The sequence below is a fragment of the Oncorhynchus gorbuscha genome, linkage group LG02 (genome assembly GCF_021184085.1).
Source record: "Oncorhynchus gorbuscha isolate QuinsamMale2020 ecotype Even-year linkage group LG02, OgorEven_v1.0, whole genome shotgun sequence".
Taxonomy (NCBI): Eukaryota; Metazoa; Chordata; class Actinopteri; order Salmoniformes; family Salmonidae; genus Oncorhynchus; species Oncorhynchus gorbuscha.
The window spans coordinates 20,294,184-20,399,256 of NC_060174.1; the positions used below are offsets into that span (position 1 = coordinate 20,294,184).

Here is a 105,073-nt window from a genome sequence, read left to right on the forward strand (position 1 = left end):
ACAGCATTCTGCGGCGATACGCCATCCCATCTGGTTTGTGCTTAGTGGGACTATCATTTGATTTTCAACAGGACAATGACCCAACACACCTCTAGGCTGTGTAAGGGCTATTTGACCAAGAAGGAGAGTGATGGAATGCTGCATTAGATGACCTGGCCTCCACAATCATCTGACCTCAACCCAATGAGATGGTGTGGGATGAGTTGGACCGCAGAGTGAAGGAAAAACAGCCAACAAGTGCTCAGCATATGTGGGAACTTCAAGACTGTTGGAAAGGTATTCCAGGTTAAGCTGGTTGAGAGAATGCCAAGAGTGTACAAAGCTGTCATCAAGGCAAAGGGTGGCTACTTTCAAGAGTCTTAAATATATTTTGATTTGTTTAACACTTTTGGTTACTACATGATTCCATATGTGTTATTTCATAGTTTTGAAGTCTTCATTGGTATTCTACAATGTAGAAAATAGTAAAAATAAAGAAAAACCCTTGAATGAGTAGGTGTGTCAACAATTTTGTCTTTAACTGTATGTAAATTAAATATTTAATTTACATTTTCAATACATTTGCTAAAATTTCTAAATGTGTTTTCACTTTGTCATTATAGGGTATTATGTGTAAAACACAGCAAAATGAATACTTTCTGAATGCACTGTACATTAATAAGAATGGCTGTCTGTTAAGCTATGTCAGTGTCATGGGAACAACAGGCAATTTGCTGAACACATCACAGTGTGAACATTATTTGGTTTAAAGGCATGAAATCGATGGGCTTCTCTGTATTGAATCATTTTATGAAGTGGGTTATGAACGAAAGGGGTTAATAGTTGGATTGGGTAAGTCTAAAGATGAAGGTGGTTTGATAATTCACATAACCTACGAACCCAGGGAGATCCAAGAAATCTAGGGCATAGTCTTCACTAATCACTCCCGGTCCTTTGTCTGGGTCTGAATACCGCTCATTTGCAGGGTCAAATGTCACATCTAATGTTGGCTTGAATTAGTTTCACTAGCAACCAAAAAGGCTCATAAAGTTAGTTTGAACCATTGATACCCGTGGTAAAAACATATTAGTCCTATGGGATTAGAAATAAAGGCTCAGTGTGCAGGGACAGAGGAGAAAAGAGAGCTCTATAATCTTGGCTATGCCTAAGGCTGACTATTAAAGACTCTATATCGGACTAGACAGCTGTACATTTACAACTTTAGAGACCTCATGAAATGTTGAGGTCACGTGTGGTTACCTGTGGATGAGATGGGTGTGTGATGTCATATTTCACATCAGGCCGTTCAACCCTGGCCAATCGGTTTAAGGCAGGATGATTTGTGGGAGTCGGTCAGGGAGTGGAACAGCAGCAGGAGAGATAACGGGTATCCTACGAATCAGGTTTGAGAAGTTAACTCAAACTTTGGTCAGTTCGGAGTTCAACACAGGATAACTGGTCATACGAATGTGGCTCACATTTTAGTCAGGTAAATTTCTATGGCAACAAATCCTTCAGAACTAACCTGCTCCGTGACTCAGGGCTAACTCAGGGCTAACTCCGTTTGTCTTGAATGAAGTGTCTTGGACCTGAGTTGATGACCAAAGAAATGGGATTCTCTCCCTCTCACAAGAATTGCGACATCGCCCCCTTCGTTTGAGGAACTGATTAAATATTTTATGAATCACTAATGTTTTTTTTGTGTAAAAAAAGAACAAGATGTTAAAGATGGCATTAACGATAAGAAAAAGGATCACTTTAAAAAGCCCATTTCAAATCAAATCAAATCAAATGTATTTATATAGCCCTTCTTACATCAGCTGATATCTCAAAGTGCTGTACAGAAACCTAGCCTAAAACCCCAAACAGCAAGTAATGCAGGTGTAGAAGCACGGTGGCTAGGAAAAACTCCCTAGAAAGGCCAAAACCTAGGAAGAAACCTAGAGAGGAACCAGGCTATGAGGGGTGGCCAGTCCTCTTCTGGCTGTGCCGGGTGGAGATTATAACAGAACATGGCCAAGATGTTCAAATGTTCATAAATGACCAGCATGGTCAAATAATAATAATCACAGTAGTTGTTGAGGGTGCAGCAAGTCAGCACCTCAGGAGTAAATGTCAGTTGGCATTCATAGCCGATCATTAAGAGTATCTCTACCACTCCTGCTGTCTCTAGAGAGTTGAAAACAGCAGGTCTGGGACAGGTAGCACGTCCGGTGAACAGGTCAGGGTTCCATAGCCGCAGGCATAACAGTTGAAACTGGAGCAGCAGCATGACCAGGTGGACTGGGGACAGCAAAGAGTCTGCAGCATAAACGACTGCAGCATAAATACTGGAGGCTGAGACAGGAGGGGTCAGGAGACACTGTGGCCCCATCTGATGATACCCCTGGACAGGGCCAAACAGGCAGGATATAACCACACCCACTTTTCCAAAGCACAGCCCCCACACCACTAGAGACAAGGCTGAGAATAGCACACAAAGATCTCCTGCACGGCACAACCCAGACAGGAAGATCACGTTGGTGACTCAACCCACTCAAGTGACGAACCCCTCCTAGGGATGGCATGGAAGAGCACCTGTAAGCCAGTGACTCTGCCTTAGAGGCAGAGAGTCCCAGTGGAGAGAGGGGAACCGGCCAGGCAGAGACAGCAAGGGCTGTCGCACAACATATCCTGTTGAATTTGCAAGATAACTTTTCCTTCATTTTGATTTCGGGCACAATTTTAAACGTGACAATGACTTGCCCATGGATTTATGTTTCAGTATTGTCTCAATTAAGAGTTTGGTGTTTGACTAGCCATGTGTGACTTACACACGCAGGCGGTCAAGCAATATCCGCTGTCGTATTGTGGATGAAACCTAAGCTGGAATGTGAAATTAACTGAGTAGATCTAGCTTTCTTTGTATGATGCCCCTATAATATAGCCGTAAAGAGCAAAATATTTACCTGGAGGAGCCCACCTCCAGTCGTGACAGCTGTGTTTCTCTGGAGGTAAACCAGATCAGACAAGAAGTGGAATTAGGGTTTAGGTCTTCATTTCAGTGTCAGACACAGGACATTGTCTGGCTACTATTCTTACTGCCATGATTAGCTCCTCTGTGTCCCTGGCATGAAAAGAGTTAATGTCATGTTCAGCAGTTGCTCTTCATCTATTACCATTTACAATAACTTTTATTAATTGTGATTTGTAGATCAGTTCGATTCTGTGTCTCCTCTAGGTACGTATATGCAGTGCTTATCTTAGCACTCTTCCACCTCTCCTTTCATATTGAGGTTATATGTGCATACCTCAGACCAGATGAAGTGCTGGTGTCTGGCTTGTGTCATCACAGTGTGGCAGGAGGAGATGCATTTCTCAGCTGTAGCCAGTTTGTCATGCAGCACTGCAGGACCTACTGAACAACGTCCAAATGAAAACACATTACAGTAAAATATGATTTAAAGCAAATGTTATCCTGCTGCGTGTAATCTCTTATATAGGAACCTGGCTTTGACCCTTTATGACTGATAGTGCACCATAGTTCTGTCCCGTCATTGGGTTGCCTTTTTCCGTTTGGGATGGGAATGTCTCCATTGAAGTTTCCTGAACTGAAAACTTTCATGTTTGTTAATTGAATGAATGGATTTGCAAGTAAAAGGAGGTCTATGAAAACCCCAGATGGTCTTTTTTTGTTTTAGTTTCGTGAAGAATCCCTCAAATGGTTGCATTTATTAGTACTGGTGACATCCATGTGTGCATCCCAAATGGCACCCTATTCCTTATAAATTGGGTGTACAAAATATTAGGAACATCTGCTCTTTCAATGACAGACTGACCAGGTGAATCCAGGTCAAACTTATGATCCCTTATTGATTGCCACTTGTTCAATGCACTTCAATCAGTTTAGATGAAGGGGAGGAGACAGGTTAAAGAAGGATTTGTAAGCCTTGAGACAACTAAGACATGGATTGTGTATGTGTGTCATTCAGAGGATGAATGAGCAAGACAAAATATGTAGATGCCTTTGAACGGGGTCTGGTAGTAATTACCTGGTTGCACTGGTTTGTGTCAAGAACTGCAATGCTCCTGGGTTTTTCACAATCAACAGTTTCCCGTGTGTATCAAGAATGGTCCAACACCCAAAGGGCATCCAGCCAACTTGACACAACTGTGGGAAGCACTGAAGTCAACATGGGCCAGAATCCCTGTGGAACGCTTTTGACACCTTGTAGAGTCCATGCCCTGATGAATTGAGTCTATTCTGAGGGAAAAGGGGCTGGTGTAACTTAAAATTACGAAGGTGTTCCTAATGTTTGGTATACTCAGTGTATCGCACTTATAACGATGTACACTGAGGGTCGGGAAGCAAGTTCAGGGAGTGAATACATTTAATAAATAAACAAACAAAACAAGAAACACGACCAGCGCACCAACATGATACAGAAACTGAAACAATGATGACTGGGGAAGAAACCAAACGGAGTGACATACAGTTGAAGTCGGAAGTTTACATAGACTTTAGCCAAATACATTTAAACTCAGTTTTTCACAATTCCTGACATTTAGTAAAAATTCCCTGTCTTAGGTCAGTTAGGATCCCCACTTTATTTAAAAAATGTGAAATGAATAATAGTCGAGATAATTATTTATTTCAGCTTTTCTTTCTTTCATCACATTCCCAGTGGGTCAGAAGTTTACATACACTCAATTTGAATTTGGTAGCATTGCCTTTAAATTGTTTAACTTGGGTCAAACTGTTATGCTGGTGAATGAGGACCCAAAAGCGACTTAGCGAAAACAGAGTCTTTATTCCAGTATATGGCAAAAGTAATAATCCTGGAAAAATCAAGAAGAAAACAAAACAGGAAAAAAATTAAATCCACTCGTAGTAACGAGGACAGACTGGAGACTCGACCATTGACTGCAGGTTGCTTCGGGAAGGCACCGACCGTAGCAGACTAAGACACCTGCTCACACGCAGCATCTGAAGGAGACAAAACACGACAGGGCGAGACAAGGACACAGCACAGCGAACATCATACAAGGATCCGACAAGGACAGAAGCGGAAAACAAGGGGAGAAATAGGGCTCTAATCAGAGGGCAAAATAGGGGACAGGTGTGAAAAGAGTAAATGAGTGAGTTAGGAGAATGAGGAACAGCTGGGAGCAGGAACGGAACGATAGACAGAAGAGAGAGAGGGAGGGGGAGAGAGAGGGATAGAAAAAGGGAACGAACCTAATAAGACCAGCAGGGGGAAACGAACAGAAGGGAAAGCACAAGGACAAAACAATATATGACAAAACATGACAGTACCCCCCCACTCACCGAGCGCCTCCTGGCACACTCGAGGAGGAACACTGGCGGCAACGGAGGAAATCATAGATCACAAACGGTCCAGCACGTCCCGAGAAAGGACCCAACTCCTCTCCTCAGGACCGTAACGGAAGACGAAGAAGAGGGAATCTAGGGCTACTACTCTAAAAAAAATGAGACACGGGTAGAGAACTGTAAGCTTTAGAGCAAACAGGACCAAACAGGCCAGGAGAGTAACAACTAGGGACAGACTGAGACACAGCAAGGCTAAGACCAGGAACAGGAGAGAGCGGTGGCTGTGGACAGACTGAGACACAGCAAGTGCAGGAGCAGGACCAGGAGAGATGCGGTGGCAGGGAACAGACTGAGACACAGCAAGGGCAGGAGAGATGCGGTGGCTGGGGACAGACTGAGACCCAGCAAGACCAGGAGCAGAAGCAGAAAAAAAATTACCAGACTTATTCTGCGCGCAGTCCGAACAAGCAGCCACGAAACGGCGCGTGTCACGCTCCTGAGTAGGCCACCAAAACCGCTGGCGAATAGAAGCAAGCGTACCCCGAACGCCGGGGTGGCCAGCTAACTTGGCAGAGTGCGCCCACTGAAGAACAGCCAGACGAGTAGAGACAGGAACGAAAAGAAGGTTACTAGGACAAGCGCGCGGCGACGGAGTGTGAGTGAGTGCTTGCTTAACCTGTCTCTCAATTCCCCAGACAGTCAACCCGACAACACGCCCATCAGGGAGGATCCCCTCGGGATCGGTAGAAGCCACAGAAGAACTAAAGAGACGGGATAAAGCATGAGGCTTGGTGTTCTTAGTACCCGGGCAATAAGAAATAACGAACTCGAAACGAGCGAAAAACAACGCCCAACGAGCATGACGCGCATTCAGTCGTTTAGCAGAACGGATGTACTCAAGGTTCCTTTGGTCAGTCCAAACGACAAAAGGAACGGTCGCCCCCTCCAACCACTGTCGCCATTCGCCTAGGGCTAAACGGATGGCGAGCAGTTCGCGGTTAGCCACATCATAGTTACGTTCCGACGGTGACAGGCGATGAGAAAAATACGCGCAAGGGTGGACCCCATCGTCAGTATCGGAGCGCTGGGACAGAATGGCTCCCACGCCCACCCCCGACGCGTCAACCTCGACAATGAACTGTTTAGTGACGTCAGGTGCAACAAGGATAGGAGCGGATGCAAAACGCTTCTTGAGGAGATCAGAACAACAATCATACGACCGGTGAGGAGGAAGGGAGTTGGTTCTGGACCGACTGAAGACCGTGCGCAGACCATGATATTCCTCCGGCACTCCTGTCAAATCACCAGGTTCCTCCTGTGAAGAGGGAGCAGAAGAAACAGGAGGAATAGCAGACATTAAACACTTCACATGACAAGAAACGTTCCAGGAAAGGATAGAATTACTAGACCAATCAAAAGAAGGATTATGACACACTAGCCAGGGATGACCCAAAACAACAGGTGTAAAAGGTGAACAAAAAATCAAAAAAGAAATGGTCTCACTATGGTTACCAGATACTGTGAGGGTTAAAGGTAGTGTTTCACATAATATACTGGGGAGAGGACTACCATCCAAGGCGAACATGACCGTGGGCTCCACTAACTGTCTGAGAGGAATGTCATGTTCCCGAGCCCAGGCTTCGTCCATAAAACAGCCCTCCGCCCCAGAGTCTATTAATGCACTGCAGAAAGCTGCCGATCCGGTCCAGCGTAGATGGACCGGCAAGGTAGTACAGGTACTTGACGGAGAGGACAGTCTAGTAGCGCTTATCAGTCGCCCTCCGCTTACTGATGAGCTCTGGCCTTTAACTGGACATGAAATGACAAAATGACCAGCGGAACCGCAATAGAGACAGAGGCGGTTGGTGATTCTCCGTTCCCTCTCCTTAGTCGAAATGCGAATACCCCCCAGCTGCATGGGCTCAACACCTGAGTCAGTGGGGAAAGATGGTAGTGTCGGAGGGGGGACACAGTTAACGCGAGCTCTCTTCTATGAGCTCGGTGACGAAGATCTACCCTTCGTTCAATGCGAATAGCGAGTTCAATCAAAGAATCCACGCTGGATGGAACCTCCCGAGAGAGAATCTCATCCTTAACCTTAGTGTGGAGTCCCTCCAGAAAACGAGCGAGCAACGCCTGCTCGTTCCAGCTACTGGAGGCAGCAAGAGTGCGAAACTCTATAGAGTAATCCGTTATGGATCGATTACCTTGACATAGGGAGGACCAGGAAGACCAGGAAGCTTCTTTCCCAAAAACAGAACGATCAAAAACCCTTATCATCTCCTCTTTAAAGTTCAGATAATCGTTAGTACACTCAGCACTTGCCTCCCAGATAGCTGTGCCCCACTGCCGAGCCCGACCAGTAAGGAGTGATATGACGTAGGCAATCCGAGCTCTCTCTCTTGAGTATGTGTTGGGTTGGAGAGAGAACACAATATCACACTGGGTGAGAAAGGAACGGCACTCAGTGGGCTGCCCAGAATAACATGGTGGGTTATTAACCCTAGGTTCCGGAGACTCGGAAGACCTGGAAGTAGCTGGTGGCACGAGACGAAGACTCTGATACTGTCCTGAGAGGTCGGAGACCTGAGCGGCCAGGGTCTCAACGGCATGCCGAGCAGCAGACAATTCCTGCTCGTGTCTGCCGAGCATCGCTCCCTGGAACTCGAGAGTAGAGTAGAGAGAATCCATAGTCGCTGGGTCCATTCTTGGTCGGATCCTTCTGTTATGCTGGTGAATGAGGACCCAAAAGCGACTTAGCGAAAACAGAGTCTTTATTCCAGTATATGGCAAAAGTAATAATCCTGGAAAAATCAAGAAGAAAACAAAACAGGAAAAACTTAAATCCACTCGTAGTAACGAGGACAGACTGGAGACTCGACCATTGACTGCAGGTTGCTTCGGGAAGGCACCGACCGTAGCAGACTAAGACACCTGCTCACACGCAGCATCTGAAGGAGACAAAACACGACAGGGCGAGACAAGGACACAGCACAGCGAACATCATACAAGGATCCGACAAGGACAGAAGCGGAAAACAAGGGGAGAAATAGGGCTCTAATCAGAGGGCAAAATAGGGGACAGGTGTGAAAAGAGTAAATGAGTGAGTTAGGAGAATGAGGAACAGCTGGGAGCAGGAACGGAACGATAGAGAGAAGAGAGAGAGGGAGGGGGAGAGAGAGGGATAGAAAAAGGGAACGAACCTAATAAGACCAGCAGGGGGAAACGAACAGAAGGGAAAGCACAAGGACAAAACAATATATGACAAAACATGACACAAACGTTTCAGGTAGCCTTCCGCAAGCTTCCCATAATAAGTTGGGTGAATTTTGGCCCATTCCTCCTGACAGAGCTGGTGTAACTAAGTCAGGTTTGTAGGCCTCCTTGCTCGCACACACTTTTTCAGTTCTGCCCACCAATTTTCCTAAGGTTTGAGGTCAGGGCTTTGTGATGGCCACTCCAAAAACTTGACTTTGTTGTTCTTAAGCCATTTTGTCACAACTTTGGAAGTATGCTTGGGGTCATGGTCCATTTGGAAGACCCCTTCATTTGATTATTATTATACCTCTATTTAATTAGGCAAGTCAGTTAAGAACAAATTCTTATTTTCAATGACAGCCTAGGAACAGTGGGTTAACTGCCCTATTCACGGGCAGAACAACAGGTTTTTACCTTGTTAAGCTTGGGGATTCGATCTTGCAACCTTCCGGTTACTAGTCCAACACTCTAACCACTAGGCTACCTGCCGACCAATCTTTAACTTCCTGACTGATGTCTTGAGATGTTGCTTCAATATATCTACGTAATTTTCCTGCCTCATGATGCCATCTATTTTGTGAAGTGCACCAGACCCTCCTGCAGCAAAGTACCCCACAACATGATGCTGCCACCCCCGTGCTTCACGGTTGGGATGGTGTTCATCGGCTTGCAAGCCCCCCCCCCTTTTTTTCCATCAAACATAACAATGGTCTTTAGGGCTAAACAGTTCTATTTTTGTTTCATCAGACCAGAGGACATTTCTCCAAAAAGTATGATCTTTGTCCCCATGTGCAGTTGCAAACCATAGTCTGTCTTTTTTTATGGCGGTTTTGGAACAGTGGCTTCTTCCTTGCTGAGCGGCCTTTCAGGTTATGTCGATATAGGACTCGTTTTATGGATATAGATACCTTTGTACCTGTTTCCTCCAGCATCTTCACAAGGTCCTTTGCTGTTGTTCTGGGATTGATTTGTACTTTCGCATCAAAGTACGTTCTTATCTAGGAGACAGAATGCGTCTCCTTCCTGAGCGGTATGACGGGTGTGGTGTTTATTCTTGCATACTACTGTTTGTACAGATGAACGTGGTAGCTTCGGGCGTTTGGAAATTGCTCCCAAGGATGAACCAGACTTGTGAAGGTCTACACATTTTTTTCTGAGGTCTTGGCTGATTTCTTTTGATTTTCCCATGATGTCAAGCAAAGAGGCACTGAGTTTGAAGGTAGGCCTTGAAATACATCCACAGGTACACCTCCAATTGACTCAAATGATGTCAATTAGCCCATCAGAAGCTTCTAAAGACATGACATCATTTTCTGGAATTTTCATAGCTGTTTAAAGGCACAGTCAACTAGGGTATGTAAACTTCTGACCCACTGGAATTGTGATACAGTGAATTATAAGTGAAATAATCTGTCTGTAAACAATTGTTGGAAAAATGACTTGTGTCATGCACAAAGTAGATGCCCTAACCGACTTGCCAAAACTATAGTTTGTTAACAAGAAATTTGTGGAGTGGTTGACCTAGAAGCCTGAGAGGGAGCACAAGTGACAGCACTGCTTTTAACTTATGGGGTTTTACTTCCCTTTATATAAGTCTGATGACATTCTTTCAATCAGAATATCTTGACTTTTGTTCCATATTGCTCCACAAAATATAACACATTGTCTATTATAGAACATTCTCCAAATAGATCTAATTTGTGGGGGAAGTATGCTTAAAGGCTAATCAGTCTATCACTGTCTCCAAGGGGAGTTTCCAGCTGACATTATCTCATACAACTAGCCTAAATAAAGATACTGGTAACCTCTCACCCCAATTCGTGTTAGGGTGACTGTACCAACCACAATTGACTTCATGACCTTTATCATTACCTCTATGAAACAGTAACACCATTATTGTGAAACCACTTCCCTAATACACATTCGTCTTCACTAATTATATTTAAATAATACATACTCATTTGGTGGGTGCTTATATTTGTCCTATTTCACACATGTACAAGTGTGTGTTAATACGCATGTGTGAATTGGAAATGTATTTTTTTGCATATATTTTTTGCATATATTTTACAGGACTCCCTAACAGTATAACAACAAGTCTGAATTTGCCTTGGACTGTGTGTTCCTATCTTCCAATGGTAAGTCCTGGCATGAGCAGCTATCTAGTCACATTCCACAGTGAGAAGACCACAGGTAAGCAGCGAGAGAGAGAGAGAGAGAGAGAGAGAGAGAGAGAGAAAGAAAGAAAGAAAGAACGAAAGCACAGAAGACATCATGAATACACCCCAATACTGCCTTCTGATGTTGCTTATCTACTCGGGTGGACCCAATGCAGGTAGAATGGCTTTTATTTCCTGTGTGACACTTGACACCGTTGTTAGGTTATTTTTGAGGTGTGACAAGTCACACGATGCAGGGGGGTTCCGTGGCCTACCCTTAGCTTGGAACTATCAGACAAGACAGGGGATCTGCCTGAGCTTGTCCTCTGTGTAATGCAATGGCCACCAAACACATAGGACTACATTGCTACAAAGGCCTCCTGTCTTGTTGATGCTGTGTTTTGTTTGATTAGATATATGAGATATTCTCTATGGAAGCTTTGTGTGAGTGTTATATGGACAGTGTGTGTAAGCCCCTGACTATCTGTTTGGCATGTTCTTTGACAAAGGAGAAAAGAATGTAGCACGATAATGGGGAAGTTGTTGTTATGATGAAATGATGTCACTTTTATCTGCTGTCCTACTAGAAAGAGGGAAATGCCTGATATTTATAACACAATCTAAATCAATCTGAATGGCAAAGTTGAAATGGATGAGAAAATTAAAAAATGCCTGCCTCTACACAAAGTAAGCCTCAGTTCCATGCATCACTTCCCTGCAGTAGGTCATTTATCTATAGATATTGTTTGTTTTGTCCCTCTCAAACGTTGTTATATTATCAAATCAATCACATTTTTATTTGTCACATGCGCCAAATACAACAGGTGTGAAATTCTTACTTACGAGATCTTAACCAACGATGCAGAGTTTTTAAAAAGTACGGAAAATGTGCTAAAAAAACTCAAGGGAAAAACAGTAACACAATAAAATAACAATATATTATTTATATTATTATTATTATTATATTATTACAATAACGAGGCTGTATACAAGGGGTAGCGGAGGGGTACGGGTTAGTCAATGTGGAGGGGTACGGGTTAGTCAAGGTAATTGAGGCAACATGTACATGTAGGTAGGGGTAAAGTGACTATGCATAGATAATAAACAGAGAGTAGCAGCAGTGTATGTGAAGACTGTGAAGGAATGTGAATGTATGTGTGTAGTGTCAATATGCATGTGCGTGTGAGTGTGAGGTTAGTCCAGTGATTGTACATCGAGCCTGTGCAAGCGAGTCAGTGCTAAACATAGTAATAGATAAGAATAAAGTAAGGGGTTCAATGTAAATAGTCTGTGTAGCCATTTGATGAGCTGTTCAGCTGTCCCATTCATCATAAGGAGGAGACCATGACGCAGCGTGATTGGAATACATTCTTTTATTTAACGAAAAACACTGAAACAACTAACGTGCCGCTATAAACAACTCATGCTGATATGCAACTACACATAGACAATAACCCACAAAACCCAAATGGCAACCTAAATAGGATCCCCAATCAGAGACAACGATGAACAGCTGTCTCTGATTGGGAACCAATTCAGGCCACCATAGACCTACATATACCTAGACATACTAAAACCCCATAGATATACAAAAAACCCTAGACAGGGTAAAAACACCTAGATAATACAAAAACTAAACTAACCACCCTTGTCACACCCTGACCTAACCAAAATAATAAAGAAAACAAAGATAACTAAGGTCAGGGCGTGACATCAGCAGTCATATGGCTTGGGGTAGAAGCTGTTAAGAAGTCTTTTAAGTATTGTTTGTGCAGTTATCTGGAAAATGTTTTTGATTACAAAGCAGGTTAACAAAGCAGGTTAACACAGTTCTCACACCAGACAAGATAAAGCCACTGTATATTAACTTTCCTGTGTCATTTCTGTCAACTTCTCTAGGAGCTCTGAATGGTATTAGCCCGTTCATAAGGCATTACGAAGGCTTGTCTTATGATCGTGAGGCATTAGACAGGAGACACCGGCGCGCCAAACGAGAGACCCAGCCTCAGGACCAGACACTGCAGCTGGACTTCAGAGCTTTTCTCAGGTACTGGACACAAGCCCAGGAGCTTCTGTTTCATTGCCTTTCCGATTGAGTATATAATTGTCAAAACATCTTTCAATGTTTGCTTCACTCTTTGTGCTTTGTGTCACACGATTGTTTACTTTAGGACCTTCCGGTTGCGTTTGAGGCGAGACACGACGGGATTCACAGAGCCTTTTGAAGTCTTCTCTGAAAATATATCAAGCACAGCAGACCTCTCCCATCTATATTCTGGAGAACTTGAAGGTATATGACACTTCAGGGATTCGTGGCTTTATAATCCAACATATTGTAGCCTGCCTCCCCTCAATCTGCCTATCAGTCTCTCTCCCCCCTCCATCTCTCGCTAACTCCCACCTGTCTGTCTCTCACCAGATGAGAAGGGATCTTCCTGTCACGGCTCGGTCATCCAGGGCCAGTTTGAGGGTTCTGTCCTCACAGCCAATGGGACGTATTACATGGAGCCTGTCCACAGATACACCAGCCAGCCCACACAACACCACTCCATCATCTACCATGAGGACGACATGGGTAAGAGAGGACTGTTGAACATCTAATGAATGTTCTTCTCAAGTGTATGTTAAAACAGTCCAATGCAGACGTTTTTATCTCAATATCAAATCATCTCTGTGTAAAAATTAAATACCTTACTGTGACTGTTTTCAACTAAAGCTGTCAAAAATAGTCTAATGGGAGAGATGTAATGCGAAAACAAGCTGTTATTGGCAGTGAAGTTTGAAACTCTCTTTGTTATTGGTCTATTAACTTATACCGCCTGGTGATGTCGCCAGGCAGGCCAAAACTCCACCCATGCAAAACAAGCTGAAATGTCAGGTGATCTTTCCAAACAGCTCTTACACTAAAGTGGCATTATCACCATTTTCACAACTTTCACAGTATTATTCCAACCTCATATGGACATATATAAAACACAGGAAAATCAGTTTGACTGCACTGGGCCTTTAATGGCTATATTGCTTCCCCGAAATGATAATGGTCTATTTCAAACGATTCTCAAAATATCTCTCCCGTTCCGTCACATGTGTGTATCCACCCTTCCTCATTTTTGGAATAAAGAAATCAATATTAACCTATAATCAGACTATGAACTCATTTACCAAAGGTTAGGATGACATACAGTGCATTCGGAAAGTTTTCAGACTACTTCACTTTTTCCACATTTTGTTACGTTACAGCCTTATTCTAATATTGCTGAAATGTTTTTTCCCCTCATCAATCTACACACAATACCCAATAATGACAGAGCAAAAACAGTTTTTTAGAAATTGGAAGGGGAACCCATCCCTGAGGACCTGTGTGCTCTGGAGCAGGTTTTCATCAAGGATCTCTCTGTACTTTGCTCTGTTCATCTTTCCCTCGATCCTGACTAGTCTCCCAGTCCCTGCCACTGATGCTGCCACCACCTCGCTTCACCATAGGGATGGTGCCAGGTTTCCTCCAGACATGACACTTGGCATTCAGGCCAAAGAGTTCAATCTTGGTTTCATCAGACAAGAGAATCTTGTTTCTCATGTTTTAGGTGCCTTTTGGCAAACTCCAAGCGGGCTGTCATGTGCCTTTTACTGAGGAGTGGCTTCCGTCTGTCCACTCTACTATAAAGGCCTGATTGGTCGAGTGCTGCAGAGATGGTTGTACTTCTGGAAGGTTCTCCCAACAGAGGAACTCTGGAGCTCGGTCAGCGACCGTCCGGTTGTTGGTCACCTCCCTGACCAAGGCCCTTCTCCCCAGCTTGCTCAGTTTGGCTGGGTGGCCAGCTCTGGGAAGAGTCTTGGTGGTTCCAAACGTATTCCATTTAAGAATGATGGAGGCCAATGTGTTCTTTGGGACCTTCAATGCTGCAGACATTGGTACCCTTCCCCAGATCTGTGCCTCGACACAATCCTGTCTCAGAGCTTTACGGACAGTTCCTTCGACCTCATGGCTTGTTTTTTTTCTCTGACATGCATTATCAACTGTGGGACCTTATATAGACAGGTGTGTGCCTTTCCAAATCATGGCCAATCAATTGAATTTACCACAGGTGGACTCCAATCAAGTTGTAGAAACATCTCAAGGATGACCAATGGAAACAGGATGCACCTGAGCTCAATTTAGAGCAAAGTGTCTGAATAATTTATTTGCAATACATTTTCAAACATGACTAAAAACCTGTTTTCCATTTCTCATTGTAGGATATTGTGTGTAGATTGATGAGGGAAAAATGATTGAATCCATTTTAGAATAAGGATGTAATGTAACAAAATGTGGAAAAAGTGAAGGGGTCTGAATACTTTTCGAATGCACTGTATTTTATGACATCATGTTCAGATGAAATGGACTAATGGTCAATGCCATGGCCTGATGCCTCTCTACTTCTTATCACACAAAACCAGGCCAGATCAGTAGAGAGGATCCTGCTCCAGGGCCAGACTAATGACTGTCACTGGTTCCCTATCTTTCCTTTTAGCCTAACCCAGTCTAAAGCATTAAACCAGTAGACTGTGAGCCGGGGTTACATGGGTCAGTGATACAGTTGATCCCTGTGCTCTTTAGAGCAGAAAGGGTTAACGGGTTAACCGCAGAGTCCTCTTATGGAGCTCTGAGGGGTGGGAGGAGGTGGAGACTCACTCAGAGCTCCAGCCAAAGAGAAAAAAAAACCTGAGCTGGTGTGAGGAAGGAGGAGGAGTGTCAGGTGACCTGGCATCCTCCCAGGGCTGTGAACCCTTGGAGCTGGTTCCCATAGCGATATTATATTAGGACCCCATCTGAGAGGTTTGGCCAGGTGGCACTCATTGGAAAGCTGTCATCCTGTGTGTATGTTTGTGTGTGTGTGTGTGTGTGTGTGTGTGTGTGTGTGTGTGTGTGTGTGTGTGTGTGTGTGTGTGTGTGTGTGTGTGTGTGTGTGTGTGTGTGTGCGTGCGTGCGTGCGTGCGTGCGTGCGTGCGTGCGTGCGTGCGTGCGTGCGTGCGTGTGTGCGTGTGTGTGCGCGTGCGCGTGCGTGTGTGGCAGTTAGATTAATTCCAGGAAAGAGGTGGAACAATATTACGCACACAAAGCCAAGACCCCCTGCTTGTGATGGAGTCTTCTCAAGGTTTTTGTCTCCCCCTCCCCTAAAATTGCCCAAAGACAAACTGTATATTTTAGAGGTTTGCTGATGCTGGTTGGTGGTAGACAATGTTCTGTACTTTTATAAACTTGCCAATATACAGTATAAGCAGGAAGTTATATGGTATGTGATATTTAATTGAAACACAGTGTAACTGATTGAGACAGATGGAGTGTTATATCAGTAGGGGAGAGTGGGGTAAGTTGAGCCAAAGATTAACTTCAGCCATCTTTGTTTTTAGTAAACCATAGACACAATTAATCATTTGACCAAATATTTAGGAAGAGGTCTTCATTTCATTGAGTCTGAGAAGGAAGAAACCACATGGAGAAAGTGTTCGCAAGTTAGGTAAAATAATTTGATTTTCATCAAGTCAAATGATTTTGTTGTGTAGAGGTTTCATGATGCTTGTATGTAAAACCAAAGTAGATCATTTTAGTTCTATACATAAGTTGGGGTCTCTATAAGCTTCGATATGAGGTCCAATATAAGGTCCTTAACTAGCATGAAAGTGCACCCATGTACCTTTGTGGACTAATATAGTCAAAATGTTTGCCTTGGGGTAAGTTGAGCCATGGCCATGGGATAAATTGAGCCAATGGTTGAGCCAATGGCAAGTTGAGCAAATTGAAGTGTTTTCTTCGCAGGCCTAATGCAAGGCATTTTCGCTGGGATATGTAACACTAGGGCCTGGCCTAAGTTAAAATTGTTCTAAAAAAGTACAAAGTGTATGTTAGGTGTTTGTGATAAAATATGCTTAAAATTATTAAAAGACAAACATGTATTGTAATTGTGTTGCATTGTGTTTGGGAACTAAAGGTAGACATGGTCTAAAAAGGTAGTGGTAGTTTTTCATTAAGTACAGACATCTGTAGGCAGCTTAACTCACCCTGTCCCGCGGCTCAACTTACCCCACACTTGGGTTAGGTTTAGCCCTTACCCTTTTTTTGAAAAGCGCTGTTTTCAAAACTGTAATGTTTACATGATATTTGATTATTTCCAGGGATACACAACATCCTGAAATATACTGTATGTCGATATCTTTGTTAGAAAGAATACTATATTTTGCTTCACAGAGTGATGCTGAATGTAAAAAATGACTCAACTTACCCCACAACTAGTGAGAGTGGGCCTGAGGTAATGTGGCCATTTTGTACAACAGTAACTGCCTGTGGTTGACATCTGAACTTGAGGTTGGATAAGAATGAAGGTCTCCTGGTCCCCAGACATGGGACGGCCCAGGTTTGTTTATAAATAGGCCTTTAGAAACATCCCTCCTGACAGACAAACAGGCAAACTGAAGGCCAAGATCATCACAAGCTAATAAAGAAGACACTATGGAGGAAGTTTTACCACCCATCCATGGAGTCATAAAGCATTGAGATTATCTCCAGTGGCTTGGATTAGAGTAGCCTTTTGAAGTGTGTGTGTGTGTGTGTGTGTGTGTGTGTGTGTCTGTCTGTCTGTCTGTCTGTCTGTCTGTCTGTCTGTCTGTCTGTCTGTCTGTCTGTCTGTCTGTCTGTCTGTCTGTCTGTCTGTCTGTCTGTCTGTCTGTCTGTCTGTCTGTCTGTCTGTCTGTCTGTCTGTCTGTCTGTCTGTCTGTCTGTCTGTCTGTCTGTGCGTGCGCAGTGAGGAGATAGAGAGGTGGGGGCAGGCTAGTACTGACAAGTGCCCATGCTGTATGGAGTGCTGAAAGAGGAGAAGCAGACAACCCAAAGTAAAACAAATACCAGAGAAAGGAGTGTCCGATGTGTGCCTGTTTGAGTGCTCTGTGGCTACCCCTAGTCATGTGACCTCTCTTTTGAAGTCACACCACCGTGGTGTGAGAGAGGGGTAACTATCGAGCATTTCCCATGCTCTCTGGGGCTCTGTCATCCACCCTGCTGGTGCTCCTTCTGCTCTGGGTGTGATTAGTTACGAGGTTCACTCAGCCCACACCCTGCAAGCAAGCAGATGACAAAGTCTCTAGTTCTGATTGTAAGTGAATAATCACAGAAAAACAACAGTGAAGAAGAATATGTACTCCAGATGTGTCAAAGCATTTTTGTTTTAAGATCTATTCGAAACATGGGCAGTGCTTTGAACGTTGTTCACCTTGTGTGTTGTAAAGGGACAGTCCTCTAGTTGAATTGCATCTGGACTCAGACTGAATTCAGTCCCTTCAAGGAATTTCGCACGAAGAATACGTATTGGGAAATACCCAGAGACCACATTTCAGGTCTTGAACCCCCCCCCCCCAGTGTTATCTCCTGGCCATGCTTAATGACATGATTTGTAGCCCACCATGGAAGGATGTCTCAGACAGACTACTTTTAGCAAATTACTGACAATGATAGAACCTTTCCATCAGCACATTTAGGGGATGTGGCCAAGTTCTCCTATAAAAGTGGTTCTCAAACTTTTTATAGGTCCGTACCCCTTCAAACATTCAACCTCCAGCTGCGTACCCCCTCTAGCACCAGGGTCAGCGCACTCTCAAATGTTTTTTTTTGGCATCATTGTAAGCCTGCCACACACACTATACGATACATTTATTAAACATAAGAATGAGTGTGAGTTTTTGTCACAACCCGGCTCGTGGGAAGTGACAAAGAGCTCTTATAGGACCAAGGCACAAATAATAATATTATAATAATCAATAATTTTGCTCTTTATTTAGCCATCTTTGTTCATCGAAAATAGTGAATAACTCACCACAGGTTAATGATAATAATATAATAATAATAATATAATAATAATATAATATAATAATAATATAATAATAATAATATATGCCATTTAGCAGACGCTTTTATCCAATGCGACTTACAGTCATGTGTGCATAGATTCTACGTATGGGTGGTCCCGGGGATCGAACCCACTACCCTGGCGTTACAAGCGCCATGCTCTACCAACTGAGCTACAGAAGGACCACTGAGCTACAGAAGGACCAGAAGGGTATGTTTGAAAGGATGCACACAACTCTGCAATGTTGGGTTGTATTGGAGAGAGTCTCAGTCTTAAATCATTTCCCACACACAGTCTGTGCCTGTATTTAGTTTTCATGCTAGTAAGGGCAGATAATCCACTCTCACATAGGTACGCGGTTGCAAAGGACATCAGTGTCTTAGCAGCACGATTTGCCAAGGCAAGAAACTCTGAGCGCAGCCCTATCCAGAAATCTGGCGGTGACTTCTGTTTGATGAGGCTCTTTTGTTCAGATATCGGTAAGTGGACTGGAGGCAGGGCATGAAAGGGATAACAAATCCAGTTGTTTGTGTTTCCGTTTCAGGAAAGTACCTGCGTAATTGCACACCCAGCTCATTCAGGTGCTTCGCTATATGAAATTTGACATTGTCCGTAAACTTGAGTTAATTTGCACACAAAAAATCATACATTGATGGAAAAACCTGTGTGTTGTCCTTGTTAATGCAGATAGGAAAGAGCCCAATCACCCAGATAGGCCAGTCATGTGAGAAACTTGTCAACACGCAAGCGGTCAGACAAATTCAAATTATGGTCAGTAAAGTAAACTTTAAACTCGTCTCTCAATTTTTAAAAGCGTGTCAATACTTTGCCCCTTGATAACCAGCACACTTCTGTATGTTGTAAAAGCATTACATGGTCGCTGCACATATCATTGCATAATGCAAAAAATACACAAGATTTCATTGGCCTCGCTTTAACAAAGTTAACCATTTTCACTGTAGTGTCCAAAACATATTTCATGCTGTCAGGCATTCCCTTGGCAGCAAGAGCCTCTCGGTGGATGCTGCAGTGTACCCAAGTGGCGTCGGGAGCATCTGCTTGCACGCGCATTACCACTTCACTATGTCTCCCTGTCATGGCTTTTGCGCCATCAGTTCAGATACCAACACATCTTGACCACCAAAGTCCATTTGATGTCACAAAGCTGTCCAGTACTTTAAAAATATCCTCTCATGTTGTCCTGGTTTCCAGAAGAGGATCTCCTCCTTAATTACCCCCCCCTCGTAAACGTGACAGACATGTACCAGGAGCTGTGCCAGGCCCGCCATGTCTGTTTACTCAGTTACTGATGCGTTGTGAAACAGTGTTGTTTGATAAAGACATTGTCTGTATAGTTTTTTGGGCCTTTTCCTACAGTATTGTCCCAGCCATATCCGTGGCAGCAGGAAGAATTAAGTCCTACACAATAGTACGGGGCTTGCCTGTCCTAGCCACTCGGTAGCTCACCATATAAGACGCTTGGCTTATTTTTTCAAATGTCATGTTTAATTTCTAAATGTCTGAGCAAGTGTGAAGGTTTCCCACGAGAGAGTAACGGTTAATGTGATTGGATGTTAATTATTTGACTAGGCTACCTGTATTTGACAAATAATCATTTTAAATCACATTTTTATTTGGCGTACCCCCGACGGTATTGTGCATACCCCAGTTTGGGAATACCTGTCCTATAGGATCAAAAAAATATGTCTGGTGACTGAGGGTTCTGGTCTACTCTGTAGCTGTATCGATTGTCCTCCTTCTGACAAAGAGGAGTAGTAGGAAGGATCGGAGGACCAATGCGCAGCGTGGTACGTGTTCATATTGCTTACTTTTAATAGAACACTGAAAAGTACAAAATAACAACGTGAATAAATGAAACAAACCAAACAGTCCCGTGTGGAACAAACACTGACATGGAAAATAATCACCCACAACTCAAAAGTGAAACCAGACTACCTAAGTATGGTTCTCAATCAGGGACAGTGAATGACAGCTGCCTCTGATTGAGAACCATACCAGGCCAAACACAGAAATCCCAAATCATAGAAAAAGGAACATAGACAACCCACCCAACTCATGCCCTGACCATACTAAAACAAAGACATGACAAAAGAAGTAAGGTCAGAACGTGACAGTAGCTGAGCATAGCACAGTGTTTCAGTTTTATGAAATCATTCTTTAGCCCTGAATTGGTTTGATCTTCAGGTAAACCCACTCAGAGTTTTTTTTCTAGATTTAGAGCCATTATACGTTTAAACTGTGAAAATTTCACATAAAAAGTGTAGTAGTCAGTTTAAAATCCAGTGCCTTCGGAAAGCATTAAGACTTGACTCATCCACATTTTGTTTCGTTACAGCCTTATTCTAAAATTGATTAAATCAAATAAAATCCTCTGCAATCTACACACAAAACCCCATAATGATAAACCGAAAAACTATTTTTGAATTTTTTGCAAATGTATTTTACACAAAAAACAGAAATACCTTTTTTACATAAGCATTCAGATCCTTTAATGTGAGAATTGAAATTGAGCTCAGGTGCATCCTGTTTCCACTGACTACTCTTCAGATGTTTCTACAACTTGATTGGAGTCCACCTATGCTATATTTAATTGATTGGACATGATTTGGAAAGGCACATCTGCTGAAATGAGGTCCCACGGTTGACAGTGCATGTCAGAGCAAAAACCAAGTCATGAGGTAGAGGGAATTGTCCGTAGAACTCCGAGACATGATTGTGTTGAGGCAGGGTACAAAAACATTTCTGCAGCATTGAAGGTCCCCAAGAACACAGTGGCCTCCATCATTCTTAAATGGAAGAAGTTTATGGTAGAGTGGCCAGACGGAAGCCGCTCCTCACTAAAAGGCAAATAACAGTCCACTTGGAGTTTGCCAAAAGGCACCCAAAGACTCTCAGACCATGAGAAACAATTATATTATTATATTATTATATATTATTATATTATTATTATTATTATATATTAGAAACAAGATTCTCTGGTCTGATGAAACCAAGATTGATCTCTTTCTGTGAGTGCCAAGTGTCACGTCTGGAGGAAACCTGGCACCATCCCTACAGTGAAGCATGGTAATGGCAGCATCATGCTGTGTGAGATGTTTTCAGCTGCAGGGACTTGGAGACTAACCAGGATCGAGTACAGAGAGATCCTTAAAGAAAACCTGTTCCAGAGCACTCAGATCCTCAGACTGGGGTGAAGGTTTACCTTCCAACAGGACAACAACCCTAAGCACGCAGCCAAGACAACACAGGAGTGGCTTCAGGACAAGTCTCTGAATGTCTTTGAGCGGCCCAGCCAGAGCCCGGACTTGAACCTGATTGAACATCTCTGGAGAGACCTGAAAATATCTGTGCAGCAACGCTCCCCATCCAACCTGACAGATCTTGAGAGGATCTGCAGAGAAGAATTGAAGAAACTTGCCAAATACAGGTGTGCCAAGCTTGTAGCGTCATACCCAAGAAGACTTAAGGCTGTAAATGCTACAAAAGGTGCTTTAACAAAGTACTGAGTAAATGGCCTGATGCTTATGTAAATGTAATATTTCAGTTTTTTTATTTTTAATAAATTAGCACAAATGTCTAATTACCTGTTTTTGCTTTGTCATTATGGGGTATTGTGTGTAAATTGATGAGGGAAAAAAACAATTTAATCAATTTAAAAATAAGGCTGTACCATAACAACATTTGAAAAAGTCAAGGGGTCTGAATACTTTCCAAAGGTACTGTATGTATGGGGTATTTAAATTAACTCTACTGCAGTCAGACAGATCAGGTTTAGTTATTAAATTGGCAAATAACTTAACCCTTGTTTAAGAGTTTGGCTGCACGCTCTAGAAACTCTGCAGCTTATTTTTGTCTTCCCAGGCATGCATACTTAAGAGAGAGCCCAACTACCCGCTGCTACCATCTATAGAGCCAAATGGCTGTTTCTCATTGGCCGTAAGTGCCTCAGCAGAATGGTGTGACCCAATCACGTGATGTCTCTCTGAGAGTTTGATCAAGACACGAGCTGCCTAGGTGGCAGCATGACCGCAGGGTTTTCTCTGCCTTCCCCGGTTCAACCATCAGCCCTCCAATCTGGGTTGTCAATTAGTCAAAGAAACACTACCTGATTGATTCAGTAACATGGCATATTTATTCCAGGAAATCACAAGTGAAAGTGATTATTGTTATGTCATGACAGTATTATATAATATATAATTTGACTTCAACAAGCCTAGTCTGAGCCAGAACAGCCCATGGGGCAGGAACCTGTCTCCTGATTCTGTAGTGTGGGGCAGCTTGATATACAAGTACAACCCCTGGACAGGACGCTAGTCCATCGCAGGGCCTTAACCCCTATCCATCTCTATAATGCTGGGTGCCAAGAAGAGAAGCATCAGGTAAAAAAGGTTTTGTCTTTGATATGACTCAACCCATTCTAATATCAGGGTGGACACTCTAGCTAGAGGCTCTTAAGGATCCGCCCAATTGTTGCTTAAAATTTACCCAAATCTAACTGCCTGTAGCTCAGGCCCTGAAGCGAGGATATGCATATTATTGGTACCATTTGAAAGGAAACACTTTGAAGTGTGTGGAAATGTGAAAGGAATGTTGTGGAATATAACCCAATAGATCTGGTAAAAGATAATACAAATAAAAAAACAACCATTTGTTTGTATTTTTTTGTACCAATATCTTTGAAATGCAAGAGAAAGGCCATAATGTAATATTCCAGCCCATGTGTAATTTAGAGTTTGGCAACTAGATGGCAGCAGTGTATGTGCAAAGTTTTAGACTGATCCAATGAACCATTGCATTTCTGTTCAACAATTTCTATCAATACTGCCCAAATGTGCCTAATTTGTTTATTAATAACTTGTCATGTGCAAAATTGTGCACTCTCAAACAATAGCATGGCATTCTTTCACTGTAATGGCTACTGTAAATTGTACAGTGCAGTTAGATTAACAAGAATTTAAGATTTCTGCCAATATCAGATATATCTATGTTCTGGGAAATTTTCTTGTTACTTACAACCTCATGCTAATCTCATTAGCCTACATTAGCTCAACCGTCCTGTGGAAGGCCACTGAGATGGTTCAATAATATTGAAGCTGATGCCAATGTGTAGGCATGGATTTAATTGGAACAGTCAGTTCTCTCAAGCTAAAGTGGTTTTGTTCTGGGTTTAGGTGAGGTCATGGGGGTTTGCTATAGAATAATCCCCAAACTCTGGTTTGGCTGGGGGATGTACTGAGATTTATAGTTGGAGACAGAAGTCATGAAGCATGCATTGTTTTCCAATGTTAGGCTATGTTATGAAATTACTTCATTGGCATTATTTTCCTTAAAAAGACCCATATGGTTTGATATTAGGTCATGATGGTCGGCACTGCCATTGAGGAATACCTTGTTGATAAGGTCAAGGAATAGCAATGGCATTTTTGGGAATATCCACCAACATCTCCACAGCGTTTATGGTGTCTGGTGAGTGGATATAAAGGTCTGTGGGAAGCTACAAGCCACCGTGTGCCACAGTGGATCCTATTGTGTGTAAATATTGTAGGAAGATACAGTAGCATCACTTGAATATTTGCTAATGTGAACCTATGTCTATATTATTTTGGTTAATACATACAGTGCATTCGGAAGGTTTTCAGATCCCTTGATATTTGATATTCTTGTTTTGATATAAGTTATAGCTTTATTCTAAAATTGATTAAATTATTTGCTTTCCTTAACAATCTTCACACGATACTTCACACAAATGTATTAAAAATAAAAAAACAGAAATACCTTTTACATAAGTATTCAGACCTTTTGCTATGAGACTCGAAATTGAGCTCAGGTGCATCCTGTTTCCATTGATCATCCTTTAGATGTTTCTACAACTTGATTGGAGTCCACATGTGGTCATTTCAATTGATTGGACATGATTTGGAAAGGCACACACTATATGAAGTCCCACAGTTGACAGTGCATGTCAGAGCAAAAACCAAGCCATGAGGTCGAAGGAATTGTCCGTAGAGCACTGAGACAGGATTATGTCAAGGAACAGATCTGGGGAAGGGTACCAAAACATTTCTGCAGAATTGAAGCTCCCCAAGAACACAGTGGCCTACATCATTCTTAAATGAATGAAGTTTGGAACCACCAAGACTCTTCCTACAGCTGGCCGCCTGGCCAAACTGAACAATCGGGGGAGAAGGGCCTTGGTCATGGAGGTGACCAACAATCCCCGATGGTCACTCTGACTGAGCTCCAGAGAGCCTCTGTGGAGATGGGAGAACCTTCCAGAAGGACAACCATCTCCACAGCACTCCATCAATTCAGGCCTTTATGGTAGAGTGACCAGACGGAAGACACTCCTCAGTAAAAGGCACATGACAGCCCACTTGGAGTTTGCCAAAAGGCACCTAAAGGAATATTCTCTGGTCTGATGAATCCAAGATTGAACTCTTTGGCCTGAATGCCAAGTATCACTTCTGGAGGAAACCTGGCACCATCCATACAGTGAATCATGGTGGTGGCAGCATCATGCTGTGGGGATGTTTTTCAGCGGCAGGGACTGGGGGACTAGTCAGGATCGAGGGAAAGATGAATGGAGCAAGGTACAGAGAGATCCTTAATGAAAACCTGCTCCAGAGTGCTCAGGACCTCAGACTGGTGTGAAGGTTCACTTTCCAACCGGACAACGACCATAAGCACTGTCATGACGTTGCCCTCTTTGGGTACAGAAAGCCCCATCCCCCTCTCCCTGCCTCCTACAACTAGAATGCTGTGCTCAGAGAGGTCATAAATTCCTGGAGGAGATGATCTCCTCATGGCCACAGTATAGAGACAGAGTGAATTTTCATAGAGAACAAAGGAATTTCTTCCACCCCACAGAACTTGAGGTCCGAACAACATTTATGTTCTGGAGAAGGTATAAAAGATCGGTGAAGAATCCAGATACGAACTGGTCCATTTTTTACAACTTGGTGAAACTCATGGGAGACAATAGGACCACATTACCATAACACTGTTTATATAATTGCCTCAGATATGAGGTTTATATCTAATTGTTGTATAAGATGAATGAGTGAGGATGAAACTGTTTGTAAAATTGTGTAATGTGATTTTGGACTGTTTAATGAAGGAAACTCCAATTCCCTTTTGAGTTTACCTAAATCAGAGGACCGCCCATGAGTCCAGTTAGGGTCGGGCATCCTGGGACAGGCCCTTTTCAGCAACTCCCGAATAAAACCCCAACCTTGAGAATTTCTCAACAGACCATGTTTCTCTCCATCACAAGAGGACAAAGGTTGCAGACCAGCTTACCTCAATAACGAGAGGGCCAAGGTTTGAGACCAGATTGCTGAATCTTTTAACCATCCCACGTGGTAAAACATTTAGACTATCGATACCGACAGAATAAGAACAAGTCTTTGATATTAATTACTAGTCTGCAGCTAGGAATTCGGTATCATTGAACTCGAAGAATGACAACCGCCAAAACATCTATAACTAAATTAATGATTGTCACTCTGAACTATCCATTCTAACCATGAGAGAGAGAGAGAGAGAGAGAGAGAGAGAGAGAGAGAGAGAGAGAGAGAGAGAGAGAGAGAGAGAGAGACCGGAAATATATATATATTGATTTCAATTGTTCCCGAATGAGTGAGCGTTCATGTGCAAAGGATTTCAATTGTTATAATTATCAACTGTGTGTTGACTTCTCAGTCGACCCCCACTTCCCCTTTGTACAACAAGCCGCCATGCCGGTTTAGTTTAGCCCACAAGGGAAACTCCGTTATCATTTCCTTGTAACTATCAACTGTTTGCTTATTCATTTCTGTGAATTACTTAGTTAGTAAATAAATGAGTTAAGACAATTGATGTATTGATGACTCATAGTGAAGACTGGGTTCGTGCAGATAACCAACAATCTACGACGTTTGGAATGAGACTAATGTGAGGTAAAGAAAATAATTCATTAATTCGAAACCTAATTGATCAGATATAAAATATCTGAAAAGTTATATTAGGAGAATTATAACTTTATAAACTGAATATTTTCCTTGGTGCCCCGACTTCTTAGTTAATTACAGTTACATGATTAATCAGTTTAATTGCGTAATACTAATTACAGAGAATTTTTTATAAAAATGAAAAGTCTTCATTTAATGATAGTAAAGACACGACAGCACACAGCCAAGACAACACAGGAGTAGTTTCGGGACAGGTCTCTGAATGTCCTTGAGTGGCCCAGCCAGAGCCCGGACTTGAACCGGATCGAACATCTCTGGAGAGACAGAGCTTGAGAGGATCTGCAGAGAAGAATGGCAGAAACTCCCTAAATACAGGTGTGCCAAGCTTGTAGTGTCATACCTAAGAAGACTTGAGGCCGTAATCACTGCCAAAGCTACTTAAACAAAGTACTGAGTAAAGGGTCTGATACTTATGTAAATGTGATATTCACTTTTTTTATTTGTATAAATTTGCAAAAATTTCTACAAACCCGTTTTTACTTTGACATTATGGGGTATTGTGTGTAGATTAGTGAGGGGGGGACTATTTAATCCATTTTAGAATAAGGCTGTAACGAAACAAAATGTAGAAAATGTTGAGGGATCTGAATACTTTCCGAATGCACTGTGCAGTGCCTTCAGAAAGTATTCATACCCCTTGACTTATTCCAAATGTAGTTGTGTTACATCCTGACTCAAAATGGACTACGTAGATTTATTTTCTTAGCCATCTACACACAGTACCCCAGAATGACAAAGTGAAAGCATGTTTTTAGAAATGTTAGCTAAAAATTGAAAATGTAATATAGAAATATCAAATTGACAGTAGTATTAACACCCCTGAGTCAATACTTTGTAGAAATACCTTTGGCAGCATTACAGGTGTGAGACTTCCTGGGTAAGTCTCTAAGAGTTTTCCACACCTGGATTGTGCAACATTTGCCCATTGTTCTTTTCAAAATTCTTATAGCTCTGTCAAATTGGTTGTTGATCATTGCTAGACAACCATGTTCACATCTTGGGATAGATTTTCAAGTAGATTTAAGTTCAACCTGTAACTCGGCCACGAAGGAACATTCACTGTCTTCTTGGTAAGCAACTCCAGTGTAGATTTGGAATGGAATCATGTTTTGGAATATTTTTATTCGGTACAGGCTTCCTTCTTTTCACTCTGTCAATTAGGTTAGTATTGTGGAGTAACTACAATGTTCTTGATCCATCCTCAGTTGTCTCCTATCACATCCATTAAACTCTGTAACTGTTTTAAAGTCACGATTGGCCTCATGGCGAAATCCCTGAGTGGTTTCCTTCCTCTTCGGCAACTGCGTGAGGAATGACGTACAGTATATCTTTGTAGTGACTGGGTCTATTGATACACCCTCCAAAGTGCAATTAATAACTTCACCATGCTCAAAGGGATATGCAATGTCTGGTTGAGTTTTACCCATCTACCAACAGGGGCCCTTCTTAGCAAAGCATTGGAAATCCTCCCGTGTCTTTGTGGTTGAATCTGTGTTTGAAATTCACTGCTCGATTGAGGGACCTTACAGATAATTGTATGTTTAGAGGTACAGAGATGAGGTAGTCATTCAAAAATCATGTTAAACACTATTATTGCAATTTATGACTTATTAAGCACATTTTTCCTGCTGAACGTATTTAGGCTTGCCATAACAAAGGGGTGGATTACTTATTGACCCAATACATTTCAGCTTTTTATTTTAAATTCATTTGTAAAAAATAATCCCCTTTGACATTATGGAGTATTGTGTGTAGAACAGTGACAAGAAAAGCTGAATTTAATCCATTTTAAATTCAGGCAGTAACAACAAAATTGAAAAATGTCAAGGGTTGTGAATAATTTCTGAAAAAGCAATGATTTTCTTAAAATGTTATTTATTTTGTGTGTTTTGTTCAGGATTTCGTCCTCAGTCCTCCAAGTTCAAATACCTCATGTGATAATCAGTTTTCAAAGTTTTCCTTTCCAAAACATCCAATTTTATAGAGTATGAGATTATTACACCACTGAGGTGCAAAAATACTAAAGCAGATTTACCTAACTCAGTGGAGATTGAAGGGATCTATAGAGCTAGCCATCACTGAGACCGGGTGAGGTAGCTCGTACGTCTGTAGGTTCACAGTGAAGTAAGGTCCGGTGGAAGTTTGTGTAAAAGGGCTTTAGAAACAAAAATTGTGCAATGCATCAATTGACGAGACCTCATGGAGGGCCAGCTTACTTTCTGATACAGAATGCAGTGATGTGAACTGAACCTGACGCCTCTAATAAAGCATAGTGTGCTATGATAAACTGCTTCCAATGGGTTTAATACATTGTCAGCTGCATTCACATACACTACCGTTCAGAAGTTTGGGGTCACTTAGAAATGTCCTTGTTTTGATAGAAAAGCACATTTTTTTTGTTCATTAAATTAACATCACATTGATCAGAAAACAGTGTAGACATTGTTAATGTTGTAAATGACTATTGCTGCTGGAAAAGGCTGATTTTTAATGGAATATAGGCTTACAGAGGCCTATTATCAGCAACCATCACTCCTGTGTTCCAATGTCACGTTGCGTTAGCTGATCCAAGTTTATAATTTGAAAAGGCTAATTGATCATAAAAAATCCTTTTGTAATTATGTTAGCACAGCTGAAAACTATTGTGATGATTAATTAAAGAAGCAATAAAACTGGCCTTCTTTGGACTAGTTGAGCACTTGTGGGTTCAATGACAGAATCAAAATGGCCAGAAACTCATCAGTCTATTCTTGTTTCGAGAAATGAAGGAATTTCCTTGCGAGAAATTTGCACAGAAACTGAAGATCTCATACAACGCTGTGTACTACTCAAATTGGTTGTTGATCGTTGCTAGACAACTATTTTCAAGTCTTGCCATAGACTTTAAAGCAGATTTAATTCAAAACTGTAACTTGTCCACTCAGGAACATTTACTGTCTTCTTGGTATGCAACTAAAGTGTAGATTTGGCCTTGTGGTTTTGGTTATTGTCCTGCTGAAAGGTGCATTCATCTCCCAGTGTCTGGTGGAGAGCAGACTGAACCAGGTTTTCCTTTAGGATTTTGCATGTACCAAGCACCATTCTGTTGATTTTTTATCCTGAAAAACTTCCCAGTCCTTAATGATTTCAAGCACACCCATAACATGATGCAGCCACCACTATGCTTGAAAATACAGTCCCTTCAGAAAGTATTCACACCTCTTGACTTTTTCCACATTTAGTGTTACATCCTGAAATTAAAATAGATTCAATTGAGTATTTTGACCACTTACTTATACACAATAACCCATAATGTCAAAGTGGAATTATGTTTTTAGAGTTGAATACTTATTGACTCAAGACATTTTAGCTTCTATTTTTTGATATATATAAAAAAAAGAATGATAATATACCCCTTTGACATTATGGAATATTGTGTGTAGGCCAGTGACACAAAAATCTAAATTGACTCCCTTTTACATTTCGGGCTGTAACAAAAAAATTGGAAAATTTCAAGGGGTTTGAATACTTGCTGAGGACACTATGTGTGTGCTTTTCCAGTGTGTGTTTACATATATGTGTGTGTTTATCCACATACAGATGCTACTCCCATGGAAAGCAGACATGACGGGTTCTGTGGTGCAGAACGTCTGCAGCGCCTTGCCCAAAGCCTCAGACCCAATCAGGTAGTTCAGGCCAGACATCTCATACACACACACACACACACACAAAGTACACCTGAAAAGAGACACCTCCCTGTCCTAATTTCTGTTTTTGCTTACCATTTTCTGATCTGTGAAACCATAATTGTAATTGGCTTCCGAACCCTTTGATAACCAGATCTAACCAACAAAACGTTTGACAGAACTCATGAGAAAAAGGTGTGTAATATAAACGATGAGAGAACATATTTGATTCGTAGTATTGATGTGTTTGTTTTCCCTCTGTAGACGATCTACAGATACAATATCTATTGAATATCATACAGTGAACAAAAATATAAAATGCAACATGTGAAGTCTTGGTTCCATGTATCATGAGCTGAAATAAAAGATCCCAGAAATGTTCCATTCACACAAAAAGCTTATTTCCCTCAAATGTTGTGCACAAATGTGTTTATATCCCTGTTAGTGAGCATTTCTCCTTTGCCAAGATAATCAATCCACCTGACAGGTGCTGATTAAACATCATGATCATTACACAGGTGCACCATAAATGGTCACTCTAAATCAAATCAAATCAAATTTTATTTGTCACATACACATGGTTAGCAGATGTTAATGTGAGTGTAGCAAAATGCTTGTGCTTCTAGTTCCGACAATGCAGTAATAACCAACAAGTAATCTAACTAACAATTCCAAAACTACTGTCTTATAAACAGTGTAAGGGGATAAGGAATATGTACATAAGGATATATGAATGAGTGATGGTACAGATCAGCATAGGCAAGATACAGTAGATGGTATCGAGTACAGTATATACATATGAGATGAGTATGTAAACAAAGTGGCATAGTTAAAGTGGCTAGTGATACATGTATTACATAAGGATGCAGTCGATGATATAGAGTACAGTATATACGTATGCATATGAAATGAATAATGTAGGGTAAGTAACATTATATAAGGTAGCATTGTTTAAAGTGGCTAGAGATATATTTACATCATTTCCCATCAATTCCCATTATTAAAGTGGCTGGAGTTGAGTCAGTGTCAGTGACGCACTTAGGCGTAGTGGGTGCGGAGTCAGGCGCAGAAGGTACAGAACAATGCTCTAATCTCCGGCACAGAGAAAATAGTACAAGCCAATACAGGGCGCACGTAAACGACCGGCCCAAAACCAGGACCAAAACAGTCTGGAGAAAAACCAAAACTGAGATGCACTACCACACACAAACACAGAGGGAAAAATAAGCCCGCACAAAGAACAGGCGGGCCTTACCGGCTTAAAAAGCCCAACTAAAAACCTAAACAAGAAACAGGTGAAACCAATAAGACAAACCAACAGAAAAGGGAAAAGGGATCGGTGGCAGCTAGTAGACTGGTGACGACAACCACTGAGCGCCGCCCAAACAGGAAGAGGAGCCACCTTCGGTGGAAGTTGTGACACTAAAATGTTCACTTATGTCATACAACACAATGCCACAAATGTCTCAAGTTGAGGGAGTGTGCAATTGGGATGCTGACTGCAGGCACGTCCATCAGAGCTGTTGCCAGAGATTTTAATGTCAATTTTTCTACCATAAGCAACCAAAAACGTTGTTTTAGAGAATTTGGCAGTACGTCCTACCAGCCTCACTATCGCAGACACAGCGTCCATGTACAGCATCCTGTGGGCATGCGGTTTGCTGATGTCAACATTGTGAACAGAGTGCCACAGGGTGACAGTGGGGTTATGGTATGGGCAGGCATAAACTATGACCAACGAACACAATTGCATTTTATCGATGGCAATTTGAATGCACAGAAATACCGTGTCGAGATCCTGAGGTCCGTTGTGAGGCCCATTTCTTTTAAGGTACTGTATACAAATCTTTATTCCCAGTCATGTGAAATCCATAGATTAGGATGAATTTATTTCAATTGACTGATTTCCTCATATGAACTGTAACTCAGTAACATCTTAGAAATTGTTGCATGTTGCGTTTATATTTTTGTTGAGTATATATATTGTTCTTTAGCACCATAATAAGCTACCCTGTAAACTGATTCAATAAACAGCCTGCATGGCTTTGCGTGCCAGCTCCACGTATTTCCTCAATCTATTGTAGGCAGGCAGGCCATTGTCTCTGAGGCGTGAGGCTAATTGGTTTGTGGTCCCTACATCTTGATCAACAATGGATACAGGGACAATTGAACATGTACAGAACATCATGTATAGTTATTTATTTATAGCCACTTGTTTGGAAACATACAGACTTTCCTTTATTTTGAGATTAGCTATAAAATGTATTGAGCAGATGTTTTTGCGTGAGGAACTTTCCATCCTGCCGACCCTGTTTACCCTCCCTCAGACACTTTCCCACAGGTGACTGGCCCTGAGGTCATACTCTGTCTATGTGGTCATGCTAGAAAGGATGAAAATTGGATTTTAACCACAAACCTTAGCTTTACCCAACAGGGTGTGCATTATTGGTGAATAACCACACATTTGTGGTGTTGTGAAAATCAAAAGGCCGTAAAACAAAATAACTCATGTTCTTCTTGGTTTTGACTAGCTTCCTATTTTGTCATTTTGATCATGTCTATCTCTAATGACTACTGTCTCATGTGACATTCACAGGACGTTCCAGTGTTCAGGTCGAAGAGAACATTGGACCAGTCTAAAACCAGCTGTCTACTCCACCTCCATGCTGACCACTTCTACTACAGGAAGTTCAAGAGTGTCGAGGCTGTTGTGGCTCAGGTGACTGGTCGTAAGAAAAAAGCCAAATAGATGGTCTGTATGATATTGGATGCCTTTTAAAATAAATTATCCATGCCTATGGGTATGTAAGGCACCTTATTTTGCCTGTCCTTTCAGCCCAGTGGCCAAATACTACTTTCTGAAGTTTGTACCCCAAATTTCCATTTATAGAATGGAGAGTTTTATTGTATTTTTGGATTGATACAGTAACCAACCTCCGCCCTTTTCCGCGTGCCATTTGTGAGTTCTTTCGATGGGAAGGGTCGGGGCCCGGGGTGTCTGCCAAAAATGACCTGTTCAATGTTTCAGGACCCAGATAACGTGCAGTACTTTTGAAACCCTAGCATGCTATGTCAGAGATATGGTATGTCAGAGATAATGCATCAGGATATCCCTCAGTTACCTCAGTAATCCTGTCTGCTCTATTTACTAACTTTGTTCTCGGAAATCCCATTCAGAACTGGAGGTACTATTCAATATTGGACACATCTGGACAAAAGTTCACTGACTTGTTTTGGGTAATTTTCTCTTGCCGTTTAGTAATTTGGTTGAACCATTGTCCAGCATATTTAAATTGTCCATCAGAACTTATCAGCATGTTACGGGTTGTTGTTGTCGCACTTATTGCTCACAATTGTTCTAACTTGATAACTCTAGATCTTTTGAAACTGAACTGTCTGTCAAACATGTTATTTAAAGCCATGCACCACAACCTAATAGGGGATGTCGACCCCCCACCACCACCCACTGAAAGTTGCCTAGCATCAACCACTGGAACCTAAAAGACACCAACCATGAGCAGTATCAATGCTTGGGGAAAATCAATTGGGAAGCCAAGCCCCCCCCAAGCCATATTACCATCTGTGTTGTGATAATTGTGTTGTTTGCTCTATAACCTGTTAGTTCATATGCCTTGAGACCGTGATATACAGTATAGGCCTAAAGGCTGAGACACTAAGAAGTCGCAGTGGCAGAATAAATTCAACCACACCTTTGTTTTATCACAGAAATGGGTAGCAACCTCTGTCGGGTGAAGTCCACAAAGCATATTGCATATAACAGACACTTACATGAACAGCAGCATGTTGTTAATGTTTCCAACATTTTCGGACCACTAAACAACTACTGATTTAGAACCACAGAGAGTGACCGCAAGTCACAAAGAAACAGGGGCTGCCTCCACTAATTCAGCACCAATTCAACTTTAACAGAACCAAATCACCTCTGCTTAGTCTAATACACTGACAACTAAAAGACTCCATAAACAATTTACTCCAATCAATGTAAGCTAAATATGTGGCTGTCCATGGTGCTGATTTGTGTGTGAGTGTGTGCGTGCATGCACGCACAAGTTGATGTTGTCTCTTCGTACTTGTAGAGAAATGCCAATGCCATCCTCCTCTCTTTCATGTTGACGAAACTGTCTATCACTCTGTCATACAGTAAACACTATTTTTTGTTCTAGCCTACCTGGCTAAAATGCTTGCTCGCTAGCCTAACTTCCTTTCATGGGCAACGTTAGCTAGTTAACATTATGCTTTTACATCTAGCTACATATTGAACTTCCATTCTCTCAGGCCAGGGGCGCAACAATGTATGAAGTAATGGTTGGAGCAGAATTCGCCGTTATACTGTAATCATTGGCCAGAACGAAGAATTAAGTAAAACCACAAGTCCAAATCCATATCTCCATCCATGGCTAATTTAGGAAAGGGACAATTTTATCTAGCTAGCTAGCCAGATACCAGAGGACAACACAACGAGATGCAATAATTTAAGTTGTTCCTGTCAATGACATATCAAAATCAAATCAAACTTTATTTGTCACATGTGCCGAATTCAAAGTGTAGACCTTACCATGAAATGCTTACTTACAAGCCCTTAACCAACAGTGCAGTTCAAGAAGAGCTAAGAAAATATTTACCAAATAAACTAAAGTAAAAAAAAAAAAATATATATATATATAAAAAGTAACAATAGCATAACAATAATGAGGTTATTTACAGGGGTTACCGGTAAAGAGTCAGCGTGTGGGGGTACAGGTTAGTTGAGGTAGTTTGTAATGGGTAAGGGGGATGTGACTATGCATAGATAATATACAGCGAGTAGCAGCAGTGTACAAAACAAATGGGGGGGTTCGTGGGGAGGGTCAATGTAATAGTCAAGTTGCCATTTTCTTAATTGTTCAGCAGCCTTATGGCTTGCGGGTAGAAGCTGTTAAAGAGCCTTTTGGTCCTAGACTCGGCGCTCTGGTACCGCTTGCCGTGCGGTAGCTGAGAAAACAGTCTATGACTTGGGTGACTGGAGTCTGACAATTTTATGGGCTTTCCTCGGACACCGCCTATTATATAGATACTGGATGGCAGGAAGCTTGACCCCAGTGATGTACTGGGCTGTACACACTACCCTCTGTAGCACCTTATAGTCAGATGCCGAGCAGTTGCCGTACCAGGTGGTGATGTAACAGGTCAGGATGCTCTTGATGGTGGAGCTTCCTTAGCTCAGTGATGAGCCCTGAGCTGTAGTCAATGAACAGCATTCTCACATAGGTGTTCCTTTTGTCCATGTGGGAAAGGGCAGTGTGGAGTGCGATTGAGATTGCGTCATCTGTGGATCTGTTGGTGCGGTATGCAAATTGGAGTAGGTCTAGGGTATCCGGGAGGATGCTGTTGATGTGAGCCATGACCAGCCTTTCAAAGCACTTCATGGCTACCAATCTGCGTGATATGAGGCGGTAATCATTTAGACAGGTTACCTTCGTTTCCTTGGGCACAGGGACTATGGTGGTATGCTTGAAACGTAAGTATTACAGACTCAGTCAGGGAGAGGTTGAAAATGTCAGTGAAGACACTTGCCAGTTGGTCCACGCATGCCTTGAGTACACGTCCTGGTAATCCATCTTGCCCTGTGGCTTTGTGAATGTTGACCTGTTTAAAGGTCTTGCTACCGAGAGCGTTATCACACAGTCACCCAGAACAGCTGGTGCTCTCGTATGCTCTCAATGCGATTTGATAGGAGAGATGCCAAATCCAAGCTGGCTTCCCTTGACACTTTTTTTGGTGTCCAGGACCATTCACAGTTGAGAAACACTTTTTATGCCAGCTGATTTTTTCGACTAGCTGAGAAATGCTGCCTGCCTGCCTGTCTGTCTACTCCCCACTCCCGATCCCTGTACATTCATTGCTACAGGACAGCTGGAGATTGCATTTGAATATTGAAACAATGTTGCAAATGTCAGAGAGTCAGACAGCAAGGTTTATATAAATCTGTCATGCAGGTGAAAGAGGACCCAAAAGCGACTTAACAGAAACAGAGTTTATTTAAGTCCAAACAGGGAATAACAGAAATCCTCTAGTCTGTAGAGGGGAATAACTGGAGAAGCGGCCACAGACTGCAGGTCGCTTCGGGTAGGCGCAGGCCGTAGTAGACAGAGACACCTGCTCACACGCAGCATCTGATGAAGGCAAAAAACACGACAGGACAGGGCGAAACACAATCACAGCATGGTGAATACAAAACAAGGAACCGACGGGACAGGAACGGAACACAAAGGAATAAATAGGGACTCTAATCAGGGAAAGGATCGGGAACAGGTGTGGGAAGACTAAATGATGATTAGGGGAATAGGAACAGCTGGGAGCAGGAACGGAACGATAGAGAGAAGAGAGAGCGAGAGAGTGAGAGAGGGAGGGGGAGAGAGAGGGATAGAAGGAGGGAAAGAACCAAATAAGACCAGCAGAGGGAAACGAATAGAATGGGGAGCACAAGGACAAGACATGATAATAAATGACAAACATGACAGTACCCCCCCACTCACCGAGCGCCTCCTGGCGCACTCGAGGAGGAATCCTGGCGGCAACGGAGGAAATCCTCGATGAGTGAACGGTCCAGCACGTCCCGAGACGGAACCCAACTCCTCTCCTCAGGACCGTAACCCTCCCAATCCACTAAGTATTGGTGACCCCGTCCCCGAGAACGCATGTCCATGATCTTATGTACCTTGTAAATAGGTGCGCTCTCGACAAGGACGGGAGGGGGAGGGAAGACGAACGGGGGTGCGAAGAAAGGGCTTAACACAGGAGACATGGAAGACAGGATGGACGCGACGAAGATGTCGCGGAAGAAGCAGTCGCACAGCGACAGGATTGACGACCTGGGAGACACGGAACGGACCAATGAACCGCGGAGTCAACTTACGAGAAGCTGTCGTAAGAGGAAGGTTGCGAGTGGAAAGCCACACTCTCTGGCCGCAACAATACCTTGGACTCTTAATCCTGCGTTTATTGGCGGCTCTCACAGTCTTCCCCGCAGACAAAGGCAGACCGGTAGTGAAGCCTAAGGCGATGTGAGACCATGGTCGAGAAGGAATGGGGAGCGGTCTGAGACGACCGGCAGGAGGAGAGTTACCCGACTTAGTCTGCGCGCAGTCCGAACAAGCAGCCACGAAACGGCGCGTGTCACGCTCCTGAGTCGGCCACCAAAAGCGCTGGCGAATAGACGCAAGAGTGCCTCGAACACCGGGATGACCAGCTAACTTGGCAGAGTGAGCCCACTGAAGAACAGCCAGACGAGTGGAAACAGGAACGAAAAGGAGGTTACTAGGACAAGCGCGCGGCGACGCAGTGTGCGTGAGTGCTTGCTTAACCTGTCTTTCAATTCCCCAGACTGTTAACCCGACAACACGCCCATAAGGAAGAATCCCCTCGGGATCAGTAGAAGCCACAGAAGAACTAAACAGACGGGATAAGGCATCAGGCTTGGTGTTCTTGCTACCCGGACGGTAAGAAATCACAAACTCGAAACGAGCGAAAAACAACGCCCAACGAGCTTGACGGGCATTAAGTCGTTTGGCAGAACGGATGTACTCAAGGTTCTTATGGTCTGTCCAAACGACAAAAGGAACGGTCGCCCCCTCCAACCACTGTCGCCATTCGCCTAGGGCTAAGCGGATGGCGAGCAGTTCACGGTTACCCACATCATAGTTGCGCTCAGATGGCGACAGGCGATGAGAAAAATAAGCGCAAGGATGAACCTTATCGTCAGACTGGAAGCGCTGGGATAGAATGGCTCCCACGCCTACCTCTGAAGCGTCAACCTCGACAATGAATTGTCTAGTGACGTCAGGAGTAACGAGGATAGGAGCGGACGTAAACGTTCTTTTAGAAGATCAAAAGCTCCCTGGGCGGAACCGGACCACTTAAAACACGTCTTGACAGAAGTAAGAGCTGTGAGAGGAGCAGCAACTTGACCGAAATTACGAATGAAACGCCGATAGAAATTAGCGAAACCTAAAAAGCGCTGCAACTCGACACGTGACCTTGGAACGGGCCAATCACTGACAGCTTGGACCTTAGCGGAATCCATCTGAATGCCTTCAGCGGAAATAACGGAACCGAGAAAAGTAACGGAGGAGACATGAAAAGAGCACTTCTCAGCCTTTACGTAGAGACAATTCTCTAAAAGGCGCTGTAGAACACGTCGAACGTGCTGAACATGAATCTCGAGTGACGGAGAAAAAAAATCAGGATATCGTCAAGATAGACAAAAACAAAGATGTTCAGCATGTCTCTCAGAACATCATTAACTAATGCCTGAAAAACAGCTGGCGCATTGGCGAGACCGAACGGCAGAACCCGGTACTCAAAATGCCCTAACGGAGTGTTAAACGCCGTTTTCCACTCGTCCCCCTCTCTGATGCGCACGAGATGGTAAGCGTTACGAAGGTCCAACTTAGTAAAGCACCTGGCTCCCTGCAGAATCTCGAAGGCTGATGACATAAGGGGGAAGCGGATAACGATTCTTAACCGTTATGTCATTCAGCCCTCGATAATCCACGCAGGGGCGCAGAGTACCGTCCTTCTTCTTAACAAAAAGAACCCCGCCCGGCCGGAGAAGAAGAAGGCACTATGGTACCGGCGTCAAGAGACACAGACAAATAATCCTCGAGAGCCTTACGTTCGGGAGCCGACAGAGAGTATAGTCTACCTCGAGGAGGAGTGGTCCCCGGAAGGAGATCAATACTACAATCATACGACCGGTGAGGAGGAAGGGAGTTGGCTCGGGACCGACTGAAGACCGTGCGCAGATCATGATATTCCTCCGGCACTCCTGTCAAATCGCCAGGTTCCTCCTGAGAAGTAGGGACAGAAGAAACGGGAGGGATGGCAGACATTAAACACTTCACATGACAAGAAACGTTCCAGGATAGGATAGAATTACTAGACCAATTAATAGAAGGATTATGACATACTAGCCAGGGATGACCCAAAACAACAGGTGTAAACGGTGAACGGAAAATCAAAAAAGAAATAGTCTCACTGTGGTTACCAGATACTGTGAGAGTTAAAGGTAGTGTCTCAAATTTGATACTGGGAAGATGACTACCATCTAAGGCAAACATGGGCGTAGGCTTGTCTAACGGTCTGAAAGGAATGTTATGTTTCCGAACCCATGCTTCGTCCATGAAACAACCCTCAGCCCCAGAGTCAATCAAGGCACTGCATGTAGCACCCGAACCGGTCCAGCGTAGATGGACCGACATAGTAGTACAAGATCTAGATGAAGAGACCTGAGTAGTAGCGCTCACCAGTAGCCCTCCGCTTACTGATGGGCTCTGGCCTCTTACTGGACATGAATTAACAAAATGTCCAGCAACTCCGCAATAGAGGCACAGGCGGTTGGTGATCCTCCGTTCCCTCTCCTTAGTCGAGATGCGAATCCCTCCCAGCTGCATGGGCTCAGTCTCAAAGCCAGAGGAGGGAGATGGTTGCGATGCGGAGCAGGGAAACACCGTTGATGCGAGCTCTCTTCCACGAGCCCGGTGACGAAGATCTACCCGTCGTTCTATGCGGATGGCGAGAGCAATCAAAGAGTCCACATCTGAAGGAACCTCCCGGGAGAGAATCTCATCCTTAACCACTGCGTGGAGTCCCTCCAGAAAACGAGCGAGCAGCGCCGGCTCGTTCCACTCACTAGAGGCAGCAAGAGTGCGAAACTCAATAGAATAATCCGTTATGGACCGTTCACCTTGGCATAAGGAAGCCAGGGCCCTAGAAGCCTCCCTACCAAAAACTGAACGGTCAAAACCCGAATCATCTCCTCTTTAAAGTTCTGGAACTTGTTAGAGCAATCAGCCCTTGCCTCCCAGATAGCTGTGCCCCATTCTCGAGCCCGGCCAGTAAGGAGTGAAATGACGTAAGCAACCCGAGCTCTCTCTCTAGAGTATGTGTTGGGTTGGAGAGAGAACACAATCTCACACTGCGTGAGAAAGGAGCGGCACTCAGTGGGCTGCCCGGAGTAGCAAGGTGGGTTATTAACCCTAGGTTCTGGAGGCTCGGCAGGCCAGGAAGTAACAGGTGGCACGAGACGTAGACTCTGGAACTGTCCAGAGAGGTCGGAAACCTGAGCGGCCAGGTTCTCCACGGCATGGCGAGCAGCAGACAATTCCTGCTCGTGTCTGCCGAGCATGGCTCCTTGGATCTTGACGGCAGTGTAACGAGCGTCTGAAGTCGCTGGGTCCATTCCTTGGTCGGTTCCTTCTGTCATGCAGGTGAAAGAGGACCCAAAAGCGACTTAACAGAAACAGAGTTTATTTAAGTCCAAACAGGGAATAACAGAAATCCTCTAGTCTGTAGAGGGGAATAACTGGAGAAGCGGCCACAGACTGCAGGTCGCTTCGGGTAGGCGCAGGCCGTAGTAGACAGAGACACCTGCTCACACGCAGCATCTGATGAAGGCAAAAAAACACGACAGGACAGGGCGAAACACAATCACAGCATGGTGAATACAAAACAAGGAACCGACGGGACAGGAACGGAACACAAAGGAATAAATAGGGACTCTAATCAGGGGAAAGGATCGGGAACAGGTGTGGGAAGACTAAATGATGATTAGGGGAATAGGAACAGCTGGGAGCAGGAACGGAACGATAGAGAGAAGAGAGAGCGAGAGAGTGAGAGAGGGAGGGGGGAGAGAGAGGGATAGAAGGAGGGAAAGAACCAAATAAGACCAGCAGAGGGAAACGAATAGAATGGGGAGCACAAGGACAAGACATGATAATAAATGACAAACATGACAAAATCACTGTTGTTGAAAACTAAATGTTAGTCTGAAATGTGAGATAATGTCTAGATGCTTTTATAGTGGAGATCAAGCCTGGCTCAGCTGATGAGACAGTGGATTGCACAGTCAGATGGAGCAGAGTAAATAGGCATTTTAACTTCATAGATTTAGCTGGTAGTAATTTGCGGAATAGACACTGGCTGGAATGCACTTTTAACCAATCAGCATTCAGGATTAGACCCACCCATTGTATAATGAAGCGTTAGGATCTAGGTGCGAGAGGAATAGCCTCGGATTGGAGAGGAGGCAGAGCGTGTTAAGCTTTCCTTAATAAATGGGCCTGCCAGGAGCACATGTGGCCAGATATGGGAGAATGATCTGCAACAGACGGTGCATCTCAGTAAAAATATAAATAAAATAGAAGTAAAAATACAGCCAGACTAGCATATTACTGTGCCTTTCTAGACCTTATAAACTGTAGAGTAGACCCACAACTGATCCAAATGGAATAAAACATTCAAATTGCCGTTATTGAAATTATATTTTCACTGCAGCCTAGAGTAGAATTTTCTATTCACTTGAAAGCAATAATGCAATTATTCATTGCATTGTGGTGTTGTAGGCTAGTCTAGGTAGGATAATTGTATTGTCCCTAAACAAGATCAATAGGGAAGATTTTTGAGCTGCATGTCTCATGTTTTCACTGTTCTTTCATGTTCATTATGAACCTGGCCTCTCTGCTGTCTATCAGCTATTCCAATTTGTTCTTGTGGATTCATTTTGAAAATTGATGCAGCTTTGAATGCTTTTATGTGTGGTACAGTATTATTGCTACATTTCCTATTGCAGATCTGGACAAATGATCCACCTACCTTTATTGTCACCATGAATTGTGGATAGAGGGCAGGACAGACAGTTAAGACTGGTAGACTATATCGACCTGTGGTATAGTATTGGTTTACTGGTTTATTCAGGTCTCCGTTAGCTTTTGCCGAAGCAGCAGCTATTCTCTGTGAGGTCCACAAGAGACATAAAACATGACAAGTATCAAATCACTGATACACAACGATAGTCACACAAATTTGAAATGATACACAAAACAACAAAAACAACTATAATAATAATACAAACAATACAACAACAAAAAAGTTGTTTTTCTGTGTGTGTGTGTGTGTGCGTGCGTGTGTGCGTGTGTGTGTGTGCGTGCGTGTGTGGGTGTGTCCCCTCACAGTCCCCGCTGTTCCATTATATGATGTTTCATCTTTTTTCAAAAGGTAATTTTTCTGTTCACTTGAATATTTGGAGATGAAATGGAGTTCAATGCGATCATGGTTCTGTATAATATTGTGCGTTGCCGTGAACTGGTTTTGGACTTTGAGACTGTGAAGAGACCCCTGCTGGCATGTCTAGTGGGGTATGTATGGGCGTCTGAGCTGAATTGATTTGATTATGCATACAATCTGGATTTTTATGATAGTAATACTTTTCACTAGAAGAGAAGAGAAGCAGTTAATCTCCTGTCAACCCTCAACCAGGAAAGACTGGCATGTAATTTGTTGATGTTAGTTCTGTATGTGCAGTTAATGGCAATGTGTGCTGATCTGTATTGAACCAGCTGCAGCTTTGCTAGGTCTTTCTTTGCTGCACCTGACCATATTGCTGAAAAGTAATCAAGATGGGACGAGATCAGAGCCTGAACAACTAGTACAGTTGATTTTTGTCAAAAAGGCAGAGCATCTTTATAACAGACATACCCCTCCCCATCTTCACAACAACGTTGTCAAAATGACTTGACCATGATAATTAACCATGGTCAAGTTATAACTAGGAGTTTGGCTTCCTCAATCGGTCCACACCCTGTATAAACTATTTTAGATGAGGTTTAGGTCCTAGAGAATGTTTTGAACCAAATACAATGCTTTTAGTTTTAGATGTATTTAAGACCAGTTTATTATGAATCACCCATTTTGATACTGACTGTAACTCTGAGCTCACTGGCTTTGGGTGCTGACATGTAATGTGGGATCATACGCATACATAGTCATTCTAGCTTTGTGTAAGACCAGTGGCAAATCATTTGTAAAAATTGAGAAGAGTAACGGCTCAAGGCATCTTTTCTAAGGAACACCTGACTGTACATATCTGATGTTAGTATCACTTTTCAGGAGAAGACAGATGCAGACAGTGTCAAAGTAACAAAAGTTTATTACTAGAACAGAGGGCAGGAAAAACTACAGGTCAAGGGAAGGCAGAGGTCCGTAATCCAGATCAGAGTCCATAAGGTACAGAACAGCAGGCAGTCTCAGGGTCAGGGCAGGCAGAGGTCAATAATCCAGGGTGGTGTGACAAGGGTGGAAACCTTGGGCAGGTGAGTGAAATTGAACCTCCTCTCCTTATTTCACTCCCGTAGTCACCCATCGATCCGAAAGGTCAAAACGATGAGCGAGTCGAGATCTGTCAGTAGTTCCGGGGCTGCAAGCTCGTCCTTTACTTCCTCGGATACTCCGTGCAGGTACATGTCGAACAGCGCATCCATGTTCCAGGTACTCTCAGCTGCCAACGTGCATAAATCCACTGCATAGTCTGCCACACTGCGGGAGTCTTGCCGAAGCTGGAGTAACTTCCGTGCTCTCCTGGACAATGGAGCATCAAAAACCTTCTTCACCTCCACCACGAACTCCTCCAGACTGAAGCATACGGCCGACTGTTGTTCCCATACTGCTGTAGCGATGGTGAGAGGCCTCCCAGACATCAGCGTGATGAGGAGAAACGCAGACAGGTGCCCGACTCACCCAAACAAGTGTCCGACTCTCTTGACGAACAAAACAAACTGGGGATCATGGGGAAGATGGGCAACACCTGGAGAGGGGTGGAGACAAGCACAAAGACAGGTGAAACAGATCAGCGTGTGACTGTTAGAGAAGCTTCCATTGAAGAACACTCTCTGCGTTCTATTGGATAATAACTAACCAACCATGTGATGGCATGTGATGTAAAGCCATAGCAAGTGAGTTTCTTCAATAACAATTTATGATCAATAACATCAAAAAGTTAGAATAGGGGGGCGGAGCTTGCATGTTGGAGTGAACGACTGTGTGTGAGAGGCTCCTGCAACCTTTTCCAAATTAATCTAATTTAACCTACTTTATGGCACTTTTTACAACAAACGTTTCTTTCTAATACAAGATTGTAACTTTTTATGTGAAAATGCCGAGTAATAAGCGACCAAAGGACAATAAATCCACAGCGGAGGCCTACTCCCCACTAAACAACGAAACAGACATGGCGGAAGGCACAGGCAACAATGTGACACTTACAGAACTTACCCGGGCTTTGGGGGAGCTACATGTTGCTATAGCTGAGGATCTTAAGGCCACTATTGCTGAACGTGACACCAAAATTGAGAGCATCATTCGAACGGTCGCTTCGAATGGCCAGATTATTGTGGACCTTGAGAAAGTTTCTGAATTCAACGCTGGTCGGCACGTCATTGCAGGATAGTGTGCAGAGGCTTTCTGTGAAAGTTGTCGACCTGGAGGGCCGATCCAGACGTAATAACCTTCGCGTTGTTGGTCTGGCAGAGAGGGTGGAGGCGGGCTCTCGCCCCATTGACTTCTTCGCCAAGCTATTGAAGGATGCAATGGGATTGGATGTTTTGGCTTCGGATCCCCAGCTGGACCGTGCACATTGCTCCCTTGTTGGCCCGGTCCAGGCACTGGGAGGTCCTTGCCCACTAATCATCTGTTGTCACAGTTTCAAGACCAAGGATCTTATCCTGCGTGAAGCTCGAATGAGGGGCAACCTGTCACATAAAGGGCACCCATTCCGTGTCTCTGAGGATTATGCGCTCGATGTGGCAAAGCACCGCGCCGACTACAGAGATGTCATGACCAAACTCTACAAACTCCATCTTCGCCCAGCCTTGCTCTTCCCTGCAAGACTAAGAATTACTCCGCCTTCCGGCGAGAAGATTTGGCTCTCTTCAGTTTTGGACGCAGAGAAGTTTATCCGGGAATATACGCCAATCCCCAGTACAGGTTAGAGTGCCTTGTCATTGTGTGTTAGGGTCTGCTCAGGGACTCGACTCCATACTATACCATAACGGGTGAAACCGTATTAAACGGGCTCAGCAAGGGCTACTGAACATGTACGCTGAGCCAACCAATGGATGGTGGTCAGAGCTCTCATTTAACGTTAAATTCACTTTCATCCCGGCTGTGCTCAGGGCGGTGCATATTTGGGAGGCCTTCCAGGTTTGATCATTGACACTCGAATGGATATACTTATATTCCCCCATTTTTGTTTTGTTTCGTTATTTCTTTTTCAAACCTTACATTATTCTTATTACCATACCATTTACTTATTGCTTGCAGGGGACTGGGGGTGATGGTTGGGAAGGGGCAGACGCAGACACCTGGTGGGCAAGTTGATGTTTTGTGCCCTTCTGCCTCTGTCTAGCCGAGGGCCGTTCTCCCGACTAGATTCCCACCAGTCCTCTGAAGTGCTTGTGTCTGTGTAGGTGTGCGTACATATTATTATTATGTGCACTTTATTATTATTTTCTCTTAGCATTTTAGTATTATGTATGTGTATATTTTTAATCAGTGTAGATTGTTATTCTGGGATATGAATGTTTGTATGTGTGTATGTGTATATGTGCATATGGATGAATATACATATTTTTAAAATATATATTTTTATGTATGCATTTTTTGTGTGTGTATGTGTGTGTGTGTGTATATATATACATAAAATGTTGTATTTTATTTATTTAATCTTAAAAAGGAAAAAAATATGTATATATTTTTTTACATTTATTTTATTGGGGGGTACGTTTTAATTTAGCAAAATCCTTGTTCTGATCTCCTGACCCACAGTATGTAGAGGTACTGCTGTGTATGTCGGTTGCGGATTGTTTATGTTTAGACCGGCATTGCTTAGCATTATAATCATGTGAGGCTATATCTTGCTTATCTCTGGGATTGACCCAGGATGACGCTTAAGTGCGCAATATGTTTAAGTTGCAACTTATTATGTTTAGGTTTATTAGATGCTAATTGTACACTTTATTCGCGGGAGCCTCCTCAGTTCATATGTTAGTAGACGTTCTAGGATAGTGAGGTGAACGTATAGTTGGGATTTTATTTTTGTTTTACCTCTTGTTCGAGGTCACGCCGTGCTTTTTTGGCATCAGCCAGACAATGTGTTTATTATTATTATTTTTTGTATTTTTTTTCACTGCTATTTGTGCATGCCTGTTAAATGTGGTTTGATGGGGGGGGGTAAATGTTGGGGAAATTAGGGGAACAGGGTGGGAAGTAAAGGTGCTTGCAGGGGGGGAGGGGTGGGTTGGATACTGCTCAGGGGTAGGTGCTACATATGCTGATCGTGATGGTTTGGTGCGCTTTCTTAACTTTTTATCAAGTTACATGGTATGCAGGCCACCATAGGAACTACAAACGAGAGGAGGGCGGGGCTTACATTCACTTCCTGGAATGTCAAGGGTTTAAACGAACCAATTAAGAGAGGCAAAGTCCTAGCCCACTTGAAAGCACTCTCGTCTGATAAATCAAATCAAATCAAATCAAATTGTATTTGTCACATACACATGGTTAGCAGATGTTAATGCGAGTGTAGCGAAATGCTTGTGCTTCTAGTTCCGACAATGCAGTGATAACCAACAAGTAATCTAACTAACAATTCCAAAACTAATGTCTTATACACAGTGTAAGGGGATAAAGAATATGTACATAAGGATATATGAATGAGTGATGGTACAGGGCAGCATACAGTAGATGGTATCGAGTACAGTATATACATATGAGATGAGTATGTAAACAAAGTGGCATAGTTAAAGTGGCTAGTGATACATGTATTACATAAGGATGCAGTCGATGATATAGAGTACAGTATATACGTATGCATATGAGATGAATAATGTAGGGTAAGTAACATTATATAAGGTAGCATTGTTTAAAGTGGCTAGTGATATATTTACATCATTTCCCATCAATTCCCATTATTAAAGTGGCTGGAGTTGGGTCAGTGTCAATGACAGTGTGTTGGCAGCAGCCACTCAATGTTAGTGGCGGCTGTTTAACAGTCTGATGGCCTTGAGATAGAAGCTGTTTTTCATTCTCTCGGTCCCAGCTTTGATGCACCTGTACTGACCTCGCCTTCTGGATGATAGCGGGGTGAACAGGCAGTGGCTCGGATGGTTGATGTCCTTGATGATCTTTATGGCCTTCCTGTAACATCGGGTGGTGTAGGTGTCCTGGAGGGCAGGTAGTTTGCCCCCGGTGATGCGTTGTGCAGACCTCACTACCCTCTGGAGAGCCTTACGGTTGAGGGCGGAGCAGTTGCTGTACCAGGCGGTGATACAGCCTGCCAGGATGCTCTCGATTGTGCATCTGTAGAAGTTTGTGAGTGCTTTTGGTGACAAGCCAAATTTCTTCAGCCTCCTGAGGTTGAAGAGACGCTGCTGCGCCTTCTTCACGACGCTGTCAGTGTGAGTGGACCAATTCAGTTTGTCTGTGATGTGTATGCCGAGGAACTTAAAACTTGCTACCCTCTCCACTACTGTTCCATCGATGTGGATAGGGGGGTGTTCCCTCTGCTGTTTCCTGAAGTCCACAGTCATCTCCTTAGTTTTGTTGACGTTGAGTGTGAGGTTATTTTGCTGACACCACACTCCGAGGGCCCTCACCTCCTCCCTGTAGGCCGTCTCGTCGTTGTTGGTAATCAAGCCTACCACTGTTGTGTCGTCCGCAAACTTGATGATTGAGTTGGAGGCGTGCGTGGCCACGCAGTCATGGGTGAACAGGGAGTACAGGAGAGGGCTCAGAACGCACCCTTGTGAGGCCCCCATGTTGAGGATCAGCGGGGAGGAGATGTTGTTGCCTACCCTCACCACCTGGGGGCGGCCCGTCAGGAAGTCCAGTACCCAGTTGCACAGGGCGGGGTCGAGACCCAGGGTCTCGAGCTTGATGACGAGCTTGGAGGGTCGAGACCCAGGGTCTCGAGCTTGATGCCGAGCTGTAGTCGATGAACAGCATTCTCACATAGGTATTCCTCTTGTCCAGGTGGGTTAGGGCAGTGTGCAGTGTGGCTGAGATTGCATCGTCTGTGGACCTATTTGGGCGGTAAGCAAATTGGAGTGGGTCTAGGGTGTCAGGTAGGGTGGAGGTGATATGGTCCTTGACTAGTCTCTCAAAGCACTTCATGATGACGTAAGTGAGTGCTACGGGGTGGTAGTCGTTTAGCTCAGTTACCTTAGCTTTCTTGGGAACAGGAACGATGGTGGCCCTCTTGAAGCATGTGGGAACAGCAGACTGGTATAGGGATTGATTGAATATGTCCGTAAACACACCGGCCAGCTGGTCTGCGCATGCTCTGAGGGCGCGGCTGAGGATGCCGTCTGGGCCTGCAGCCTTGCGAGGGTTAACACGTTTAAATGTCTTACTCACCTCGGCTGCAGTGAAGGAGAGATCGCATGTTTTCGTTGCAGGCCGTGTCAGTGGCACTGTATTGTCCTCAAAGCGGGCAAAAAAGTTATTTAGTCTGCCTAGGAGCAAGACATCCTGGTCCGTGACTGGGCTGGGTTTCTTCTTGTAGTCCGTGATTGACTGTAGACCCTGCCACATGCCTCTTGTGTCTGAGCCGTTGAATTGAGATTCTACTTTGTCTCTGTACTGACGCTTAGCTTGTTCAATAGCCTTGCGGAGGGAATAGCTGCATTGTTTATATTCGGTCATGTTACCAGACACCTTGCCCTGATTAAAAGCAGTGGTTCGCGCTTTCAGTTTCACGCGAATGGTGCCATCAATCCACGGTTTCTGGTTAGGGAATGTTTTTATCGTTGCTATGGGAACAACATCTTCAACGCACGTTCTAATGAACTCGCACACCGAATCAGCGTATTCGTCAATATTTTTATCTGACGCAATATGAAACATGTCCCAGTCCACGTGATGGAAGCAGTCTTGGAGTGTGGAGTCAGCTTGGTCGGACCAGCGTTGGACAGACCTCAGCGTGGGAGCCTCTTGTTTAAGTTTCTGTCTGTAGGCAGGGATCAACAAAATGGAGTCGTGGTCAGCTTTTCCGAAAGGGGGGCGGGGCAGGGCCTTATATGCATCGCGGAAGTTAGAGTAACAATGATCCAAGGTTTTACCACCCCTGGTTGCGCAATCGATATGCTGATAAAATTTAGGGAGTCTTGTTTTCAGATTAGCTTTGTTAAAATCCCCAGCTACAATGAATGCAGCCTCCGGATAAATGGTTTCCAGTTTGCAAAGAGTTAAATAAAGTTCGTTCAGAGCCATCGATGTGTCTGCTTGGGGGATATATACGGCTGTGATTATAATCGAAGAGAATTCTCTTGGTAGATAATGCGGTCTACATTTGATTGTGAGGAATTCTAAATCAGGTGAACAGAAGGATTTGAGTTCCTGTATGTTTCTTTCATCACACCATGTCTCGTTAGTCATGAGGCATACGCCCCGCCACTCTTCTTACCAGAAAGATGTTTGTTTCTGTCGGCGCGATGCGTGGAGAAACCCGTTGGCTGCACCGCCCCGGATAGCGTCTTCCCAGTGAGCCATCTTTCCGTGAAGCAGAGGATGTTACAGTCTCTGATGTCCCTCTGGAATGCTACCCTTGCTCGGATTTCATCAACCTTGTTGTCAAGAGACTGGACATTGGCAAGAAGAATGCTAGGGAGTGGTGCGCGATGTGCCCGTGTCCTGAGTCTGACCAGAAGACCGCTACGTTTCCCTCTTTTACGAAGGCCGTTTTTTGGGGGTCGCTGCATGGAATCAATTCCGTTGACCTGTTTGTAAGGCAGAACACAGGATCCGCGTCGCGGAAAACATATTCTTGGTCGTACTGATGGTGAGTTGACGCTGATCTTATATTCAGTAGTTCTTCTCGACTGTATGTAATGAAACTTAAGATGACCTGGGGTACTAATGTAAGAAATAACACGTAAAAAAACAAAAAACTGCATAGTTTCCTAGGAACGCGAAGCGAGGCGGCCATCTCTGTCGGCGCCGGAAGTACTGCCTATGATATTTTTGCAAGAAACCCATCTGAAAAAGAACTCTCATAGCAGACTTAATTGTAGGTGGGTGGGGCAAGTGTATCACTCTAGCTTCTCTGCCAAAACGAGAGGCACAGCGATTCTGGTACGGACAGGAATTCCCTTTCTACATAAAACCACTATTGCGCATAAAGAGGGTCGTTATGTGATCGTAATAGGAGAAATCCACTCTACTTCACTAACTCTACTAAATATCTATGGGCCAAACATTGATAACCCCTCTTTTTTCAAAAGAGTCCTTGCCCTGATTCCAAATATCTCCCATACTAACCTGGTCATTCGAGGGGACCTTAATTGTGTGCTAGACCAATATTTGCATAGATCCTCTACCAGCAAACCCCTACCTCCTATTCAAGTGAATTATTGAATATCTACAAAAAAATATATAAATTATTTGATATATGGAGGATCGCTAACCCTACGGGGAGGGAATACTCATGTTCACAATGTTTACACTCGAATTGACTACTTTTTGGTGGATGCTAGACTACTCCCGTATACCTGTAATGTGAGGTATCATGATATTATAATCTCGGACCACAGTCCACTCACCTTCTCCCTGAGATTGCATGACATTGTACCAAACAAGAGGGTCTGGAGGTTGAATCCTCAGCTCCTCACAGAACCAACATTCTGTGAACATCTTAAATACCAAATTACATTATTCTTTAATACCAACGACAACAGAGACTTCCCCAGCATTATTGTGGGAAACACTGAAGTCTTATCTGAGAGGCTGTATCATCTCCTTTCAGGCTGCCAGGAATAGGCAAAACAGAGGGAAACTGGAAGAACTGGAGGGAAATCTTTTCTCTAGGCCAAGCAAAAATATTTGGAGTTTGGTGACAAACCACACAAATTACTCACCAGACAACTTCGAAAAAATGTGAGTGACCGAATGATTCACAAAGTTAAATCTGCATCTGGGGTATTACTCTCTTCCCCCTATTTTATGAGAATTTGTAAGATTTGTAAGATTCTTTGTAAGATTCTTATTTGCATAAAATAGACAGAGACCAGTCTTATCAAAAATGGATAATAGTATTTAATCTCAGAGCACGCTGCCATGTAACCACGAACAACTCCTCTTCTCGACTGAGACAAAGCAATTTTAAAAGTTAATTCAAAGTTCATTCTGACCCACTAGCACACACAACATAACTGAATTAACTCTTGACCCCTCACCATTATCGATCACCACTTAGCTGACAGTTCTAGTTAACAGAACCTAGGAATGCATTCACTGCCTTATCTAAAACACCCCAGAGCTAAGTTTTGTCGGTTCAACCATAGGTTAATGACCCTATCTGCTTACTTAACCCACAACCCATTCCTCCCCAGACTAGTAGGAATGGTATTCATTATGTTTAATTACTCCTTGTCCATGCCACATAATCCCTTCTTATGAACTCATATTGTTAATCGGATATAATAAAACAGAGTATAAGTTTACTTAGTTACAGTTCTATTTAAAATGAGGATATTGTTTAGTCATTTATTCATAAAATTCCTAACAAGCGTTCATTACAGTTATACATAAGAAGGGTAAAGATTCGGAAGAGGTAGGGTCATACAGACCAATATCTCTCATTAATACAGACCAAAATATTTTAGCAAAAACTCTGGCTAACAGGCTTAGCACTTTAATTGGCAAATTGGTCCATCCGGACCAGACCGGCTTTATCCCTAACAGAAACTCATTCTTCCATCTCAGGTGCCTCTTCAACATTATGTATTCTCAGAGGTTACCCAACGTGGACCTTGCCGCTATATCTCGACGCCGAAAAAGCCTTTGACCAAGTTGAGTGGCCGTATTCGGAAAGAGTGGGGGCGTTCAGATAGATTTGGGCTTCGCTCACCGAGATACTTTGGTTCTCGGGCAGAGTTCTATTCAACTAGGTTCAACCCTGACTCCCTGACTCCCATGGTAAAGCTGACTTTGGGCAGGAGTGTCACTACTGTCAAGGTTCAGGTCATTGGAAAAACGAATGTCCACTTCTCAGGTCAAAGGGTGCTTTCGCTAAATCTAAGCCTACTGCGTTAGCTGCACCTGTTCCACATCAGTTCATTCTTGACTCATTTCCTCAGGCCCAGGAGAATGTGAAAGTCCATATTGATCCAGACTATTTACCTTTCATTACAGACGGTTTTGTGCCTATGTTAGGAAGTAAAGACCTAGTGCCAGTGAAGATCCTGAGAGACACAGGTGCCTCTGAATCATTTGTGTTGGAGTCTGTGTTACCCTTTTCTGCTGAGACTGATTCGGGGAATAGTGTTCTAATTAGGGGAATAGGTTTGAACACTCTGTCAGTTCCATTGCATAAACGGATGTTGGATTGTGGGCTGGTGAAGGGTGAAGTTGTTGTGGGGGTGTGTCCTTCATTGCATATTGAGGGTATCGACATTATCCTTGGGAATAACTTGGCTGGTGAGCGTGTATGGCCAGTCGTGTTTCCATCTCTAGTGGTTTCCACTAAGCCGTCATTTGTTGGGATTCCTGATGAGTGTACAGAGTTTCCCAGAGGTATTCTCTGCGTGTGCAGTGACACGTTCTATGAGCCGTAGCGAACTGGTCACTGCGCCGACTAATGATAATAATACAAAGTATGTCACTGTTTTCCCTGTTATCCCGTTATCTGTAACCCGCTCAGATCTAATCAATGCTCAACGGGATGACCCCATGTTGGAAGAGTTGCGTGATCAAATTGTGCCTATAGAACAGTTGGGAGATGTCGCCCATGGCTATTTTCTCCAAGAGGATGTCCTGATGAGAAAGTGGGTGTCTCATGTGAGTGTTTTTCTGGGGGAGGCAATTAGTCAGGTTGTTGTACCAGTTAAGCTTCGTGAGTTGGTATTGGAAACTTCTCACAGCGACGTTGCTGGACATATGGGGGTGAGGAAAACCTACAATTGCATATTAAGACATTTCTTTTGGCCTAGATTAAAGATGGATGTTTCTGATTTTATCAAAACTTGTCACACCTGTCAATTAACTGGTAAGCCTAATCAAGCTATTAAACCAGTACCATTGTTTCCTATTCCTGTACTCAGCCAACCTTTTGAGTATCTGATTATTGACTGTGTGGGTCCTCTGCCTCGTTCTAAAAAGAGTAGCAGTTACCTGTTCACTGTGATGTGTCAGACCACTAGGTTTCCTGCTGCCTATCCTCTCCGATCTATCACGACTAAATTGGTGTTAAAAGCTTTGACTCAGTTTCTCTCATTGTTTGGAATACCTAAGGTCATTCAGAGTGATCAAGGATCTAATTTGACCTCTAATCTGTTTGGTCAGGTTATTCAACAGCTCCATATTAAACACAATTTGTCTAGCGCCTATCACGCGCAAAGTCAAGGAGCACTGGAACGTTTCCATCAAACACTTAAGTCTTTGTTGAGAGCTTATTGTACTGAGATGGAGAAGGATTGGGAGGAGGGATTGCCTTGGTTACTGTTAGCCGCTAGGGAAGTTTCACAGGAGAGCACAGGTTTCAGTCCAAATGACCTTGTGTTTGGACATAGGGTGCGTGGACTTTTATCTGTTCTCCAGAATGACTGGAAGTCTCCCGAGCCTCCTCAGTCCCTGTTATCGTATGTGTGTGATTTCCGGCGACGGCTGTATGCCGCTGGTGAAATGGCTAAAGAGAAGTTATCATCTTCACAGGAGAGGATGAAGGGCATATTTGATCGCCGAACTGAGCCTCGTCACTTTAGTCCAGGTAACCAGGTTCTTGCTCTGCTGCCAATTATTGGTTCTCCTTTTCAAGCCAAGTTTCAAGGTCCATATACAGTGGTGCGCCAGTACACTGAGCAAAATTATCTAGTTGCCACTCCAGAACGGAGGAAAGCACACCAGCTGTGCCATGTAAATCTGTTAAAACCCTATTATGCACGTTCCTCTGAGACTGAACAGTGGGATTCTACAGAGGACGGTAAACCTGTTCTTTTGGCTGATACCGTTGTTTCCTTGGGTTCTTGTCGTGCTAGATCTGTGCATGAGGAGGAAGATGTTCCTGGTCCTGACGATTGTATATTGCAGGGTAGATTGAAAAATTCAGAAACACTGGATATTTTAGACAGTCTTCTCACTCACCTACCTGTTGATGGGCGGAAAGAGATGGTTGGTCTGATTCAGAGATTTCCAGGTTTGTTTTCTGATACACCTACACGTACAAACTTAATAGAACATGATATTGACATTGGAGGTGCTGACCCTATTCATCAGCGGTTCTATAGAGTTTCTTCAGAGAAACTACGTTGTCTGGATGCTGAGGTCAAGTTGGAGAGTAAGGTAGCAGAGTCTTCTTTCTCCAGTTGGGCTTCTCCCTGTATCTTGGTCAGTAAACCGGATGGAACAAACCGTTTTTGTACGGACTACCGTAAGGTAAACAGTGTCACAAAGCCAGATTCATTTCCTCTTCCTCGGATGGAGGACTGTGTTGATCAAGTCGGTGCAGCTAAGTTTGTGAGCAAATTTGACCTGTTAAAAGGCTATTGGCAGGTGCCACTGACGAGTAGGGAACGTGAAATCTCTGCCTTTATTACACCCTTTGGTCTGTACTCGTATTCAGTTATGAGTTTCGGTCTGCGCAATGCACCTGCCACTTTTCAGTGACTTATGAACAGGGTTGTCGCCGGTCTGACCGGGTGCGCTGTTTATTTGGACGATGTAGTGATCTATGCAGATACTTGGGAAGAACATCTGTCCCGTATTCAAGCCTTGTTCGAACGTCTGGCTGCGGGTCGCCTCACATTCAATCTGGCAAAATGTGAGTTTGCTCAGGCGACCGTTACATACCTTGGAAAAGTGGTTGGGCAGGGTGAAGTGCGTCCTGTTCGGGCTAAAGTGGTGGCTATTGATGCTTTTCCACCACCAACTACTAAAAAGGAACTGATGCGTTTCTTGGGCATGATTGGTTATTACCGTAGTTTTTGTAATAACTTCTCTACTGTGGTCGCTCCCTTGACAGATATGCTGAAAGCTAAGGCTGTTTACGTTTGGTAAACAGCAGAAAAGTAAATAAATAAAAACAGTATGGGGATGAGGTAGGTAAAAATGGGTGGGCTATTTACCGATAGACTATGTACAGCTGCAGCGATGGTTAGCTGCTTAGATAGCAGGTGTTTCAAGTTGGTGAGGGAGATAAAAGTCTCCAACTTCAGCGATTTTTGCAATTCTTTCCAGTCACAGGCAGCAGAGAACTGGAACAAAAGGCGGCCAAATGAGGTGTTGGCTTTAGGGATGATCAGTGAGATACACCTGCTGGAGCGCGTGCTACGGGTGGGTGTTGCCATGGTGACCAGTGAACTGAGATAAGGCGGAGCTTTACCTAGCATGGACTTGTAGATGACCTGGAGCCAGTGGGTCTGGCGACGAATATGTAGCGAGGGCCAGCCGACTAGAGCATACAGGTCGCAGTGGTGGGTGGTATAAGGTGCTTTAGTGACAAAACGGATGGCACTATGATAAACTGCATCCAGTTTGCTGAGTAGAGTGTTGGAAGCAATTTTGTAGATGACATCGCCGAAGTCGAGGATCGGTAGGATAGTCAGTTTTACTAGGGTAAGTTTGGCGGCGTGAGTGAAGAAGGCTTTGTTGCGGAATAGAAAGCCGATTCTAGATTTGATTTTCGATTGGAGATGTTTGATATGAGTCTGGAAGGAGAGTTTGCAGTCTAGCCAGACACCTAGGTACTTATAGATGTCCACATATTCAAGGTCGGAACCATCCAGGGTGGTGATGCTAGTCAGGCGTGCAGGTGCAGGCAGCAAACGGTTGAAAAGCATGCATTTGGTTTTACTAGCGTTTAAGAGCAGTTGGAGGCCACGGAAGGAGTGTTGTATGGCATTGAAGCTCGTTTGGAGGTTAGATAGCACAGTGTCCAAGGACGGGCCGGAAGTATATAGAATGGTGTCGTCTGCATAGAGGTGGATCAGGGAATCGCCCGCAGCAAGAGCAACATCATTGATATATACAGAGAAAATAGTCGGCCCGAGAATTGAACCCTGTGGCACCCCCATAGAGACTGCCAGAGGACCGGACAGCATGCCCTCCGATTTGACACACTGAACTCTGTCTGCAAAGTAGTTGGTGAACCAGGCAAGGCAGTCATCAGAAAAACCGAGGCTACTGAGTCTGCCGATAAGAATATGGTGATTGACAGAGTCAAAATGGTGATGGTATGGTGATTGACAGAGTCGAAAGCATTGGCAAGGTCGATGAAGATGAAGTCGATGAAGTCGATGAAGACGGCTGCACAGTACACACTTTTATCGATGGCGGTTATGATATCGTTTAGTACCTTGAGCGTGGCTGAGGTGCACCCGTGACCGGCTCGGAAACCAGATTGCACAGCGGAGAAGGTATGGTGGGATTCGAGATGGTCAGTGACCTGTTTGTTGACTTGGCTTTCGATAGGCAGGGCAGGATGGATATAGGTCTGTAACAGTTTGGGTCCAGGGTGTCTTCCCCTTTGAAGAGGGGGATGACTGAGGCAGCTTTCCAATCATTGGGGATCTCAGACGATATGAAAGAGAGGTTGAACAGGCTGGTAATAGGGGTTGCGACAATGGCGGCGGATAGTTTCAGAAATAGAGAGTCCAGATTGTCGAGCCCAGCTCATTTGTACGGGTCCAGGTTTTACAGCTCTTTCAGAACATCTGCTATCTGGATTTGGGTAGAGGAGAACCTGGAGAGGCTTGGGCGAGTAGCTGCGGGGGGGGCAGAGCTTAAATAGCTTTGTGGAGTAGATTATGAATTGTATTAATGCCATATTCACTGTTCTGCAATGACTCTCCATAAGCAGCGAAGTAGAATGTCCTCTATAGAGAAGCAGTGTATATAAAACCGTGAGCTGTTTTATGAGAATCTTCTCCATCTTTTGTCTCTGTGTCCTCCTGTCCTAGGTTGCCTCCTACGTGAGAGCGGTGAATGATATTTATGACAAGGCCGACTTTGACGGTCTCAAGCTAATCAACTTCAAAGTGAAATCACTCAGTGTAAGAACTCCACTCATTCACAATGGCTGCAATGTTCTGTGTTTCAAGGCTTATCCACTTTAGATGTGCTGATACTACAGTATGATTACTCCTAAATTAATGAAGCTAAGCTAGCAACTTGATATGTGCAATTGACAAACTAGTTATGTTTTCCCTTTCTTTCTCTCCTTCTTGGACTCAAAGGCTCCTTTATGGGTGATTTTGGAAAGAGCTATGATAGCAATAATGCAGCATCCTCAGGTGCTGCCAATGTGTCTCCTATAGGTCATGAGAGAGGAGGATGAGACCAACCCCCTGAATCGGCCCTTCCTCGGCCCAGAGAAGCTGCTCAGTCTGTTCTCTGAGAGTAACTGGGGAAACTACTGTCTGTCCTACCTGCTGACCAACAGGGACTACAGTGGAGTGTTGGGGCTGGCATGGGAGGGCAAGACAGGTGAGAGGCAGGGTCTGGAAAGCAATAGAGACACACACACGGACACAAGCGTAAAAACAGCCCTGCTGCCCTCCTAAACACTACCGCATTACACACACATACAAACCCACACATTCCTGAATTTTGACTGCTCCTCAAACACAGCCGCATCTCCAATTAAAGTTGCATGTCCAATGTCTTCTCTAGAAGCCAAAATCTCATCTGACCTTTCCACATCTGATATGCGTCTTATTTGACCTAACTTAACCTGTTTATTGTTGTATGTGAGGAAGGGGGGACCTGTTCCCACAGGGGGTGGAGCACCTTGGGTGTTTCCATCACATCGTTAGCTGGGCCGCCTTTGATTGGCTGATCAGAGGGGCGTGAGAGAGAGACTTTCATGCATCCTATGCGACCTCCTCTCTCCCCTCCCCCTTTATGGTGCTATAAACCCTGTGGAACCCGCTGAACCCTGAAGGGAGTGAGGGCACTATGAGCAGAGCAAAACACACAACCCAAGACACACACACACACACACTGCCTTGCATCAGACTGAAATCAGAGTCATATCACTGTAGAAGGACTGTGTCCACAAGACACAGAACTCTGTGGCCTTTTGCAAACAGTAATTGTAGTTGCCTTCTCAAAATAGAAATACATGAATCAAAACTATATTATAAGGTAAAAAATGTGCTTGCAAAAAGATTAACACAACCATACTTATCTCCAAGCAGACAAAACAGAAAGTGAGTCTGTCTTTTAAAAATCCCAGTAGATACATTTTGATCATCATGATTTAGAGACTGCAAGTAATTTTCTTTGCGGTCACTAAATCATCACATCAAATCAAAGTGTATTAGTCACATACAATAAGTGCCCGAATACAATAAGAATAAGAAATAAAAGTAACACGTAATTAACGAGCAGCAGTAAAATAACAATAGCGAGACTATATACGGTTGTAACTTTAATGTGTTACAGAGTTAATGTTTAAGTTAACTCATTGAGCTGTAGCTAAAGATATTTCTTTACAGTTATTTACATATGTAATTGTATTGGTTTGAATTTAATTACGCTTTTGACTGCAAGTTCCAGAATGCCTTGCGACAGGAATGAGAGAGAGAACGCGCCAATTATGTGCAGGTGCGAGGTGATTGTGGCTGACTTTCCGACAGCATCTTACCTGCTCTGTTTCAAAACAGAAGCTTTCGTATCAAACCCGACATCCCGAGTCATTACTTTGAAGTTAGGAAATCTAAAATATACAGGGGGGGACCGGTACAGAGTCAATGTGCGGGGGCACCGGTTAGTCGAGGTAATATGTACATGTAGGTAGAGTTATTAAAGTGACTATGCATAGATGATAACAACAGGTAGCAGCGGGGTGCAAATAGTCTGAGTAGCCATTTGATTAGATGTTCAGGAGTCTTATGGCTTGGGGGTAGTAGCAGGGAGAACAGTCTATAATTAGGGTGGCTGGAGTCTTTGACAATTTTTAGGGCCTCCTCTGACACCGCCTGGTACAGAGGTCCTGGGTGGCAGGAAGCTTTGCCCCAGTGATGTACTGGGCTGTACGCACTACCCACTGTAGCGCCTTGCAGTTGGAGGCCGAGCAGTTGCCATACCAGACAGTGATGCAACCAGTCAAGATGCTCTCGATGGTGCAGCTGTATAACTTTTTGAGGATCTGTGGACCCATGCCAAATCTTTTCAGTCTTCTGGGGGGGAATAGGTTTTATCGTGCCCTCTTCATGACTGTCTTGGTGTGATTGGACCATGTTAGTTTGTTGGTGATGTGGATACCAAGAAACTTGAAGCTCTCAACCTGCTCCACTACAGCCCCGTCGATGAGAATGGGGGCATGCCTGGTCCGCTTTTTCCTGTAGTCCACAATCATCTCCTTTGTCTTGATCATGTTGAACAAGAGGTTGTTGTTCTGGAACCACTTGGCCAGGTCTCTGACCTCCTTCCTATAGGCTGTTTCTTCGTTGTCGGTGATCAGGCCTACCACTGTTGTGTCATCGGTAAACTTAATGATGGTGCAAGCAATGCAGGTGTAGAAGCACGGTGGCTAGGAAAAACTCCCTAGAAAGGCCAAAACCTAGGAAGAAACCTAGAGAGGAACCAGGCTATGTGGGGTGGCCAGTCCTCTTTTGGCTGTGCCGGGTGGAGATTATAACAGAACATGGCCAAGATGCTCAAATGTTCATAAATGACCAGCATGGTCAAATAATAATAATCATAAGCAGAACAGTTGAAACTGGAGCAGCAGCACGGCCAGGTGGACTGGGGACAGCAAGGAGTCATCATGTCAGGTAGTCCTGAGGCATGGTCCTAGGGCTCAGGTCCTCTGAGAGAGAGAAAGAAAGAGAGAAAGAGAGAATTAGAGAGAGCATACTTAAATTCACACAGGACACCGGATAGGACAGGAGAAGTACTCCAGATATAACAAACTGACCCTAGCCCCACGACACAAACGACTGCAGCATAAATACTGGAGGCTGAGACAGGAGGGGTCAGGAGACACTGTGGCCCCATCCGATGACACCCCCGGACAGGGCCAAACAGGAAGGATATAACCCCATCCACTTTGCCAAAGCCCAGCCCCCACACCACTAGAGGGATATCTTCAACCACCAACTTACCATCCTAAGACAAGGCCGAGTATTTCCCACAAAGATCTCCGCCACGGCACAACCCAAGGGGGGGCGCCAACCCAGACAGGAAGATCACATCAGTGACTCAACCCACTCAAGTGACGCACCCCTCATAGGGACGGTATGAAAGAGCCCTAGTAAGCCAGTGACTCAGCCCCTGTAATAGGGTTAGAGGCAGAGAATCCCAGTGGAAAGAGGGGAACCGGCCAGGCAGAGACAGCAACGGAGGTTCGTTGCTCCAGAGCCTTTCCGTTCACCTTCACACTCCTGGGCCAGACTACACTCAATCATATGACCCACTGAAGAGATGAGTCTTCAGTAAAGACTTAAAGATTGAGACCGAGTTTGCATCTCTCTCATGGGTAGGCAGACCATTCCATAAAAATGGAGCTCTATAGGAGAAAGCCCTGCCTCCAGCTGTGTGCTTAAAATTTTTAGGGACAATTAGGAGGCCTGCGTCTTGTGACCGTGGCGTACGTGTAGGTATGTACGGCAGGACCAAATTGGAGAGATAGGTAGGAGCAAGCCCATGTAATGGTTTGTAGGTTAGCAGTAAAACCTTGAAATCAGCCCTTTCCTTGACAGGAAGCCAGTGTAGGGAGGCTAGCACTGGAGTAATATGATCCAATTTTGGGGTTCTAGTCAGGATTCTAGCAGCCGTATTTAGCACTAACTGAAGTTTATTTAGTGCTTTATCCGGGTAGCCGTAAAGTAGAGTATTACAGTAGTCTAAACTAGAAATGACAAAAGCATGGATTCATTTTTCTGCATCATTTTTGGACAGAAAGTTTCTGATTTTTTCAATGTTACGTATATGAAAAAATCTGTCCTTGAAACAGTCTTGATATGTTCTTCAAAAGAGAGATCAGGGTCCAGAGTAATGCCGAGGTCCTTCACAGTTTTATTTGAGACGACTGTACAACCATTAAGATTAATTGTCAGATTCAACAGAAGATATCTTTGTTTCTTGGGGCCTAGAACAAGCATCTCTGTTTTATCCGAGTTTAAAAGTAGAAAGTTTGCAGCCATCCACTTCCTTATGTCTGAAACACATGCTTCTATTGAGGGCTTCTGTCATGCAGGTGAAGGAGGACCCAAACGCGACTTAACAGAAACAGAGTTTATTAATGTTCAAAACCGAATAACTGAAATCCTCTAGATTAGTAGAGGGGAAAACAACTGGAGAAGCGGCCACAGACTGCAGGTCGCTAGGCGCAGGCCGTAGTCAACTGAGACACCTGCTCACACGCAGCGTCTGAAGAAGGCACAAAACACGACAGGACAGGGTGATACACAATCACGGCAAAAAACACGACAGGACAGGGCGAAACGCAATCACAGCATCGTGAATACAATGCAAGGAACCGACGGAACAGGAACGGATTACAAAGGAATAAATAGGGAATCTAATCAGGGGAAAGGATCGGGAACAGGTGTGGGAAGACTAAATGATGATTAGGGAATAGGAACAGCTGGGAGCAGGAACGGAACGACAGAGAGAAGAGAGAGCGAGAGAGTGAGAGAGGGAGGGGGAGAGAGAGGGATAGGAGGGAAAGAACCAAATAAGACCAGCAGAGGGAAACGAATAGCATGGGGAGCACAGGGACAAGACATGATAATAAATGACAAACATGACAGTACCCCCCCACTCACCGAGCGCCTCCTGGCGCTCTCGAGGAGGAACACTGGCAGCAACGGAGGAAATCATAGATCAAACGGTCCAGCACGTCCCGAGAAAGAACCCAACTCCTCTCCTCAGGACCGTAACCATAAAAAGGGAAACTAGGGTACTACTCTAAAAAAAATGAGAACTAGGGACAGACTGAGACACAGCAAGGGCAGGGACAAGAACAGGAGAGATGCGATGGCAGGGAACAGACTGAGACCCAGCAAGACCAGGAGCAGAAGCAGAAAAAATTACCAGACTTCTTCTGCGCGCAGTCTGAACACGCAGCCACGAAACGGCGCGTGTCACGCTCCTGAGTCGGCCACCAAAAGCGCTGGCGAATAGACGCAAGAGTGCCTCGAACACCGGGATGACCAGCTAACTTGGCAGAGTGAGCCCACTGAAGAACAGCCAGACGAGTGGAAACAGGAACGAAAAGGAGGTTACTAGGACAAGCCACGGCGTTTCCACGCAGTGTGCGTGAGTGCTTGCTTAACCTGTCTTTCAATTCCCCAGACTGTCAACCCGACAACACGCCCATAAGGAAGAATCCCCTCGAGATCAGTAGAAGCCACAGAAGAACTAAACAGACGGGATAAGGCATCAGGCTTGGTGTTCTTGCTACCCGGACGGTAAGAAATCACAAACTCAAACGAGCCAACGCCCAACGAGCTTGACGGGCATTAAGTCGTTTGGCAGAACGGATGTACTCAAGGTTCTTATGGTCTGTCCAAACGACAAAACAGAACGGTCGCCCCCTCCAACCACTGTCGCCATTCGCCTAGGGCTAAGCGGATGGCGAGCAGTTCACGGTTACCCACATCATAGTTGCGCTCAGATGGCGACAGGCGATGAGAAAAATAAGCGCAAGGATGAACCTTATCGTCAGACTGGAAGCGCTGGGATAGAATGGCTCCCACGCCTACCTCTGAAGCGTCAACCTCGACAATGAATTGTCTAGTGACGTCAGGAGTAACGAGGATAGGAGCGGACGTAAAACGTTCTTTTAGAAGATCAAAAGCTCCCTGGGCGGAACCGGACCACTTAAAACACGTCTTGACAGAAGTAAGAGCTGTGAAGGGGCAGCAACTTGACCGAAATTCGAATGAAACGCCGATAGAAATTAGCGAAACCTAAAAAGCGCTGCAACTCGACACGTGACCTTGGAACTGCCAATCACTGACAGCTTGGACCTTAGCGGAATCCATCTGAATGCCTTCAGCGGAAATAACGGAACCGAGAAAAGTAACGGAGGAGACATGAAAAGAGCACTTCTCAGCCTTTACGTAGAGACAATTCTCTAAAAGGCGCTGTAGAACACGTCGAACGTGCTGAACATGAATCTCGAGTGACGGAGAAAAAATCAGGATATCGTCAAGATAGACAAAAACGAAAATGTTCAGCATGTCTCTCAGAACATCATTAACTAATGCCTGAAAAACAGCTGGCGCATTGGCGAGACCGAACGGCAGAACCCGGTACTCAAAATGCCCTAACGGAGTGTTAAACGCCGTTTTCCACTCGTCCCCCTCTCTGATGCGCACGAGATGGTAAGCGTTATAGAAGGTCCAACTTAGTAAAGCACCTGGCTCCCTGCAGAATCTGAAGGCTGATGACATAAGGGGAAGCTTAACGATTCTTAACCGTTATGTCATTCAGCCCTCGATAATCCACGCAGGGGCGCAGAGTACCGTCCTTCTTCTTAACAAAAAGAACCCCGCCCCGGCCGGAGAAGAAGAAGGCACTATGGTACCGGCGTCAAGAGACACAGACAAATAATCCTCGAGAGCCTTACGTTCCGACCGAGACCGACAGCCGCGCTCCACTACAGGACCGTGCGCAGATCATGATATTCCTCCGGCACTCCTGTCAAATCGCCAGGTTCCTCCTGAGAAGTAGGGAGAGAAGAAACGGGAGGGATGGCAGACATTAAACACTTCACATGACAAGAAACGTTCCAGGATAGGATAGAATTACTAGACCAATTAATAGAAGGATTATGACATACTAGCCAGGGATGACCCAAAACAACAGGTGTAAACGGTGAACGGAAAATCAAAAAGAAATAGTCTCACTGTGGTTACCAGATACTGTGAGAGTTAAAGGTAGTGTCTCAAATTTGATACTGGGAAGATGACTACCATCTAAGGCAAACATGGGCGTAGGCTTGTCTAATGGTCTGAAAGGAATGTTATGTTTCCGAACCCATGCTTCGTCCATGAAACAACCCTCAGCCCCAGAGTCAATCAAGGCACTGCATGTAGCACCCGAACCGGTCCAGCGTAGATGGACCGACATAGTAGTACAAGATCTAGATGAAGGGACCTGAGTAGTAGCGCTCACCAGTAGCCCTCCGCTTACTGATGGGCTCTGGCCTCTTACTGGACATGAAATAACAAAATGTCCAGCAACTCCGCAATAGAGGCACAGGCGGTTGGTGATCCTCTGTTCCCTCTCCTTATTCGAGATGCGAATCCCTCCCAGCTGCATGGGCTCAGTCTCAAAGCCAGAGGAGGGAGATGGTTGCGATGCGGAGCAGGGAAACACCGTTGATGCGAGCTCTCTTCCACGAGCCCGGTGACGAAGATCTACCCGTCGTTCTATGACGGATGGCGAGAGCAATCAAAGAGTCCACATCTGAAGGAACCTCCCGGGAAAGAATCTCATCCTTAACCGCTGCGTGGAGTCCCTCCAGAAAACGAGCGAGCAGCGCCGGCTCGTTCCACTCACTAGAGGCAGCAGAGTGCGAAACTCAATGGAATAATCCGTTATGGACCGTTCACCTTGGCATAAGGAAGCCAGGGCCCTAGAAGCCTCCTCACCAAAAACTGAACGGTCAAAAACCCGAATCATCTCCTCTTTAAAGTTCTGGAATCTGTTAGAGCAATCAGCCCTTGCCTCCCAGATAGCTGTGCCCCATTCTCGAGCCCGGCCAGTAAGGAGTGAAATGACGTAAGCAACCCGAGCTCTCTCTCTAGAGTATGTGGGGGTTGGAGAGAGAACACAATCTCACACTGCGTGAGAAAGGAGCGGCACTCAGTGGGCTGCCCGGAGTAGCAAGGTGGGTTATTAACCCTGGGTTCTGGAGGCTCGGCAGGCCAGGGAGTAACAGGTGGCACGAAGACGTAGACTCTGGAACTGTCCAGAGAGGTCGGAAACCTGAGCGGCCAGGTTCTCCACGGCATGGCGAGCAGCAGACAATTCCTGCTCGTGTCTGCCGAGCATGGCTCCTTGGATCTTGACGGCAGTGTAAACAGCGTCTGAAGTCGCTGGGTCCATTCTTTGGTCGGTTCCTTCTGTCATGCAGGTGAAGGAGGACCCAAACGCGACTTAACAGAAACAGAGTTTATTAATGTTCAAAACCGAATAACTGAAATCCTCTAGATTAGTAGAGGGAAAACAACTGGAGAAGCGGCCACAGACTGCAGGTCGCTCCGGGTAGGCGCAGGCCGTAGTCAACTGAGACACCTGCTCACACGCAGCGTCTGAAGAAGGCACAAAACACGACAGGACAGGGTGATACACAATCACGGCAAAAAACACGACAGGACAGGGCGAAACGCAATCACAGCATCGTGAATACAATGCAAGGAACCGACGGAACAGGAACGGATTACAAAGGAATAAATAGGGAATCTAATCAGGGGAAAGGATCGGGAACAGGTGTGGGAAGACTAAATGATGATTAGGGGAATAGGAACAGCTGGGAGCAGGAACGGAACGACAGAGAGAAGAGAGAGCGAGAGAGTGAGAGAGGGAGGGGGAGAGAGAGGGATAGGAGGGAAAGAACCAAATAAGACCAGCAGAGGGAAACGAATAGCATGGGGAGCACAGGGACAAGACATGATAATAAATGACAAACATGACAGCTTCACTATGTTCAATTTTGGGGCTTCACTATGTTTCATTGAAATGTACAGCTGTGTGTCATCCGTATAGCAGTGAAAGTTAACATTATGTTTTCGAATGACATCCCCAAGAGGTAAAATATATAGTGAAAACAATAGTGGTCCTAAAACGGAACCTTGAGGAACACCGAAATTTACAGTTGATTTGTCAGAGGACAAAACATTCACACAGACAAACTGATATCTTTCCGACAGATAAGATCTAAACCAGGCCAGAACTTGTCCCTGTAGACCAATTTGGGTTTCCAATCTCTCCAAAAGAATGTGGTGATCGATTGTATCAAAAGCAGCACTAAGGTCTAGGAGCACAAGGACAGATGCAGAGCCTCGGTCTGATGCCATTAAAAGGTCATTGACCACCTTCACAAGTCCAGTCTCAGTGCTATGATGGCGTCTAAAACCAGACTGAAGCATTTTGTATACATTGTTTGTCTTCTGGAAGGCAGTGAGTTGCTGCGCAACAGCCTTTTCTAAAAGTTCCGAGAGGAATGGAAGATTCGATATTGGCCGATAGTTTTATATTTTCTGGGTCAAGTTTTGGCTTTTTCAAGAGATGCTTTATTACTGCCACTTTTAGTGAGTTTGGTACACATCCGGTGGATAGAGGCATTTATGATGTTCAACATAGGAGGGCCAAGCACAGGAAGCAGCTCTTTCAGTAGTTTAGTTATAGGGTCCAGGATGCAGCTTGAAGTTTTAGAGGCCATGATTATTTTTATTATTGTGTCAAGAGATATAATACTAAAACACTTGTGTGTCTCTCTTGATCCTAGGTCCTGGCAGAGTTGTTCAGACTCAGGACAACTGAGCTTTGGAGGAATACACAGATTTAAAGAAGAGTCCGTCATTTGCTTTCTAATAATCATGGTCTTTTCCTCAAAGAAGTTAATGAATTTATTCCTGCTGAAGTGAAAGCCATCCTCTCTTGGGGAATGCTTCTTTTTAGTTAGTTTCGTGACAGTATCAAAAAGGAATTTCGGATTGTTCTTATTTTCCTCAATTAAGTTGGAAAAATAGGATGATCGAGCAGCAGTAAGGGCTCTTCGATACTGCACGGTACTGTCTTTCCAAGCTCTTCAGAAGACTTCCAGTTTGGTGTGGCACCATTTCCGTTCCAATTCTCTGGAAGCTTGCTTCAGAGCTCAGGTATTTTCTGTATACCAGGGAGCTAGTTTCTTATGAGAAATGTTTTTCGTTTTTAGGGGTGCAACTGCATCTAGGGTATTGCGCAAGGTTAAATTGAGTTCCTCAGTTAGGTAGTTAATTGATTTTTGTCCTCTGGCGTCCTTGGGTAGACAGAGGCAGTCTGGAAGGACATCAAGGAATCTTTGTGTTGTCTGTGAATTTATAGCACGACTTTTGATGTTCCTTGGTTGGGGTCTGAGCAGATTATTTGTTGCAATTGCAAACGTAATAAAATGGTGGTCCGATAGTTCAGGATTATGAGGAAAAACATTAAGATCCACAACATTTATTCCATGGGACAAAACTAGGTCCAGAGTATGACTGTGACAGTGAGTAGGTCCAGATACATGTTGGACAGTCTCAGGGTCCTTAGCTTATTGATGAGCTTTGAGGGCACTATGGTGTTGAACGCAGAGCTGTAGTCAATGAATAGCATTCTTACATGTTCCTTTTGTCCAGGTGGGAAAGGGAAGTGTGGAGTACAATAGAGATTGCATTATCTGTGGAACTGTTAAGGCAGTATGCAAATTGGAGTGGGTCTAGGGTTTCTGGGATAATGGTGTTGATGTGAGCCATGACCAGCCTTTCAACGCACTTCATGGCTACAGGCGTGACTGCTATGGGTCGATAATCATTTAGGCAGGTATTGGTATTACGGACTTGGACAGGGAGAGATTGAAAATGTCAGTGAAGACACTTGCCAGTTGGTCACCCATGCTCGCAGTACACGTCCTGGTAATCTATCTGGCCCTGCGGCCTTGTGAATGTTGTCCTGTTTAAAGGTCTTACTCACATCGGCTGCGGAGAGCGTGATCACACAGTCTTCCGGAACAGCTGGTGCTCTCATGCATGTTTCAGTGTTACTTGCCTCGAAGCAAGCATAGAAGTAGTTTAGCTTGTCTGGTAGCCTTGTGTCACTGGGCAGCTCTCGTCTGTACCTCCCTTTGTAGTCTGTAATGGTTTGCAAGCCCTGCAACACCCGACGAGCATCAGAGCCGTTGAAGTACTGAGTACATATTGGTATTTCTTATAAGCTTCTTGAAGCGGCAGCTCTAGCCTTCAGCTCAGTGTGGATGTTGCTTGTAATCCATGGCTTCTGGTTGGGGTATGTTCGTACGGTTACTGTGGGGACGGCGTCATCGATGCACTTATTGATGAAGCCAATAACTGATGTGGTGTACTCCTCAATGTCATTGGAGGAATCCCAGAACATATTCCAGTATGTGCTAGCAAAACAGTCCTGTAGCTTAGCATCTGCTTCATCTGACCACTTTTTTATTGATCGAGTCACTGCTTCCTTCTTTATTTTTTGCTTGTAAGCAGGAATCAGGAGGATAGAATTATGGTCAGATTTTCCAAATGGAGGGTGAGGGAGAGCTTTGCATGCGTCTCTGTGTGTGGAGTAAAGGGTTTTTCCCCCTCTGGTTGCACATTTAACATGCTGATAAAAAATTTGGTAAGACCGATTTAAGTTTTCCTGCATTAAAGTCCCTGGCCACTAGGAGCGTTGCCTTTATGTGAGTGTTTTCCTGTTTGCTTATGGCGGAATACATTGAGTGTTGTCTGAGTGCCAGCATCAGTCTGTGGTGGTATGTAGACAGTTACAAAAAATACAGATGATAACTCGCTTGGTAGATAGATGGGTCTACAGCTTATCATGAGATACTCTACCTCAGGCAAGCAAAACCTTGAGACTTCCTTCGATATCGTGCACCAGCTATTATTTACAAATATACATTGTCGACCGCCACTTGTCTTACGAGACGCCGCTGTTCTATTCTGCCGATACAGCGTATAATCAGCCAGCTGTATGTTGAAAATGTCGTCGTTCAGCCACGACTAGGTGAAGCATAAGATATTACAGTCTTGAATGTACCGTTGGTAGTTAAATCTTGCGCGTAGGTCATCGATTTAATTTTCCAAAAATTGCACATTTGCTAGCAGAATGGAAGGCAGTAGGAGTTTATTCGATCTCCTACGAATTCTCCACCTTCTCTTTTCGCAAATTATATGATGATCAAAATTGGAAGTACAACTGCAGAATTATGGGCAATTACTATCCTTTTGTGCACCAAACAATTTCATACAATTTCAGAGTGATGGCTGGAACTGGGACCTTTCTGTTGCATTTCAAAGATGGTGGTAGATAAAACTGGTTGTTGTTTTCTTTGTATTTTCTTCTACCAGATCTATTGTTTATATTCTCCTACATTCAATTCACATTTACACAAACTTCAAAGTGTTTCCTTTCAAATGGTACCAATAATATGCATGTCCTTGCTTCAGGGCTTGAGCTACAGGCAGTTCGATTTGGGTATGTCATTTTAGGCGAAAATTGAAAAAAGGGGGCTATCCCTAAGAATTAAAAACCCTTCTTTAACCTGTCTCCTCCCCTTCACCCACACTTATTGAAGTGGATTTAACAGGTGACATCAATAAGGGATCATAGTTTTCACCTGGATTCACCTGGTCAGTCCATGTCATGGAAAGAGCAGGTGTTCCTAATGTTTTATACACTCAGTGTATATGACTATAATGGTAATGTAGTAGTAGTGTAGTAGTAGTAGTAGTAGTAGTAGTAGTAGTAGTAGTAGTGGGAGTTGTATTACTAGAAGTGGTTATATTGCCTGGGGAACAATAGAATTGGACATAAGTGTTGCCCTTTGCTCAATATAACCACCTCTTAGCAAATATCCTTTGCCTGTGGCAATAGTGGCTGTGCCCCTTTGCAAATATATCTAGTGCCTACTGTGAAGCCAAGCCTAGTTAGATAAAGGTTACATTTAAAAAATAAAACAAAAAAATATATATATTTTTAAAGCCAAGGTAAACTCTCAACTCCTATAGCCCATGTCAGTTCCATGACCAAAGCCTTTCTACGATCCACATACTGTAACAAAACAGGCCTCTCTGAAATGAGTCGTGGGCTAGCTGAAAGGTGATGTCACAGTACTGCATTCTGTGAGGAAAAGGCCAGCTGTTTGTAATTAGTGGCCGGTGGGATCGCATGCAGTGCAGGAGCATTATATAAGACAACAAGTTAAGGCAAGTCACCGATACACAGACCCATCTGGCCGTGAGGCTTTTATCTGCCCCAGTGAGAACTTAGCCTGCCTTCTGGCCTGTCAAATCAAATCAAATTAATATTTATTTGTCACGTGCGCTGAATACAACAGGTGTAGGCAGACCGTACAGTGAAATACTTACTTACAGGCTCTAACCAATAGTGCAAAAAGGTATTAAGTGAACAACAGGTCAGTAAAGCAATAAACACAACAATAAAAAGACAGTGAAAACAGTAGCGAGGCTATAAAAGTAGCGAGGCTATAAAAGTAGCGAGGCTATAAAAGTAGCGAGGCTATATACAGACACCGGTTAGTCCGGCTGATTGAGGTAGTACATACATGTAGATATGGTTAAAGTGACTATGCATATATGATGAACAGAGAGTAGCAGTAGCGTAAAGAGGGGTTGGCGGGTGGTGGGACACAATGCAGATAGCCCGGTTAGCCAATGTGCGAGAGCACTGGTTGGTCGGGTCAATTGAGGTAGTATGTACATATGTACATGAATGTATAGTTAAAGTGACTGTGCATATAAGATAAACATCCATACTGTCCATACTTTCATTGATATTTATGGGGCTGGGGACAACCTCAATAAAACATAAATACGGGCCTGTGGTGTTAAAGAGAAAGGTCAAGGTCACGTATGCAACCTATACTGTAAGCAATATAGTGAAGGGTGGACAGCCACAACACAGCTATTACAGTAGAAATGGCACATTAGTAACAACTAACACGTTCATGACTTTAAGCAACCCAGTGCAGCTGAGGTTTCTCACGCTTTATTTCTACTGCGCTGAACATGTTGTCTACTGTACACATTCTGCCAAGGGAATTGCCCTTTCACCTAAATGATAGTATCAAGTCTAGACCCTATTCATACCTTATCTTTACTCTCCTTACTTTTCCCTTATATTTCAGGAAACTGGGGAGGGATTTGTTCGCGACACACTCTCATGCGGGATGGTAGCAACGCCAGTCTGAACACGGGCCTGATCACGCTGCAGAACTACGGCCAGTACCTGCCCCCCCAACACGTTCAGCTCACCCTGGCCCATGAACTGGGCCACAGCCTGGGCGCCCCTGTGAGTTCTGGACAGTATCACCCTTGGCTATCCTTAATGTTTTACCCCCATTGGAGTCCTAGCACTTTCCTTTACTTGTTATTTTACTGATATTTGGTGTTATTTTACTGATACATGTCATTTCATCACATTACCTTTTTTGTTGTACCGGTCATGTTGCAGCTCTCTGCATTAATTCGTTGCAGGATTTGAACCCCTGTGTTCAAAGGCATTCTTATGTTTTGGTATTCAGACAGTATGTGAAATAGCTGTTTTCCCATGTTGAGCTTAAGTTTTCACATGTGAGGAGAATAATATGTTTTCATGTTTTTGCAGTTTTACATGTTAAGACTTTCATATCTGAGAATCAGATTGGAATTGTTGGTTCACATGTGAAAATCAGTCACATGTGAAAATATAATTTGCAGGTTCACATGTAAGAAACCTCCACATGTGAAAATCTCACTTTGGAATTGCTTTGTCACGTGTGAAAGTTTTTCATGTATGAAACTGCAGATTAGATTTTTACATGTGAAATTCAAATCTGCAGTTTCACATGAAAGAAAACTCCACATTTACGCCAATGTTTGTAAACAAAGTAAATGTATACAAACATTGTATAGCCTTAAACCATGGTTAAAACTATCATGTTTATATCATGGATGGCATCGTCTCCTTGCATCCATAGTGTAGTCTATTGATTTGAGATTGGTTGCATTTCTCCAGCCTCATACCTCATCTCAGTGCTAGAGGCGTCACTACAGATGCCCTGGTTCGAATCCAGGTTGTATCATAACTAGCTGTGATTTTACAATGCAAGCGCAAATTAATTGTAAATGGATACCCAAAAATAGTTTTCAGTGCTTTTTAAAAATGTTTATGATAGCATAATTAAATAAAACGCCTCCTTCTTTCTTGCAATTTTCCCTATCTTTGGTTATGTTACCCTGGCCTTTTTTTCATTTGCAAGTTTTAGTGTATTCATTCCAGCAACATAGCACCCTATAACCTACTGCTGGTTTTCTTCTGAAGCTTAGCAGGGTAGGTCCTGGTCAGTCCCTGGATGGGAGAGCAGACATTTGTGAAAATAAACGTGAAGGAAAAACACGTCAAAAGTTAACGTGAAATTTCACACTTGTCCAAAAACCACATTTTTTTTTGTTTTTTGTAAGGAAGACCTTCCTGCCCTGGCCTTTGGTAAAACAGGATTTGTTGTGAGTGTGTATATGTAGTATGATCCACTTCACTGCTGCCAATGTTATAAAAGTTGGTCTTTATTGACTAATGTATAGTGTTGAGCGATTAACCAAAATATGGGCATTTGTTTTGCTTTTAAACAACTAATTTACCTATGTAGTTGACCTTATTATTATTTATTTTAATTTAATTTAATTTAGTTTTTTTTAAAAATGTGAGCTCTATGCGCACATTGTGCAGTTTCTGTAGAGATAAATTAGCTCAAGCCCATACTGGGAAATGTAAAAGGGAGTTGTAATTGTCACGAACGTCGTAATGAGCGGACCAAGGCGCAGCGTGAGAATAGTTCCACATATTTTTCATCTCCGTAAAACAAAACAATAAAGAAACAATGAACCGTGAAATCATGCCGTGTGCACACAGGCAACTACACATAAACAATATCCTACCCAACACAGGTGGGGAAATGGCTACCTAAATATGATCCCTAATCAGAGGCAACGATAAACAGCTGCCTCTAATTGGGAACCATATTAGCACCAACATAGAAATATACATACTAGAACACCCCCTAGTCATGCCCTGATCTACTACACCATAGAGAACCAAGGGCTCTCTATGGTCAGGGCGTGACAGTCATTTCCAACAGGCCAATATTCTACATAGTTTAGAGCAGAACACGTGGTAATTCATTACAATGACCATAATCCATTGCAGACCTACTTGTCCAGTCTGTGTGTTTCTTTTAGCCTGCAACATAAAAGATACAGAAGGATGAGAGATGTAGAGGGATAGATGGACAGTGAGCAGTAGCTTCCCAAGGTACTGTATCTCTGCCTAAAAATAAATGACCTAAGTGATTGATAGTTGGTATTCAGCAGTCAAAAAACTTAGCCTTATTTGCTACTAAAACTGTGATTTTGTCAGACAGAATAAGCCGCAGACAGAATATACACAACAACTTAATACAAAACTGAAAGTAAAGTCATGTGAATAAATGATGGTTAACAAGTGATAAGCAGTAATGTTCAGTCACTACCATCATGGGACTTTTATTCATTGTTTTATTCTGTGTTGTTACAGCATTCAACCCACAGAATGCATAGTGCATTCAATGTGTTATGCCGGTGAATAAGGACCCAAAAGCGACTTAACGAAAACAGAGTCTTTATTCCAGTAAATGACAAAAGTAATAATCCTGGAAAAATCAAGGAGAAAACAAAACAGGAAAAAACTTAAATCCACTCGTAGTAACGAGGACTGACTGGAGACTCGACCATAGACTGCAGGTTGCTTCGGGAAGGCACCGACCGTAGCAGACTAAGACACCTGCTCACACGCAGCATCTGAAGAAGACAAAACACGACAGGGCGAGACAAGGACACAGAACAGCGAACATCATACAAGGATCCGACAAGGACAGAAGCGGAAAACAAGGGGAGAAATAGGGGCTCTAATCAGAGGGCAAAATAGGGACAGGTGTGAAAAGAGTAAATGAGTGAGTAGGAGAATGAGGAACAGCTGGGAGCAGGAACGGAACGATAGAGAGAGAGAGAGAGAGGGAGGAGGAGAGAGAGGGATAGAAAGAGGGAACGAACCTAATAAGACCAGCAGGGGGAAACGAACAGAAGGGAAAGCACAAGGACAAGACAATAACCAAAGACAAAACATGACACAATGTATAAAAAAACAAGAATCTAAACCGAAATCCGTGATTGATTTTTATTAATCGTACCTAACTGAACCAATCTCTAAAAGCACTAATCGCTCAGCATTACTAATGATTAGTGCATTTGGAAAGTATTTGTGTTACGTTATAGCCTAATTCTAAAATAGACTTAATAACAATTTCCCTCATCAATCTACACACAATACCCCATAATGACGAAGCGAAAGCAGATTTTTACACATTTTTGCATGTCAGAACAAAAACCAAGCTATGAGGTCGAAGGAAATGTCGTAGAGCTCCGAGACAGGATTGTGTCAAGGCACAGATCTGGGGAACACAGTGGCTCCATCCTTCTAAAATGGAAGAAGTTTGGAACCAACAAGACTCTTCCCAGCCAATCTGAGCTATTGGGGGAGAAGGACCTTGGTCAGGGAGGTGACCAAAAACCAGATGGTCTAGAGTTCCTCTGTGGAGATGGGAGAACCTTCCAGAAGGACAACCATCTCTGCAGCACTCCACCAATCAGGCCTTTATGGTATAGTGCCCAGACGGAAGCTACTCCTCAGCAAAAGGAACATGACAGCCCGCTTGGAGTTTGCCAAAAGGCACCTAAAGAACTTGCCGACCATGAGAAACAAGATTCTCTGGTTGGATGAAACCAAGATTGTACTTTTTAGCCTGAATGTCAAACGTCACGTCTGGAGGAAACCTGGCACCATCCCTACGGGGAAGGATGGTGGTGACAGCATCATGCTGTGGGGATGTTTTTCAGCGGCAGGGACTGGGAGACTAGTCAGGATCGAGGGAAAGATGAAAGGAGCAATGTACAGAGAGATCCTTGACTAAAACCTGCTCCAGAGTGCTCAGGACCTCAGACTGGGGCGAAGGTTCACCTTCCAACAGGACACCAACCCTAAGAACACATGAATCAAGGCTGTAATCGCTGCCAAAGGTGCTTCAACAAAATACTGAGTAAAGTGTCTGAAAACATATGTAAATGTATAAATTATTTTATTTTTAAAAAATTTGCAAAAATGTAAAAAAAATCTGGTTTAGCTTTGTCATTGTGGGGTATTGTGTGTAGATTGATGAGGAAAACAATCAATTGAATATATATTAGAATAAGGCTGTATCGTAACAAAATGTCAAGGGGTCTGAATGCACTGTATGTTATAAAGTCTTGGCACATGCTCACTCACTAGCTTACACATTATTTTGAAAGCCTGCCATAAATGGGAGGCTTTCCATTTTCTCCCTCACCAAAAGTGTTGTTTGCAGAACATTACATTTTTACATTTTTGTAATTTTGCAGATGTTCTTATCCAGAGCGACTTACAGGAGCAAGTAGAGTTAAGTGCATTGCTCAAGGGCACGTTTCACCTAATCGGCTCAGTGATTTTGGTTACTGGCTCAATGCTCTTATCTTAACTGATAGGCTACCTGCCACCCATTATTGGTACCCCTTACAGAAACCCCCCCACACACCCACTTTCCCTCCATAACCACCAGCAGCACCATCTACGACCTTTCTCCCACTGCCTCAAATGCCAACATTCCACCCCCCTCCCTATACCCTGCTCCCACAGAGATGTTATTCACACTTCAATAGGCAGCAATGGATTCTTCCCAGGCGTTCCTGCACAGATTAGTTCTGCTACAGCATGTCGGTCTGTGGCCCTTTTATAAATCCAGCAGGTTCTTGGCTGAACGGTGCAGTACCCCCGGGTCCACTGACAGGCATGCCTCATTGTTTCCAGATGGAGGATGTGATAGGACACAGAGAGATCAGAGGGCCTGCTTCACCTGAGATGTATGATGAGGGGGAAGGGGGAGGTAAGGGGTCTGAGGGGAGAGAGGGGGCCAGGCCTTGGGCCTACTTTGGTAATGATATTCTGTCCCATAGTCCCATAGTGTCTGGAAACCCTCTTATCCTTAATGTGACAGCATGGCCCTCTGAGAGATAGAGGGAAGAGAGAGGGAAGAGTGAGAGAAAAACCTAACAAAGGGGCCTCAGTCATTTGTCTGCACATAGTTTATTTGCCCCTTAAACTGTTCTAAGTGATTACAATCCCAGTCCATATTAACATCTCAACAGCAGATTTAAACACATGAACGATCGGACCTCGTCATTTGTTCTGGTAATCAGAGAAAGTTGGTATTGGAGAGATTCAGAGAAGGCCTCAGGGCTGTATCTACATGTGCTGTCCTGGGTGTGTTGTTTGTTATGAGAACATTGTATTCCTCTTCCAGAACCATGGCCAACAGTGACACAGCACTTTTGTCTCCCTCTTAAAATTACCTTCATTTAAGTTAACAAGCGTTTGTATCCAGCAATAAAGAGAGTCATTTTTAGTCTTAAGGCTGTGATGGAATCCCCGAGCTGACAAGGTAAAAATCTGTCTTTCTGCCCCTAAACAAGGCAGTTAACCCACTGTTCCTAGGCCGTCATTGTAAATAATAATTTGTTCTTAACTGACTTGCCAGGTTAAATAAAGGATACATCTTGGGGGCTCCCGAGTGGCGCAGATGTCAAAGGCACTGCATCTCAATGCTAGAGGCATCACTACAGACCCTGGTTCGATTTCAGGCTGTATCACAACCGGCCATAGTGTGGTGCACAATTGGCCCAGCGTCATCCGGGTTAGGGTTTGGCCACGGCAGGCCAAACCCTCATTGTAAATAATAATTTGTTCTTACTATTTTACAATTGTAACGATATTCGTCTTCCTCTGACGAGGAGTATGAAGGATCGGACCAATATGCAGCGTTGTACGTGTCCATGTAGATAATTTATTAACATTGAACACCAAAAACCAAATAACAAGGAGAACGAATGAAAACGAAACAGTTCTGTCTGGTGAAGACACAGAGACAGAAAACAAACACCCACGAAACACAAGTGGGAAAAGGCTACCTAAGTATGATTCTCAATCAGAGACAACTAACAACACCTACCTCTGATAGAGAACCATACCAGGCCAAACGCAAACACAACATAGAAAACGGAATATAGACAACACACACAACTCACGCCCTGACCATACTAAAACAAAGACATAATAAAAGAACTAAGGTCAGAACGTGACAGTACCCCCCCCCCCCCCCACACCCCCCAAAGGTGCGGACTCCGGCCGCAAAACCTAAACCTATAGGGGAGGGTCTAAGTGGGTGTCTGTCCGCGGTGGCGGCTCTGGCGCGGGACGTGGACCCCACTCCACCATAGTCCTTCTCCGCCTCTTTACCCGCCTCCGTGGCCTCTAACGCGGCGACCCTCGCCGCCAACCTCGGACTGGGGACCCAAGCCACGGTTCCCGAATGGACGGGAGATTCCGGCAGCACCGGACAGGCGGGAGACTCCGGCAGCTCCAGAGTGAAGGGGGATTCTGGCATTTGCTGGCTGACGGACGGCTCTGGCAGCTCCTGGCTGACGGACGGCTCTGGCAGCTCCTGGCTGACTGACGGCTCTGGCAGCTTCTGGCTGACTGACGGCTCTGGCAGCTCAGGACAGACGGGTGACTCTGGCAGCTCAGGACAGACGGGCAACTCTGGCAGCTCAGGACAGACGGGAGACTCTGGCAGCGCTGGGCAGGAGGAAGGCTCTGGCAGCGCTGGACAGGCAGGAACATCTGTAGGGAGGAGATGGAGAGACAGCCTGTTGCGGGGGGCTGCCACCGGAGGGCTGGTGCGTGGAGGTGGCACCAGATGGACTGGACCGTGAAGGCGCACTGAAGGTCTCGAGCACTGAGCCTGCCCAACCCTACCTGGCTGAATGCTCCCCGTAGCCAGGCCAGTGCGGCGAGGTGGAATAGCCCGCACTGGGCTGTGCTGGTGAACTGGGGACACCATGCATAGGGCTGGTGCCATGTACCCCGGCCCGAGGAGACGCACTGAAGACCAGATGCTCTGTGCCGGCTCCATGGCACCTGGCTCGATGCCCAAACTAGCCTGGCCGATACGAGGCGCTGCGCTGTAACACACTGGGCTGTGCCTGCGCACCGGGGGCACAGTGCGCCTCGCGGCATAACACAGTGCCTGCCCGGTCCCTCACTCTCCACGGTAAGCATGGCAGCACGGCAGCGCGGCTGGAAGCCCGAGAGGCAGCCCCAAAAATGTATTGGGGGGCGGCACACGGGGAGTATGGCGAAGTCAGGTAGGAGACCTGCGCCAACTCCCTGTGTGCCACCCCCAAATACATTTTTGGGGCTGCCTCTCGGGCTTCCAGCCGCGCTGCCGTGCCGCCCCTCTTACCGCCGCCTCTCAGCTTTCCCTGCCTTCAGCTCTGCCTTGGGGCGTCGATATTCCCCAGCCTGTGCCCAGGGTCCCTTGCCGTCCAGAACCTCCTCCCATGACCAGGAGTCCTGAGATCGCTGCTGCTGCCCGTGACCACGCTGCTTGGTCCTTTGGCGGTGGGTGTTTCTGTAATGATATTTGTCTTCCTCTGACGAGGAGTATGAAGGATCGGACCAATATGCAGCGTGGTACGTGTCCATGTAGATAATTTACTAACATTGAACACCAAAAACAATATAACAAGGAGAACGAACGAAAACGAAACAATTCTGTCTGGTGAAGACACAGAGACAGAAAACAAACACCCACGAAACACAAGTGGGAAAAGCCTACTTAAGTATGATTCTCAATCAGAGACAACTAACGACACCTGCCTCTGATTGAGAGCCATACCAGGCCAAACGCAAACACAACATAGAAAACGGAACATAGACAACCCACCCAACTCACGCCCTGACCATACTAAAACAAAGACATAATAAAAGAACTAATGTCAGAACGTGACAACAATGAGTTCAGTAGTTGTTTTCTCAGAATCACCCCATACAAATCCCTCCAATAGTTTTACTTTTAATGAAAAATGATGTTCAGTAATAACTTCGTTTTCATCTGGTGAAAATGATTCAATTTGACATAAATATGTTTAAATATGAGGGCCCCAATGTCCATAATCTTGTACTAGAAGGAGACAAAACTTCTTGAGCTCATTCTACTGTGAAGTAGAACCTTTATGTTCTGTGTTGTATTTGCTTCTCAGCATGATGAAGGTTTGGATTGTGGGAACCTGGGTTCTTCTGGAGGGAAAGGCAGGTTCTTGATGTTCCCTCACGCTACCAATGAGGTCCGGGAGAACAACGATAAGTTCTCTCCCTGCAGCATCAAGCATATCAGCCGAGTCCTGAAAGTCAAGAAGGATGACTGCTTTGTGGGTGAGGCTCTACATGTAGGTCAAAACAAACCTGTGGAAAAGAGGACATCAATAGCATGTAGTGTTCTGTTTCTCTACAGTACCTTCAGAAAGTATTCATACCCATTTACCTTTTCCACATTTTGTTGTGTGAAAGCCTGAATTTAATTGATTAAATGTAGATTTTTTTTGTCACTTCCCTACACACAATACCTGATAACGTCAAAGTGGAATTATGTTTTTCAAAATGTTTACAAATGAATTAAAAATGAAAAGCTTAAGTCAAAAGTATTCAACCACTTTGTTATGGCATGTCTAAATAAGTTCAGGAGTAAAAATCACATAGTCACATAGTAAATTGCATGTACTCACTCCGTCCGCAATAATAGTGTTAAACGTGATTTTTTAATAACTACCTCATCTCTTTAACCCCACACATACAATTATCTTTAAGGTCCCTCAGTCGAGCAATGCATTTTTCAACACAGATTCAACCACAAAGACCAGGGAGGTTTTCCAATGCCTAACAAAGAAGGGCCCCTATTGGTAGATGGGTAAACATAAAAAGCAGACATTTATTATCCCTTTGAGCATGGTTATTATAATTACACGTTGAATGGTGTATCAATACACCCAGTCACTGCAAAGATACAGGCGTTGATCCTAACTCAGTTGCCGGAGAGGAAGAAAACGGCTCAGGGATTTCACCATGAGGCCAATGGTGACTTTAAAACAGTTACAGAGTTTAATGGCTGTGATTGGACAAAACTGAGGATGGATCAACAACATTGTAGTTACTCCACAATACTAACCTAATTGATAGAGTGAAAAGAAGGAAGCCTGTACAGAATAAAAGTATTCCAAAACATGCATCCTGTTTGCAACAAGGCAACAAGTATCTGCTTCTCACCAGACAATGGAAGATGAATTCCCCTTTCAGCAGGACAATAACCTTAAACACAAGGCCAAATCTACACTGAAGTTGCTTACCAAGAAGACAAAGAATGGCCGAGTTACAGTTTTGACTTAAATCTACTTGAAAATATATGGCAAGACCTGAAAATGGTTGTCTAGCAATGATCAACAACCAATTTGACAGAGCTTGAAGAATTTTGAAAATAATTATGGGTGAAAGTTGTACAATCCAGGTGTGGAAAGCTCCTAGAGACACAGAAAGACTCACAGCTGTAATCGCTGCCAAAGGTGCTACTACAAAGTATTGACTCAAAGAAATATCAAATTACATAAGTATTCACACCTTTATTTCATATTCAATAAATTTTCAAAAATGTATATATATATATATATATATATATATATATATATATTGTGTGTAGAGTTAAATGGTCAAATGGTATGAATACTTTCTGAAGGCACTGTATCTCTCTGTGTCTCTCTCTCTGGGTATCTATCTCTCTCTCTCTGGATCTGATTTATTCCAATCATTTATGAAGATACCACAGGACATCTACATGAGTCAGCAGTGTTGAGATGAGCTAATGTGTGTGGCTATATGTGTTCTGTCCTGTCAGTCAGCGATCAGCCCATCTGTGGGAATCAGATCGTGGAGGAGGGGGAGGAGTGTGACGTGGGCCACAATGAGACAGACCTCTGCTGCCACAGCGCCAAGGAATCTGTGGGCATCCAGTGTCGCCTGAAACCTGGCAAGAAGTGCAGGTAACTTCGGTTCCAAAGTTTCGCAATTAAAATCAGTAGTAGGATTAAAATTGTCCCTTTGCAATTTGCTGATTCTAGATCTGTTTATATGCGTAATTTCTATATAAAGTTACATAATATCACCCATGGAACATTTTCGTCAAATCAAATGTATTTATATAGCCCTTCGTACATCAGCTGATATCTCAAAGTGCTGTACAGAAACCCAGCCTAAAACCCCAAACAACAAGCAATGCAGTTGTTGAAGCACGTTGGCTAGGAAAAACTCCCTAGAAAGGCCAAAACCTAGGAAGAAACCTAGAGAGGAACCAGGCTATGAGGGGTGGCCAGTCCTCTTCTGGCTGTGCTGGGTGGAGATTATAACAGAACATGGCCAAGATGTTCAAATGTTCATAAATGACCAGCATGGTCAAATAATAGATCTGGGACAGGTAGCACGTCCGGTGAACAGGTCAGGATTCCATAGCCGCAGGCAGAACAGTTGAAACTGGAGCAGCAACACGGCCAGGTGGACTGGGGACAGCAAGGAGTCATCATGCCAGGTAGTCCTGAGGCATGGTCCTAGGGCTCAGGTCCTCCGAGAGAGAGAAAGAAAGATAGAAAGAAAGAGAGAAAGAGAGAATTAGAGAGAGCATACTTAAATTCACACAGGCCACCGGATAAGACAGGAGAAGTACTCCAGATATAACAAACTGACCCTAGCCCCCGACACATAAACTACTGCAGTATAAATACTGGAGGCTGAGACATGAGGGGTCAGGAGACACTGTGGCCCCATCCGATGATACCCCCGGACAGGGCCAAACAGGAAGGATATAAACCCACCCACTTTGCCAAAGCACAAACCCCACACCACTAGAGGGATATCTTCAAATACCAACTTACCATCCTGAGACAAGGCCGAGTATAGCCCACAAAGATCTCCGCCACAGCACAACCCAAGGGGTTGGGGGTCAAAGCAGAGTTGTGGTTGTGGCTGTGAGGATAATTGCCTCTGTCTTACCATTCAAAAACAAAACAGTAAATCACAATACACCCAGTAATTGTCTCTCTTTGTACAGTGCCTTGCGAAAGTATTCGGTCCCCTTGAACTTTGCGACCTTTTGCCACATTTCAGGCTTCAAACATAAAGATATAAAACTGTATTTTTTTGTGAAGAATCAACAACAAGTGGGACACAATCATGAAGTGGAACGACATTTATTGGGTATTTCAAACTTTTTTAACAAATAAAAAAATAAAAAATTGGGCGTGCAAAATTATTCAGCCCCCTTTACTTTCAGTGCAGCAAACTCTCTTCAGATGTTCAGTGAGGATCTCTGAATGATCCAATGTTGACCTAAATGACTAATGATGATAAATACAATCCACCTGTGTGTAATCAAGTCTCCGTATAAATGCACCTGCACTGTGATAGTCTCAGAGGTCCGTTAAAAGCGCAGAGAGCATCATGAAGAACAAGGAACACACCAGGCAGGTCCGAGATACTGTTGTGAATAAGTTTAAAGCCGGATTTGGATACAAAAATATTTCCCAAGCTTTAAACAAGATAAGATAATATTAAAATGGAAGGAGTATCAGACCACTGCAAATCTACCAAGATCTGGCCGTATCTCTAAACTTTCAGCTCATACAAGGAGAAGACTGATCAGAGATGCAGCCAAGAGGCCCATGATCACTCTGGATGAACTGCAGAGATCTACAGCTGAGGTGGGACACTCTGTCCATAGGACAACAATCAGTCGTATATTGCACAAATCTGGCCTTTATGGAAGAGTGGCAAGAAGAAAGCCATTTCTTAAAGATATCCATAAAAAGTGTTGTTTAAAGTTTACCACAAGCCACCTGGGAGACACACCAAACATGTGGAAGAAGGTGCTCTGGTCAGATGAAACCAAAATTGAACTTTTTGGCAACAATGCAAAACGTTATGTTTGGCGTAAAAGCAACACAGCTCATCACCCTGAACACACCATCCCCACTGTCAAACATGGCGGTGGCAGCATCATGGTTTGGGCCTGCTTTTCTTCAGCAGGGACAGGGAAGATGGTTCAAATTGATGGGAAGATGGATGGAGCCCAATACAGGACCATTCTGGAAGAAAACCTGATGGAGTCTGCAAAAGACCTGAGACTGGGACGGAGATTTGTCTTCCAACAAGACAATGATCCAAAACATAGAGCAAAATCTACAATGGAATGGTTCAAAAATAAACATATCCAGGTGTTAGAATGGCCAAGTCAAAGTCCAGACCTGAATCCAATCGAGCATCTGTGGAAAGAACTGAAAACTGCTGTTCACAAATGTTCTCCATCCAACCTCACTGAGCTCGAGCTGTTCTGCAAGGAGGAATGGGAAAAAAAATCAGTCTCTCGATGTGCAAAACTGATAGAGACATACCCCAAGCGACTTACAGCTGTAATCGCAGCAAAAGGTGGCGCTACAAAGTATTAACTTAAGGGGGCTGAATAATTTTGCACGCCCAATTTTTCAGTTTTTGATTTGTTAAAAAAGTTTGAAATATCCAATAAATGTCGTTCCACTTCATGATTGTGTCCCACTTGTTGTTGATTCTTCACAAAAAAATACAGTTTTATATCTTTATGTTTGAAGCCTGAAATGTGGCAAAAGGTCACAAAGTTCAAAGGGGCCGAATACTTTCGCAAGGCACTGCATATCTGTCCGTCCGCCCACCTGCCTGTCTGTCTCTCTGTCTATCTGTCTGTTTGTCTTTCTGTCTGTCCCCTCAGTCCCAGTCAGGGTCTGTGCTGTGGGCCAGCGTGTGTCTTGAAACCGTCAGGGGTCAGCTGTGAGGAGGAGTCAGACTGTCAGCTGGAGAGTATTTGCTCTGGTCTCTCCCCCATCTGCCCCGAGCCTGTGGCCAAGGCCAACATGACCATATGCAGTCTGGGCACCCGGGTGTGTCTCAACGGGGTGAGCACCGTAGGAGGGCCAGTTGATGGCTCAACATTTTCACCCATTGCACCCACTGTCTCATTGCGACAACATTCCAAAGTCAACAGTATCCACTTTCACAGGATCTGTTGTCCTTGGTGTCCAACTTGAGTACATTTACTCAATGTTTTCACCCATTCAGATGATAAATGGGGTTCTGAGTTTGGAAAGTTGTTCTGAATGTGAATATTGCTCAACTCTTTCAATGCAAATTACATACGTATGGCTCTCTATAGGGGCATAAATCCTGTAATATAAGATTTGGACCAGAACACATTTCTGAGGCTGCCTGGAGCAGCGAACAAGTTAACTGAATACAGATGTTTAGGATTTGTGGAAATGAGCAGGCCTGTCCTGCATTTTTGTCTGTGAGACTTCACTGGTTGCCATAATGTACTAGAGCTCATCCAGGCTAGAGCTCATCCATTCTCTTTATGTCTTCTCCCCTCTCTCCTCTATTTCACCATCCCTCTTTCTCACTCTCTCTATCCTTCCCCTCCTCTTCCCCTATCCTTTTCCCTTTCTCCATCTCTCTATCTCTCTCTCTCTCCCCTCCTTCACTCTCCCCTATCTTTTTCTCTCCATTTCTCCCTCTATTTCTCAGAACTGTGCTAAATCACTGTGTGTGAGGTACGGCCTGGAGCAGTGTGACTGTCTGGGAGAGTCCAAAAACGAAAAGTGCCACATGTGCTGTCAACAGCCGGGTAAGCACTGTCATGACGTTGGCCTGGGGTAGATTTATGACAGTGAAAAATACCTCTTCCCCCCTTTTTCCTCTCTCTACCCTACTGATGTGAAATTTGAAAACCCCTTGGTTAACATACAGATTCTGGGAACATCAGAAGGTTGGGGGAAATTAACTATATTCTGGTAATCTAACCAATTGAACATATGCGGTGGTACTATTACACTCAACGGAACGACTTGATTAGTGTAGTGTTAGCTAGCTACATAGCTGTCTTTGCTGTCTTCGTATCCAAGATAATTGTGTAGTTTAGAGTGTGTAGTCTTAGAGTGATTATCTTAATTTACCGAGGTTAGCTAGCCAGGTATTTGTCGTCCTTAACGTAGGAGACTCTGCTAGCTAGCCAACAGCTAGCCAACAGCTAGCCGACAGCTAGCCAACAGCTAGCCAACGTCTACCGAATAGACTCAACAACCCGGTCGCATTCAAATCAGGTAGTATCACATTTTCATTTCATTTCATTACAGTACAACGGTTTGATTTGTTTGATCTAGCTAGCTACATAGCTAGCTACATAGAACATCTTTGTATCAAAGATAATTGTGTAGTTTAGAGCGATTTTCTAGGTTAGCTAGCCAGCTATTGTCATTCTTTAACGCAACGCCTAAAACCCCAAACAACACTGCTAGCTAGCCAGCTAGCTCCCTAGAATAGCAGCACTGCAGAAACTACACTCAACGGAACGAGGCTTGATTAGTGTAGTGTCAACAACGCAGCCCCTGCCAGCTAGCCTACTTCAGCAGTACTGTATCATTTTAATCATTTTAGTCAATAAGACTCTTGCATGTAAATAATAACTTCCTGAACATTAGCACGTGTAGTCCACTTGTCATTCCAATCTCCTTTGCATTAGCGTAGCCTCTTCTGTAGCCTGTCAACTATGTGTCTGTCTATCCCTATTCTCTCCTCTCTGCACAGACCATACAAACGCTCCACACCGCGTGGCCGCGGCACCCTAATCTGGTGGTCCCAGCGCGCACGACCCACGTGGAGTTCCAGGTCTCCGGTAGCCTCTGGAACTGCTGATCTGGCGGATAACAAGGCAGAGTTCATCTCAGCCTATGCCTCCCTCCAGTCCCTCGACTTCTTGGCACTGACGAAAACATGGATCACCACAGACAACACTGCTACTCCTACTGCTCTCTCTTCGTCCGCCCACGTGTTCTCGCACACCCAGAGCTTCTGGTCAGCGGGGTGGTGGCACACAGATCCTCATCTCTCCCAAGTGGTCATTCTCTCTTTCTCCCCTTACCCATCTGTCTATCGCCTCCTTTGAATTCCATGCTGTCACAGTTACCAGCCCTTTCAAGCTTAACATCCTTATCATTTATCGCCCTCCAGGTTCCCTCAAGAGTTCATCAATGAGCTTGATGCCTTGATAAGCTCCTTTCCTGAGGACGGCTCACCTCTCACAGTGCTGGGAGACTTTAACCTCCCCACGTCTACCTTTGACTCATTCCTCTCTGCCTCCTTCTTTCCACTCCTCTGCTCTTTGACCTCACCCTCTCACCTCCCCCTACTCACAAGGCAAGCAATACGCTCGACCTCATCTTTACTAGATGCTGTTCTTCCACTAACCTCATTGCAACTCCCTCCAAGTCTCCGACCACTACCTTGTATCCTTTTCCCTCTCGCTCTCATCCAACACCTCCCACACTGCCCCTACTGGATGGTATCAGAGGTCCGTCCCAACCTTCGCTCTCTCTGCCCCGAACTCTCTCCTCTTCCATCTTATCATCTCTTCCCTCTGCTCAAACCTTCTCCAACCTATCTCCTGATTCTGCCTCCTCAACCCTCCTCTCCTCCCTTTCTGCATCCTTTGACTCTCTATGTCCCCTATCCTCCAGGCCGGCTCAAATCCTCCCTCCCGCCCCGTGGCTCGAAACTCATTGCGAGCTCACAGAACAGACTGCTCCGGGCAGCCAAGAGGAAATGGAGGAAAACTCTGGATGAACTCCCTGCGGACCTGGCATCCTTTCACTCCCTCCTCTCTACATTTTCCTCCTCTGTCTCTGCTGCTAAAGCCATTTTCTACCACTCTAAATTCCAAGCATCTGCCTCTAACCCTAGGAAGCTCTTTGCCACCTTCTCCTCCCTCCTGAATCCTCCCCCTCCTCCCTCTCTGCAGATGACTTCGTCAACCATTTTGAAAAGAAGGTCGACGACATCCGATCCTCGTTTGCTAAGTCAAACGGCACCGCTGGTTCTGCTCACACTGCCCTACCCTGTGCTCTGACCTCTTTCTCCCTCTTCTCAGCAGATGAAATCTCGCGTCTTGTGATGGCCGGATGCCCAACAACCTGCCCGCTTGACCCTATCCCCTCCTCTCTTCTCCAGACCATTTCTGGAGACCTTCTCCCTTACCTCACCTCGCTCATCAACTCATCCCTGACCGCTGGCTACGTCCCTTCCGTCTTCAAGAGAGCGAGAGTTGCACCCCTTCTGAAAAAACCTACACTCGATCCCTCCGATGTCAACAACTACAGACCAGTATCCCTTCTTTCTTTTCTCTCCAAAACTCTTGAACGTGCCGTCCTTGGCCAGCTCTCCCGCTATCTCTCTCTGAATGACCTTCTTGATCCAAATCAGTCAGGTTTCAAGACTAGTCATTCAACTGAGACTGCTCTTCTCTGTATCACGGAGGCGCTCCGCACTGCTAAAGCTGAACTCACTCTCCTCTGCTCTCATCCTTCTAGACCTATCGGCTGCCTTCGATACTGTGAACCATCAGATCCTCCTCTCCACCCTCTCCGAGTTGGGCATCTCCGGCGCGGCCCACGTTTTATATTTTATGTCCTGACCTGACAGGTCGCTCCTACCAGGTGGCGTGGCGAGAATCTGTCTCCTCACCACGCGCTCTCACCACTGGTGTCCCCCAGGGCTCTGTTCTGGCCCTCTCCTATTCTCGCTTACACCAAGTCACTTGGCTCTGTCATAACCTCACATGGTCTCTCCTATCATTGCTATGGAGACGACACACAATTAATCTTCTCTTTCCCCCTTCTGATGACCAGGTGGCCAAGGCCGCATCTCTGCATGTCTGGCAGACATATCAGTGTGGATGACGGATCACCACCTCAAGCTGAACCTCGGCAAGACGGAGCTGCTCTTCCTCCCGGGGAAGGACTGCCCGTTCCATGATCTCGCCATCACGGTTGAAACTCCATTGTGTCTTCCTCCCAGAGCGCTAAGAACCTTGGCGTTATCCTGGACAACACCCTGTTTCTCAACTAACATCAAGGCGGTGGCCCGTTCTGTAGGTTCATGCTCTTGAATCCGCAGAGTACTCACCCTGCCTCACACAGGAAGCGGCGCAGGTCCTAATCCAGGCACTTGTCATCTCCCGTCTGGATTACTGCAAACACATTGTTGGCTGGGCTCCCTGCCTGTGCCATTAAACCCCTACAACTCATCCAGAAAATGCCGCAGCCCGTCTGGTGTTCAACCTTCCCAAGTTCTCTCACGTCACCCCGCTCCTCCATCTCTCCACTGGCTTCCAGTTGAAGCTCATCCGCTTCAAGACCATGGTGCTTGCCTACGGAGCTGTGAGGGGAACGGCACCTCAGTACCTCCTCTTCCAGGCTCTGATCAGGCCCTACACCCAAACAAGGGCACTGCATTCATCCACCTCTGGCCTGCTCTCCTCCCTACCACTGAGGAAGTACAGTTCCCGCTCAGCCCAATCAAAACTGTTCGCTGCTCTGGCCCCCAATGGTGGAACAAACTCCCTCACGACGCCAGGACAGCGGAGTCAATCACCACCTTCAAGACACCTGAAACCCCACCTCTTTAAGGAATACCTAGCATAGGATAAGTAATCCTTCTCACCCCCCCCCTTTAAGATTTAGATGCACTATTGTAAAGTGACTGTTCTACTGGATGTCATAAGGTGAATGCACCAATTTGTAAGTCGCTCTGGATAAGAGCGTCTGCTAAATGACTTAAATGTAAATGTAAATGTACTTAATGAATAGGATGTCAGTTCGGTTGTGGGACAATTATCATCAATGATAGGATGACATAAACTCTACAGTGGAAAGTCTACACATCAGAGTTATCGGATTCACATGGAATTGTTGTTCAATTTAAATGTTTGAATATAAAAGTATTGGTGAAGAGATTAAATGTAATTTTAGCTTCCAAATGAGAGATTTGGGTTTTCATAAGGTTAGGACTCTGCTCAATCAGTGGCCAGTCCCTGTGAAGAGTCATGGGTTATAAAACGTTTCAGATACACCATTCTCCCTCCACTATATAAAGCCTTGACAAAAATGTAACCTCCTGTTCCGAGGATGTGAGAACGACGGTCTGATGTCAGAATTGTTCAGATAATAACTGCAGAACGAAGCCAACATCAGCGTGATCTTTGGTTGCGAATGGTATGCACTTTGAACTCTTATTCACTACAGAAGTGATACCTCCTAGCCGTTGAGTTAGCAACAGCAGCTGCAAACGAGGGTTAGGAAGGAACAGACAGAGTATCCCGTCTATCACACAACTACGTTACTACAACGTATCCAATTGACCATCAGAGACATTCTTCAAAGGACAAAGGACTCGGTTTGGCAACACGGCCGATCATCTACCACCAACCTACCGAAGCGCAGATCAGAGTAAATATTTATTGCATTTTCCTTTTCCAAATGGGCGGTAATTTAGAATGCATAAAATACTGTATTTACGATAGCACAGCTTCTTCCTTTGGTCCTCAGTCTTCCCGCTCTTTCACTCAAACCCAGCCCTTTCCTTTTGTGTAACCAGCTGTCATATCTGTTCCGCCTACTAGGGACGTTTTCCTTTCTGACATAATTTGTAATCAAGGTATGATTCATTCTGTGTATATGTAATTATGTGTGATTAGTTAGGTATTTAGTAAATAAATAATGAACCCCAATTTTGCATTGCTGATTCAACTTGTTAGCCAGGGTTCGTGAAGATAACCAAGAATTTACAACTTTCAAATGAGACTGAATTAAGGTGACGATTAATATTGACTGCTATTGATGTAAAATATTACTAGGTCTTTAGGAGTTTATTCGGAAGATAACAGCTCTATAAATATTATTTTGTGGTGCCCCGACTCTCTAGTTACTTAAATTTACATGATTAGCTCAATCAGGTAATATTAATTATGGAGAAATTATTTTATAGAATAGCATGTCATATCACTTAATCCGGCATAGCCAAAGACACGACAGCACAATCTCTCTTCTCCTCCCTCACCCTCGTTTCCTCTGATGTGCTTAGATCTGAAGAATGGGGCGGCAGGGTAGCCTAGTGGTTAGAGAGTTGGACTAGGTTGCAAGTTCAAATCCCCGAGCTGACAAGGTACAAAAATCTGTTGTTCTGCCGTGGGTTAACAGGCAGTTTAACCCACTGCTCCTAGGCCGTCATTGAAAATAAGAATTTGTTCTTAACTGACTTGCCTAGTTAAATAAAGATAAAATAAAAAATGTGTTTATGATTGGGGCAAAAACATTTGTTTTGAGGTTCCCATCATAATACATCCTTCTGTACGATCATCTGACGTGCTGTGTAAAAGTTAAAATGTGTGCATGTGCTTTTCCACTCAGTAAACTCAATCATTTCATCTATTACAAAATGTTCACTGTATTTCTCCATGTATTTCTTCACCTCAGACAAGCCTGCAACCTGCGCCAGCACCACATCCTCTGTCTTGACCAGGCATTTCCAGGGAAAGCGTGTAGCCTTGGTTGCCGGGGCACCGTGTTCAGCCAAGCAGGGCTACTGCGACATGTTCCAGGTGTGTCGCATCCTGGACGCTGACGGGCCCATCGCCAGGCTGAAGAACTCCTTTCTCCACCTGGTAGACCTGGATGAGTTTGATGACATGGCTGAGTGGATAAAGGTTTGTTATATGTTTGTTGTGCTTTAGGGGGTCGTCTATCTATCTAAAAACATTTCCACTGCATTTTAACCCTACCACGAAAGGACCAGCTGACATCCTGTCAGTGATTCTCTCGTTAACACAGGTGTGAGTGTTGACGAGGACAAGGCTGGAGATCACTCTGTCATGCTGATTGAGTTTGAATAACAGACTGGAAGCTTCAAAAGGAGGGTGGTGCTGAGAATCATTGTTCTTCCTCTGTCAATCATGGTTACCTGCAAGGAAACACATGCTGTCATCATTGCTTTGCACAAAAAGGGCTTCACAGGCAAGGATATTGCTGCCAGTAAGATTGCACTTAAATCAACCATTTATCAGATCATCAAGAACTTCAAGGAGAGCGTTTAAATTGTTGAGAAGAAGGCTTCAGGGCGCCCAAGAAAGTCTAGCAAGCGCCAGGACCGTCTCCTAAAGTTGATTCAGCTGCGGGATCGGGGCACCACCAGTACAGAGCTTGCTCAGGAATGGCAGCAGGCAGGTGAGAGTGCATCTGCACGCATAGTGAGGCGAAGACGTTTGGAGGATAGCCTGGTGTCAAGAAGGGCAGCAAAGAAGTCACTTCTCTCCAGGAAAAACATCAGGGACAGACTGATATTCTGCAAAAGGTACAGGGATTGGACTGCTGAGGACTGCGGTAAAGTCATTTTCTCTGATGAATCCCCTTTCCGATTGTTTGGGGCATCCGGGATTAAGCTTGACCGGAGAAGACAAGGTGAGCGCTACTATTAGTCCTGTGTCATTCCAACAGTAAAGCATCCTGAGACCATTCATGTGTGGGGTTGCTTCTCAGCCAAGGGAGTGGGCTCACTGACATTTTTGCCTATGAACACAGCCATGAATAAAGCATGGTACCAACACATCCTCCGAGAGCAACTTCTCCCAACCATCCAGGAACAGTTTGGCGACTAACAATTGCCATAATTGCCAAAAGGCAAAAGTGATAACTAAGTGGCTCGGGGAAGAAAACATCGATATTTTGGGTCCATGGCCAGGAAACACCCCAGACCTTAATCCCATTGAGAACAAGTGGTCAATCCTCAAGAGGCGGGTGGACAAACAGAAACCCATAAATTCTGATAAACTTTAAGCATTTATTATGCAAGAATGGGCTGCCATCAGTCCGCATGTGGCCCAGAAGTTAATTGACAGCATGCCAGGGATTGCAGAGGTCTTGAAAAAGAAGGGTCAACACTACAAATATTGACTCTGCATCAACTTGATGTAATTGTCAATAAAAGCCTTTGATAATTATGAAATGCTTGTAATTATACTTCAGTATTCCATAGTAACATCTGACAACAACAAAAAATACACTGAAGCAGCAAACTTGGTGGAATCCAATACTTGCGTCTTTCTCAAAACATTCTCAAAACTTGGCCACGACAATAGAAAGCTTCCTCTGTTGATGTTCTTCGTTCAGATGTTCCAGCCTCAGTTGGCCTTGAGCTTTGGTCTCGCTAGAGAGCGCAGCGAATCAGGAATGCCCACAGGGATTTAAAAGATCTGTTCAGGTGCATCATGTTGAGTTAGTGAGATGGTGACACCTACTAGTGCTTAGATTTACCGCTCACACAATTGGTTTGGGAGCCATGCCAGTTCATGGTTATTAGGCTGTGAAATGGCAATAGTAGTGTTTCCATACCACAGATGAATCGGCTACTGCATACCCATTGGTTCCATCCAAATGAGTGTGACACATAACGAATTCTAGCTGACTAACATCCTGTAACAAATGGGTTCTTGAAGAACAGAACATGTCAAGTCAATGTGAATTAAAGTAAATTGCAGTGGTGTTTTGACTATTTAACAGCTGACAATAGCAGATTGGAACTAAAGTGGGTGAGTGTTTGACTTGTTGTGCTCTTGTCTTCTGCAGACTCACTGGTGGGCCATTCTCTTGGTCATCATGACTCTGTCTGCCGTGATGGTCAGCACCGTGTGCCTGTGTGGACGTACCCTGGACATGGGTGACCCAGAGTAACCACTGTAGCTCCAACAGTGGCAGTTGGTGCCATTCAAGATTAGGGAGAGCAACAATTTTTTTTATGAGCATGGCCTTATTTCGATTACAGCATATTGGATGACTGCCATTCATATTCCCTTCACCCAGCTCAATATAACATCGATAGGCTTAGGCTACTACATGATACTCGAATTGGCCCTATACCCATCATGAAGTTGCTACAACCTAGGCTAAAAATGAACGTTTATAACGTAGGTGCACAGGTCTAGAAACAAATTGGAGTAATCACATTCACATTCAATTCTGCCTTGCACACTCTTGCCTGTATCTATCTGATCTGGGATGTAATCATTAGCCCAAGCAGTTAGAAGACGTTCAGTTTTGCAACTAAACCTATAGTTTCTATTGGACAAATTCAGGTATGTCCCTCCCCATTTAGTTCTGTTTGCTTCCGTTTAAGAAACGTTTTGTAACAGAACCGGCGGAATGAATACTCCCCTGATCACCTGCACACATAGTTCACTTTCATAGCAGCCACATACAGCATCATCACTTTGCTCGTTCTATAATTCATTCTCGCATCTACGCGCTCTCCTTCTCTCACCTTTTTTCTTCACTTGTGGACTTCAGTTCATAACTCAACAGCTGTCCGTGACTAGGCACAAAAACCTCTCCAAGCCAAACCTTCATACCAAAACCACTAACCGCTACACAGCCTACATCGTTGTCACCATATAAAGGTTATAGTCATCAAACTATAACTAACGAGTTAGTAAACCCACAATCCAAGCCATGTGTACAATTACACAGTACAGTGTACAGCAAGCAGTTTAGCAGTTACCACAGCGGGCCCAGGTAGCAATACATTTATAAAACCGAAAGCTTACCTTGACTTTGAAGAGTTGCAGTGTTGGAAAGCCTTAGCCAGCAAGCTAACATAAATAGCATTCCTCTCTGTTTCAGTCAGGTTGTTGAGTAGGCTAAATTAGCTGCATTAGTTAAGTAAGTGAAAGGGGTAAATTAAGAATTTTAAAAATACAACAAAATATATCTCTCTGCTGCTTCTTAATTTTTTAAGAAATGTATTTCTTCAAAACAGTTAAACTATTGTCTTTCTCTTTAAGTCAACTTCTCACCACACTAGCTTGTGCTTTCAGTAATAGATTAATTCTCTGATCATTTGATTGAATGGACAAGATGTTAGTTCATACTGCAAGAACTCTGATAGGTTGGAGGATGTCAGAGGTGGGATCAATACACTATCATTCAAGTCTCAATTCGAGTCCCAAGTCGAACTGGTTGAGTCTCGAGTCAAGTCCAAGTCGTGCATTCTAAAGCAAGTCAAGTCGAGTAGAGTCACCCGTTTTTTCAAGTCAAGTCTCAAGTCAGTAAATAAATAGTCTATACATGCAATGACTTGTTCAACTTTTTCTGTTTAATGAGGCTACCAGACTGCATTTTTCATTATTTTGTCTACAACATATTTTGATACATTTCAAGCAATTTTGACATAGCAAAAGACAAGTAATTTCACATAAGTATTCAGACCCTTTATTCAGTACTTTGTTGAAGCACCTTTGGCAGCGATTACAGCATAGTGTATACTTGGGTATGACGCTACAAGCTACTTGTATTTGGGGAGTTTCTCCCATTCTTCTCTGCAGATCCTCTCAAGCTTGGATGGTTGGATGGGAGCATTGCTGCACAGCTATTTTCAGGTCTCTTCAGAGATGTTCGATCGGGTTCAAGTCTGGGCTCTGGCGGGCCACTCAAGGACATTGAGAGACTTGTTCCGAAGCCAGCCCTGCGCTGTCGTGGCTGTGTGCTTAGGGTCGTTATCCTATTTGAAGGGGACCTCGAGTCTAAGGTCCTGAGCTCTCTGGAGCAGATTTTCATCAAGGATCTCTCTGTACTTTACTCCGTTCATCTTTCCCTCAATCCTGACTAGTCTCCTGCCACTGAAAACCATCCCAACAGCATGATGCTGCCACCATGCTTCACCGTAGGGATGGTGTCAGGTTTCCTCTGGATATGATGCTTGGCACTCAGGCCAAAGAGATAAATCTTGGTTACATCAGACCAGAGAATCTTGTTTCTCATGGTCAGAGAGTGTTTCCGTGCCTTTTGGCAAACTCCCAGGGGGCGGTGATGTGCATTTTACTGAGGAGTGGCTTCCGTCTGGCCACTATACCATAAAGGCCTGATTGGTGGAGTGCTGCAGAGATGGCTGTCCTTTTGGAAGGTTCTCCCATCTCCTCAGAGGAACGCTGGAGCTCTGTCAGAGTGACCATCCGGTTCTTGGTCAACTCCTTGACCAAGGCACTTCTCCCTTGATTGCTCAGTTTGGCCTGGCGGCCAGCTCTAGGAAAAGTCTTGTTGGTTCCAAATTTCTTCCATTTAAGAAAGATGGAGGCCACTGGGTTCTTGGGGACCTTCAATGCTGCAGACATTTTTTGGTACCCTTCCCCAGATCTGTGCCTCAGCACAATCCTGTCTCGGAGCTCTACCGACAATTCCTTCGACCTCATGGCTTGGTTTTTGCTCTGACATGCACTGTCAACTGTGGGAGTAGTACAGAGCGTTGTACGAGATCTTCAGTTTCTTGGCAATTTCTCGCATGGAATGGCCTTCATTTCTCAAAACAAGAATAGAGTGATGAGTTTCAGAAGAAAGTTATTTGTTTCTGGCCATTTTGAGCCTGTATTCGAACCCAAAAATGCTGATGCTTCAGATACTCAACTAGTCTAAAGAAGGCCAGTTTTATTGTTTCTATAATCAGCTCCACAATTTTCAGCTGTGCTAACATGATTACAAAAGGGTTTTCTAATGATCAATTAGGCTTTTAAAACGATCAACTTGGATTAGATAACACAACGCGCCATTGGAACACAGGAGTGAGGTTGCTGATATTGGGCCTATGTAGATATTTCATTAAGAAATCAGCTGTTTCCAGCAATTATAGTCATTTACAACATTAACAAGTATTTCTGATCAATTTGATGTTATTTTAATGGGGAAAAATAGCTTTTCTTTCAAAAACAAGGACATTTCTAAGTTGAACAGTTGTGTATATACAGTTCAAGTCTGACGTTTACATGCACTTAGGTTGGGGTCATTAAAACATGTTTTTCAACCACTCCACAGATTTCTTGTTAACAAAATATAGTTTTGGGATGTCGGTTAGAACATGTACTTACATCTAAGTAATTTTTCCAACAATTGTTTACAGACAGATTATTTCACTTATAATTCACTGTATCACAATTCTAGTGGGTCAGAAGTTTACATACACTAAGTTGACTGTGCCTTTCAACAGCTTGGAAATTATGTCATGGCTTTAGAAGCTTCTGATAGGCTAATTGACATAATTTGAGTCAATTGGAGGTGTACCTGTGGATGTATTTCAAGGCCTACCTTCAAACTCAGTGCCTCTTTGCTTGACACCATGGGAAAATCAAAAAAAGACCTCAGAAGAAAAATTGTAGACCTCCGCAAGTCTGGTTCATCCTTGGGAGCAATTTCCAAACACTAGACGGTACCACATTCATCTGTACAAACAATAGTATGCAAGTATAAACACCATGGGACCACGCAGCCGTCATACCGCTCAGGAAGGAGACACGTTCTGTCTCCTAGAGATTAACGTACTTTGGAGTGAAAAGTGCAAATCAATTCCAGAACAACAGCAAAGGACATTGTGAAAATGCTGGAGGAAACAGGTACAAAAGTATCTATATCCACAGTAAAACAAGTCCTATATTGACATAACCCGAAAGGCCGCTCAGCAAGGAAGAAGCCACTGCTCCAAAACCGCCATAAAAAAGCCAGTCTACGGTTTGCAACTGCACATGGGGACAAAGTTTGTACTTTTTGGTTAAATGTCCTCTGGTCTGATGAAACAAAAATAGAACTGTTTGGACATAATGACCATCGTTATGTTTGAAGGAAAAGGGGAGGCTTGCATGCTAAAGAACACCATCCCAACTGTGAAGCACGGTGGTGGCAGCATTATGTTTGGGGGTGCTTTGCTGCAGGAGGGACTGGTGCACTTCACAAAATAGATGTCATCATGAGGCAGGAACATTACGTGTATATATTGAAGCAACATCTTAAGACGTCTGTCAGGAACTTCCAAATGGCCAATGACCCCAATGATACTTCCAAAATTGTGGCAAAATGGTTTAAGGACAACAAAGTCAAGGTATTGGAGTGGCTATCACAATGCCTTGACTCCAATCCCATAGAAATGTTGTGTGCAGAAAAACTGAAAAAGGATGTGCATGCACGGAGGCCTACAAACCTGACTCAGTCACACCAGCTCTGTCAGGAGGAATGGGCTAAAATTCACCCAACTTATTGTGGGAAGCTTGTGGAAGGCTACCCGTAACATTTCACCCAAGTTAAACAATTGAAAGGCAAAGCTACCAAATTGTACTTGAGTGTATGTAAACTTCTGACCCACTGGGAATGTTAAGAAAAACATAAAAGCTGAAATAAATAATTCTCTCTGCAATTATTCTGACATTTCACGTTCTTAAAATAAAGTGGTGATCCAAACTGACCTAAAACAGGGAACTTACTTAGATTAAATGTCAGGAATTGTAAAAAACAGTTTAAATGTATTTGGCTAAGGTGTATGTAAACTTGCAACTGTATATCATTTATTTCCTGATCTTACTTAGTTCCAAGTGTGTTGGCCAATCAATCCATAATCTTAATTCCAATCCGCAGATGTTGCCAGACTAACCTATCTATCAAGGCACAAGGTGAGACCCAAATCCAGACACAGGATGCAGATGGTTGGAATCTTACAATGTTTATTGATCCAAAGGGGTAGGCAAGAGAATGGTCGTGGACAGGCAAAACGGTCCAAACCAGATCAAAATCCAGGTGGCAGACAGGCTCGTGGTCAAGGCAGGCAGAATGGTCAGGCAGGTGGGTAGAAATTCCAGAAACAGGCAAGGGTCAACACTGGGAGGACTAGAAAAAATGAAAATGCAAATAGCAGGAGACCGGGAAAACCGCTGGTTGACTTGGAAACATACAAGATGAACTGACACAGAGAGACAGAAAATACAGGGATAAATACACCGGGGAAAATAAGTGACACCTGGAGGGGGTGGAGACAATTACAAGGACAGGTGAAACAGATCAGTGCGTGACACCATCTTTCCCAGTACAATTCCATTTTACTATTTCCTTTTGCGATACATCCTTCTATTTTACTGTGATGTCTTATGAGGGTCTTGAGCCTCTATTTTTACCATTTCTACTAAGATTGCTCTAAAAATAAACACTTTACCTAAGAGTATAATAATATTTCTCATTGATTGATCATGGTTTTTCAGATCTCCTAACAGGTTTGTATATCCATCTGTATATCCATCTGAATACAGATATTATGACTTACAACCACTTCTGGACCTGACTCCAAAAGCAAACCACAGAAGGACAGTACAAAAATAGATGATCTATTGATTGGCAGAGTCTGCACAAGGCTGACTGTTCAATGCCCCATATTCTTTTTGTGCCAAGAATGTTATATAACAGTTTTAATTGAGAAGCATGGATTGATGGGTCAGTTGTTGTTTTGTATAGCAGTTCATAAACCCAATGCTATGGTACCGGGACATAAAACATATTTTATTTTATGTGGCATAGTTGTCAAACCTCTCAACCTTAAGTTAAACATATACATTTTACGATGTACAGTTTAGTGACATTATTTGCTGTAATATTTGTTCTGCCTCTTCTGGAGGATGAAATTGGAATTTTAACCAACTCTATATTGCTTCGTTTAAAAAGGAGGGTAATTTAAACAGGGTTCCATAGCCAATCCACCGGAAATGGTTGGTTTTAATCTGTATATCGTCAAAAGCACCATTTTGAACATTGGAAAGGCTGTATTTCTATTGTTGAACATTCCAGTAAAAAGATGTGATTACTCCTTTTAACATTATAGCAGACGTTCTTAACCAGAATGACTTACAAGAGCAATTAGGGTTAAGTGCCTTGGTCAAGGGCACATTAGCAGATTTTTCACCTAGTTGGCTTGGGGGATTTTGAGACCTTTGGTTACTGGCCCAATGCTCTTAACTACTAGGCTACCTGCCACCCCTTACTTGGATAAGATTAAGGAGCGGGAAGTCACTGGAAGCTTTGTTATATGTTCTGAAATTGAAGGTAGATTGTGTATTATTGAATGATACTGTCTGTTTATCTCTGCTTGGATGTGTGAATGGGTTTCTACTTTATAGCATTTCTAAGGAGGATCCTGGAAAAATGTTCATGTTTACAACTATCTTTCCATTAAAGCACTCATTCCACCTCAAAATAGCAGTTCCAATTTATTCAAATATGTATATAGTCACATACAGTATTTACAGGTATAAACAGAGTGCAGATATACTTTCAGAGGTAAAAGAGGGTAAAAAAAAATCTATAGTAATATTCTGTACCATAGAAGTATATGCCAACATGGTATTTACACATGGTGCACTTAGCAAGTAACCGCCTTAGTAACCTCCTCCCTGTTTTCAGTGCAAAAGTGTTTCATCTTCCCCTTTATACAGGCTCAATAGAACAGGCAGAAATTAAATGAGTCACAATGATTTACAATACCGATCTCAAAATATTTGTTATAATTAGCCTACTCAGTGCTGTTGAAAATAGTCTGACATTTAGATATGATCACAATAACATTGTTTCTAATATCCTCATTACCTGCCAATTATTACCTGCAACTTAAACTATGATGCAAAGTAAACTGTGCAGTCTACTGAGGAAGGCTGTCATGTTTCTATTGTTGATGTCGACTCACTTTACAAGAACCACTCATTGACTTATTTCAGAGAAGCTACCTGTTCACAGTTATAAAATGGCATCCACAGCTAAATGAACATTATTTGAGTTATTGTTCGGCAGCAACCATGGACATGTCAGTTAAATACATCACGTAAGCACTTGCAATGAAACAGAGGTAAGGGTTCTGTATAAATCAATGTAATTATTATTTATTTTTGTTTTAAAAGGTATAATATTGTATAACATTGTAATAACGGTTATCCCACTGATATATAGTGTAAAGGCTTGTATATAAACAGCAGTCAATGCATTATTGCTCAAGAGCTTGACTGTAATCACAAAGTTATCGGGAATAATTTGCATTTCGGACCTCACAATATTACTGTCTCAAAGACCATGTAAAATATACAACTAATTATGAAACAATACATACAGTATCAACAAATACATGCAGTAGGTTAAGACAAGTTCATTGACAATAAGTTATTTTAAGGCACACTGAGTCCGATCCTACAATCACATAGTATTGATGACGACAAAGGTGAATGCTCTGTCAGTTTAAGCATAACATAGGTAACACATGAGGTTTTAACTGCAGGTACCTCGAGGCCTCTTTCAGAGGCACCAACGACTTTGTATAAGAACCATCTCTTTGGGGTTGCCAGAAAATCAGCAAAGACGATGGCATTCACTATCCTTTAGCACCACATCGTAGTTGATGTGGCACAAAAGCAGTGCTTAAAAAATAAATAAATACAAATATTCACACATTTGTAATAACACATTTCTGTACACTATATACAAGGTACAAGGTGTAAATGTATTTGTATAGTTTGAAACACAAAATCCTTAAATTATTTTTCTAAGTGCTTCGGCAGTGGAAGGAGGGCAATTGTCTGTTGCTCCATACATTCAATATTAGCGGTTCCTGAGGTTAACTCTGTAAAACAAACAGGATTTTTGTCAATGGATCCCTGACTGGCAATAAAGCTGTTAATTTTTTTTTTTTTTATGTATCACCTTTTAAATGTTTTTTTCCCATTAATTTAGCATTTTACAAATGTCACTTCCTGTTGTAAACTGAGGGCATGAGGACCTTTAATGCAGAACAACATCCTGGAAAAGGGTCAAACAAGAATAGAATATTAAAGGTCAAGTCAACTACAACATTTTATACGAAAATTCCACACAAAAACTATTAGCCCATTGTTGGTATAGTGCCAAAATGTTTTAAATGTCAGCAATCAAATTCAAGATATATAATACTTCCAAATTACAGAAATACAGCCGGTATAATGCATTTTGCATCATATGCATCACACAGAATACATCATACAGTCCATTTCTGCAGATTTTTCAAAACGTTCATATTTCTGATGATTTTATGGATGACAATTGTCTTAATTTCATGATTTTAAAAGAAATTAGGCCTCTCAAAACTCACTTTTTCTGTGTCTCCCCGACTCTGATGCGTATTTTGTGAACCTCCACTTCAGAATCCGCAGAGTCACCTGACCACCAAGATGACACCATTTTGAGCATGGACGAGGCTGACCAGTTAGTAGACTCCTGCCACTTGAACTTTACCATCAGGAGGTCACCTATGTCTTTCTCCGCTACCAACAGGAAGGAATGGGTCTTATTGGTCGTTATCTTCTCCTTTCTGCCAATGAGAAAGTGCATAGATGCTCAACAGGTTAATGTCACCTCACTTCACAAGAACAACTAATTTACCTCTAATCATAGAATACAGTAGCACGAAAACTTGAGCTACAGACCATAAAGACTTATGTTATTATAAATGTGATAAATGGTGTCAGGTGTCTTATTGATGATATAGCATGTGCTTTGTTGTATGGTTTAGATTTAACTACCTGTTGGAGCAGGTACTCACAGTGTCAGCTTGAGGTCTTCAACTTCTCCTTTGGTTCCAATCAGAGAGACTGTCAGTGAAGGCTCCATCTCAGACCTGTCCACCTTGCTGGAGAAGTGGATCTTCAGCTGGTAATGATAGACTCTGAACGGCATGGAATCTTTGGTCTTGGTGTACATCTTGATGCTGCGTGTCATGCAAATCTTTCTGATGTTGTAGCCCACGGTGTTACAGTGGTTCTTGCGGCAGCTGAGGCACATTCCGCGGTCGAACATATCGTTGCTCCCGCAGCGATATGCCATGCTGGCCTCCTGCTCGTTGACCAGGGAGTCGATGAACAGGTGAATGGAACGCTCATGGGAACATCTGGGAATGTCAGTGATGGCTGTGAACATAAAGGGTATAGTTGCATTACTGGTCCACGTTCAAAAACAAGAGTTGAGATTCTCAATTGAAGGAGAAAGTTTCCTTCCCTAACATTACCATTATATATAGTAATATCAACCTTGATCTGGGGCCCTACAATAAGTTATGTTGTTGGTGACCTTCTGAAGGGATTCTTTCTAGCTGTGATGTTTGGGGGCCTCTGTTTTAACAGTAATGAATGGGCCTTTGTCAGGCTGACAGCTACAATGTTAGTCGTAAAGACAGATAAGCGACTAGCTGCAAAGTTACTGCAACGCAGTTGCAAATGAGAACCTGTTCTCAACTAGCCTACCTGGTTAAATAAAGGTGAAATAAAAAAAATAAAAAACTTCTGTTATATTGTTGTACTGACTTCACCACCCTATTGTTCACAAGCTCTGCCATCTTCAAATAAGTTACAAGTAGACAATTACATGTCTGCCTTAGCCAATGATACATCAGTACCCAAATTGACAACAGAGTCATTGTGTGGAAAGTGATTGCGAGTGTTGTTATATACACTGAGTATACAGAACATTAAGGACACCTGCTCTTTCCATGACATAGACTGACCAGGTGAATCCAAGTGAAAACTATGATCCCTTATTGATGTCACTTGTTAAATCCACTTCAAATCAGTGTAGATGAAGGGGAGGTGACAGGTTAAAGAATGATTGTTAAGCCTTGAGACGTGGATTTTGTATATGTGCCATTGAATGGGCAAGACAAAAGATGTAAGTGTCTTTGAACGGGGTCTGGTAGTGGGTGCAAGGTTTGTGTCAAGAACTGCAATGCTGCTGGGTCTCACGCTCAACAGTTTCCCTTGTGTATCAACCCTAATTGAGGCTGTTCTAAGGGCAAAGGGGGGGCTACAAAACAATATTGGGAAGGTATCCTTAATATTTTGTGCACTAATTGTATGTCTAATATGTCACCAATTTTATAGTGACACAGAAAAATATCTAGATGTGATTCTCACCAAAGAGACCATATTTTGAAATAGTCTCCAGGGTGCTTTGCAGATTGCAGCCTGGCTGGAAACTGCCTCCATTGGGGTATATGTCCATATGACCCACAGGCTGCTGGATGCCGATGCTGAATCCCAGAGAGCCCCGTGTGAAGGTGTGAAGAACGTCCACAAAGTGAGCATCATCTGGGGACAGGCGGTGGTGAGCATGCTCTCCCTCAAAGTCTGGCCCGGCTGGGTCGAGACCTGTAAAGAGAAGGGGGCCAATCAGTGAGTAGTGGAACAAGCCAAAGCCCTATGAAGGAAAGTTCTTGCAGGCCAAAGAAGCAACTAATGATTAGCAACAGTGCTATTAACTGGTCTTTGTTTCTCTATAAGACATTATATTTACCAGTTATTCTGCCCACTTTATTATAGGCATGACTCCCAGCGAATCCTGCCACATGAGCACCCAGACTGTAGCCAATGAGGTGGAGGTTATCAAGAGGGATATTGGTTGCCTCCTATAAAACACATTGGAGTAAAGTGTCAAGTTCATTGCCATAGAAACTAGGAGTGTGAACATTTAAAAGTTAAAACAAAGTTGGGATCCTTAACGTTAAGAAAAATCCCTAACTCACAATTTAAATCACAGTGTAGTTATCACAAAACATTATCTTCCGTGTTGTAGCCTAACTAGACTATACAGCTTTAAAAGGCCTGGGGGAAAGTTGCCGAATTGAAATAAACCAGACAGGAAGAAGCGAACTTTAGGCTATTTAGGTGAATTTGCGAGGCATGCAAGGCAATTAAGACATTGCGAGATTCAGATTAGTAAGACATATGACCACGGTTCTGCCTGCCTGCTCTTTCTCTTTGCTAATGACAAGAGTGTGTGTTCAGTCTTCGGTCTGTTGTATGTATAATATCTAGGCTTAGGCTATTCATGGGACTGATGTCGCCAGGATACAGAGCTATATTCGGGCCAGTCTTGTGAGCATGGGGTAAGCTCCTCTTCGTTGCTGAGTGGGTGGGGGTGTTTTTGTCTCATAATAGGAAATTACAATAGGCTACTGGTATAGCCTGTATCGATTACACTTTTCAGATATAATGGTGTGTGGCCCCTTGAAAGCGCTTTGGCTATGGCATGTTCGTTTATGTTAGGGTAGGCCAAACCACGGCTTTTTGAACGCCAACACGAAACCTTCTCTGGAAGGCATTTTACTTGTCTGTAAGTGGCGTGCAATGTTCCCCAAAAATACATTAAAGCACTGAGCAAATTTCAGGTCTGCTGAGCGCAAACTTGAACATTCTGAAAATTCTGTGCAACTTCCAGTGTGCATTTACTGTGAAAATTGAAGCTATATCCTCTTTAAATTACAGTTTTAACAGTGACCATGTAGGCTACTGTGGCTATTTGCTCCTAATGTAGGCCTACCAGGGTGGCCTACCATCAACAACAATTGAAAAAAATGCATCACATAACATTTTAAAATGGAAATAGCTGTTATATCATTTAGCCTACAGTAACAGCCAATGTGTGGTGTTCAATATATGCCTACATTCCATGAGACAAAAAAAAGGGCTTGACATTAATCTGTTTATCCACTTGGCCTTCAGACCAGGAGGTGACATGTTGAAATCTCACAGTATCAACTTTACTGTAGCTTTCTACTATGTCTGCTATGTCACTGCAGACACAGTCATCTGAGTCATCCAATTGGCCAGAGGTAGACCTAGAGTGCACTTGATTTGCTCTGTAGGCCCCCTGAGAAGGCAGAGTTTGTACCTTCAGACACATTAAATGTTTCAAAATGGCAACAGTTTGCCTACCCAGCGAGCAGGGCAGCTGAATCCGGTGTACCTACCGCCAACAGCACGAGACAAATCCAAATCAAATAGGGACACAAGTAGAGGTCGACCGATAAAGATTTTTCAAAGCGGATGCCGATACCGATTAATCGGACGATTTGTATTTATTTATTTGTAATAATGACAATTACAACAATATTGAATTAACTTATTTTAACATAATATATCAATAAAATCAATTTAGCCTCAAGTAAATAATGAAACATGTTCAATTTGGTTTAAATAATGCAAAAACAAAACAAGTTTTGTAGAAAAAGTAAAAGTGCAATATGTGCTATGTAAGAAAGCTAACATTTCAGTTCCTTGCTCAGAACATGTGAACATATGAAAGCTGGTGGTTCCTTTTAACATGAGTCTTCAATATTCCCAGGTAAGAAGTTTTAGCTTGTAGTTATTATAGGAATTATAGGACTATTTCCCTCTATACCATTTGTATTTTATTAACCTTTGACTATTGGATGTTCTTATAGGCACTTTAGTATTGCCAGTGTAAGAGTATAGCTTCCGTCCCTCTCCTCGCTCCTCCCTGGGCTCGAACCAGCAACACAATGCTGGTTAGTTAGTGCACGCTAACTAGCTAGCCATTTCACTTCGGTTACACGAGCATCATCTCGGGAGATGATAGGCTTGAAGTCATAAACAGCGCAATGCTTGACGCACAACGAAGAGCTGCTGTCAAAACGCACGAAAGTGCTGTTTGAATGAATGTTTACCCGCCTGCTTCTGCCTACCTGTTATGCAGGTGAGTGAGGA

At 43.8% G+C, this 105,073-nt stretch overlaps 2 protein-coding genes across 2 annotated transcripts in view; one reads left to right on the plus strand and one right to left on the minus strand.

Annotated features, from left to right (window-relative positions):
- Positions 1-10,647: 10,647 nt before the first annotated feature.
- si:ch1073-396h14.1 (disintegrin and metalloproteinase domain-containing protein 10) lies at positions 10,648-94,054 on the plus strand. The gene is made up of 15 exons (XM_046304085.1): positions 10,648-10,883; positions 12,607-12,754; positions 12,879-12,997; positions 13,127-13,282; positions 30,194-30,279; positions 32,876-32,998; positions 57,060-57,152; positions 57,417-57,585; positions 70,967-71,130; positions 79,023-79,194; positions 80,705-80,849; positions 83,600-83,783; positions 84,409-84,508; positions 90,189-90,418; positions 92,334-94,054. The coding sequence occupies exons 1-15, from the start codon at positions 10,823-10,825 to the stop codon at positions 92,436-92,438; spliced, it is 2,055 nt and encodes a 684-aa protein (XP_046160041.1). The 5' UTR covers positions 10,648-10,822; the 3' UTR covers positions 92,439-94,054.
- A 4,700-nt stretch (positions 94,055-98,754) lies between these two features.
- The window catches only part of LOC123989645 (lipoprotein lipase), a 7,319-nt gene continuing 1,000 nt past the window's right edge, over positions 98,755-105,073 (minus strand). The window contains 6 exon segments of the mRNA XM_046290739.1: positions 98,755-100,340; positions 100,669-100,715; positions 100,718-100,887; positions 101,119-101,482; positions 102,482-102,715; positions 102,861-102,972. Of these exon segments, the coding sequence (XP_046146695.1) occupies positions 100,323-100,340; positions 100,669-100,715; positions 100,718-100,887; positions 101,119-101,482; positions 102,482-102,715; positions 102,861-102,972 (945 nt within the window). The 3' untranslated portion in view covers positions 98,755-100,322.

Coding starts and splice junctions, on each gene's coding strand:
- si:ch1073-396h14.1 (XM_046304085.1), top strand. CDS start 10,823: ATGAATACACCCCAATACTGCCTTCTGATGTTGCTTATCTACTCGGGT. Junction 12,755..12,878: donor GACTTCAGAGCTTTTCTCAG/GTACTGGACACA, acceptor TGTTTACTTTAG/GACCTTCCGGTTGCGTTTGA. Junction 12,998..13,126: donor ATATTCTGGAGAACTTGAAG/GTATATGACACT, acceptor GTCTCTCACCAG/ATGAGAAGGGATCTTCCTGT.